Genomic DNA, 144,179 nt, shown 5'->3' with positions numbered 1-144,179 from the left:
GCCAGCAGTTGCCACTCTTGGCAGGCAGATTGGCAAGTGCAGTTAGGTTATAGAGATGTTTTAAGAGGGACGCTGCTGCCTGTTCCTCGCACTCTCTAAGTCGCCTCTTACGACACCCACAGAAAAGAAAGGGATTACCTATTCTATATCGCGACCACACGAAATTTATTTTATTATATTATACTGCTTATATATATATATATATATATATATATATATATATATATATATATATATATATATATATATATATATATATATATATATATATATATATATATATATCATCTGTCGTTGCTATCTCATTCTGTCTCACGAACTCGCTAGCGATGTCGATTCCATCAACAAATTTGTTTGTCACTCGTCTAGAGGGCCTGGTAATTAAACGTAGATCTATTTTAATGTAATAAAGAAAAAATATTTGATTGTTTGTTTATAGTGGATAAACTGAAAAACTAATCAGCTGATTTAAAAAATACATTTACCTATAGAAAGCTGCATTATCAGGGAATAACATAGACTATATATATATTATTTCAAAAAATTTCATATTTCAGTGCAAAGTTGGGTCGGATCTTTACTAATAATAAAAATACGAAACTGAGAATGTTTGTTTGTTACCTTATAAGACCCTATAACGGTTTAACCAGGGGGGAAAGGGATTGTTAGTAATGAGGTTTAACTGGCTCATTGCCAGAAATGCGACCTATCAGTTTGAACTCCACGCGGATCCACCTGAAAACCATAGTGGTTACTTTTGGTTTAATGGATCACTATGGACCAACTAATCTGCCTTCATTACCATCTGTCATCCTTCACTGGTACCCCGGCAGTGTATACCGATAGCAAAGGGGTTACCATTCTTTTATTATCCATAAAAAAATGGCTTAACCGATTACTATGAAATTTGGTATACACACACTGTATGGGATAGGGAAGAGTATAGGCTATACATTTCCTGATCACGGACGAAGTCGCGGGTAACAGCTAGTAATATATAACTACAAAATTCATTCTACTAGTTCAAAAACTTTTACACATTTAGGTTTCAGAATTAATTCATGTAGATACGAGCTAAAGCCATTATAATGGTGACTCGAATTACGTATTCATGGTATGTTCAATTCATTCGTTTTATTAATTTATCATTCTGTAATGACGTTTTAAGTAAGATTAATATTTGTTCACGTTTGTCTTAACTAAGTCTTCTACTATTTATTACTATGTTAATGTAAACTATTCTAATAAACGTATTAATTATATCCAAGGCCTATGAAATTAAAATGTTGTTTGTATTTTCAATCGACTTCGAAAAGGATGTTCTAAATTCGATTGAATTTATTTTAAATCTTTGTTACCTTATATCTTCGTCAATTGTAAACTGATTTGGAAAATTCTTTTTTTATCTGAAAAGATTTACTTACAGATAAGTGTAGTCAGGTGTTATTCCTCTGTACCCTGTAAATTCACGTCATATCCCACCCTTCAAACCGAAACACAGCCATGCAAACACAACTGCTTCACGGTAGAAACACGAATGGGACAGAGATATCCAAGTAATCGACTTTTGTACAAAATCTCCCTCTGGTACAGTGTACAGAGCCATAACACATTAGTCCTCAGGAGTGGCAATGCATGAACGTTATCGGATATCATGAGCGACACAGTGTACTCTATTATGTTCATGTCTATAGGCGACGGTTATCATTTTCCATCAGGTGGGATAACAGCTTGTTTGGTATACTACGTTACGTAAAAAAAATATACAATAATCGAGCTCATGAATCAAAACAAAAAGGAAGCGTACTGGCAATTTATTTCAATAAGTGTGTTTGTACTGATTTTTTTTTATAACACAGGGGGCAAACGAGCATGCGGCTCACCTAATGGTAAGTGACTACCGCCGCCCATGATCACCCACAACACCAGCGGCATTGCAGGTGTGCGGCCGGACTTTTAAAAAGGAATATACTCTTTTTTTTAAGGTTATCTTGTCGTATCGGTTCGGAAATACTGCTGCTGGAAGTTGATTCTAAAGAATGGTTGTGCGTGGAAGAAAGTACCTTGAAAAGCGCACGGTGGAAGACCGCCACTCCTCCAGATGACTGGGATGAAACTTTAGTTGGGATTGACGAAAAAAAAATAATTTATTAAAATCTTTACATTCTTTTTGTTTTACGTCTTTATTTAGAGTATATGCTGACATTTGTTTGACGTAATATAGTGTCGCCATCTCTACACAGGTTTCCTGTTGATGTCGTTATATGCCACTTAATATTTATTATGTAAATTATGGACGAAAGGGTATGTTTGGAACGAACCATTTTAGCTCGCTATTGTTCCAGCCTCCTTGAATGGAAGACAAACGTGCTTTGTATTATGTGTATGTAAGACTCAACAGTACCTCATTATGGATTAATTATTCCTCGTCTACAACCCATTGCTTGTATCATTAGATATTATACAAAAGCGATGTCGACATTTGCGTAAGCGGTTTAGTTAACTTTTCATGAAGTACGTCACACGTTCAATATCTAGGTTATGTCTATACATAATTTAAACTACGGTAGTTAAAGTATTAGTATTATAATTGTTTCATATTAGGCATAACTAGGGGGTCTACTATAAAATAATAAATTCGAAATTCGAATTCGAACGATCGGATGCGGAGAAGTACTTCATTGAACTCGGTTGAACGGTATAGACTTAGGTCGGTTAGTATTTACGTTACAATTGATCTAACATAAGCTCTATTCCAAACAAATTAAATTATACATAAATGAGTTTTTTTTTTTATGGGTGAAAATACACTGGTGCTCCACCAGTGAAGGGTGATCGATGAGAATGAAAACAGGCCAGTTAGCCCATCATGATGAATTCATCAGCAATTAACCATGATAATTTCCAGGGAGAAGCGCGAGGATGTCGACCTGGCTGGGTATATTGCTAGCAGTGGGATTCTTAGTCCCCATTATTAACAATCCCTTTCCCCCTATAAATGAGGTTTAGGTAGATTTAGGTACGCAGATAAAATCACTGTAACAGATATTTAGAATGGTATTTGATTGTTATGTTTTTATCTAAATAAGTCGCAAACTGTATATTGGAAAGTATCTATAATACTTAGAAATAACACTGTAAACTTACATTATATACTATAAGTCGTTTGCTTGGGTACCTCTGTCCCATTCGTGTTTCAACTGTAAAGCAGTTGTGTTTGCATGACTGTTTCGGTTTGAAAGGTGGGATATGGCATGAATTTACAGGGTACAGAGGATTAACACCTGAATCCTCAGGAATGGCAACGCATGGGGGGTATCATCGGCGAAACAGTACACTATGTTATGTTCATGACACTGCTCGTGTCTATAGGCGACGCTTACCGCTTTCCATCAGGTTGGCCGTCAGCTTGTTCGCCATTCTAAGTTGTATAAAAAAAAAAGAGTATTGCGTCTGAAAAACGGGTCAACTTTTGTCAGCTAATTGTTAAATTAGCTGACTCGTTTTTTTGCCAGAGTTCTATATACATACACAAATAATGTATCTTGACGTATCTATATTTAATTATTTAATAAATAAAATGAGTTTTTCTTCATTAAAAAGATGCAAAATTTAGAAAACAAAATAAATATAAAAGTTATAAAGGAAACACTCATAACTATTTATCACGCAAAATTGTATGAGAAAGTTGACCCACTTTTCTCGAAGCATTTGTATGAAGACCCTACCTATAACTATGTAATCTAAGACTGAAAACAAGAGTATTTTTAATGAATAAGTCCATACTCATATAAAATATATATTTATATATCTATATCTAAGAGTCTATATGTGTGTACATATTTATAAATAATGAATATCTTTGAATTACATTTCATCAAATTGCATCAGTATTATAGACTATACCTAGTTACTGAGGATTGGTGTAATACGTGGATTAAAGGTAGGTACTATGAATTTATCGAGTTACTGAAATGTACAGGATGGACAGCATTGACAACTGTTATACAACGTTTTGGCATTAGTACAGTTGTCACTGCAATAATTGTTTATTTGTACCTATGTAGTTGCATTGAATTTGTATTGTACTGAATGAGTTATTGTATCTATATTGCATTGAAATGAAATTAGTTTTAACAATAGAAATTTAGGCAATAGGTACCTACCAACGATTCTCCAGGTATAATATGGTTAAACCAAGCAATAATAGTTTATACTGTATCTGTGTTAAGTACGAGAAAGTTATCATTTATTATTATTTAAACGGTTACTATCCACTGCTGGACATAATCCTTCCTCATAAGGTGAGTTTTGATAGTAGCCATGCTTAGCAGGCGGGTTGACAGCGGCAGTTAGGCTTTTAGAGATGTTTTAAGAGGTACGCTGCTGTCCATCTCTCGCCTTCCCTTAGTCGCCTTTTACGACACCCACGGGAAAGGTAGGGGCGGCCCACTCTATGCCGAGGCATGCACGGCGATATAAATATACGGAGGTACAAGCAAGTAATAACTATGTAATAAATACGTAATAGATAAAATAAATAAATTAGTAACACCATATAACACGGTAGATGAATTATTTATATAGATACATCAATTCCTAGTAGTTTTTATTCAAAAAGATTTTGAGTTATATATTTTGTTTTATGTTTATTGTTTTTATACAACTTAGAATGGCAAACAAGCTGACGATCCACCTGATGGAAAGTGGTAACCCTCGCTTATAGACATGAGCAGTACCATGGACATAATTTGCGTGATACCCCCCATGCGTTGCCATTCCCGAGGACTCAGATGTTATTCCTCTGTACCCTGTAAATTCACGCCATATTCTACCCTTCAAACCGAAACACAGCCATGCAAACACAATTGCTTCACGGTAGAAACACGAATGGGACAGAGGTACCCAAGCAATCGACTTTTGTACAAAGTCTTCCTCTGGTATATATATATATATATATATATATTTACAAAGCAATGCAAATTACGATCGAAAGTCATTGACATCGAAGGATTCGTATTGAAATATTTGTATTTGTAGTTTCGGAGTAGATCCTCCTATTTTGGGCTCTTAGCTTGTTTAATAGTCTATAAAGTTTGAGTATATTGGTATAATTATTTGAAACTTACGCTATTTTCCTCTATACAAATAGATATTATTTACACGTGAAAAGGAGGTACCTTATATTATCGTACTAGCTCTATCCTGTGACTTTTCTTGCAGAAATTAGGAAAAAAACAACCTGTATTAATAAATAGGATGAAAATAATATCTAAGATATATAGTTTGTCTGTATATCCTTTCAAGTAAAAAAATAATTTTCCAAATCGGTTTAGAATTGACGGAGTTATGGGGTGATAAATATAAAAAAATGTAACTGATTTGAGAACCCCTTATTTTTGAAGTTGGTTAAAAAAATATATTATTAATCCTAACTTCTATTGTGTATACAATTGATTAAAAAAATAACGTGTATTCCTAAATATTTTTGTATATATTTTTCTTGTTTCACCGAATAATACCAGAGGCAGACTTTGTACAAAAGTCGATTACTTGGGTTGATTGACAGAGGTCCCATTCGTGTTTCAACCGTGAAGCAGTTGTGTTTGCATGGCTGTGTTTTGGTTTAAAGGGTGAGATATGGCGTGAATTTACTGGGTACGGAGGAATAACACCTGAGTCCACTACCACTTTCACTCAGGTGGGCCGTCAGCTTGTTTGCCATTCTAAGTTGTATAAAATATATATATATGTGTATATATATATATATATATATTTTCAGATTATTTATTATTTAGCTATCTATTAGTTAAATGAGGGATTGGAGTAAGACTAATTTATTACATCAATTTATACAAGTAAAACCGCGATATATCTCTAAAGGGAGACTGCACAATTTGCCGTGAAGTAGTTGTGCTTGTATGGGTGTGTTTCGGTTTGAAGGGTGAGCATATAGCAGTGAAATTGCAGGGTACAGAGGTTTAACAGCTTAATCCTCAAGAATGGTAATACATGAAGGTATCATGGGTTATACAGTATATTCTGTTATGTTCATGGTACTATTCATATTTATAGGCGACAGTGACCATTTTCCATCAGGTGGGCCGACAGCATGTTCGCCATTGACAGTTGCATAAAAAAATATAGTTAATGTAATAATATACATCAACTAAAAAGTTAATTTAGCCGTGTGGTCCCGGCATAGAATAAGCGACCCTCTCCTTTCTCATAAGTGTTGTAAAAGGTGTCTAAGGAGATCGAGAGATGGGCAGCAGCGTCTCTCTTAAAACATCTCTAAACCTTAATAGCGAGTACCAATCCGCCTACCAAACGTGGTAACTACTGGAAAAATCCCCAAGGGGGAGGCTTATGTTCAGCGGTGTACAGTTAAAAACTGATTTGACGACGACGAAAGAGTTAGTGTAACTTTTTTTGTTATTAAACCGTTTAATTTACCAACGAGCGCTATTTTATTAACTCCGTGATGGAGTTTTCGTGTTTTAAAACGAATATTAATATTTTCCTGTTGTCGATCTTTTTAATTATGAAAATCTCGTTCTGAAGTTAGCGGGCCGACATTAAATTGGTTTTTAGTGGCTTGCCGGAGTCGAGTTCAGGTTAACCATGTTTATAATGTTACTGTTAATTTAATTTACACCAGGGATGCATTAATGTGTAAGTAGGTTTAAATTTGTATTGTTAACAATTTGAGTGAATGTGATTTATGTTAGGATGTCGGGAAAAATTGAGTTTATTGCGAGTTTTCCTTATCGATTGTTTTTATATCGAAATGAGCATTTTTACTATCCTTATCCTTGTAATCTTACAAGTGTACTCCTCGTCATCATATCAGCCGTTATCTATCCACTGTTGAACATAGGCTTCCCCCATAGACTGCCATAGGGAACGGAACACTGATTTCTTGCAATGCATTTGGTCGTCATTTCATCTAGTGGGTGGGACACTGCACTACCTATGCAGACTATACACATCTACACTGCATTTTTTTTACAACACAGGGGGCAAACGAGCATGCGCCTCACCTGATGCTAAGTGACTACCGCCGCCCATGGTCACCCACAACACCAACGACATTGCAGGTGTGCTGCTGGCCTTGGCCTTTAAAGGGTCGCCACTTAAGAACCTTTCTTCCCCATCGTTGTCGGTTCTTCGAGCTATATGACCAGCCAATTGCCACTTATAAGTGTAAAAGTTTAGTGGAAAAATTTTATAATTTGTTGCTTATTTGCGTTTCTCATCTTTCTTTACCTAAAATTGTAGTCGACACATACATACATACACAGATATAATTCATTGTTTCCTCCAAAAGATTACATTACTAAAAAGAAGACGGCAAGGGTGTGGGGTTCTCAAACCGAAAAGAGGTACTGCGTGTAGTTAGCTCTCAGTAAGTGTATTCATATACTCAAACTCTAGAGCGCACTACTTAGCCATCGCCGAGAAAAAAATTCTGAAATTTAAATAAAAAAAAAATTAACTTGTATTAAAATTTTATAAATCGTTATAAACAATTTCTTTTCAACTTTTATACATTGTTAAATCGTGAATAATTTCTAACTTTTATCGACTATAACTTAGAACTGTAGATAGAATAAATACAAAAGCTACAGTTACCTGTAGCTGCTGCTGATTTTCACCATTGTACAACCCGCCATAAACTAAAATTTCATCCCAACCATCTGGACGAGTGGCGGTCCTCCACCGTGCGTTTTTCAAGGCACTTTCTCCCACGCACAATCACTCTTTGGAATCAATTCCTAGTAGCAGTATTTCCGAACCGATACGACAACTTAACAACCGACTTCAAAAAGGAAGTTCTCGACTTTTTTTACATCTTAAGTATCTTCCTTTATATTTGTTACCTCATAACTCCGTCAGCTGTTAACCGATTTGGAAAATACTTCTTTTAGCTGAAAGGATAAACTTACAGGTTAATTTTACAGAAATTTGAACCAAATCGCTTCATTAGTTAGTTCTAATATCAAAATAACTACTTTTGCTACATATGAGCTTGCTTTTCTTTAGAGGAACCTAATCTTAATTATTGTCAAGTAACCATAGCCTGGTTATAACATGAACATAACACAGAAGTTTTATGGATAAAGGTTAGTAATAAATATAGATGTACTACATTTATTTTTACATCGTTACTATGGCTTTACCCCAGTGTTGGTACGCTACGCTTATATTATTTATAAAGAGCACAATCATGGAGAAATCGACATGATAATTGCTTAACCATGATGGAAGGGCCGCTTGCGTGAGAGGTCGCGTGTCGGCTTTGATTAAACTTAGCTCACCGGGGTTTATTTTGGTTATCAGTGTACACTAGAAGCAGGCACGGGTTTTATGTGGTGTGAATAACCTAACCCTCCACGCAAAAGATGGAGAGGACTAGACGGAATTTTTCAACTACTTCGAAATGGGAATATTCATATTGTAAATTCTGAGTCGATTCTAATGGATCTTTTTGCAACCGATAGCTGGTTGACTTTACAGTTTTTTTTTCTATTATAGTACAATTTTTTTAAATCACGAGCATTGTAACCAAGCACGCAGTCTGTCATATGATAAGTGACGAACGCAGCAGAGAAACATTTACAATAATGAAGACTTTATTTTTTTTAATGGGAAAAAATTGAATGGTAACACCATCGTCGCTGTTTCTATGCGCTGGTCATGTACCAATAATGATATCCCCCCTTTATAAAGTTAGCTTAGTTAAACCATCGTAATGAATTCACCAGGAATTAATCACAGTGGTTTTAAGGCGGAACTTTACAGGATCTACCATTAGTAAAGTAGTATAGGGCTCACCAGCCCCCATGATTAATAATTCCTTCCTTCATCTACACTTATGTTGCTCATCCTTGTGACACTAAGGTCATCTTGATATCCTACTTTCTCTTAAAAAAAAAAAACAGCCATGCTTTACAGTAGAAGTACGAAAGGGGCAGACGTACCCAAGCAGAAGTCTTTTGCATTCCCTCTTTTGTCTCGCTCTAGTAAATATAATCTAACTTAATTCCAGTTCGTTAACTGTATAGTAAAATAACTAATTAACTCGAAACTGGAGCGGCAACTCGCAAATTCACCCGCACATCAATTACGGCCGCCGATGACGAAGGTCGCCACACTGTTTCAGCTTTCGATACAAAACTTTGATTACGCTCCACCATCGATTCTGGCTATCCATTAGAATGCAAGTTTGGGACATTCGAGTAATTGAATTTTTCCAAGTCATCGAACATTTTTATGGTTCCGTATGAACTGAACGGAACCCCTATAATTCATATCGGTCTGTACGTTGACCCTTTATTGTTATATCATAACTAAGGAAAGAAGAACAGCAATGGAGGCCTTAGTTTCCGTTACTAAAATGGTACATCCATGCTGTTGTTACTGGAAATCGTAGCGGTAAATTTTTCTGATTCTTCATGATAGACCAATTGGTCTATCCGGTCAGTTGACTGGAATTCATCTTCACCTTTCATCACTCACTGGTACGCAACCAGCGTATACCGTTATCCTAGGTGGGGTTATTATTCCATTTTCGTCTTATAACTAATAAAGATCGAATCCCACAAAAAAAAAAAAAAACAGATTACAGTTGTGACAAAAGCAGTTATTTATAAAATATGTAAAATGATAATAATCCACATGCTGGCATATGATTGCTGAAATTTGGCTTACTTCATATTTGGTATACAATTTTTTTTGATGGGTGAAAATAATATAGTAACTCCGCCTGCGTTAACGGGATACGCTGGCGGAGCACCAGTGAAGGGTGATAGATGAGAATGAAAACAGGACAGTTAGCCCATCATAATGAATTCGTCAGGAATTAACCATGACAGTTTCCAGGGAGAACCGCGAGGAGGTCGACCTGGTTGGGTATATTACTAGCAATGGGATTCTCAGTGTCCATTACTAACAATCCCTTTCCCCCCGGTATATAATATTAGATACCATTAACCTGGTCTGATTAAGGCATAAAATATCCAAAAACTAAAACTGTGTGTTTTTCAGAGTCTGATAACGGAGCCTAATGGTTAGCAGATTTTTTTTAAATTAATTTTACAGTAAAGACGACGTGGTGCAATCCACGTCGAAACGTCGGCAATAAAAATCTGGTATATAAGTACTGCTTAGCGCTTACCTGCAATCGCGCTGCGTTGGATCCCGATAGTGTATTCAAAAGATTTGTTTTTAACCAGCAATGTCTGCTTTTCATGATTTTTAATATATTAAATATATAGTTTTATGCATAGTTCTGAAAGTTGGAAGTTTATAATTAATTCGAATTTAAGTTCTGGAAACATTTGTCTCAGAAATATAATGAACAATGCAGTAATTAAGGATTTTCGCTTATTGTGAGTTCGTGAAACTTTCGCGTTTATTAGTTAAACGAGTGGACTATGCCCCAGATTCATATAGAATCTTTGCTCATTTCCAACTGATTAAAAAGAGAAGGTAATTCTCAATTCGTTTGTATTTTTTTTTATGTTTGTTACCTCATACTCCAAGTCAATATATAAATACACTACAGTCAGGTAAAACATCTCGGTATGTTCTTTTTTTTTTCAAGTTAATGACTTGAATTCGGTACTAAATTTGGTACCTTTACAACCGACTTAAAAAAGAAGGCGGTCCACAATTCGATTCCACGATTCAATTTTTTTTTATGTTTGTTGCATTGTAATACCGTCAGTAGTAAATCAATTTGGAAAATTATTTTTTTTTATCAAAAAGGATTATTTATTTTTATTTTTTATACAACTTAGAATGGCAAACAAACTGACGGGCCACCTGATGGAAAGTAGTAACCGTCGCCTATAGACATGTGCAGTACCATGGACATAACAGAGTACACTGTTTCGCCCATGATACCACCCATGCGCTGCCATTCCTGAGGATTTAGATGTTATTAATTATTGTTATTCCTCCATACCCCGTAAATTCATTGCCATATCCCACCCTCCAAACCGAAACACAGCTATGCAAACAAAACTGTTTTACGGTTCAAACACGAATGGGACAGAGGTACCCAAACAAACGACTTATGTACAAAGTCTCCCTTTAGTGAAAACTATTTAAATAAAATTTATATATAGAATTTTATCAAAATCGGTCAGTAGTTTACTTTTTAAATCAGAATAATTCGTTTTGTCACAACTGAAGTTAGTTTTTTTTTTTATGAGACGCAATCTTTAATTATAAGGCCTTATCATCCTTCACTATCTCATTAAAAGTCATTACCAATTTATATCTAAATCAGTTTTGTCCATTACATGAGTATGGATTACATAATCTTTTCAGTACACGTGAACCCTTATAAATACATAACACATTAATGTTTCCCAAAGTTACCGGTCGTCTGTTAGCTCGGGTACTTGTTGCACGCTAATATTTTAGCTCTTTTTGATTTACTCCCGGCAAATAAGCCGCTTAAAATTCAGCCCCACTTTATTTTGACACAATCTCGACAAAGCTACACAAGGAGAATGATGTAGAACGGGAGCTGGTGTACGAAAATTTATGTACATTTATGAAGCAGTCTACGTGTGAAGGCATAGATTTTTTTTTTAAGTTTTAAGTGATTTTTTTCCTATTTTAACGTCGGTATAGAATATGGTTACATGTAGATCTACAAACAGACAGATTTTTTAATGGATAAAAAATGAAATGGTAACCCCGCTTGCGCTACCGGTATATGCTAGCGGAGTACCAGTGAGGGATAATAGTCCATCGTGATAAATACTCTTGGAATTTAGCATGCTGGTTTCCAGGGGGGGCATGGAGAGGTCGACCTGATAGGGTATATTGTTAGCAACGGGACTCATATTCCGCATTACTAAAAATTCCCCCCTTCCCTTCTCGAGTCTTTAACTGTCCTCTTCTAAATATAAGCCTTCGCCTTGCGAGATTTTGCCATGCTTGGCAGGCGGATTGGCAACCGCAGTTAGGCTTTAGAGATATTTTAAGAGGGACGCTGCTGCCCATCCTTTGCCTTTCGTCGCCTCTTACGACACTCATGGGTAAGGAAGAGGTGGCCATTCTATGCCGTAAGCACATTCTTAGCAATATACTCTCTCTCTCTAATTGATTTTGCTTACAAACCCTTGCGGTTTGTTACCGGTGAATTCGTCACGACATGATACGTCACGGGTTAACTCACCTGAGTGCGTCCTCCAATCGTTCCTTGTGGTACCCCAACAGCGTACATAGATAGTGCAAGCGGGGTTACCATTCCACAATCATTCCTGTGATCTAAAATATTTTGCTTCTCTATCTCATAATTTTACTACAATTTGCCACCCTTCAAACAGAAACAAACACATATCCTGTCAATCAACCAAACAACTTTTGATTTTACTATTTGGCTGTTGAACCCAAAAATGGTTGCATTAACTTATTTAAATACACAGAACAACAAATCAAAACATAATTATAAACATAATTTTAAAATAATAACATAGGGTCTAAAAACACTTTCCTAAATATTTGAATCTGAATCTTTCATAATTTATTTAATTAATGTTTTTCTATGTAAATTATTTGTACACTAAATAGCTCAACCATAGTTAATTTAATAAAAATAAAAAAAAATATATACAAAGTAGGCCGCACTATAACAGTTAATTTATTATAAGAAAAAACTGGCTTCATATTTTCAAAAAATTCAAAAAGACAGAATTTCTCGATTTAACAGTATTATTTTTTTATATATATCCATGCTGATTCAGCTCCGATTTCAATAATTATTTTTATAATTTACGAAATGTACTCTCGTGTAGGATGTCGACTTTCTTACGAAAAAAACTTTTTTTACCTAAAAGAATACACTTTCAGATTAATGTCATAGAAATTTTATCAAAATCGGTTCAGTAGATTTGTTTTTAAATTAAAATAACTGTCACGATTTAAGTCAATTTCTTGTGGGAGAAAATCTTTATTAGAGAAATAAAGTCTTAATTTATTTCTGATTTCTATCTGGATAAGCATATCATATTACGAGTATAAAATCTAGGTTATAACACCTTAGTCTGTAAGAATGGCAACGTATGAAGGGTATCTATCGGTTACTATGGCAATACAGAATGTTATGTTATAGAAAAGAATATTCTGTTATGTCCATGTCTATAAGCCACGGTTACCATTTTTCATCAGGTGGGCCGTCAGAGTGTTTGCCATTCTAAGTTGCATAAAATATATATATTTTACTATTTAGACAATATTATGGAACTATTAAAACGACAGAATAATATATCGAGTAAATCGATTAGTCAAACTGTAATACGTACGAGATTTTAAACATCAGCTCCCTTTCTATTAACAACATGTACAAAAGGATTTCACATTTCAAACGTTCTACGTGTAAGCAGCTTTGAAGGCAGATTAAGAAAAATGTTTGTGAATATAAGTAGGTACAGAAATAACCTACCGAATATATACGTGGAGGAGTACTGCGATTTAAATCCTACTGGACTTATGATGCACCGCCATCTAGTGGCAAACTAAGGAAAGTATTTTTTTAATCGATGATAATGAAATGCTAATACCACCTACGCTAACGGCATACGCCGGCGGGCCACCATTGAGGTATGATAGCTAAGAATAATAAGGCAGGTCAGGTGGCCCATTGTGATGAATAAATCTGGGATCACAGCATGATGATTTCCAGGGAGACCACGTGGAGGATGAGCTGACAGGGTATACTAGCTAGGTATGCTAGCAATGGGACTGGTAGTCCGCATTACTAACAATTGTATGTATATATGTTTGTATATGATAATATTTATATAATAGTGCACCATCTACCCTTTGTCTTTTTCTCAATTGAGGGTATTTTTTTAATGAGTGATACCGGAATGATAGCCCCACATACGCTATCGATATATGCTGGCAGGACACTAATGAAGAATGATAGGTGTGGACAAAATCAGGTCAGTTGGCCCAACGTAACAAATTCAACAACTATTAACCGCAATAGTTCACAGGGAGAACCTCGTCGAGGTCGACCTGATAGGATATATTTCTAGCAATGGGGCATTTAGACATCATTACTAACAATCCCATTCCTTCCAAGAAAATGGATATGTGCTGTTGGTCTTTTAAAAATATATCCGTTCCTAGTTCGGAAATTCTGCTGCTGAGATACATAATGCAATATAATGGAATGCAAACATTGATAACTAAACTTATGATTATGCAAATTGAGTCGGCCCTTTGTACAAAACTAAAACAATTGCAAGCACATTCAAATTAGGAAGTTGGTGAGGTATCCGGCCGTAAGGGATTAAAGTTCATAATCCCAGATCGCGGTCAGCGTCGGTATATCCAATCTCATACTAACTATACAGTTGGATACCTCTTTGATACAGTTGCCGGTTTCGCCCGAATGATTTCCACGTTTCGTTTTTATGTAAGACTAGCTGTGGCCGCAACTTTGTGTGCATCTACAATATGATAATAATCTCCAATATTTTTGTACAGTTTTTTTGTTGTATAGAATGGAAATCTAATTAATTCTCATTGTCTAATCACATATAGTGATCAAAATAGAATTTAAAAAGCTATTTTTTTTTAAATAATTGTAAAAAATGTACAAAAGTTATTGTTTTATTATATCAGCTATTAACTGGCCACTGCTGAACATAGGTCTCCCCCATAAGGGTAATTTTACCAACAGTAGCCACGTTTTTTTTTTTTATACAACTTAGAATGGCAAACAAGCTGACGGTCCACCCGATGGAAAGTGGTAACCGTCGCCTATAGACATGAGCAGTGCCATGGACATAACAGAGTATACTGTTTCGCCCATATTACCCTCCATGCGTTGTCATTCCTGATGACTCAGATGTTATTCCTCTGTACCCTGTAAATTCACGCCATATCCTACCCTTCAAACCGAAACACAGCCATGAAACACAACTGCTTTACGAATTGGCTACCGTGATTAAGCTTTTGGTGATGTTTTAAAAGGGACGCTGTTCCATCGACCATTAAGTTTCCTTAATTTGCTTGTACGACATCAACGGAAAAGGAAGAGGTGGCCTATTCTATGTAGGAACTACGTGGTAATTTATATTTTATATTTGTGTTTTGTTGACAGTACATTTTTAAATAAATACTTTGTGTCTGTGTGTGTGTATGTATGTATATATATATGTATTTATGTGTGTAAGTTTTTATTTATTTATGTATTAATGTTATATTATTATTCATGTACTTTTATTATTTACATATGTAGGTATATAGAGCTGTTTTTATTGTATTATATATTCAATTTTTTTACTGGGTATTATTTAGTTTATCTTTAATTGTACAGTTATTACCCTTATACATTCTACAGTTTTCTTTCAGCTTCTCAAAGGTTGACTGTAAGAGATCCCTTTATGGGATAAGTCCGCTATTGTATATTAATCTGAGTTATGTACAATAAAGATTTTACAATACAATACAATACTTTATTTTTTTTAAATAGATGAACTGGGTTTTGCCTGATAATAATTTATTACCTATTTTTGTAAAGTTTATTTACAAGGAGGAGGGATAGGGATTGACAGTAATGAGGTCTGACAGCTCCATCACTAGTTTTTTTTTTAATGGATGATAATGGAATGGTAGCCCCGGTATACGCTGGCGGGACACCAGTGAGAGGTTACAGGTGAGGATAAAGCAGGTCAGTTAACCCACCGTGATGAATCGAACAATAAATCAATCACGCTCCATCACCAGTTATATGCCCTATCAACTTGATCTCCACGCGGTTCTCCATAGAAACTATCGCGGCTAATTCTTGTGGATTTCATCACAATGGGCTAACTGATCTGCTTTTATCCTTACCCGGTACTCTTTAATGTTGCTTCGACCATATGTACATAGCGCAGGCGGGGTTATCATTCCATTTTCACTCATTCATAAGAAACTACAAGAAAGATTAAGATCAGTAATAATTTTATAAAAATTATACTGATTTATCTAATGATGTCCCAGGTTCGATTCTCGGTTGGGTCTATTTAGGATACAATTTTTTTCTATTCTGATTCAGTTTTGAGTATTTTGTTATGGCCCCAGATGTCAATTGCCTGGTTCCTCATACCATGAGGTATCCTAGTTGATGTACTCATTCTACACTTATAATATAATCACTAGATAACTTATAACAATCGTAGTTTTGAGGAAGAAGGCTTGATAGTAATGCGGACTATCAGTCCTTTTGCTAGCAATATACCCTGTCACGTCGATGTCTCCGTAGTTGATCTTAGAAACCATCATGGTCAATTCCAGGTGTATTCATCACGATAGGCTAATTGACTTATCTTTTCATTATCATCTATTACTCTTTACTGGTGCCCCACCAGCTTATACGAGGCGAGATTAGCATTCCATTATCATGCATTAAAAATAACAAAAGTAGTTTGATGTCTACTTATTAACATAAAACTATTCTATCTCTCAATTTAGTGAAAGCAACATACTTTTATAATTTCATTGACGTCTGTCGAGCGGTTTTTGTGAACAAACATCGTGACATGGGATTTTTATATATTAAAATTCGGAGAAAAAATCTTATATCGGTCGATAGATATATTCCCGAATTGCCTTTCTCAGGAACTCGTTTATATTTTGACCTATATTTTCAATTGTGAAGTTCTAGCTAAATATACATTTTCTCGAATAAAATAGGCTTGGAAACGGGTCAATAAATGTCAAAACTTAGATAAAATATTGTCAATTTATAATTACTTATGAATTCAGTACGCAACACGGAATATCAAACACGACAATTTGAAAAGCTGAAATGCCTTTTAGCCCATCGCTCGATCAATACCAATTTGTATGAAATGCAAATGAAGTCAGCGTTACATTGTTTGTTTCTCCTAATAATTAAATTGTGTTCCCCAAAAAAAACCGACTTCATTTGTAGCAACACCAGTTTTTTTAGTTTCAAAACTAAACTTCTGAAATGATATTAGTAAAATTTCTTTAAAACCAATCTGTAAGTATATCATTTCAGATAAAAAAAGAACATATGTTATAGATGTTCTTGCCTCCTTTTTGTAATCTTCTTTACTAAGAATCCCTTTCTCCCCCCCCCCTCTAAGCTTGTCCACCTTAGTAGTATAAAAATAAACAGTAGCTATTAGTAGCAAACGTTTTTCTTTAGAGGTACAAGGGAGAACAGGGGCTTGGTAGTCGAATATAGAGTGCGACCTCTAGAGAGCTCAATTCCTAGAAATCACAGACCAGGATAAAATAATTATGTCGACATAAAAATTATTCCTCATTTTCCCACAGTCAGGTCTTCACTCGATTCCAGATAATTAAACCAGAAATACAAAGAAGAAGACTAATATCACGTTACTTTTAACAAATGCTTATCGTAGCCTCTAAATACCTGCAACAGAGGGCCTACCAGGAAATATTTTCCGAAATTTTGGGGACGAACGAAACAGAAATTTGTTATTAAAATTACATAATACGTGCCGTTTAAAATTATTAAAAATGTTAAAATATCGTTCCCCTGAACTATTAGGATAGGATTTATGATGAACGAAATGTTAAGCTCCATTTACTGGGTCGATATCGGTACGAACAAAAACAAGAAATTGAGCCCGAAAATTCGGAATTTCATTTCATGGTAGACCACCAGCAGGCATGTCACGTGCAAAAGAATTTAATGCCTGTTCTCCCTTTTCCTATTTTTCAACTGACTTCAAGAAGTGAAGTCTCTTGTTGCCGCATAACTCATTGTGTTCTCTTTTATTAGATATTTGTGTGTGCGTGTGTGCGTGTGTGCGTGTGTGCGTGTGTGCGTGTGTGCGAGCGTGCGTGCGTGCGTGCGTGCGTGCATATGTATGTATTAATATTGTATCTTTCAAATATATATATAAATATAATGATTTATTATTTATGTAAATATTTATTTTAATTTCTGTTTAGCACTACTATTGCCCACTCACTACTTCCTATGCCACTGTGTTAGGTTGACTGGAAGAGATCTCTTTTAGAGATAAGTTTTTGCTAACATTGTTATTAACTTATTGTTGTTACTGTATGTTTTAGTGCAATAAAGAATATATATAAACTTCACCAGTTGTAAACCGATTTGAAAATTTATTTTTTATCTGAAAGGATTACAGATTAGTCTCAAGAAAATTTTATCATAACAGTTTCAGTCGTTTATTATAAAAACTCAAAATAACAGATTTTTCCATAACTGAAGTCGGTTTATTTCGTGAAACACAGTCTTATTGAAGAATGTATTTTTATCTATAATAAAAACATTTTTCAAAACAACCTTCGCTTTTATGAACGATTAGAATGTCAAGTGTTGTGAAAGATAATTTACATAAATTTATTCACAAAATGCTAAAATAATATTTCATTTGACAGCACTAGGTTTTAAATTTTGATAGGTGGCTGCTTATTATTCGTCGGATGTCGCCCACACTTGTACTTGTACAACGACCCTAACAGTGATGATCCCAGGCTTCTAAACAAATCAAATAATCTTGATTCATGTTTGATTAATTTATAAGGTTTTTTTTTTGTCTTTTTTATTTAGAGGCTTTTTCTATCCTATAAGTATGTGTCAATCCAAACATAGCTTAACTTAAAAAAATATTTTACATACTTAATACATTAATATCATACTTAATATAATAATATTTTTTTACCATCTCAACTATCTACCTTTAGAATGCATTGCTTATTGATATCAAAAAGTCCTTAAACAAATTTTCCTTCAAAAAGTCCCTTCTTGAACAATACTTAAATTTATTATAGCAATGAAAAGCGTAATCTGTTATATAATTAGTTATGATTTATATATTTATTAATTGAATAAGTACTATGTATAGTTTTTATTTATTTATTTGAAAATTACTCACCACACTTACAGTTTCCCAAAATGAGCCATAGTTTTATTTTACAAACTTACAAATTTTGTACTACATTTTAAAAATATATTTATTTTGTCATTAAATATGTCAATATCTGGCTGCTGAGCAATCAGAGAATTGAGCAGAGTTATTTATATATGTAATGTATGTGATTTATGTGTGTGTGTTTTTTTTGTAAGTATATTATATTATAGTTATTATATTATAGTGTGTTTTATTCTATATGTTTTTATATGTTTATTTATCATAAATTGTTATCTTCCAAAGTATTAATTAAATTTTTTTAATCTGTGCTACGCCATTTGCTCTCTCTGTTTGGCGTGGTGGTTGACTGGTAGAGAATACCATCAGGCATTAAGTCCGCCTTGTACACATTTTCCAATATGTGCAAAAGTACAAATAAATAAATAAATTAATAATTAACTGATAGTTTATTAATCGATTTTAAGTTATAAGATAAAAGTTACTTTTAAGTTAATCTTGTACAAATGTTTGATTGACCTGCTCTATTGGTTTATGCTGATAGGATACCAGTGATAAATGATTGGTGAAGATGAAGTTCAGTTATCGTAACGAATTCACCGGGAATTAACTACGAATTCCAGTGGTGACCGCGTGGAGGTCAAACTAGTTTATTACCTGAAACAGGGCTATTAGTTCTCGTTAGCAAGACTCCGTTCCATCTTTATTCCCAAATGATTACCGTGAGAATAGAAATTATAAAAATGTATAGAAAATATTTCACATAACACCAGGTCATAATTTCCTGTAAGCAACCCATGCTTTATGAATCGTTTAATTATTCAACCGCTCCGTTCCCAAATTTCTCATTCTAACATTTTCCCACATCAATGTATTCGTACTAAGGCCACGCTTAACAACACAATAGCAGGAGTTTTAAAAGCGTTCATGTCAATATGTGACAAATTTTGGATTATTTATTTATTTATTTATATACTTTATTGCATAAGTAGATAATTATCTTATAATTATATATATTTGGCGTGAATTTACTCGGTACAGAGGAATAACACCTGAGTCCTCAGGAATGGCAACGCATGGGAGGTATCATGGGCGAAACAGTATACTCTGTTATGTCCATGGTACTGCTCATGTCTATAGGCGACGGTTACCACTTTCCATCAGGTGGGCCGTCAGCTTGTTTGCCATTCTAAGTTGTATAAAAAAAATCTAATTATACTTATATATATTATTGATTAACAGTAAATAAATGTACAAAAGCGAGCTTAATTCTGTTAGAATTATCTACCAGCAAACAAAAAGTGAAAAGAAGCATCGATGTCGGTGGGTAGTCCAGTGCACAATATGCGACAATTTACAGACAATGATTTAGATGATATTTTAATTTATACATAGTGGTCCGTATTTAATTTTAAATATATATACGCAGATATACACATGGGTACATATATATATATAATTATGTTTATCATAAGAATAGAAGATGCTTTATAAGTTTGCTCTTAAAAATATTTAGAGATTGACTTTCCCCAATAGGCATAGGAAGGGAGTTCCACAATCCAGCAACATGGATAGTAAAGGAAACGAACGAGGGATTTTGCAAAGAAAACATTTGGTTGATTTGTCATTATTTTATCAATTACTAGCGACATGCCCCGGCTTCGCGCGGGTACATATCACATCACGTCACATTAGAAACCTCTAAATTTATCAGTGTTACTCTACAATATTATGCATATATTATACACATAAACCTTCCTCTTGAGTCACTTTATCTATTGAAATACCGCTTTAAAATCCGTTGCATAGTTTAAAAGATTTAAGCTTACATAGGGACGGACAGATAGCGACAACGACTTTGTTTTATACTATGTAGTGATAGTAATACCTCAACTTAAAAAAAAATTAAACATTTTTTATTATTATATTTAAAAAGTGCTTATATTGCGCGCTATAAATTGAGTACATAAATGTATTATTGATAAATAAGTATGCTGCCATATTTTCCATCTTTTTTTTTCTTATTAATTGTTCCACTTTTAAATTTTGATTACAAAGAAATTACTTATAAAATTAAAAATAGCGTAATAGGTTAATAATAATCGTATTACTTGCTTTGATGTTTTAGTTCATTATTAGAACTCTTTTTTATTAATAATAAAAAAATATTAAAAGCTGTTTCTTTTGTTTTTAAGAAATGAAAAATAATATATCAACACGTTTCGGTATGAATGCTCTTAAAGGAGGAATCATAAAAAAATATTTTATGTGTATTTCTGTCTTGTCTTAAAATACTAAGCATATCTTTACTATTTCTCATTAAAATTGTCGGATTCAAATATAACAAAAGAACTTGGATGATTTCTTTGTGGGACGACAAAGTAAGTACAATGTCATCATACCTCTTAAACGCAAGGAGAAGGTCATTACGACAATAAAGTACAATACACCGGTTCGAGAGAAAGAAAACTCTCAAGTACATTTTGCTATAAAAAAGTAAAACTGGACAAGCGTGAGTTGAATTCACGTAAAGAGGGTTCCGTATGTTCGTTTATTTAAGTTCCATATTTTGTTTTTAATATGAATCAAATTTGTAGCAAAGAAAAAAATTATGTATCCATACAGTTGTAACATTACAACTGCAAATGAAAATACGCATAAATATTAAATAAAATCATATGTTACTTTGAACACTATAGACATCTTATAAGGTTTCCTGTAATCTGTAGTTAAGGGACTATTTTTGTCTTAATTTACAAAGGCACAGTAGTTTTGAAAATAAGAAGGAGGGGGGGGAGGTTAATTTTAGTTTATTTTCTTAAATAGCTTCAAAAAGCTATTTATTACAAAATTATAAAAAAAAATATATAATTTTCTTTTTTGTAACTAAAAATAACTTTACTCGAAATAATTTTGTTTAATTTTTACATGGACGTACTATAGCATAATACGTACTGAGAGACTGGAAATTCATTTACAAAAGCGAGATAAGAAAACGGTTACATTGCTGTGCGTAAAAAATAAATGTTTGCGACAGTTCTGAATTCATATGGAACTGAAGTTGCAAAAATAGCAAAATATCACGTATTTGTTAAAATTTTAATTTCAATTCGTGGACGTACAAAACTTTATTTAAGCTAAAAAAGATATGTTTTTTACCAACTCTTGTACAAAATGTTTTATTTCTGATTATTCTGCGATATGAAATTTAAAGACATAAATGTTTAAAGCGAGAAAAATGTGGAATTTTGTAATTCTTTTTCTAATATATATTATATCCACGTACATCTATTTCTAACATGTTACTAATATATATATATATATAATAAGTAAAATTAATATGAGGGTCTTAAAAAGAGCAATAGAAGCCAAAATGGAAATTTTTAGAAAATTTCCCTGTCCGTATGTTTGATCCGGTATCATACAAAAACCACTGTTCGAAAATAGATGCAATTTACCCATAATTGTATTCCTGAAGATCTATCTTAAAAATTGGTTTACATTTTATCTTAATACGCCATCTGGAAATCGCCTATTTTATTGTTAATATTCCTTTAAAATCTACGCATACGTAGTGGCGAGCAAAAAACTACTACGAGTATTCACTATAAATCTTGGACGAAAGTCGAGATATGCTTTCTCTCACTGCACATACATCAATTTACAGGTGAAACAAATAGGGTACGCTCGCAATAAACGCGACGTGTATTTATTTATAAACGGTCCTGGGCGTGACACGCATAGCTTTATTTACGGGGAACAAACTATTTTTTTATGACAATATTTATGTACCATAAACACTATTTATTTTAGGGGGGAAATCTCGCGCGGCTCGGTGGAACTTCGTACGTTCGAGCACGTGGTCGAGTTTTATGGCTCATTTCACTGCATATCGGTTGCTGTTCAGAATGTATAATTTACATTTAACGATCTTAATTATATAGGGATTTAGTACTTCACGTGTTGAGGGTTCGATTGTTGTGCAGTACAAATATTTGTATTTATAATTTTTTTTTTCCTAGTTTGGTACATTTAGTCGGACTAGGTGTGCCGTTCTCGTTATTTGTTACCGGCGAAGGGACACCCGAAGGTATAGTAAAGTATTATATTATAGTAAAGTAATATCTCGAAGTAAAGGGGGAAAATATAAAAGTATGGTGCAGATGTTTGGCTAAACGTTTCCTATGAATTTTGGAATGTGTTTCTAAAAAATATTAAATAAAAAAACATAATATAGTATATTGAGTTTTGCTAAGTTTTGAGCTAGATAGGAGTGTGTGATATATTGTCGCTCATTCACATTGAATATTAATAAATTATTCAATATTAAATAAAATATTAATTAAGTTTTAATTTGTCAATTCAATATAAAACTCAACACAATTACATTACATAACTTTACTAATTTAAAAGAAAAAGATATTTGTTAAATTAGATTTTTTATTTTAACTACCACTGCGTTTATATGGTCAAAGGCCACACCCACATTGTACAAGAAATAGCGATTATAAAATATTTAAAAAAAATTTTAAAATTTAATCCACTAAGATTTTCAATTACCAAAATAAACACCTATAGCAATAAAACATGAAGCCAAATAAAACTCTTCAAAAAAAAATCTACAACTATGTTACCCACTACCGTATATCACGTACTGGCCAAAGATAACGTACGAAATTAATCCAAAATAAGGAGTTCCCTTTGAACAAAGTAATGCATAATCTTAGCAGGACGAACAGACGCAATGACCTAGAAAATTCAATTACGGGAGCCGCAATTCACGCATTCTAATGTACGAAGGCACGGCGTGTTACAAAATCTAATCAAAGTTTATGGTTGCCTTTGCGGTTTTTGCCGCTTTACCTTAGATTAGTGGGCTGCTTTGTTCACAAGAGGGGCGGATAGCGTTTTATGATTATTAATTTTATATACTGTGTTAATTAATGAAAGTACATTCTCCAAAGGCTAATTGTGGTTTCTAAAACACCTGATAAGCGTGGCAACTATTGGCAAAACCCCCCTTATAGGGGAGGCCCATGTTTAGTTTAACTATCCACTGATATGATGATAATATGATTACAACAGTAACTACAAGATGAAATAATGCATATTAATAGAATTATTCCAAAATGTAATATTTCATATCTACCACTTATGGTTATTAGTTTTAATTATTAAAGTTCCATACGCTATGCAACGGCTTTGTGAACGGCATAACTGTTTTGAATTACCGCTTGCATTAATAACTGTTCATTCTCGTTCTAAGACTATAATCATTTGTTAGATAAAAAAAATACTTTAACAAACTATTCCGAAATAATTTTTTTTTTTTTTTTTTATAGAACTTAGAATGGCAAACAAGCTGACGGCCCACCTGATGGAAAGTGGTAACCGTCGCCTATAGACATGAGCAGTACCATGGACATAACAAAGTATACTGTTTCGCCCATGATACCCCCCATCATTCCTGAGGACTCAGGTGTTATTCCTCTGTACCCAGTAAATTCACGCCATAAAAACCGAAACACAGCTATGCAAACACAACTGCTTCACGGTTGAAACACGAATGGGACAGAGGTACCCAAGCAATCACTTTTGTACAAAGTCTCCCTCTGGTATTATGAATATAAAAAGATATTTAATATGAATAAAAATGTGTCAACATTTAGTCATCTAAATTGACATTTGGTTGTCTCAATTTGACACATTTTAAACCAAAAAAGTCCCATTTTTAGTGTTGCAAGTAATTAGATTAAAGACTTCCCAGATTAGATCGGTTTTTTATATTTTTATGGTCATGTTTTCTGGTATAATATAAATACACACACACACACACATATATATATATATATATATATATATATATATATATATATATATATATATATATATATATATATATATATATATATATATATTTGACAGATTAATATACATGTATTAATTAAAATGGTATTCATTTTCGATGATTTTAAAGTAAAATACGTTATGTTACGTTTATTCTTAGATATAAATCAAAGTAATTAGTAAAAAGGTAAAGATAAATATTAATACAAATCTTTAAAGACTTACCTTATTTTTTAATATTTATTCTTAATAATTTTGAATCATTTTTTATTTTCATTTTAACTGTACAATTTAACCATATAATTTCTCCCTTATACTTCGTAATAAATAATTATGGTAACCCTTGTCATACACACACATGGATGAAAAAGTTGACTGAAATAGTTGTTTCTGATTAAATATTTGTGAGGGGTTACTCTGTCTATATAATCTAAGTGTAATATATAATACAATATCTATTACTTATAGTTATTAGTTTTAAAAATTAACGTCTTATTCGCAATACTATGACACAACTATTTACAAACGTTACTTGCATTAATAATCACAACGCCTACTTCCAATTTCATAACTCTCTTTGAAATTTTACATATTTTTACCTTAATATTTTACCGTGTTGACAGACAGCGAGGAAGGTTTAACAAGTAATTTCCTACAGGTCGCTCGAACTTCAGAAAATATTATTCGTTCTCCGTTTAAAATGCAGAGCGCTCGAATCAAACCTTAAACATTTATGGCAATTTGCTTTTGACTTTCAAATTTTAGTCGATCTTAAAGTTTAATACGTATGCTTTGCTTTATATTAATTAATTGATTAATATATTCTCTCTATGTATTTTGTTTGTCTAATTTTATACCATATTTTTTACGGTTTTAAACAGAATTAATTTTCTATCTTTTTACCCATATATATAGAGGGAAAAGGGATTGCCAGCAATGGAGTCTAACAGCCCCATTGCTAGCAATGTTACTAATCAGATCGTGGTTCTCCCTGGAAACCTTCGTGATTACTTCTCGTGGAATTCTTCACGATGGGGTAACTGACCTGCTTTCATCTTCATCTATCATCTCTCACTAGTAGCCCGCCTACGTATACCATTAGCGCAGTCGGGGTTACCATTTCATTATCACCCATTAAAAAAAACACACATATATATATATATATATATATATATATATATATATATATATATATATATATATATATATATATATATATATATATATATATATATATATATATATATATAAAGAATTCATTTTCTTGATTAAAAAAAAATCTCAACTTACCCAATTAACAATTCTGTGAACTAATTGGTAATTATTTCAAAATCCCTAAAATTCACTCCTGTCTTGGTTTCATATTAATTTTGTCACGATTGATGCCTGTTTTTTTTATGTTTAATGAATTAATCATCATATATCATTATCATTCATTGGTAATTTTTTTTTTGTATATACATTCTTTTATCTCGTTTTACTGTATATGTTTGTTGTTATTTGTATGCTGTAAGTAATACAAATAAATTATTTATCTATTTAATTTAAAAAGTAAATAATGGGATAATAACATTATCATTTTATATATATATATATATATATATATATATATATATATATATATATATATATATATATATACATATATATATATACATATATATAGCTTTAACGGCGACTTTGTCTACCTTACCGGGATTAAAAGTAGCAAATATCTTTCATCACATATAGTATATGTATACTAAATTCCATAGTGATAAGTTAACCCATTCAGGTGCTTTAAGGTAACAAACAAACTTACTTTCACGTTTACAATATTAGTAAGCATTATGTTTTTTTTTTTAATTTTTAGGTTTTTAGTTAATCGTTATTTCGAACTTAATATGTACTCAACCTTAGAGTTTATGCTAAATCACAGAGTCCAATATACCAGTGTATTACATTCTATCGTCCGACTTAAAATGTACAGGGTGTTCCACTTGGATTTTAAACTGCTCAGGTGGATTTGTATGTTAATTTAACATATACTTTTAATACAAAATGAAAACATATTTATATTACTGAACTAGGCTTTATCGTGTGGAAGTCCACATTGCTGACTATTTGATTAGGTTTTGTTTGATTCCACTACCATTAGTTTGTGTGTGACTGCCAACACTCGAAAACTGACCACCACTATTACTACCAGAAGTTCTATAATCTTTCATATTAGCCATCAATCTCCGACTGCCATTTTATTCCCGCACGTTTTGCGACACGTGTTTCACCTCTAAACGTGGCATCTTTAGGCAAATTATTAGATCACTCGCTGCTCGGAGTCTAATGTTAACCGTTCTGCGCCCAAACTGCGAAATAAATACCTATTTATGTGAAACTATAGTTCGAATTGTAATATTTGTAAATGAAAGAGGAAAAGTTGAATTACCTCTGGCTACTCCATCAGGGATTATAGTTGGATATAAGGATATTTTTATTTTAATAGAAAATAAGGTCAGATTTTATTATAAATTATCGTAATACACAAAAAATTGAAAAATTGCTGATAAAATGGACTGTCCCATCCTAAAATATTGGGTGGGACAGGTTATCAATGTAAGAGCGTTATGACCGCTCATTTACTAACATAGGTTAAGTCAATTTGTAACTAACAAAATGGGCCTTATGTAGTCTAATTAAATAAATATTATTATTATTATTTATTAATAAAAACAATGATAAACTTATATACAAACTGAGACTTTTCTGTATCAAGTGAAGTAAAAATAAGTAAGATATCATGTGGCATAAAAATAGGTATATTTTTTATACAACATAAAATGGCAAACAAGCTGACGACCCACCTGATGGAAAGTGGTAACCGTCGCCTATAGACATGAGCAGTACCATGGACATAACTGTTTCGTCCATGATACTCCCCATCCGTTTCCATTCCTGAGGACTCAGGTGTTATTCCTCTGTATCCTGTAAATTCACTACCATATCAACTTTCAAACCGAAACACAGCCATACAAACACAACTGCTTCACGGTAGAAACATAAATGAGACAGAGGTGCCCAAGCAAACGACTTTTGTACAAAGTTTCCCTCTGATATATAATATAATACAGAAAATAATTTTTTTTCTCTTTTTCGAGATTACTTAAAAAATTGTCGAATGTAAACTGGTTCTTTTATAAAATTTGTTAATATAATTTTGTGCAATATATGTTTTTGTATATTAAACATTTAAAAATTACTAATTCACTATTGCGCCACGTACCCACTCCTATCTGTTCTCCTTTAATCAGAGGTTGTCTATAAAAGATTTCCATAGAGATAAGACCGCCTTTTGTATCTTTATGCATGTATTTTAATATGTACTTTCTGCTACTGTATTTAATTTGAATTTTCTAATTGTCATTGTATATTTTTATGTTTTTGTTACAATAAAGAGTTAAGTAAATAATACATAATATTTAATTAAAACGTATGTTCCTTACGAATCTAGTGAAGATAGAAGATTGTTGGTGAACGGGGACTTAAAATTACGACAGGCTAATTGACCTAACTTTATACTCGTACTCGTTTACAATCCCAAACTGGGAAGAGATTGTTAGTAATGCGAATTACCATTCCTATTGCTAGCCAGTAATTCTGATAGGCTAACAGGTTAACCTCCACATGGTCCTCTTTGGGAACCATCAGGCTGAATTCCAGGTTTTTGTTTATAACTTAGAATGGCAAACAAGCTGACGGCCCACCTGATGGAAAGTGGTAACCGTCGCCTATAGACATGAGCAGTACCATGGACATAACAAAGTATAGTGGTAACCGTCGCTTATAGACACGAGCAGTGTCTTGGACATAACAGAGTGTACTGTTTCGCCCATGACACTCCCCATGCTTTGCCATTCCTGAGGACTGAGGTGTTATTCCTCTGTACCCTGTAAATTCACGTCATATCCCACCCTTCAAACCGAAACAAAGCCATGCAAAGACAACTGCTTTACGGTTGAAACACGAATGGGACAGAGGTACTCAAGCAAACGACTTTTGTACAAAGTCTGCCTCTGGTAAATTTATCCAGGTATATTAATCACAATGGACTAACTGACCTGCTTCATTCTCACCTATCATCCCTCACTGGTGCCCCGCCAGCGTATGCCGTTACCATTTCCTTATCATCCATTAAAAATATCCCTCAGTTATACCTTGCTAGTATGTACCTATAACGCATCCATGATCAATATTCCATTTTCATAATTAAAAATAGTACTTCTGCCTCTAGACTGAAGTACTATTTTTAATTACTCTTATATTAATTGTATTACTTTTATATACTTGTAAGAACAGAATGGATATACGAAAACATTTCACCTACATTTTGTGTGTAATTTACTCTAAAATCTATCTGGCACGAGCGCCGGAAATACGTCACTCGTCGCCGGAACTTCAAAGAAAAGCAACGCATTGTTAATAAGAGAAAAAGCGGAGGGGTTTCAGATCCGTGGAGTCCTTGAAAAGGGAATTATGGAATGAATGGCGGTGAACTGGAAGTAAAAGATGTAACGTTTCCCATTCCCTGACCTTTTTTGGCATGTGTTTGTTTATTATATTGCTTGGACTTTTTATGGGCGTTTTATGGCTTCAAAACCTTCGGGTAGGCCTGTACGCTAGATTAACTATGTTTAAGTGTGCGGGATACTTTATGCTTGGTGTAAAATAAGCTGTTCCCGGAAAGCTATGAGCTGTTTCTTGTACGGTTTAGCGGGAAAGATAACTTTTTTAGGGTCCCCATAAAATTGTGGATGTGTATAACCCGGATGTACTACGAACTTAGTTACTATATATTAAAATAAAAAAAAAATATCAAAAAGAATCATCACCATTAAATATTCTTGATAATATTAGAAAATTCAATTACTAAAAATTTGAAGGCAGTAGATAAATATTTGTACTTATTCATTTCAGCTTAGTTCGTACATGACAAGAAAATTTCTCAAAGATTCGATCATTAGACTTTTCACGACTAATTAACATACATATATTATTAATGACTAGCGGCCCATCCCGGTTTCGCATGGGTGGATTTTTTACATTTTAAAAAGTGCCCATTAAGGCTGCACACGCGACGGAAGCTTAAAAATGGAGTAACTTCTCCCGTTTTCCTAACATTTCCTTTCACTGTTCTGCTCCTATTGATCGTAGCGTGATGAAAAGTATACGATAACCTGCCCAGGAGTATGAAGAATAATTGTACCAAGTTTCGTTAAAGTTTTTGTTTCTATAACGAACATACAGACAGATAGACAAAAATTTTACTGATTGCATTTTTGGCACCAGTATCGATCACTAATCGCCCCCTGATTATTTTGTTATATTGCTATTTTGTTATGTTGTTATTTTGCTAGTTATTTTGGAAATATATTTCATGTACAGAATTGACCTCTCTATAGATTTATTATAAGTATAGAAGAAGATGTATGATTATACTTTGGGGAAAAAACAGCAAATCATGTTCATCAAATCATCATGACAAAATTAACACGAGTCTTCCAAAGGAATACACCCAACTGATTGCAAGAATTTTATTACCGCTGTTACTATACTGTACTGTATAAATTTTGTATAACACACATAAAAAAAGCCAATTTTTTAGTCTATTTATAATGTGTAGTAGTTCTCTATTAAAATTCGTTAGTCAATATAGATTTTTTTTATTTGTTTATTTATACAACTTAGAATGGCAAATAAGCTGGCGGTCCACCTGATGGAAAGTGGTAACAGTCACCTATAGACATGAGCAGTACCGTGGACGTAACAGAGTATACTGTTTCGCCCATGATACCCCCGATGAGTTGCCATTCCTGAGGACTCAGGTGTTATTCCTCTGTACCCAGTAAATTCATACCATATCCCAACCGAAACACAGCCATGCAAACACAACTGCTTCACGGTAGAAACACGAATGGGACAGAGGTACCCAAGCAATCGACTTTTGTACAAAGTCTCCATCTGTAACAATTTTTTTTTATTTTCTATATACCATTTATTATATTTATTATTTTTATATATTATATATCATTTATATACAACAATTTTCAATATTTTTCATCGCATAATTACGTTTCTATTTTTCCAAAAGTTGAATGGACTCTTATATCCTCTAATTTTGCATGTCTTTTGAACCAAACATTTTTTTTGAAATGTTATCAATAAAGCATAAATAAATAAAACATGTAAATAAGTCATGTTCAGCCGTGTTTAGAATTGAATTTACAATCTTTTATATTTTATGAGCCCAATCGTCTCTCTCTCTCCCTTTATAAGTCTTTTAAAAAGTATGCACATTTTCAACTTATTCAGTACTCGTATAAAATAATTAAGAATATGTCATTTAAAAAAAAAAACTACTTTAGTTATGGCAACACCAGTTATTTTGATTAAAAACTAATCAAGTGAACTGATTTTGGTAAAATTTCTATAAAACCAATCTGTAAGTACACTCTTTTAGATAAAAAAAAGAATTTTGTAAATCGGTTAACAACTGACGGAGTTATGACGTAATAAACATAACAATAAAAGCAAATATAATTAAATTGAGAACCTGTATAATTTTGAAGTCGGTTGATAATGCTATCAACGTCCAGTATACAATAAAATAATAATACTAAAAACGTAGCAGAAACAAAATCTCATCAAAGTCAATTAAAGTATATTTCCAATTGCTAACAAATATATTGGAAGCGATTGAATTTCGACAAAATTTAATAAACGAAAGCATTACTTTGGCTATTCATCGTTCTTGGGGTTTTGATTTGTATTGGAAATTGGAGTTGATAATTATTTTAATTTGTTCGTGTTAGCTTGTTTCTAAGTAAATTAAAAGAGAAATTTTAAACTGTATTGCTTACCACCTGAAAGAACGTATTTATTATATTGAGATTGTTTTTTGCAGAAATAAAAGTTATTATTCGACTGAGACGTTCTCTATTCTAGTGTATTTTTTTTTCTTTTATTTAATTTTTTATATTATTTTGTGAGTTAAAGTGGTTTTTTAAATGTTGATCAGCTATCAATCTTCGATATTTTTCAAGCTTTTGTACCCATAAAATAAATAATAATCAAGTCACCAGTAATTAGAAGTATGTTTTTTCCTAAAATAATTTCTAATTCAATACATTAGAAGAGAGATATTGTACAAAAGTGAGTATGATAGTAAAATTACAGAGTACAATGACATAGCATCATATTCTTCGATAAAAAATGGCAGCCATGAGCGTCACTGTATATTCTGTGATATCTACAGTACTATTCACATCTAAAGGTATATCACTTTTCATAAGGTAGCCGTTAGGATATTGTTATTAAAAAAATCTGTTAGGTGCGTGTCGAACTCACACGGCAGGGTTCTGTAAATACTAATAAATATATAAATATGAAATAAAATTGCCTTTATTGCATTTGTCATATGGAATATACGCCTATAAATTATTATTATTAATACTACAATTCGTAATTTCTTACTATGAGCTATAGGTGTGATTAAATAAGTTTGTTTTTAGAGGTTTTTGATAATTTCTCAAAAATAGTGTTAGTTAAAAACATCATTTTATTTTTTCTGTAATATTCACATGTACCTTTACAAACTGTAGCTATTTCGAGAGCTTTTGCTTCAGAGATTTTTGATAAGAAGAAAGGGGGGGGATTTCTTTTTGAATTTCTTATCACAACTAAAAAACTATGAAGAAAAAATAAAAAAATAAAAATAAATTTTAAAACGTATAAATAAACCCTTTTCATATGATATCCGATTTGGACTAGAAGAAAATGCATATATTTTTTCAATTGTTTATATTGCAATGTATGTGGTCTAAAACTATTCTAAATTTAAAATTTATAGCATTAGTAATTGCTAGGATATAACGTTGCGACAGACGTATTGACGGATGGATGGATAAAATTGTACAATAAGGGTTCCTTTATACCTTTTCGGTTCGAAATTCTAAAAGCCGTACATAATGTTGCATGTAAATGTATATTTTCAAAATAATTATACGCAAATACAATTGGCGATAATTGTGGCGATATGGTGTACTTAATGGTAATGCCCTACACCACAATTTCACCAACGTGCTTATAATTTTAATTGCGCCCTTTTGTATGGGAAGTCAAATTAACGTTAGCTGGTTTGTTATTATAAAAATGAACAGCAAAATTACTATGAGAATACATCCATTCATATTAGTTGTTCATTGCCCACTGCTGAACATAGGCCTCCTCCATAAGGGGGAATTTTGTCAGTAGCTGCCATTCTTGGCAAGCGGATTGGCAAGCACAGTTAGGTTTTCAGACATTTTAAAAGGGATACTACTGTGTGTTTTTCGACCATTAAATACTTTTAGTCGCTTTTTACGACTCTTACGGGAAATTAAGTGGCTCGTTCTATACCGGGACCACAGGGCAAACTATAAGAATATTTTTTTCTAAAATACATGAGCAAATCATTGTGAAGATGTGTTTTTAATAGATGATAATGCAATAGTAATCCTGTCTGCGCTATCGGTGTTCGCTGGTGGGACACCAGTGAGGGATTAGGGTGAGAATTAGCTTAATTTAAAAGTGTATCAATTCGTATCGTGACAAATTCTCCGGAAATGAACTAAGATGGTTTACAGGTGTATTACTAGTAGCAGGTTGTTATTTATTTATTTATTCATTAGTACAAATATGTGTACATGGTGGACTTAATGCTAAAAGCATTCTCTCCCAGTCAACCATAGGGAAGTGTCAGAATACTCGAATGCGGTACTAGTAATTATTGGTATACATATATACTAAAATTACATATATAAGCGAATAAATATATATAAATAACAAATATAGTTACACATATATGACATATACTATATTATACACGAAATTGAGAATAATATAAAGTACTTACTGCTCGGATAAAGTAAAAAAGTGAGCATGAACGTTGTTAGGCGCCATTAATAGTAACAACAATCTCTCTAATAACTAACAATCTTTTGTTTTTAATATTCTTATTGAACTCCAGTAAATTTAGAAAAAATTAGTAGTACTTTTCAACAGATTAAAAAAAAGAAGGTTCTTAATTGGATTGTATTTTTTTTATGTTCGTTACCTTTCAACTCCGTCAGATTTAAACCAATTTGAAAAATTTTTTTTATTTATATATACTTACAGATTGGTTATATTTTATCAATATAACCAATAGGGGGTAGTAATTTATTTTAAATCAAAATTACTGGTTATGTCATGATTGAAGTCCTTTTTTGAATAATAGAATCTTAAATTATATATATATATATATATATATATATACACCGTGTTTACTATAAGACAGGCTGTATGCTTGTTTGCCACCTTTGTGGTATAAAAAATGCCACAGGCTAAAAAAATCTTTAGTATTAGTTGTCCAATGTATACCACAAATAGAACAATGTGAACCGAAGGCTCATATATATAATTTTGATATTTTGTTACATGCAGAACTTGTAGACAGAATTTAGCACTATATATATATATATATATATATATATATATATATATATATATATATATATATATATATATATATATATATATATATATATATATATATATATATATATAAATGTCCGTTGAAAGACCATATTAGAAAGAGAAATCTTTATTGCGAGTTTAAGATACAGTTTTGATTAATACATGAAACTCGAGAAGAACTAAGCGCTTCACGTATCAATTAAGGACTGAAACCACATTCACTTATTAATACATCAAAACTCAAGAGTTAGTTTGAATCGTTGTTTCCCATAGAGTGGTATCTTGTTTCCTTAGTACACTAATTGGTGATTTGAGAACACTCTGTATATAGAGAGGCTAATATTATACATAAGACAAGAAAAAATGTTAGGACACTTGATACGAGACGATGAACATTATAATAGAAGGAAGTAGGGAAAGAGAGAGAGAGACCAAGGTATAGGTACATCAGGCAGATCAAAGAAGAAGTTAGTGTCGTGTCGTATCAAGAGGTGAAGAGACTCGCAGAAAATCGTAGTGAGTGTCAAAAGCTCCACCGACAAGAGCGCAACACTTAAATAGGATAGATAGAATATTATACAAGGAAAACAGTTATTTTTTTTTACTTATAATTAATATCTCACTACTTAGGAATGGTTTTGTCTCTATTCATGCATTATTTATATAATCAATGTTGAGTAAATACTGTGTTGTATCGTCCGTCTGGTCCTGGCATAGAATAGGCCTTTTTTTCCTTTCCCGTGAGTGTCATAAGAGGTGACTAAAGAAGGATATTTGTTACTAACCAAGATGGTTTTTAAGCTTTATTTATCGCCTTGTTTTGGCTTGTTAATAATTTATTCTAAGATTTTTTTCATGGTGATTTGTATAAATGTCCATACGAAGGGCGGACCTTCGGATTTTTCCCATGGACAGCATTGGCTTAGGTATGGGTAGCCGTTCTTCTTAAAACATCTCTAAAGTCTAACTACGGTTGCCAATACGCCTGCCAAGTATGGCAACTATTGGAAAAACCCCCCAAAAGAGGGCTTATGTTCAGCAGTGGACTATTAAGGGCTGATATGATGACGACGATAAATGACTGCGTTATATTTTCACTTAGGGTTTCTTAATCTTTTTGCAGTCACTTTCCACTTTTATAGTTTAAACAATTCCACAGACCCCTGTCAAAAAACAATTTAGTTTGTTTCTAAAATTTGTGAAAAGAAAATAGTTTTGATTTCATAATAAAAAAAGAAACTTTTATTGGTAGTTTTAATATACGTCTCGTTAAATTTCCTACATAATTTCCTTATGAATATTTTTTACAATTAACTGACTGCGAATTTTTGATATATATTACAAACCACGGACCTTTAAGGGGTCCATGGACCCCACTTTAAGAAACCCTGCTTTAGTTTCATTATCAAAATAGCATTATAAACGGGCAACTGTAACTTGAGAAGTTACTCTATCACTTCTATCCTTTTTCCTATCTTCAAGCCAAGTTTTTGACGGGTAGGCAGAATTCTTTCAGTTGAGATCATTTTATTAATACAGGCCTTAGTTATAAAAATATAAAACAAAAACATTTAGTACATAAATTTGATGATTGCGTAACAAATATGTTTGAATACAATAATATCTCTTATCATGTCGTCAAAGTCCCTCTTAAAATGTCACCAAAGATCTAACTACAGTTGCCAACTTTATTGCCAAACGTGGCAACTACTGGCAAAATCCCACTATAAGGGAAGCCTATGTTCAGCAGTGGACAGTTAACAGCTGATATGATGATGATGATGATTATAATGACAACAACAACTATTTATCCTTATTTTGATTGAATTAGAAGCAAACTTCGGTTAAGCAATTCTATTAATGCCTACTTCGGACATTTAGGGGGGAAAGGGATTGTTAGGAATGAAGATTGACACCCCTATTGTTAGCAATATACCCTATTAGGTCGACCTCCACGTGGTTCCCCCTGGAAACCATCGTGAACAATTCTTATTGAATTCGTCACGGTGGGCTAACTGACTTGCTTATCCTCATCTATCATCCTTCACTGGTGCCCAGCCGGTGTATATCGATAGCGCGGGTGGGGTTACCATTCCATTATCACCCTTTAACAAAAAAAAACTTCGAAGTTTGAGTGATTTAAAATCGAGTTCGAATGGTAGCAACCGTCGCGTGACTAAATTGATTATCACACTATAAACATATAGCGTTAACTAATAATAGTACATATTTTTTACTAACCAAGGTGGTTTTTAAGCTTTATTCATCGCCTTGTTTTGGCTTGTTAATAATTTATTCTATAGATTTTTTCATGTATTATTTGTATAAATGTTCATATGGCATAGAACGGACTTTCTATTTTTTCCCATGGGTATTGTAAGAAGCAACTAAGGGAACTTATTGACCTAGGTATGGGCAGCAGCGTCCTTCGTAAAATATCACCAAAGCTTAACTGCGGTTGCCAACCTGCCTGTCAAGTATAGCAACTGTTGGCAAAATTCACCTTATGATTTTTTCTATACCACTGAGGTGGCATATAAGCATATAGCCTTTCTGATGGTATGATGGACGCCTGCAATACCAATGGCATTATGCTCGCTTTGCCGACCCTGTAAAAACCTCTTTACTCCTTGAACTTTCTTGAAGAACCCCATTCTGTAGTCATTAACTAATAGTATACAGTAGTAATTAACGGCTGATAATCATCAGATTTGTACAAAAGTCATGGCATTTTAAATGGTACAGAAATATTCCTTTTTAGCTTCCTGTAAACTATAAACGTGAATGGGTTGGAATTGGCAGGGATAATCCGTGACAGGATTTAGCATTGTACTGATGTTAGGTCAATGCTGAAGGTACCAACATAAGAATAAATATCCAACTAGAACCGACAATCCCGTGGATTTAACAACAGATAGCCTTTTAGAGTTAAATTAGTCAAAGCTTGCAAGCAAGAAACACTACATTGAAAACATGTGTTTCGCTTACTAGCATGTGTTTTTCTATTTTTAATGGATGTAAAAGTAAAAGGCGACTAAGGGAGGACGAGAGATGGGCAGCAGCGTCCCTTTTTAAACATCTCCAAAGTCTAACGGCGGTTGTCAATCCGTTGCTAAGCGTGGCAAGTACTGAAAAAACCCCTTAGGGGAAGCTTATGTTCAGCAATGGATAGTCAAAAGCTGATATGATGATGATGATGATGAATGGATGAATGGAAATGGAATATTTGTTTGCGCATTCGGTATAAAAAGCTAGCAAAGTGCCAGTAAGAGATAATACGTGAGAATAGAAACTGGTCATTTGACCCATCAGCATTCAACCATCATGCTTTCCCAAGACTATTTGGAGGTTACCATTTCAGATTTTTTTTTGATACAACTTAGAATGGCAAACAAGCTGATAGAAAGCGGTAACCGTCGCCTTTAGACACGAGCAGTATCTTGGAGATAACAGAGTGTACTGTTTCGCCCATGATACCCTCATGCGTTGCTATTCCTGAGGACTCAGGTGTTATTCCTCTGTACCCTATAAATTTACGCCATATCCCACCCTTCAAGCCAAAACAAAGAGATGCAAACACAACTGCTTTACGGTTGAAACACGAATAGGACAGAGGTAGCCAAGCAAACGACTTTTGTACAAAGTCTCCCTCTGGTAAATATTTATTAAAAATGAATAAATTTGTGACAACCGTTCCAAACTTTACGGAGTAAGTGAGAAGAATCGTGATAGTATGCGAGTGACACTTCTACCCATTCTGTGTAATGTTACGGTACCAACCTAATATTATGTCCCCACTCACACATCATTGGCACGCAGACCGTACGCAGCGATTAATCAGCGGAGTAATCTAGAGATCAATTATCCAGATATTGGGGTAATCTACCGAACTGATTGCTTTCATTGACTACTGAGTGAAAGTATTTAAGAGCCCCATGTTTTGGATTCAGCTTCGTGAATAGAGAGCCAATATTAATCATATATTTTTTTGTGTGATCACAAAAAGTGGTAGTAATGGAGTAGTTGGTCGAAGGCGATGTTTATAAATCGAGGCTGTCATAAGAAATACACGAATTAATTTTTTATCATAATTATATATAAAAATATATACTTTTATCCGTCTGTCTGTTGTTCGTTACGGGACACTTTGTTATTTATACTAATATTAACAAAGAGGAGAGATTTGATTGTTTGTTTGTAATGAATAAACTAAAAAACTGTTCAACCGATTTTTAATTGTTTTCATCTATAGAAAGCTTATCAGCGAGTAATATATACTTATATATTTTTTGATTGAGGGATGGACTGCAGCACCCCTCTTAAAATGCTGCCAAATGCTAACTGTGATTGCCCGTTTGCCCGCCAAGCGTGGCAACTACTGCTAAAACCTCCACAATAGGGGAGGCCTATATTCAGCAGTGGACAGTAAACGGTACTAATATGGTAACATAGGCTATATATTATTACGTTTAAGAAAAATGTTTGTAAAATAAGGTCACCTTTACTCAAATTATTATGAACTATGAAAATTAATTCTCTATTCTCGATGTAAGAGTCTAACGTACTGAAAAGTTTCAACCGAATTGAAAAACTAGTTCTTTGGAAATTTGCGTAAAAAATTTATTAAGCCACTAGCTTTGTACCCACTACTTTCTAAATTAAGGGCAAATTTTAGAAATATTAATAGAAATTAAATAGATAGAAATTAAATAAATTACTTAAAGATGCTTTGTAAAAATAGAACATACAACAGTTTTTAAGTTAAACCTTTAGTAATACAACAGTAAAAATCGTATTTAATTAGGTGGAATAGTTTTTACGTAATGCTAGCACAAAGATGTACACCTAAAAAATATTTTTTGTATTTCTATTTCTTCAATAATTGCATCATTTTTTTAATGTCTTCCATATACATACGTAGTTATGTCAAAGATCTAAACGTAAATTGAAATATTAGTTACATTTTTAAATATTAAAAATCTTACCTCCCTTAATTGGCAATCGGCTAAATAAACCAATAAGCTGACTATCGTAGTTTTGACACTTCTCTGAAATAAAAAGTACGAAACGACAAAGTAGACAGTTGTGCCCGCTAGTTCTCTCGCTGTTTTCGCACTTCGCCAAAAAAAAAGTACTTTTTTATTGTTTTATTTTTCATATTTCTCCGGAAACTTTCGTACATGATAAAAGTATGATTGGTTAGACAAAGTTATCTGAGATATTTCTTTATAATGCTTCACAGGCGTTTGTTTGATGTAAAGCTGTTATAATATATATATATATATATTATAATATATATATATATATATATATATATATATATATATATATATATATATATATATATACACTGCCTGCCGGACTTTCAAAAAGGAATATGCTCTTTTCTTGAAGCTTATGATGTCGTATCGATTCGGAAATACTGTTGTTGAAAGTTACAGCCATATTTACCTCGATGCTATTGCAGGATAAAGGAGGTGTGACTAAAAAGTTTAAAAAAATATGGAAAATAGTATGAAAAAGAAAACTATACAGCATATATGTATTAAAATAAAGTAATTTTACAAATAACAATGTCTTATTGATGATTACTAATAATTTACGCACAAAAAGTAATAATATTTCATCAAAAACATAAATGTGAAATAAGAGCCAAGTTCAATATTACGAATATGCGTCGTTTAGACTCTTTGTAAAACTTGCAAGTTACAAGAACATGTAACATACAAGTTACAAATACATATTAGTTACAAGAAAATGAATTTATTTCACAGTTTCTTATTTCTTGGTACTACTACCATATTTGTTACTTAATATATATTATAAATTCTTAAATTTTAACATGTAATAATTTATCCAATGCATTTTCTCTTGGAATATAATTCAAACTCAAGATTTGGCTATAATAGAAATTTATATATATAATATTTAAATTATAAAACACAAGGCTATCATAATTGCCTTATAATAATTAACTCTGGAAATAGCACTTGAACGGGAAGCCCAATAAACTTAGCGATTCTAATTAATCTAATTGAAATTAAATTGAATATTGATTTAGGCTCCGCTGTGCGGTCACAGCTGTTTATTTATAAATAAGATAATATTTATAAAGAGCATTCAGGAGGGCTTAATTATTTATTTATAGAATGGAAATGAAATAATCTTGATTCAAATAGACGTGTTTTTTTTACAACACAGGGGGCAAACGAGCATGCGGCTCACCTGATGGTAAGTGACCACCGCCGCCCATGATCACCCACAACACCAACGACATTCCTGAGGACTCAGGTGATATTCCTCTGTACCCAGTAAATTCACGCCATATCACACCCATGCAAACACAACTGCTTCACGGTTGAAACACGAATGGGACAGAAGTACCCGAGCAATCGACTTTTGTACAAAGTCTCCCTCTGGTATTTTTTAAAGAGCAACCTCAAAAAAAAAATGAGACCACGTAAACTGTTTCACGTGATAAAAGAATTTTAATTTAAATAATTGTAAAAAAGAATTATAGGTAGGTGCCCTGAATAGTTGTTTAATTTAACTCTAGCCACTAATTTTTACTGTCGTTGTTAGGGTTGTCAGATGTCTTTTTTGTCTTCATTTCTTCAAAGTTACGCGAACAGAAAAATTTTAACTCAAAATTGGGGGGGGGGGGGGATGTCCAATTTGACAACACTGACCAAATATAAGGAATATAAAGTTTGTAAAGGGCAAACCATATAAACAAAAGGTGAAATGAAGATCAATTTATCATTATTATCTCGTTAGAAGTAGACCATACTAGCACACTGACTGCGTCATTTCTAACGAGGATTGCGTGAGGATTTTTAAAGGAAGTTTAATGATGGTTTGATGGAGTTAGACGATTTAAATATATGTGTCACTATATATTTTCACCACACAAATATGTTATATATTTTTTTATACAACTTAGAATGACAAATAAGGTGATGATACACCTGATGGAAAGTGGTAACCGTCGTCTATAGACATGAGCAGTACCATGGACATAACAGAGTATACTGTTTTGCTTATGATACCTTCCATGCGTTACCATTCCTGAGGACTCAGGTGTTATTGATCTGTAGCCTGTAAATTCACGCCATATCTCACCCTTCAAACCGAAACACAGCCATGTAAATACAACTGCTATACGGGTGAAACACGAATGTGACAGAGGTACCCAAGCAAACGACTTTTGTACAAAGTCTCCCTCTGGTATATGCAGTGTATTAATTTTTAAATATTTTTAAATTAGCAGTCTGCCTTGGCTTCGTACGAGTAGATAGCTAGAGAGACAAATTAATGATAATTAGTGTTTAGGATAAAACTTCAATTTGTGGTGAGTTATATGATGCTGAAACTCATTTTATGGGAAACTCTTTCTCGTATCGAGCTTCCTAATTATGGAACAAACTTTCTTCCCACACACAGAAGAATCCTTCTATTGCCTCTTTCAAAAAAAGTTGAAATTGTATTTTCTTTCCCTTGGGTCGTAATCTTAACTTTTCATTTTTCCAATTGAACTGTCAAATCTTGAAGTTATTAAACTTAATGTCTAATGTATGTAGTATATTCATTTATATAAACATTTATTATATAAGTTGGGGTGGTATTATATTTATTTATAGTATATGTATTTATGTAATATTCTAATATAACTATAAAATATATTAATATTTCTTTTAACAGTTTATTTGCTTTGATTCGTGCACTTTACCTATTCACTAACGACATGATTTCCAACTGTATTGGGTTAACTGGAAGAGATCTCTGTCAGAGATAAGTCCACCCTTGCTCATAATATTTATAAATGCATTTACAAGTACATAAAAAAAATATAAATTCAGTAGCAGTATTCTGTATTTTATTGAACAATTCGTTGAGACACTTATACCAGAGGGAGACTTTGTACAAAAGTCGATTGCTTCGGTACCTCTGTTCCATTCGTGTTTCAACCGTAAAGCAGCTGTGTTCGCATGGCTGTGTTTCTGTTTGAAGGGTGGGATATGGCGTGAATTTACTGGGTACGGAGGAATGACACCTTAGTCCTCAGGAATGGCAACGCATGAGGGGTATCATGGGCGAAACAGTATACTCTGTTATGTCCATGGTACTGCTCATGTCTATAGGCCACGGTTACCACTTTCCATCAGGTGGACCGTCAGCTTGTTTGCCATTCTCAGTAGTGTAAAAAAAAAAACTTTCCATGACATATTGGTTAAAATATGCATAGAGATGCAACGTCTCGGCGTAGTTTCAGTGAGTCGAATCGAATAGTAATACATTGAATATTAATAATCCGAGGCACACGATATTGTGTACCTAAATTCCAATACCATTCACATATTTATAATTCACATATAATCGTAGTGACTGACGCATAAACCTTTCCCCCCTTTGATGTGCGCGTAAAATATCCGTCCAACTGTCGCCTATGACATAAAACTCTGTATTGTTCTCAAGCCAGAGACAACCCTAGTCGGCTGAGTCGCACCTGCAAATACTCGGTATTCGCCGTTCGACCGTCGCGGAGAGCGGTCGCTTCCCGCGCTCGCCGCGAGTGTAACACAATTCCGATACGTGTTGATGAGTCCGTGATTTATGTTCTGACTTTTTCCGTGTGTAATTTTGCACGAGGGACAACCACCGTCGATGGAATTTGCAATACGTGAGTCCCTTTTCTATTATGCTAATAGCGTTATTTTTGTTTTTTTTTTAGAATTTCATTCGTTAATGTCGACTTGGATAATATTGTGTGGATTAATGATGTATTTTCTTTTCTATCTTCAGTGGATTGCTTCATATAAAATATGGTATGAGTATTGCCGTAAGAATGTATTTTTCGATTTTTAACATTTATTTAAATTTAATAGTTTAAGGAATAAAAAAAAATACAAATACACAATCTGCGAGTTTTACCAAACTGTACTTTAAAACTTTTAATCGTATTAAAAATATATTTTTAATTATATACATATGAACTATAGAGAAAGAAATAATCGCCTAAGAAATGCTTTCAAAAAATGCGATTTTAAAATAAAAAAGAAATAAATTAGATTAAATATAAAGTTTACAAAATAAAGTACCTGGAATTTATCTACAACAATTTTTTTGCGAGTGTAACATTTTAATATTAACAAATATGCCTTCTTTAATCCATTTGTAAAAATGCTATATTAAGTTATATAAAAAAACAGTATTTTAATATTAGTAATTACAAGAAAAAAAAATGAAATATGTAAATTAAAAATCAAACGTTGTGTATAGTATAATTTCATAAATTGAAGCTACGCCGTAGCAAGATGCTACGAATAACTGAATACGAAGATATCAGAAACTATTATTTAATTATATTTTGTGTCTACACACAACCACGAGTAAATATAGACTTGTGTGTAACAACAACTTCTTAAATTAATTTATGCAATGTTTATGAACTAGTACTTAAATAAAAATAATTTATTATTAATAAATTATGTATGTACATTTATTCATTAATGAATATAGACCTGCATATAGTACCTACTTATTAAATCAATTTATATAATAGTTATATATTAGTACATAAATAAAAAAAATACACGTATGCCTACATATATAACTACGGGTTATTAAATGCTTGCATGTAGATAGATAAATACTAATAGGGCCTATTTCTTAAATTAATTTATGTAATGATTAAGTACTCGTACTTAAATAGAAAAAATTGTAATGTAAAATTAAAACACCACCAAAGTCTAATTGCAGTTGTCAAACTGCCTGCCAAGCTTGGCAACTACTGGCAAAACTCCACTTGTAAGGAAGGTACATGTTCAGCAGTGGACTGTTAACGCCAGATATAATTATAGTTCATATTACATGAAGTAGAATAATATTTTTTTCATGTCAAATGTACGTCTGTATCTTCATATCAAATTAAGTGCATAAAATAAAATAGATTGATAAATGTGCATGGTGTTAGTCGATCATACATGGGTTTTTAACGACCATGTAATTTAAGACATAGTACACTTAAATAAATACACATAATGTTAACAGAGATTTAAAATAGTTGAGTTTCTTGCGGGCTCTTCTCAACAGATGACTACCTTCTCAACCCTGTAGTAGATTAAAAACAATCACGATTTAAAAATGCTTGTAAACAAGTCTATTTGAATTCGCACCTCTTTATTGTTATTATAAACGTAAAAGCCTTTTTGTTTATTACCTCTTAGTGTCTTAACGACTTAACCGACCACTATAAAATTTGTTGCATTCATAATATAAAATATGTCGAAGTATATACGTTACACTAGCTTTTTATCCCAATCGGTGAATATAACCCGATCACGGACGAAGTCATAGGTAAAAGCTAGGTTAGTACAATTAAAAATTATTACACACACATACATTACAATATTATAATTCTTATAATAATAGGATCTTTACTAATATTATAAATGTGAAAGTTTGTTTGTTTTCTTATAAATCAATATTTTTATTTAAGTAAATTTAAGTACTTTTGAATAGTCGTTCGTTCATTACAGCCCATTCGAAACGTAATCACTATGAAGTTTTGTATATACACACTTTATTTATATACTAACTAAGAGAGCTTGACAGTTTCCCAATTCGCTCCCTTAGTAATCATAATATATGAAACAATAAAATTTAATTATTGAACACTTTCTAAATAATTTATTACTATTCTGCGAAACTCTACAAGTTTACAAGTTAATATATTTAAGTCCGGATACTGGCTTATGACACCGTTGCGCAGAGCCAATGCCAAAGGAAGAAGAATCTGTTTTGCTAACTCTATTCTCCATTATCGTCATATGGGATGGTGAGGGATATAAGCTAATTTTTATCCCGGCTAGTAAACAAATCCCGGTCACGCACACGTAGTCACGAGATGAAGCTAGTAATAAATTATTTCTAACTATTATATACAATTATACCAATTCTTTGGATTTTAAATCAAGACAAGGAACTTATAAAATACAAATAGATAAACGTATAATATTCGAACCAATAAAAACAATCCATTCCCAAAATGCCACGTCCGAGCATCGAACCTGGTACGTTATTTAAGTAAAATACTATATCTGTCCACTATATTATAGAGGTTATAAATTTTTAACATTTTTTGTTACCACTTTGAAATAGGACGCTACGACGTAGCTAAAAGCTACGTCGTAGCGTCCTATTACGTAGTAAAGTGCTACGGATCATTAATTAAGTAGATTATGGTGACCTACAGATTTTGTTACTTTGTTATTTGTAATAACAAATTATCATTTATCATTCGTTCACCCGTTAATTTAATTATTTGTTGAAGGTGGACCTCACCTATAGACTGCTATGAAACGGTTCTGAGCCACTTTCAATGATTGACTTTAACTTGCAACGCACTTGAGGTCATCATCTCATTTTCTTGGGGATTGTCCTGCACTACATTTGATTGTACGGAGTCATTTGGTCGTAATTTCATTACTGTTTCTTTCTCTCCATTAGTAAAGAATAAATTAATGTAACATACGTAATTATAAATCACGTATGCCTATACAATATAACTAGCTGTATTCCACGTCTTTGCTCGCGTGAATTAATAAATAAGGCATTCATTAAAATATATTCAGTTATTTAATTCTGATTGACACAAACATCTTTACAAAGTTTCATATAATGATTAATCATTATTAGCAATATATGTATGGAAATGCGGTTGTTTGTTTGTTTGTTACCTCTTATCGCTTTTACAGCTTAACCAATCACTATGCAGTATGGTATTTACTTACTGTAAGGAATGGAAAAGTACATAAGCTATTTTTTGCTGATCAGCTATTATGCTGTCATCGTACAAATGAAGTCGCGAATCATTATCATCATCATCATCATCAGCCGTTAACTGTTCACTGCTGAGTAACCCTTCTCCATAGGGGGAGAAAGGGATTGTTAGTAATGGAGACTGAGAATCCCATTGCTAGCAATATACTCAACTAGGTCGACCTCCTGGCGGTTCTCCCTGGAAACTATCATGGTTAATTCCCGAATAATTCATCATGATAGGCTAACTGGCCTGTTTTCATTCTCATCTATCACCCTTCACTGGTGCTCAGCCAGCGTATACTGTTAGCGCAGGCAGGGTTACCATATCATTTTCACCCATAAAAAAAACCTTTCTCCATAAGGAGAGATTTGACAGTAGTTGTTACACTTGGCAGATAGGTTGATAACCGCAGTTAGGCTTTTAGAGATATTTTAAGAGGGACGTTGCTGTCCATACCTCGTTCATTAAGTTCCCTCAGTTGCATCTTACAAAGTCTATTAAGTATTAGTTTATTAGTTAGTCTAGTAGAATTATTTTGTTTAATTCCGCTACCGTTAGTATGTGTGCGACTGCCAACATTTGAAAATTACCAACTGTTATTATTAGCTGTGTGATCTCAGCATGCAAATGGCTACCCTTTCCCGTAAGTGTCGTAAGAGGTGACTAAGGAAATTTAAGGGTCAAAGGGTCGACAGTAGTTACTTCCTTTTAAACATCAGCAAAGCTTAACTGCAGTTGTCAATCCGCCTGCCAAGCGTAGCAACTACTGACATAATCCTCAAAGGCAGAGTCTTACGTTCAGCAGTGGACAATTAAACGACTAATATGATCATTACTAGAACTTATTCGAACTTCGATATTATTTATCAATCACCAGGCATACTAATGGTAGCGGAATTAAACAAAATAATTCCAATCGACTAACCAAGGATACGGAATTCCGCAAAATAACACTTAGTTGAGGAAAACAATTATCAATTTCATATACCAGCCCAACAGCTATGTTCCTTTTATTAAGTTTACTTCAATCATCATCATCATCATTTCAGCCATTATCCGTCCATTGCTGGACATAAGCCTCCCCCAGAAACTTGCATAAAGAACGGTCCTGAGACACCTGCATCCACTGACTCCCTGCAACGCATTTCAGGTCGTCACTCCATCTAGTGGAGAGGTCGTCCTACTTGAATAAAAATTATTATTTATTATTATTATATATGAACGTTACGAATATGAGATAATCTCAATCATTAAACGAAACTTCAACCGCTGAATATCGTTCAATCGAAATGACAAAATGAAAATTTTAATATCTTTTATTCTTTCTTTTAAAACAGTGTAATAACAGATTATTAAACATTTAATATTAAAAGTATAAACTGAACGAGAGGTGCTCTTGTGCTTATTAGTGAAATTGGTATTATTTTCAGTGGCGTAAAGGTATATTATTTTCAGCAACGAGATTAATATTAATTTTATTGTGGCCATAACGTTGATTTTTGTTTTAACAGACTTTAATGAAAATGTTAACAAATTATTCATTGATCGAACTACGAGACAGTTTGTTTATGTAATTATTTGTATCTGTAATAAGTTTACTATTGTAAACTTTTAGAGAAAACAAGAGTATCTATGTATCTTTTTTTTATACCACTGAGATGCCAAACATACGGCCCACCTGATGGTAAGTGGTTACCGTAGCTTATGAACACCTGCAATACCAAAGGTATTACGCGCACTTTGCCGACCCTGAAGAAACCTCTTTACCCCTTTTTGAAGAATCCCATGCTGTAGTCTCTTGGGAAAACCTCGACAGGGAACTCATTCCATAACCTGAGTGTATGTAGTATCTATGTCCAATAGTAACACGTTAAAAAATCTATTTATTAATTAAACATTTTTATTTGTTACTGATTACATTTAGAGAAAGATAAACAATTTAAAATAGCAATAGGCTGTTCATATAGCTCGAAGAACCGATAACCGATAGGTAAGATTCTTGACTGACTTCTTGACCCCGTGCAGAAAAACACAATGTGGGACATTCCTTTACTAGATGGTGCAACGACCTTAATTGCAAGGAATCAGTGAATACAGGGAAGGATGAAAGGAGGAAGGAGATCACAACCGTTTTTTATGGCAGTCTATTGGGGAGGCCTATGTTTAGTAGTGGAAAAACCTGCATACACTTTTCACGTCTACCTGTAATGAATGTGAGGTTGTAGCTCCACCTCGTGGAGGTTATCTTACTGCATTTACCTGTACGGAGTTGTCACTTCTTCAACCGTTATTGTTTCTTTCAGCTATACGTCTGGCTTCTTGTTACTTTGGCTGGCTTATACTTTTGTCTAAATAAGTTCCAAACCTAGTTATAATACAAATATGATAACAACGAATTGTCAAATATCTGTATAAACCTCAAATTATTATGTATTATATTATTGGTAATGTAGAAAACACAAAACAATATAACATATATATGTTAGAGCGATATAGACAAATAGGACACTCACGAAATATAAGCTCGAAGCTGATTTAGTTTTTTACTTGGATAAAACACAAACTATAAAAAAGAACTATAAAATTGTACATTATTCACATAATTGCGATATTTAACCCTTTAAATGCAGTCATCATCATCAACACTCACACATTGTTAGTTAGTGTACATTGACGCTTATCTGTGAGAGCTGTATACACCTTTAATTGATATGTTCATATAGCCTTAAGCTTGGTAGTGAGGAGTAAGATTTTTTTGTTCAAACTTAGATTTAAGCATTTTGTAATAGTAGTTTTTCTCTTTTACTTACTAATAATATTGTATATTGTCTACTTAATTATTGTGAGCATATTGTTGGTGTGTCTTTTATAAATAAATAAAATAAAAATAAATAAAAAAAAATCACAATATCAACCATTAATTGTGCACTGCTAAAAGTAGGTCTTTTCATAGGGGGGGGGGGGGGGATTTCCCCACGCTTGGCAGGCGGATTGGTAACCGCAGTTAGGCTTTGTAGATGTTTAAAGAGGGACGCGGCTGGCCATCTTTCGACCATTATGTTCCCTTAGTCGCTTCTTACGACATCCACGGGAAAGGAATAGGTGGCCATTTCTACGCCAATTAAACGCATTATTATAGAACAAGAAAAAACTATTGTGTACAAGAATTGATGGAAAAATATATCTAAAAATATTTAAAGCAAATTCCATTGATTGAAATAATATTTTTAATAAATACGTGAATTTTCGCTATTCTTGCAACTTTAAAATAATATAAATTCAGAACAGTCGTATTCATACATTTACATTGTAACCATTTTCTTGTCCCGTTTATGTGATTGGGTCGCCAGTCTGTCAGTATGTAGTACATACTACTACGTGTATATGAACTGTGACAAAGTCACGTGTCACGTCCACTTGTTAAGACCTGTATCAATTAGTTGACGGGAATTTAATTAACCTACTATGTCTTCGAATAACTTCACTGTATTTTCGTTTCCGAGAATTACTCGCTCGAAGAAAGACTTCCGGATGAAATCGAAACAGTTGTCGGAAACGACAATATTGGATGTTCATTAAATTCTCGTCAACCAATTATATATGAACCAAATTAATTATTTTTTTCCATTATTATTTGTTTTATTCGTTATCTTACATCACTGAGTGCCTTGTGGGCAGAGAGTAAGCACCTCTTATGAAATTTAATATATTATTAAAGTATTTTTAGAATTATGTCATGCTATAATTATAATTTTAATGACTCATAAATAAAAATGAAATGGGAATGAAAAAGATATATTTGTTTTTAATTGTAAAATGTAAGAAGCAATAAACTAATATATTTTTATTTTGACGAAATTGGGTCTTTTACATTTATCAATGGGCAGAGAAAAAATTTAACGAAATATATAAAAGAAAAAAACGGGACCTTAAACTCACCAAGACCATTCTCGAAGCTACAGTTATTCCATTTAGGCTCTTACGCAATGTCAAGAAAAATTTACAAAAAAATACCAATTAACTTAAAAGGTGAGGATGATTCTAAAAAGTTTAAAATAGCTCTAAAAAATATTTAATTACAAAAAGTTTATTATACACTACAGGAGTTTTTCAATGAAAAAATTTAATTGTATTTGTACCTATTTGTTTCAATGTAATAATGTTTTATTTATTTTATGTTAATCAACGATACATATATATAATGTAAAAATTTATTTATATACTTTATGAAATATTTATTAATGTGATCGCTGCGCCCTTCCAGGGTTCATATTGATTCTATACTTTTAATAACTTAAGACCTATATTGTTACAACATGTAATAGCAATAAATGATTGAATTGAATTGAATTGAATACGATCAAAACGTAACGCGACGTGATTACAAATAAACCGAGAATCACTATTAATCTTGAATAGTGCGTGGAGCTATTGAAATTAGGAAACATAAAAAAAAAAAACAGTAAGGTAGATGAATACAGGTTTTCAACAGTATAAAAATCAGTGATTAATACACTTGAATCACGCGATAATTTATTTAAACGCAGTGTGGACACCGTGAGTACGTAGTGTAGTAGATAATGATAATGTAAGGTACTCCGTGTGGTCTCGGTATAGAATAGGCCACCCCTTCCTTTCTCGTGGGTATCGTAAGAGGCGACTAAGAGAGGGCGAGAGATAGGCAACAGCATCCCTCTTGAAACATCTCCGAAGCCTAACTGCGATTCCAATTCGCCTGCCAAGCATGGCAACTACTGGAAAAACCCCCCAAGGGGGAGACTCATGTTCAGCAGTGAACAAATAAAGGCTGTCATGATGATGATGATGTTGAAGGTAGCCGAAGAAACTGCGCTTGCTGCCAGAAGAAGACGCTGCCCACATCAGTCCTGTCATGACCGTGATGCAGTGCAATTTGGTATATAGGTAAAATTTACCTGCAATTAATTATGTGAATTTAAAACAACAAGAAAATTTAAAATAATATAGGCAAATAATATTTTAATGTTGAGAAATAGAAAATACCAAGAATATTATTGATAATTCGATATAAATTTACTATTAATAAATTTATTTACTTGTTTCGCACTTTAATGCATTTGTAAAATAAGAAATACAGTTAATTTTAGTGAGAAGTGATACAAAAGGTGGCCTTATCGCTAGACAATTTCTTCCAGACAACCTTTGGTTAGAGGACATTGAGAAAAAAGACAAAGGGTAGGTGGCGCACTATTATATGTATACTAATATATACATATATATAAAAAAATAGGTGTATACATAAACATACACATACTTTATAGTACATGTGTGCAACAGGAGAGAATGACAGTGTAAGACATGGAGAGAACATGAGAAAATAGTACTTAAAGGGAGAGATAGCAAATCTTAAGAGAGGTTTTGAAGCTAGTAAGAGATTGAGCGAGAGGTTTCTAAATGTTTAATCATAAATAAATGAATAATAAAAAAAAATTATTAAAGCAACGCACACGTACGTAACGTATGCGTGGGTGTGTTCCCCAAAATACAGTTGCATGTGCAATTAGTGAAAATATCACGTAACATGTCCGCACTTGTGTTAGGAGATATTTTCGCTAATTGTAAATTGATTTTACTGATTACTATTATCTTTGTTACTGTAAAAGCTTTAATTATGTATGTATATATATGTGTCTGTTGTGTGTGTGTGTATGTATGTATGTATTAAGTCATTACGCAAATGTGAAAACGATTTATGGCTTAAAATAGACATAAATTTGATTATGTATTGACTATGTATTCAGCTGTACGCTTTCCAAAAAATAAATAATAAATTATAACTGTAGGTAATTAAAAAATGTCCTATGTTTACATCAAAGATTAAGTATAAGTCAAAAGATAAAAAAAGCCTTGAAAAAAGAATTGACACCTCTCATAGATAAAACAGAGTCACAGTATATATGTAGGCTTACTATATTATTAATTGTTATTATAAACTCATTTAATCCACATTGTTATAACAAAATATTAATACTTTGTTAACAAAATCGACAACAAACGACGCCGTCGCTCCAAAAACACGAATAAGCACGTTGAGAAATTCAATATCGAAGTTTGTTTACGAATCGAATTAGGCTAACAATAACGGAGTTGGCGCGAAGTTTTTTTATTATTCTCATATATATTATACATTGTTTTTAACTTACAATTTTCACTCTCTTCCTCAAAATCTCTTTAATAATCTATCTTGATGATAATTGCAATTTTTAATAGATTAAAATCTTGTGTCTTTTGAAGGTTATTTGATGAAGTTTGGTATTAATGAAAATATAATACAACTAAGGACCCATCCCTGCTTTATACGGGTAGATAGATAGAAAGAAAAAATATTATTATATTTTTGAAGTTACTAAAAAATCTAAATTAATAACAAAATATCTTATAATTAATAATGTAATAAAATTGTAACTAGAGACTAATAATTAGGATAACATTTTTTGGAATCAACTTCCAGCAGCAGTTTTTTCGAACCGATACGATATCATAACCTTCAAGAAAAGAGCATATTCCTTTTTAAAAGGCCGGCAGCACACCTGCAATGCCATTGGCGTGGTGGGTGATCATGGGTGACGATAGTCACCATCAGGTGAGCCACATGCTCGTTTGCCCTTGTGTTGTAAAAAAAAAATATAAATGGTTTTAACAAGAGCAATAGTAGTCCAAACTATATTTCTTTTTTACTTTTTGTCTGTCTATATGTTTGTTATAGCATTACTCAGAACTACTGTATCAAATTGAATACGATTTTTATACTTATATTACTGAAGCTAAAATTCATATTATGTATGATTTATCTTGTGCATCTAGAAGTAATTACCTACATATTTTTTTTAATTTAAGAGTTACAACAACTACTGTATATATTTTCCTACGACCAACTCTGTTCCAGGCCATGTCTTTGACCTTCCTATACGATATGACACCCTGTGTTCCCTTTATCTGCCCCATATAGTTATTTCTCGATCTCCTTCCTCGTTTGCCCTCTATTTTTCCCTTCAGTTTGCTCTTTATAAAATCATCATGTCGTATAAGATAGCTCAGCACTCTACTTCTTCTATTTCTTATTATTGTAATTAATATTCTTTTCTCCTACATATTATTACCTACATTAAACCTCACGCATACGAATTTACGGGAAAAATAATAAATGAAATGAATAACTATAATTATCACATCAGATTCTTCGAGAAGGTAAATCAATTTGCTTGCATTAGAAAAACTACTATTTTTCCAATAAAATAAAGTAGAAAATTTAATAACAATATCGTACACTGTTATTTTAGATTCATTAAATTTCTTATAATAGAATGGGTCGTGGACAAGCTAACAATTCCCGCCTGAGGAGTTAGTTTAGCTCCACTGTTTAATGTTGATTTAGCGTGTACAATAGTTATTAGACTTTGAATTTTCTTAAGAATATTAATTCTTACATCTGTTTATACCTATATAAGAGGTTGTTTTACAAACATATATGTATACATTTATTTTATTTTTATTAATGTAATTGAATATTTATAGATAAGTGCCGTGTGGTCTTGGCATAGAATGGACTACCCTTTTCCCGTGGGTGTCGTAAGAGACGACTAAGAGAATTTAAAGCTTGAAAAATGGGCAGCAGCGCCCATCCCTCGCCCTCCCTCGGTCGACTCTTACGACACCCACGGGAAAGGAAGGGGTGGTCTATTTTATGCCGAAACTATACGGCCTTATGAATAAGTATAGTTTCCATAAAATGCCATTTTATTGATTAGAAAACATCCACAACAAAGATAAGGATTATATACTAAAAGAAATGAGGTTTTTTCAGTTTTAGAAATAGTTTTTTCAATAAGACACATAAGTTCTTTAAATAAACTTAAGCCCTACTATATACTACTTTATAAAGTGATTTGTAAAGAGTAATTTACAGTGAAAAATAAGTGTTGACAAATAACTGAGTCCTTAATCCGATGATAGGATCGAAAACGCAATTTGAAAGTATTTTAAAGAAAATTTTTCTACATATATTTTCCTATATATATATATATATATATACAGATATATACATATATATAGATAGATACTCTTTATTTTTTCTTCCAAAAAGATTACAATAGTAAACTTATTTTATTATAAATATAAACAATGGGTCGACCTTATCGCTCAAAGCGATCTTTTTCAGGCAACCTTTGGATGAAAAGGATTAATTATATATAATACACATACTATTTATATTCTTATTTAGTTTTCGCGACAATGTCACATCAGGTTAGTTTTATCTAGGACTCCGTTTTTGTTTGTATTAAAATGTCAAAAGTTACCGCAGATTACGGTCGGTGCGGTATTGTTGCATTAGTTTACTTTTCCATAAAATTAGTTGGTTGGATAGAAAAGTTCTTTAACTTTCCAATACCTCAGTGCGCTGCTTTGCATAAATTATAAGTCAGATTCTACTCGTGTACTCAGTAAACTAAATAAAATAAAATATTCCATATTCAGAATCCTAACTACGTGTCGAACAAATATATATTCTACTACGTACAATATAGAGATGAAAGACTTTTTAATATGTTGAGAACTGATTCATTAATTAAATCTTTATTTATTTTTTAAATTACGGAGTTCAAAGGCATTTCACCTTATTTCTCAGGAAAGTCAACAGATGAAGGGGTGGTGGGAGAAGGAATTTTTAGTAATGAGGATTAGTAGCACCATTGCTAGCAATATACCCTGTCAAGTCGACCTCCACGTGGTTCCTCCTGGAAACCATCACGATGGGCTAACTGACCTGACTTTTTATCCTCACCTATCACCTCTCACTGGTACCCCGCCAGTGTATATCGATAGCGCAGGCGGGGTAAAAAAAGCCCTAAACAGCTTGGTATATATACCTATATACCAATATAATAGTAAAATAATACTACATCTTTGTATGTTTAACGTGTTTTGTGTTAATAAAAATAAAAAAAATATCTAGAATTTATCAATTGTAAACTAAATAAATTTCTGTGGCTGGCCATATTGTGACTTGTGTATATCGCCACCAACTTATTCAGATTGTTGAATACAACATTACCAATTTCGTAGTAAATTATTTGCTTCGACGCAAAAATCAATTCAATAGTATTAAATTATTCAATATTAGTCAAATTGTCTCTTAATATAAAATAATAAAATTACAAATTTTGCGCACTTATTTTCACACGATCAGACTGTACTTGATTCTCGGAATCCCCAAATTTTTAAATAAAAGCAATTCCTCGAAGTCTTATCTGACAAATTAAACATAAATATTTTGTTCTTCGTTTGAAAATTTAAATACCCGTAACATTTTAAAGAATTCTCCTATGATATTTCATTCAAAAACATTCTGCCTTATATCTAAAAATATATTTTAACTGTTTATTTTATCAACCGACTTCAAAAAGGAGGTCCTCAATTCAGTTGCATTGTTTTTATGTTTGTTACCTCATGACCCTACGACTTCGACAGTTCAAAACTGATTTGGATTTTTTTTATCTGAAAGGATATACTTATAGTATATTTATAGATTATTGTCATAGAAATTTTATCAAAAACGGTTCAGTGGTTTAATATGTAGATCAAATTAAATGGTTTTGTCACAATTGAAATCGGTTTTTTTGTCGGACGTCTTTAATTATTTTTTTTATTATACTTTATTTGCATTATATAATATAGGAAATAAGCAAGGCAATTTACAAACACAACGATACAATTGTATAAGTACAGTAAGGCGGTGTTATTGCTGAGAGCAATCTTTTCCAGACAACCTTAAGGGACTAATTGTTGTACAAGTGGGTAGGATAGTACTGTACAATTAAAAAATATTCTTCTTCAGTGTCGATATATCTTTCAAATAGGCATAGATAGTCATAGTACTACTGGTCTATTACCAACCGAAAGGAAAACAAGTTCGTCTCAGACATGCAAATCTTTTGGAATTTGCTATTCAAACTTCAGTTCAGCTTTGTATATATATACATATATAGTATAGAGTATAGTTTCGAGGTACTTACCAAAGTGTAAGGAACAACCAGTGTTGCAACACCTCTGGCATATTATACTAACATCTTTACAAACCGTGCCGTGTGGTCTCGTCTTAGAGCGAACCACCTCCTCCTTTTACGTGGTTGTCGTAAAAGATGACTTAATGTCGAGGGATATGTAGCAGCGTCCCTCTTACGACATCACCAAAGCCAAACTTTTTGTTGGAACTTTGTCTATCTTCCCATCTGTTCGTCGTCAGTCACAACGACATATTTAAATAACTAATATTTAAAAAAGTTTATAATATTACATGTATAAAAATTAAATTTCATCCCAACTATCTGGACGAGTGGCGGTCCTCCACCGTGTGTTTTTCAAGGCACTTTTTTCCACGCACAACCACTCTTTGGAATAAACTTCCAGGAGCAGTATTTCCGAACCGATACGACATCATAACCTTCAAGAAAACAGCATATTCCTTTTTAAAAGGCCGGCAGCATACTTGCAATGCCGTTCATGTTGTGGGTGAACATGAGCGGCGGTAGTTACTTACTATCAGTTGAGTCGCATGCTCGAATGCCCTCTGAGTTAAAAAAAAATATAATATATTATGGTATTTATTTATTTATTCACTCTTTATTACACCACTTAAAGAATAGTGCAAAGATAAATATATATTACACTTATGAAGTACAAAAGGCGATCTTATCACTAAAGCAATCTCTTCCAGACAACCTTTGGGTAGAGGAGAAAGAAAAAAGACGGTAGTTTTTTTGACGCAAAAAAAAGTGTAACTAATAAAAAAATAAAAACACTAACGTTAATAAAACATATGCAAATAATCATATGCACACCTTACATCTAAGTACATATAATAATAAAATTATTTATATTTATTATTATTTTGTACAGGTATACATATATTTATATAATATGTAAATACGCTATATTGTTTTTTTTTCTCTATTTATTTTCTCATTACATTGCATCGTCAATTATATTTTTTGTTATTCCTATCTACGATCGACTGATATATAACTCCGTTGTATTGTTAAATCTACCATTTATTCTGTTTAGTTACAAACATATAAAATGATACTATAAATAAATTATTTATTTTATTTATTTATTTCGTCTATGCGGATATATATATTGAAGCGAACCAAAATTTTTTATTTTTATTTTATTATGATTTAGCATTGAAAAATACATACAATTTCAAATTTTCACGCTTTTACGATCAACTCCTGTTTTTTAATCGCGATTTTTATATGCCGCAATAGGGTTGCAAGATGACAATCGAATATAATAATTGTAGTACGATATATTTTCATGTATAGTTCTACAAATAATGTATATGGTAAAACAACGTTTGCCGAGTCAGCTAGTATATACTATATAATATAGTCGAACGATCCATCCTAAAAGAAAATGTAAATCAAACTAATATTTCAAAATATTTTTCTTGCAGACATTCAAACCTACAAAAGTGTATTTTGTTACACGACAAAAGACGTAAGATTAAATATTTTCTTATTAGCGATATTTCTAATTACAAAGCGATTCGGATACCTCTACAAGTCCACGGCTCGTCTCAGGAATGTGGACTTAGGGGCTTTCTTAAGCTTCCCGTTGTGATTACAGCGAAATTGTTTTTGTGTAACGCTCTCTTATAATTGGTTCGCCTATTTCAAATAGCGAAATAAATTGTTTACAGTAATTTCAACTTTGCTACAGTGGGCCTTATTGAAATCGAGCAGAGGTCGAGTGTTTGGCGGGGTGTATATTATATTAAAATAAACTTGACGTAGACAAGGAAACTGTTATTACTTTACGGACTGGATGTGAATAATTACGGAAGCAAGTTTGTTTTAGCCCCCGAAGCAAAAGGGGAATTGTAAATTGTAGGTTAATTAATTGAATACTTTATAAAAAAATCGATTTCGATATTAGTTTTTTTTTATAGAACTTAGAATGGCAAACAACTGCTTCATGGTAGAAACACGCATGGGACAGAGGTACCCAAGCAATCGACTTTTGTACAAAGTCTCCCTCTGAATCATGTCCCCTTAGTTGCCTCTTGCAATGAGTAGCCCATTCTCTTCCGGTGATATATTTACTGAAGTTGAAATTTGAATTCTAATAATATAAATGTGGAAGTTTGCAATGATAGATGGACGAATGGATATTTGTTACTATTTCACGCAAATACTTCTGAACGGATTTGAATGAAATTTGGTTCATTGGTAGGTTATATCCTTACTTAGTACGTGCGATATTTTACGTACTGCTTTACGCGGACAAAGTGGCAGGACACAACTAGTTATCCATGAAATAAACATTATTAATCGCGTATCTTATATTACTTTAGTACAGGATGTCTTGATTTCAGGTCCCTTTGAGATCGTAATATCGGACTTTATTACTTAGTACCTAAATTTGTAGAACAGCTACTCCTCCAAGCAGTATGATAATATTACTTTGTTCCAGTTCTAGGTCTGACGGTGTCTATTTACGTTTATCTTTTCATGAAGATATTTATTAGCTTTCCAATGAATGGAAATTAGATATTGTTATATAAATTTTATTCTAAAATTTATACATAACATTTACAAGAATTCTATTTAAGTAAAAGTAGCGACTTAATCTGACATCGCACGATATTTTTTATTTTTTTGTAAAATATTGGCTATTTTACTCGGTGATAATGTAGAGTATATATATATATATATATATATATATATATATATATATATATATATATATATATATATATATATTATACAACTTAGAATGGCAAACAAGAACGGACCACCTGATGGAAAGTGATCTCGCCTTAAAACCATGGACATAACAGAGTATACTGTTTCGCATGATACCTTGCGTTGCCATTCCTTATATATATATATATATATATATATATATATATATATATATATATATATATATATATATATATAAACACGAATGGGACAGAGGTACCCAAGCAATCGACTTTTGTACAAAGTCTCCCTCTGGTAAATATATATATATTAATATTTCAGCTGTTAATGGACCACTATTGGACATAAGCCTTCCTCGTAAGAGGAGTTTTTCCAGTAGTTGGCATGCTTGGAAGTTGGCTTGGATTAGCAACTGCACTTAGGTCCCTAGAAATGTTTCAAGAGGGACGCTGTTACTCATCCTTTTACCATTTAGTTCGTTCAGTCACCTCTTACGTCACCCACAGGAAAGGAAGGTGGCCCATTCTATACCGGGACCACTCGGACTTAGATTTCTATACGTAAAATAATTTGTTTTTGGATTTCAATTATAATTATTATATTTTTATATATATTTAGTTATATATCTGTATATGTATCTATGTGTGTTTATTATTTATCGTATTATTTTTTCACTATATATATGTTATGCTTTATATACAAACCCTATAGACACTTTCTCCTTTCAGGGTCTCAAGGTTGACTGGAAGAAATCCCTTTACCCTTAAACGGCATTCTTCCAGTCAAACTTGTTTAATGTATATTAATGTGGTGCCAAAAATACATTAGTTATCTTAAACTTACCGAAAATACAATAAACAGAGAGAAACCTTATGCAAAAGTCATTCGCGAAGATGTAAGTAGCCTACCCATGTACCTCTGTCTCACTAGGGTTTCTACAGTCATGGAAATGTGCCTGAATGCTTGGTTTTCAGTTTGAAGAATAGGATATTAATGTAAAATTTATTAGTCGAGAGATGGGCAATAGTGTCTCTCTCAAAATGTCACCAAAGCCTAACTGTGGTTGCCATTTGCCTACTAATCGTAATATATACTAACAAAACCACTAACGGGGAGGTCTTTGTTCAACAGTGGATAATTAACGGCTGGTATGATGATGAGAATGGTAGTGTATGGAGTAGCAACATCTCACTCTCTGAAAATAGCAGTATATAAAGTATATCACGGGTAATATAATATATTCTGTGGTATTCATAGTTCATGTTTATGAATGTAGATAATATTAACACTCACCATCAGACAGATCGTCAGCATGATTACCGTTCCGAGTTCCGTGAAAAAAAACACACACAATTTTAGGAATGGACTAATCCATTAAAACAATTTTTCCACCAACCTTGTAAGTCAAAACAGTAAATAATTGATGGAGATACAATCTAAAAATCAATGAGACTCAACAACTTCTGAACAACGAAACGTAGTGAGTTTTTTTTTACTAACCCTTTTAATAGATCGAGTAATTAATTGATTTTTTTTTTATTAAATTACTCAAACTTTTTCAATTGATAATTGTAGTGTGTTTCATATTTATCGAATGAACTTTGACTAACTCCATTTATTCTAATAGATTAATTATATATTTATACGTCAAATCTCAGTGGCGTCTATTAAATTTTTGAACAGCTTGTGCTTAATTTGAAATTTCAATATTTTTTTAACTCTATAACATCTTTATGTATATCTTTATTATATACCTAGTACACAGTAAATGTAGCAATATTCGGCATAGAATGGGCCATCTCTTTTTTTCCAGTGGATGTCGTAAGAGGCGACTAAGCGAACTCAACGGTCGAGGTATAGGCAGCAATGTCTGTCTTAAAACATCACCAAATTCTAACTGCAGTTGTTAATCCGTCTGCCAATCGCGACAACAACTAATAAAACTTCTCTTACGGAAAAAGCCTGTCTTCAGCAGTGTACAGTTAAAGTCTCTAAATATTATAAACCAAAATTGTAATTTACTGTTAAGGAATGTTTTTTTTTATACAACTTAGAATAGCAAACAAGCTGACGGCCCACCTGATGTAAAGTGGTAACCGTCGCCTATAGACATGAGCAGTACCATGGACATAACAGAGTATACTGTTTCGCCCATGATATGCCGTACGTGCCCCATGCGTTGCCATTCCCGAGAACTCAGGTGTTATTCCTCCGTACCCAGTAAATTCACGCCATATCCCACCCTTCAAATCGAAACACAGCCATGCAAACACAACTGTTTACGACTTTGGTACAAAATCTCCGTCTAAGATATAGACATAGATTCCTTTTTATTTCTGTAAAAAAAAAAATGCTTCTATCATCGAAGATTATGTAATGGAAATATCTTTTTCTAGTTTATCGTTTGATCCATATCCGGTCATCAGGAATGCCTTTATTCGATCATGTTATTACATGTCTTTTATATGAAAAGGAAATATTTCACATCCACCAACATTGCGGTGCCATCAAACTAATTTTTTGGATAGCTTCGCGTATTACTTTGAACAAATACCCACTTTACTCCGCAAAAAAGTTACTCGAGTCGTGACAATATAAATGACTAGCGATCCGGCCCGACTTCGCGTTGCTAGACAGAATTTTCGAAAATTTATATATTTCTTACGTTACTCGCAAATTACACGTTACAGCTTTTTACAGGTTAAAGAGTTTTTAGAATCGGTTAAACAGTTTTTGAGTTTATTCATTACCAAACAAACAGACGAACAATCTATTCTTTCCCTTTTATAAAATTGGTATCATCATCTCATCATCTCAACCATTATCTGTCTATTGCTGAGAATACATTAGACTATTTATAGTATTTCCGAACCGATACGACAACATAATCTTCAAGAAAAGAGTATATTCCTTTTTAAAAGGCCGGCAGCACACCTGCAATGCCGCTGGTGTTGTGGGTGATCATGGGCGGCGGTAGTCACTTACCTTATCAGGTGAGGCGCATGCTCGTTTGCCCCCTGCGTTGTAAAAAAAAGACTGTCATAAAAAATGATACTGAGCCATTTACAATTATTTATTTATTTATACTTTTACACACATTAGGAAATGTCTACAGGGTGGACTTAATGCCTGATAACATCCTTTACCTATGTACATTGACTCACTGCAATGCATTTAAGGACGTAACTCGATTCAGTGAAGGTCGTCCTACATGGCACGCGTCGGTGATCTACCTCGAAAATGTTCCTTGTACTGAATCTTGGACAATGATGTTCCATACAGTTTTTATTTCGGAAAATATGGCCCAAGTACAAAAATAATCATAGTCAATCGAAATTTTGGACAGAAGTTAGTATACAATATAAACACTGAGATCATTAACCTTTTTTTTTGTAAACAGTTATGTAAAGAGACAATTATTTTCAGCTTTATATTTCCCACGTAATAGGGCACAAAGTACATTAACTGGTTTCCCTGTACTTATCTCCGTATCTATGTTGTAATATAAAACAAAAGCGCTCCGATAAAGCGCTGACGTCGCTACGTAGTTACAGGTTTTTTCGCTGTTTCACTACGAAATTACTAATGCTCTTTGTATTCAACTTTTTTAGATTTATTTCTAACTAGCTGTATTCTATAGCTTCACCTGCATAAATTTGTATATAATGCGGGGAGGGGGACATCGATGCCCCACCATTAAAGGCCCAATGTCTTAAAATGAAAGTCCCCAAGAAAATTATACAGATTCGCTTTTTCGAAGTCAATTATGGCATCTGCCCTACCAAAAAGTTCTTTTGCCCTACCTTAAACATAGGTCTAGCTGGGACCCTGGTACATAAACTATTTTATGTGCTACGTTAGGTTAGGTTAGTTAGATACCTTCCCATTTACCAAATTTTATTTAAATCTGTTCGGTAATTTTTGCGTTAAAGAGGAACAAACATCCATCCATCGCTATAAATTTTAGCATGTGTGTGTATGTGTTAAGTGCGTTTGTTATTTCCGTAACATGTTTTTGACAAAAATTGTATTTATTTATTTATTTACTCAGGAAAAATAAGGGACAAATATCATTTATAGGTAGACATGTACTTATAATTCTATGCCATTTAGCAATCTTCACCAAACTCAACACTCAACAACTCTAAATATCTAGGTATTCTATGTCGCAATTTAGACAGTCTTCGAGAGCCCTATTTTTATTTTATTTAGGACATAAATATACATCATGTTTCGGCGTAATAGTGCAACTATATTTTTTTAGTTAGTTATAAAAATATCAATTAAATTTTCACGTTTAATATTGTGTCCTTGGATTTATTTATTAATATTAATAGACTTTGGATGTAGAATCACAATTTACAATATCTACTTACATAGTCAGTTTGGACTATGAATCGAAGGTTATAGATAAACCCACATAATACAAACTAAAAAACAACAACAAACTAAAAACCCGACTAAACCGTCTTTCAAAAAAAAACGTTCACGCTCACTTTTTTACTTTATCCGAACAGTAAGTGCTTTATATTATTCTCAATTTCGTGTATAATATAGTATATGTCATATATGTGTAAGTATATTTGTTATTCATATATATTTATTCGTTTATATATGTAATTTTAGTATGTATGTATATCAATAATTAGTAGTACCGCATTCGAGTATTCCGACACTTCCCTATGGTTGACTGGGAGAGAATGCTTTTAGCATTAAGTCCGCCATGTACATATATTTGTAATAATGAATAAATAAATAAAATAAATACAACATTGGTATTCTACCATACCATATATGTTTGTTATATATAGTATCCATATATAATAAAGTTATTAACATACAATACTTTTTTTTCTAAATCTATGAAACCTTACAAAATAAAGGTTGTTCCGCTGCTGATATTCACAAGTAAACATTGTCACTAGTATGGATTCACTCTTCTGTTACAATATGGTAAAGAAATCACGAAAAAGAATGAGTAAAAAGGACTGTAAGTTTTATTGAGGTAGATAGGGGCATATGTTTTTGAATGTCATAAAGAAAATAATACACGATATGGTTTTTTTTATACGACTTAGAATGGCAAACAAGCTGACGGCCACCTGATGGAAAGTGGTAACCGTCGCCTATAGACATGAGCAGTACCATGGACATAACAGAGTATACTGTTTCGCCCATGATACCCCCCCATGCGTTGCCATTCCTGAGGACTCAGGTGTTATTCCTCTGTACCCTGTAATTTCACGCCATATCCCACCCTTCAAACTGAAACACAGCCATGCAAACACAACTGCTTCATGGTAGAAACACGAAAGGGACAGAGGTGTCCAACCAAACGACTTTTGTATAAAGTCTCCCTCTAGTAATATTTCATTGGCTCGCATTAATTTGATAACCACTGATCACCATGCATGTCTACTACTGAACATAGGCCTACCCCATAGACTGCCATAAGAAACGTCCCTGAGCCACCTGTCACGAATGGGACAGAGGTACCCAAGTACCTCTGTCCCATTCGTATTTCAACCGTAAAGCAGTTGTGTTTGCATGGCTGTGTTTTTGTTTGAAGGGTGAAATATGGAGTGAATTTACAGGGTACAGAGGAACAACACCTGAATCCTCAGGAATTCAGGTTTCTTCAAACTGAAGAAACCTCTTTACCCCCCTTTTGAAAAACCCCATGCTGTAGTCACACACAAACACTAATAGTAGCGGAATTAAACAAAATAATTCTATTCAAATAATTAGCTGTTTTTTTCTTTTTTAAATTGCAAGATACAGGTGGTTAACACAAATGGGACAGAGGTACTTGGGTACCTCTGTCCCATTCGTGTTTCAACCGTAAAGCAGTTGTGTTTGCATGGCTGTGTTTTTGTTTGAAGGGTGGAATATGGAGTGAATTTACAGGATACAGAGGAATAACACCTGAATCCTCAGGAATGGCAACTCATGGGGGGTATCATGGGCGAAACAGTATACTCTGTTATGTCCATGGTACTGCTCGTGTCTATAGGCGACGGTTATCACTTTCCATCAGGTGGTCCCTAGCCTAAATTAACGCAATGTATTACTTTATTCAATTCATCACCATTATAATTCTTTTACTTTATTAAATTCATCATAGTTATAATTTTTTTTATACAAGCATACAAGCATACGGCCCACCCGGTGATAAACGGTTACCGTAGCCTATGAACGCCTGCAATACCAGGGGTATTACGCGTGCGTTGCCGACCCCGAAGAAACCTCTTTACCCCCCTTTAAAAAACCCCATGCTGTAGTAACAAACACACTAATGGTAACGGAATTAAACAAAATAATTCTATACAAATAATTAGCTGCTTTTTTCTTTTTTAAATTGCGAGATACAGGTGGTTATACAACAAATAATAAAACAATAGCGATTCCATCCACGCACATCTCACAGCGTCTATAAAGTAGACAACAGACGCGTCTATAAAATGGTCTGTACAAATATTTATTGCCTTCAAACATGACCTTTTTTATGAGGTTCGATTCCCGAGGGAGTGTTATACTCGTACAATCGCAATAAGAATTGGACTGACGCAGCGGCCGTTATATGTCTATTTTGTAAACTAGAATTGATTTATTGATTTCGAATTGTGTGTTTATTTGTATATTTTGGTATGAAGATTAAAATGATAAAGTAATATGTATGTATAATAAATACAAGAAATAATTTAAATGTGTACTTTTAAGTTTGTGTATGTTTATGTATATATGTATATTTGTATATAATAGTGCGCTACCTACTCTTTGTTTTTCTTTCTATTCTCAATGTCCTCTACCCAAAGGTTGTCTGGAAGAGATTGCTTAGTGATAAAGCCGCCTTTTACAAAACAAAACAGTTATAAGTGGCGTTCAATGAACAATTTTAATGAATTAAGTAAACAATTAGATAATAGATAGATAGATTTCATAGTAAAATGTCTACTGCGAGGAATATACTGAGTAGGCAATTTTTTTTATTAGTAACTAGCGGCCCGTTCAGGCTTCGAATTTAAAAAAAAATTATTGTGACATAACGATAATAGTTGGACATATAGTATTGAGAAGTTTTTTGTAATTATTGATATTTTATTCAATATTGTAGAACATACTTTTGTTCTATCACTAATAGTTTCCGCAATGCACGCGACGAAAGACAAAGCATTTTTTACACCTTGAGTTGCGTTACTAAAGTTTTAGTAAGGATTTCTAAACTTTTCTAGCAATAAACATAACCTTTGTTACTCATGGTGAATGTAGCTTTTTAATGGTGAAAGAATTTTTAAAATCGGTAAAGTTTTTTTTGAGTTTATTCATTACAAACATACATACACACAAAAATACAAATCTTTCTTCTTTATAATATTAGTGTAGATTATTTGTTTTATATTGAGTACATTTATTATATTATTATTACATTATTATTTGTGGTATATTTTATGTAGTACGCATACTTGCCTCACGTGTGTGGGTGTCTGGGATAAGTAATCTTATACAGATAACTTATCCCATTCTTTGAATAATTTATCTGAGGCAAGCACTGTCAAATTTTGTGTTTTGCGTTTATTGGTGAAAACTTATAAGTAACTTCATTGTTGTTATATTGTAGTTATTATTTATGTAAATAAGTCTTGGTTTTCCTTTTACAAATAAATTAATAAATAAAAATAATATATAATAAATACTAGAGGGAGACTTTGTACAAAAGTCGTTTGGTTGGACATCTCTGTCTTATTCGTGTTTCTACCATGAAGCAGTTGTGTTTGCATGGGTGTGTTTGAGTTTGAAGGGTGGGATCTGGGAATGAATTTACAGGTTACAAAGGAATAACAATCCAACAATTCTCAGGAATGGCAACGCATAGGGAGTATCATGAGCGAAACAGTATACTCTGTTATGTCCATGGTACTGCTCATCTCTATAGGCGACGGTTGTTTCAAAAAAGGAGTAAAGAGGTTCGTTCAGGGTCGGCAACGCGTGCGTAATGCCCCTTGTATTGCGGACGTAACAGTCATCGCTCACCATCAGGTGAGCTGTATGCTTATATACCACCTAACACCAAACCACAAGTACCAAATAAGTATAAAAAGCAGGGTAGCCGATCACGATCGACCGATCGATCGCGACTATTAGTCCAGTCGATCGTGACAAGGCAAAAAATATAATATTTTATTAATCTAGCGGAAGATGCTTAAACGCAATGCTCACACTAATATAAATAAGTAGTTACTAAGAATAACTTTCACTTTTATATTTTCCCTTTTTAATAAAATAAAAAAAACACTACAATTATTATATTGTATTGTGTAATTGTATGTAATTGATAGATTGCTCAGGGTTTCATCAGTTAACAGTAGATCTTGGGTCTAATCAAGTTGGCCACTCCTGATATATAGTATCTGATTTATAATTAAACAATTCAAGTAGAACAAAGTTCTATTTATGTAAGTTGAAATCTACTATTGCAACTGCTACAAACTCGTAGCGCTACGTCGTAGTACTAGCCGTAGAGTCGCTACGCCGAGAAACTACGGGCAGCTTACACCAGCGAGTGTTTGTTTTGTTGTTATTCAGTATTAATTACAATATCTCGTGGAGTACTGTAAACAAAAATTTAGTTTTGTGTTTACTGTACACTGTATTAGGTATGTCCAATAATATTTACTTAGGCGTGTTTGACTGTCATACCTTTAATGAATTTATTAAATGAAGTTTCTCGTTTTTCGTCATAGTTGTATTTATTTATTTATAGGATTACCAACATAAGATACAGCTACAATAAAGCTAAATTTTAATACAATACACTGACAGATCAGATCTCACTGTTCTTACATTTATAGGCAACCACAGCATGCCTTGTGTTTGACAAACATTAAAACATAATTAAATTATTAAATGAGTAAAGATATTAACAATATGAATAATAATATAATATAAATAATGGAAATTGTATTCAAATTATTATAAAATATAAATAAATATAATGTAATGGGGAGGTATATCAACACTTTAATTTAGTCATGATATAAGTATAATTATAAGTATAAGTATAATTAACTTAAAATAGGTGTTCAGTCCGGTTGTACTTTTTATATTCGTTACCTCGTAATTCCGTTATTTGTGAATGCATTTGAAAAAATCTATTCTTATCTAAAAAGATATACTTTCACATTAGTTCCATAGATATTTCATTAAAATCTGTATAATTATATTTAAGCAAATGCTGTGAATACATTTAAATAGCATATGCATTAATATTGTATTATATTTAATGTTTATTATATGTGTTATAATGCAATATGCTGTTGATGTTCCTTTAATTAAATAAATGAATAAATCCGTTCAGTAGCTAAGTTTTTAAATAAAAATTTTACCACAATTGAAGAAGAAAATTTATTATTTTAGTGGAACAAATCCTAAATTATACATACATAGAGAAAGTATGCAAAAGTTTTAAATTATTCAGTGAGCTATGAAAACGACTATATTCGAAGTTCTTTTGCGTGACACATTCCGAAACGAGGATATCCGCAAAATCCAAAGTAACTGAAATAGCCCGAAGGTTAAGCAAGTTGCTACTTCAGCTTGTCAATGGGCTCGAAGGACCGACAACTGATGGGGAAGAAAAAATACTGAGTGACGACCTTGTACAGACAAACGCTGTGTAGGGTGACCGTCCATTAAATAGAGTAACGACCTCAAATGCATTGTAGATAGTCAACGGATGCAGGTGGCTCAGGACTGCTTGTTTTGGCAGTCCATGGGAGAGCCCTATGTTCAGCAGCGGACAGATAATGGCTTTCTTTTTTTTATTCAACTTAGAATGGCAAACAAGCTGACGGCCCACCTGATGGAAAGTGGTAACCGTCGTCTATAGACATTAGCAGTACCGTGGACATAACAGAGTATACTGTTTCGTCCATGATACCTCCCATGCGTTGCCATTCTTGAGGACTAAGGTGTTATTCCTCCGTACCCAGTAAATTCACGCCATATCCCACTCTTCAAACTGAAACACAGCCATGCAAACACAACTGCTTTACGATTGAAACACGAATGGGACAGAGGTACCCAAGCAATCGACTTTTGTACAAAGTCTCCCTCTGGTAATGATGATGATGACATACAGATAGTAGTCGAGTTTGTTTCTTCTTGACGTAGGCAGAAATAGTCAGGGTACCGTATTTTACCGTCTATCTATCTATCTATCTACAAATAATAACTGATATAATGATTATGATGATAATATTAGTTAGAAAGTAAAAATAGTTTTGTATTCCGTCGTCCACATACATCTATTATCTTTTTAAAAATACCAAATCCATTTTCTTAGTAATGTAGTTTTATTTAGCGTATGTTTCTTAGAAAACTGCGCAATGAGTTTTTCCAAATTGCGTATAGGGAAAAATCTCTATAGAATATAAGGAAAAAGATATTTATTTATGAATTTTGTTGGAAAAGTCCGTAAAAGAATTAGTTTAATAGACGTTATGAGGCAGGGATGATAAAAAAAGAGCTATAAATATTAGGACATTTACAACAATATGCGTGATGTATTTATCAATATTATGTTTTATATAAGTTTTAACTAACTTTAACTTAAGTTTATTTTTATATAATTTGGATTGCTAAATAAATTTTTACTCAGCTTAGTAAACACTATATTTAAATATAGCAGAGTTTCTTTCAAATTAATGTAAAAAGAACAAATGTTTTTTTTTTTTTATACAACTTAGATTGGCAAACAATCTGACAGCCCACCTGAAGAAAAGTGGTAACCGTCGCCTATAGACATGAGCAGTACCATGAACATAACAGAGTATACTGTTTCGCCCATGATATCCCCCCCAATGCGTTACCATTCCTGAGGACTCAGGAGTTATTCCTCTGTATCCTGTAAATTCACGCCATACCCCACCCTTCAAACCGAAACACAGCCATGCAAACACAACTGCTTTACGATTGAAACACGAATGGGACAGAGGTGCTTAAGTAAACGACTTTTGTACAAAGTCTCCCTCTGGTAATCATTTTATCTAGTGGGTTGTTTTTTAATGGATGATTAACCCTGGCGGGGCACCAGTGAGGAACGACAGATGAGGATGAAGGCAGGTCAGTTAATCCATCGTGACGAATTCAACGATAAATTAATTATAATGGTTTCGAGAGCGAACCGCGTGGAAATCGACCTGACAGGGTATATTCATAGCAATACACACATATAATAGCAATAGCACTAACCGCCCTATAACAAAAAGTCTCTTCCCCCTTCTAGTGGGGGCTGTCTTACATTGCATTTGTTTGTAATGTATAATGGAGACCACTTAAGACATTTGTTCGTTATCAGTAACCAGTTTTCGATCTATATGGCATATTGCTTATTCTTCGGGCTATTTCGGTAATTTTGGTTCTTCTGCGTGATGTGATTCCTTCTGAAACCTAAGATTTTCCATTGTATAGGCTTTTATGGTGTAAATCTTACTTATATAATGTAAATGTATTTTAACTAGTAAGATACCTACATATCCATTTACCACGAAAAGTGAAGTTTGTATAAAGGTAAAAAAAAAAAATAACAAACCCTTCGCCATTTTTAATATATGGAAACACAATAAAAATCCAAAACAACAAACACTCTTTGATGTGGAATACCAGTACATTGGAATCACGGAAGTCTTACAACACACACCAGAATAATATTTCAAGTTATACAAGGAATGAAATAACAAGCGGAACTTTTCCTCCTTTTTGTTGTGAAAATAATATTTATTTCATATTTTAAAATAGAATTTTATGGGAAATAAATTTATTATTACCTTATTACCCGCTTATATACAATATATGGTCACTCACCTGAAGAAAAATCGTCTTATCTCCTTCCTATATTTTTTTTTATGTAGCTTAGTATGCCAAACAATCAGAGGGAGACTTTGTACAAAAGTCGTTTGCTTGAGCACCTCTGTCCTATTTGTGTTTCTACCGTGAAGCAGTTGTGTTTGCATGGCTGTGTTTCCGTTTGAAGGGTGGGATATGGTAGTAAATTTACAGGGTACAGAGTAATAACACCTGAGTCCTCAGGAATGGCAACGCGTGGCGAGTATCATGGGCGAAACAGTATACTCTGTTATGTTCATATTACTGTTCATGTATATAGGCGACAGTTACCACTTTCCATCAGGTGGGTCGTTAGCTTGTTTGCCATTCTAAGTTACATAAAAAAAAAGCTGACGGCCCACCTGATGAAAAATAGTAACCGTCAACTATAGACATGAATAATACCATGGACGTATTACATTATATTAATTGTTTATATTTATAATAAGTTTACTATTGTAATCTTTTGGAGGAAATAATAAAGAGTATCTATCTATTTATATTATAGTGCAAGTATACTAAATTTACAGTGAGTAGTATAACAAAGTTAACATCGGTACGCATATACCAACAAGTAACAATCAAATTTCTTACGAAAATTATTTTTTCTAGGTTGAAACTTTATTCTAGTAAAAAAAAAAAAATAAAAAAAGTTAATTTCCATAAAGTATCTTGTATAGATTTATAAGAATTCTTACTAATATTATAAATGTGAAAGTGTGTTTGTTTGTTTGGTTTTTTGTTACCGCTTATCGCTTTAATGACTCTAGTTGATCACTATGGTTTTTGTTATACATGTACAAAATAGGACGGGGACGAATATGAGATGTTTTTATCCCAGTTAGTGAAACTGGTCACGCGGACGAAGTCGAAGGCGGAAGCTAGTAAAAAATATTACGTGCTTTGTAAATAAAAAATACGTTATGTAATCGCGTGACTAAACCCACTGATTAAATATTTAACTTCAATAATAAATACTGTACGGTGACGAAATAGAAAATACAATGTTAATGCAGAACTCACCACTTTGTTGGGGTGAGTTTTTTTTTTAATGAACGACAATAGTAACCCCGCCTGCGCTAACTGAATACCCTCGCGGGGCACTAGTGAGGGATGATAGGTAAAAATGAAAGGATAGGTCAGTTAAGCTACCGTGATGAATATGCCTGGAATTTAGCACGGTGTTTTCCAGGGGGAACCACGTGATGGTCGACCTGACAGGGTATATTGCAAGCAATAGAACTAGTAGTCCGCATTACTAACAATCGCTTTCCTCTGTTGGGGTGAGTTCACACATATTTTTATTTTATTTATTTATTCATTAAAAATAATTACAACATTATAACAGCAAAAGCCAAATCAATGTTATAAATCTAGTGTGCTAACATACAAAATTATAATAAAAATATTTAACCCGACTCCAGATATTTCTGAGCCGCTTCTAATATCTTTGGCAGGCTGCTACTAAATATATCAATGATATTTATAATATTGTTTAATAACCGCACTGCGTGAGTTAAGGGAGCGTGCTGAAGTACGTTAGTTCTGTGAATGAGTAAACCCACCCCACAGTTAACAGTTGATCAACAGATCCACTGCTGAATATAGGCGTCCCCAATTTAGTGGATTTGCCAGTAGTTGCTAGGCTTGACAAGCAAGTTGGCAACTGCAGTTAAGCCTTTATTTTAAGAGGGACGCTGCTGCCCATCCTTTGACCTATTAGGTTCCCTTAGTCGCCTCTTATAAATATATGTGTAATAGAAATTTTACGACTATTACTTCCGAATATATATATATAATACACTAATTCTATATGGGGTAGATGTATGTTTGACAGTGGATAGCTTGTAAATAAATACATCATCTGGTGATGATGATGCTTATTTTCTTATTAATTATTCGAATAATTACTACTAATTAGTAATTCTATCTGACCGAATAACAACTGCGTGTTTGTGCTTGATCAAGCCGCTTGATTATGTACAGAACGCAGTCATACGAGTCGGCTCGATTCGGCTAACTTCGTGCCGAATCGTGTTATGTATGACAGATTGATAGTTAGTGAATTACTAAAATTGGTAGAGCACAAGGCGAATGATTTTCGGAAGCGTTCGAATAATTCTAATGACTTCATAATTCGAATAATTAGTATTAGTAAATCGCGCATCTCTACTTTATAGTAAGTTAAAGTCTCCTTCATTATTTGATCAACAGTGGGAATCCCATTAACTTGCTGTGACTTTTAAATCTTGGGATTTACCTAAGTGAGAAATAATATTTTTTCAATCGGCTTAAAAAAGGTTCTCATTTCGGTTGTATGCTTTTTTATAAAGCTTGTTACCATGAGGTAATAAGCATTAAAAAAAACAGTTTAATTAAAAAAAAATATGAAACTATATCAGTTCGATTTGGAAAAGTCTTTTATTGTATCTGAAAGGATATACTCGTAGATTGATCTATCTATCTATCTATCTATCCTATTTAAGAGCTGCGCTCTTGTCGGTGGAGCTCTTGCTACTCACTACGATTTTCAGCGAGTCTCTTCACCTCTTGATACGACACGACACCAACTCCTTCCTTGATCTGCCTGATGTAACTATGTCTCGGTCTCCCTCTCCCCCTCCTTCCTTGATGTCATAGAAATTTTATCAAAATCGGATCAAAAGTTTAATTTCTTTAATTAACATAATTAGTTTTACCACAATTGAAGACAAATTTTTTTTTGGTCTCAATTTAATTATTAGAGAAAAAAAATTAAATGGAAAATGTCCGTACAGCATTGAAATATGTAAAGCGTACCAAAGAAATAGCTGTTCATTTTATACTGAGATGTTAAGGCAGATTAAAACAGGATAATGTAAACATTACCTTCACTTAGTTGGAAGGTAAGGTATACCCTCGAGACTTAATTCGCTATTAGACTCGACTATTATTGTGTGAGTCGTTATAATAATTATTTCCAAGGCATCCTCTCATTGTTAATGAGTGAGGCTTTGAAACGTGCGACGCAGTCTGATATTGTGAACAAATTTTTAACCAATTTCGAAAAAGGAGAACAATGTTTTTCATTGTATTATTCACTAGCTTTCTGCTCGCTATTTTGTGTGCATAAAATTCAGAAATAAGAAAACTAATTAAATAGGCTTCGAGATAGCATAGGTATTAAAATAAAACATACACCAGTTTTTGAGCAAGAAATTCAAGAATACAACTGTGAAGATAGCATCCAATTTGCCCTAGTAATTTTTGCATGGTAACAGAGCAAATTGCTAAAAATAATTGTATTGGCTTCTACTGTTCTTTTTAAGATCTGTTGTATTATATAATATATAATAGAGGAAAGATTTGTTTTTTGAAATGGATTTTTTGAATGGCAACGCATGGGTGTGTTACATGGGTGAAACAGTGTACTCTGTTATGTCCATGGTACTGCTGTTTATAGATAGCGGTTACCACTTTCCATCAGGTGGGCCGTCAGCTTGTTTGCCATTCTAAGTTACAAAAAAAAAGAAACTCAAAAACTATTGACCTTTTTTCTGATTTTAAAAATTGTTAAACATATAAAAAACTACATTATCAGCGAGTAACATACACTTAATATATTATTTTCGAAAATTCTATGTATTCGTACAAAGACGAACTAGATTGTTCATATCAAATTTTTATTAATTTTACTATTGAAATGGCCCAGCGATTGGTCACGATCTCACCTGATGGAAAACGATGATATGGTCTAAGATGGGGCTCGTGGGCCCACGAATAGCTAATTCATATTTACTTTTAAATAGGTGCACATTATATTTGGATGAAAAAACATAAGATAATAAGGGAGAGAGTTCCACGCAATATCGAATAAAAATAATATTGTTCACACATAAACAAACGAACTAACCACTTCACGAGATTCCCTTCATAATAATGTTCGCGTGAAGCCAACTCGAGTGTCAATTATATTATTCAAATTCTTCTTCGCGCTTCATCCGAAGAGGATAACTGGATTACTCTCTGAAATCTGAAGGCTTGCTTAAACTTCTTTATGACATTACAACGCCAACATTGTGAGTCCGGAAATTTAACCAAATAGTAGAATAAATAAGTAAATAAGTGGAATTAATTTAATCTATACTATATTTCGACCGTGACTTTGTTTGCGTGACTCGTATATTTTGAGTGACCGAGATAAAAATAGTTCTCCTTTGTCCTTTATAACCATCCCAAATAGTCCACAAATTAAAACAATGACATCTATAGTAATAAATGTAACATATGATATATATATATATATATATATATATATATATATATATATATATATATATATATATATATATATATATATATATATATACGTAGATAATTATGGTTTTTATACTAGGTTAAAATTCATAAAACATGTGTACACAGCATGATTAACATTTAGTTTATTATATGGCTGTAGTGCATTTCCGATGGGAAAATAACCTACCATCTGATTCAGAGTGTTCATCCGAATCAGCTGTTTTCGTTTTGGTCAATCTATTCCTTCCATACTTTATATATAAATCATTTTAATATATTAAGTCAGGTTGAAACGAGGGACTTATTTTACAGACCTAGTGAGATTATTTTGTGTACAAAATCTTAAAGTTTTTTAAAGATAAATATTAACTTGTTAAGAGTATATTAGTGCTTACTTCACCGAGCGCTGTTTGTTGATAAATTAAATAAAAGAATACATTTATTTTTACTTTGTTTAGAGGTGAAACATCAAAGAGAAAGAAGGAAAAGTTATTTGTTAACTCGCTAGAAAACTTCCTGTCTAGTGTGGAGGGGATGGCATTTATAGCTACAACTTAGTTACAAAGAATGACGATCTAGGCGTAACTTTGTACTGTTTTTGTTTCCGGTCGAAACTTTTTCTTCAGAATCATCTAATTGTATGTATGGCGTAGGTAATATCAGTTATGTGCAATAAAATATATAGATCAGAAATATAGATAGATAGATAGATACTCGTTACTGTTTCCTCCAAAAGATTACAATAGTAAACTTATTATAAACATAAACAATTACAAGAAATAATCACAATGAGAAAACAATGGGCGACCTAATCACTAAAAGCGATCTCTATGAGGTTTTTTTTATACAACTTAGAATGGCAAACAAGCTGACGGCCCACCTGATGGAAAGTGGTAACCGTTGCCTATAGACATGAGTAGTTTTACCAGAGGCAGACTTTGTACAAAAGTCGATTGCTTGGGTACCTCTGTCCCATTCGTGTTTCAACCGTGAAGCAGTTGTGTTTGCATAGCTGTGTTTCGGTTTGAAGCGTGGGATATGGCGTGAATTTACTGGGTACGGAGGAATAACACCTGAGTCCTCAGGAATGGCACCGCATGGGGTATCATGGGCGAAACAGTATACTCTGTTATGTCCATGGTACTGCTCATGTCTATAGGCGACGGTTACCACTTTCCATCAGGTGGACCATCAGCTTGTTTGCCATTTTAAGTTGTATAAAAAAAAATGACGTTTTTTTGTTCAATATCACTTATTGGATAATCTATATGTAATATATAGGATATATCGTTCATTCCATATACTCGTATAAATACCCGATATTGCACCAAAACAGAAATTGTAATAATCGCCTTCCCCCCACTCCCCTGCCTACTTACCCAATTGTGTATATATTTTAATGGATGGTAATAAAATGGTAATCCTGCCTGCGCATCGATATACACCACCACCTTCATCATCCTTCACTGGTGGGCACCAGTGAAGGATGATAGGTGAGGACGAAGCAGGTCAGTTAGCCCACCATGACGAATCTAACATTAAATCAATCACGATGATTTACAGGGGAAACCACGAGGAGGTCGACCTGACAGGGTATATTGCTAGCAAGGGGGCTACTAATCCCCATTACTACAACCCCTTCCTACCCTATTACAATCTCTTCTCCCCCCACCCAATTGTGTATAGACAAAGCTGTTATCTTATATACGTAGTTTTAGTAATTTCACCGTCCGCGTTGTCATCCCCTTGCCCTGTAATTATTTCGGGCTAGAACAAGTTCCTTCATTGCCACTATAAACTTTATGTAAATAGTCGTAATACGAATAAACTCAGTAATTAGGTTAATTATAATGACCGTTAAGTAATCATTGCATATTACTTTAAACTTGGAAATTTAATACGAATTGATCTTTTCTATTCAATTGTATTGAACTGTATTGGAATTCGTGTATTGCATATTTTAGAGTCGGTAATGAATTTATTTTTGGTATTTACCATGTAATATCGGCATAGAATGTGCTAGTTTTCAGTGGAAATCGAAAGAGGCGACTAAGGGAACTAAATGGTTAAAGGATGGGCAGTAGCGTCCGTCTTAAAACATCACCAAATGCTAACTGCGGTTGCGAAGCGTGACAACTACTAGCAAACCTCTCCTTATGTGGAGACCTATGTTCAGCAATGAACAATGGCATAACCTACCCGTATGGGAGAGAAGGGATTATTAGTAATGGAGATTAGCAATCCTATTGCTAGCAATATACCCTATCAGGTCGACCTCCACGGGCTCCCCTGGACACCATCCCGATTGATATATTGTTGAATTTTTTACGCCGGGTTTATTGACCTACTTTATCATCAACTATCAACCCTCACTCGTGCCAATGTACACTGATAGCGCAAGCGAGGTAACCATTTCACTCACTCACCAGAGGGAGACTTTGTAAAAAAGTCGTGTTCCTACCGTGAAGCAGTTGTGTTTGCATGGCTGTGTTTCGGTTTGAAGGGTGGGATATGGCGTGAATTTACAGAGTACAGAGGAATAACACCTGAGTCCTCAGGAATGGCAACGCATGGGGGTATTATGAGCGAAACAGTATACTCTGTTATGTCAATGGTACTGCTCATGTCTATAGGCGACGGTTACCACTTACCATCAGGTGAGCCGTCAGCTTGTTTGCCATTCTAAGTTGTTTAAAAAAAAACTATCATTCATTAAAAAAAGCCTACCTGTGTAAAATTTTTTTCGTTGTTATTCGATTAGTTACTCGTAACTTTGTAATTAACTTGTAGTTATTACTGTATCTTTGAGTCCATTAAAGAATATATATAATCCATCACTGGTGCCCCGCCAGCGTATACCGTTAGCGCAGGCGGTACTATCATTCTGTTATCATCCATAAAAAAATACAGATATATTTATATGAAGAAATACGCAGATAAAATATTGTATTTGCACCATTTGTGACAGCCTTTGGGTGTAACCATGTGCCATATTATAAATCACTTGCTGTGGTTACGACGGCGTTCCCACGCCATAACTTTGTATTTTCCCATAGGACTGAGACGTTTCATCACTATAAAATATATATGTATATGTTGAACAATACTATGTTATTTCCACGCTAAAGTTCATTAATATATGTCTAATAATTTTTGCGTGAAATGTGCATAGATTTAGTTACAATTTAACTTCATGTATTTACTAGCTATATTCCGCAGCTTGGGTCACGAGAATCGCGTGTATATAAAGTGTCCTATTTTTTAAATTCTTAATACTCGTAAGAAGAAAGGATATTGAGTGACGATCCCGTACATGTAAACGTAGTGTAGGACAACTCTCCTGCCAACTAGATAGAATAACGACGTCAAATGCATTACAGAGAGCCTATAGGGGAGGCCTATGTTTATAATAATTGTTTATAATTACTACTCTGCATTCAAAGGTTGCCTGGAAGAGATCGCTTTTAGCGATAAGGTCGCCAATTGTTTTCTCATTGTGATTGTTTCTTGTAATTGTTTATATTTATAATAAGTTTACTATTGTAATCTTTTGGAGGAAACAATAAAGAGTATCTATCTGTTTATCTATATGTATCACATCTCCATATTTAGAAATAACAGAATTTTTCATCGTGTCTCGTCACCGATCAAACTGTTTATAATTACTCCTTTCCATGCAAAAGTTGCTTGGAAGAGATCGCTTTTAGCGATAAGGTCGCCCATTGTTTTCTCATTGTGATTATTTTTTCTATATTAAATAAAAGAATCAATATTAAGTTCTGTATTCTTCGACTATATTATTATCGAATCTATGGATTTATAAGTTGCATGCACAGTCATGGAATTCAATACTTTTAAATCAATATTGTGCAATATTCCATTACTAGATTTCAATATAAGTTTCTGTCTACAAAAGCGAAATTCTTTGGTACTGCGACATTCTTAACCAGTTGTGGTTAGCTTGCAATACTGATTTTAAACAGCTGCATGGAATATTAAATTTTGATAGTTCCTCAGGTGAATCGGTTTAAATATAGTTGAGATTTTATGAATTGTACAATTTATTTATTTATTTATTTATTTATTTACACATACACTAAACAAACTTTTCATTTAAATAATATCATTAATTAGATACAATTGCTCTTTAAGAAAAATAATATAAAGTATACATGTTACATATGACAAAATAACATAATAATGAAGATTACACAATTATATAATAACATTACTATTTTACTTTGAATTTAGAATAAAAAGGAAAACATATAAATAAACATATATATATATAAACAATTAAGGATCGTTGACATTTAACACCAAGGTACATTAAAGTAGATGTCAAGGCATTTTTTATTAATTTTCATTCAAATATTTTTTTTCATGCAACTTAGAATTATAGTGAAGCTGACGGCCCACTTGATGGAAAGTGGTAAACGTCGCCTATAGACATGAACAGTATCAAGGACATAACAGAGTGTATCTGTCTCATGCATCAACGCGAGAACTTTAGAAGCTGAAAAATCAACGAATTACATCACTTTTTGATGGCGTATTAAGATAAAGCATACACTAGTTTTTTAGTTACATCTACAGAAATACAACTAATGAAAACCGTATTCAATTTTGTGTAACAATACACACACACACACACACACACACACACACAGAGAGAGAGAGAGAGAGAGAGAGAGAGAGAGAGAGAGAGAGAGAGAGAGAGAGAGAGATTTTTTAATATTACTGTTTCGGCTTGTATTTCTCTTACTAAGATCCCGCACATTAATTTTTCTTAAATATTTCCAATACACAGATATTGTGAGATATAGATTGATTACATATATTTTTATTGTTTCCTCTAAAAGATTACAATAGTAAACTTATTATAGACACAAACAATTATAGGTATATTTACACTGAGAAAACAATGGGCGGCCTTATTGCTAATAATAATTGTGGACGAAAGGACTGTATGCTGGTATGGAAACACGGTGTTTTTAGAAAATTAATATAATTATCAAAAATATATACAAAGCAAACCAAGGGAGTAAAAAAAGCGAAAGAAAACCAATCTGACCCTAACTTCAAACCACAAACAAAAATTTCTTTTTAAAAAAAATAATTTAAAAAAGTGCGTCGTGCACAATAATATTATCAAGAAAAGATGTATCAGTGAGTTTATTTGTTTAATTATGTTTTTGTTACCTTTTAGCATTTTAATGATTAAACCGATTACTATATGAAATATCGATCGATATACACGTACTATGTGGGACAGAGCACAATGAATATGTCCCTGTTAGCGAGAAAAGCCACAGGTAAAGACAGTATAATAGTAAAATGTAAATGATCAATTCTTTCATCAACAAATTGTAACACTTAAATATATAATGTTACGACTGTCCGTCTGACACCATCAAACTAATTCGAAATTAATGGTTGGGAAGGTAGGAAGGACGTCGTTAAATATTTATCGACCCTCAAACTGACATAAAAATGTGAACAATGAAATGTATGAAGAAGCTACATGTATTTTATGTGTTGTTTATGACTAACAAGAGAAATAAATAGTGTAATAAAAATAATCGTAGTGGTAGAAATTATAATAATTTCTAAGAGGTACTGTGTCAGGCGTTAACTGGCCTCTAATGTATATAGGCCTCCCCAATAGTAGAATTTTGCTAGTATTTTTTTCAAACTGTTTTGTTTTTTTTTTTTTTTGAAAAAGCAATCTGATCAAAATATAAGTAGAATTATAGAAAAGCTGATTTTTACATTTCTTTTTCCGGAATTATCGGAAGTTGTATGTAATTATTGATATATTTAACACACTGAATATTCAGAATTTCGTGCATAATTTCTTAGTAATTCGTTTAGTACCTTTTCTCAATAAATACGTGTTAGAGGAACTTTTAAAGTTTATAAGAAGTGGATACTACGGTATATTTTTTTTTTTGATAAACAACTATAACGTTGCACGTCTTTCAAAATATGATATGATAATAAAATATCATCATCATCATATCAGCCTTTAATCATCCACTGGTGAACATAAGACTTCCCCTTGAGGGGTTTTACCAGTAGTTGCCACGCTTTGAAGGCGGTTTGACAACCGCAGTCAGGGTTTAGAGATGTTATAAGAGAGACGGAGAAACCTATCCCTTGCCCTTCCTTAGTCGCCTTTTACGACACCCACGGGAAAGGAAGGGGTGGCCTATTCTATACCAGGACTACACGGTCAAAAAAAATATAAATCTAACAGTTTATTAGTATTAATATAATAATGTAATTCACTTTTATGTACTACATAACATGTTCCTCTAAATTTATAAAATATTTTTAATATGATATGAGAGGGTAAGATTTATTATTAAAAATGATTCCGAGAAAAACTGTGGAACCAATAAAGTTACAGCTTCGTTATTCAAGTTTACAATAGAATATGGATATAGATATTTAAGAATAGAAAAGCATTTAATATGAATTTAATATACTAACTAAATAGTCGTAGCAAAGCATTGTTTACATCGTCATATTATTTGTTTACTCGAATAAACTCTACCAGAGGCAGACTGTACAAAAGTTACTTGGGCACCTCTGTCCCATTCGTGTTTTTAACGTAAAGCAGTTGTGTTTGCATGACTGTGTTTCAGTTTGAAGGGTGAGGTATAGCAGTGAATTTACAGGGCACAGAGGAATAACACCTGAGTCCTCAGGATTGGCAAAGCATGGATTGTATCATGGGCGAAACAGTATACTCTGTTATGTCCATGATACTGCTCATTTGGGTGGTGGGCCTTCAGCTTGTTTGCCATTCTAAGTTGCATAAAAAAAGAACTTATTATTTTCAAATAATATTCAGCCAAATTTAGCAAAAATAATGAATAAAGCTGTACTCGTCAAAAAATAACCGATTTTAATGCTACCAAAATTATATATTTTGATTTAAAATCTAAACTACTAAACTGATTATAATAAAATTTCTATGATACCAATCTGCAAGTATAATAAATTCAAATAAAATAAAATTTACTAAATTGGTTTACAGCTGACGGAGTTATAAGGTAACGAACATTAGGAAAAAAAACATACAACCGAATTCAGAACCTCCTTTTAAAAGTTGGTTAAAAATAAAACAGATCATCGTTATAAAATAGGAAAACGGGTCAAGAATAGACCCCTAGAATGACGCCATTTACTTTCACTTTTTGAAGTGTTGTTTGATAAATGATTTAACTAAATTAAAAACGTTGTTTTTAAAGTCGTTAAAAGAAAATTTTTTAATTGACGAATCATGATCTACACGATAAAAAGCTTCAGAAAGGTCACAAAACGCCAATTACATTGTATTAGCTTTTTATATAAAATCAACATTCTATATAAAGCACTAAAAATTTAGCTGAACTAATATTATATTATGTAATGAGGGTTGAGCACTGTTGTCTGAGGTGCAGGTTTTATAACCTAGTTCAGACACAGGTGTTTAAACTGATCCAAATGTACAAATGAATTCGTACCTACTTTTACTGTAATTTCCAGTGCTGAGTTTGTTACAATCATGGTTATGCAATAAAGTTATTATTATTATTTTACCGGCGACTTCGTCCACGTAACCGGGTTATATTTAAAAGTAGCCTATATTCTTTGCTATCCCATATAATACGTGTATACCAAATTTCATTTCAAGGAGTCGGTGAATGCAAATGGCTCAGGACCATTCCTTGTGTCAGTCTGTGGGGGAGGCCTTTGTCCAACAGTGGACAGATAACTACTCATATGATGATGACGATGACACTTAATATCATAATCTTTCCTCTTGTTTTACTCTATCTAAATTTATATTATCATTAAAAAAAAATACGCTTAATTTATTATTTCAATTCATTCGACGTATGTCTCTAATTACAATAAGGTTTACATTAACACCGACAGTTTGAAATTGAATTAATTTAATCCCACTTCAGTTTATAATTACATAATCTTGGTTGTATGTTGGTTTAACAGACTTCTTTTGGGGCAGGGGGGGGAGAATAAATTGTTAGTGATGGGGAGTCTAAAAGCCCCATTGTTAATAAACCCTATCAAGTTAACCATCACGCAGTTCCTCTTGGAAAATATCGTGGTTAATTCTTGTTGAATGTATGACGATTGGTTTTATCAATTTTAAATTTTGCATGTGTTAGTTATTTATTTTAAATTATATTAATTTTCTTAAACATCTTGTGTCAAAATGTGTACCTACATTTATTAATAAAAATCAGACTAACTACTTTAAATATAATAAAATATTAAAACAGTTGGTTTACAATGCCACTTATACATTGAATATTGTGACACGGGATATAAACTTATACAGTTTTTGTACTATTTATTTATTTACCAGAAACATGGTAAGTGTATAGATGTTACAATAAGTATAAGTTCTCATATTTCATTTCTTAAGAATAAATGTTAAATAAGTAATTAAAATTCGAAATATTATATAAAAAAAAATACATCAAAAATTTCAGACACTTGTCAACAATAAAAAATGTCACTGTCAAATCATGGACTATTGATAACAGCTGCATTGTAACACGATAGGTAATTCAAGTAGGTTGTTTACCTTTTTGTATCAAAAACTCTTGTACACTGTAAAAGGACTCCTCAACAAGCCAATGTTTGAATGGATCTTTAAATTTATTTATTTATTATAAACCAAATGCCAAACTGCGGTTGCCAACCCGCTAGTCAAGCGTGACAGCTACTGGCAAAACTCCCCTTATCGGGGAGGCTATGTTCAGCAGTGGACATTTAACGGCTGATAAAATATCTAAGATAAAAGTTTGCATACCTTTAAATAAGGCGAAATATGTAACATTATTACTATTTATCGCCTTGTATGCCCCGGCATAGAATGAGCTACCCTTACCTTTCCCGTGGGTGTGGTAAAAGGCGACTAAGGAGGGCGAGAGATAGGCAGCAGCGTCCCTCTTCTATCATCTCTAAATGTCTTACTGCGGTTGCAAACCCGCCTGTCAAGCGTGGCAACTACTGACAAAAATCCCCTTATGGGGAAGGCTTATGTCCAGCAGTGGACAATTAACAGCTGAAATAATAATAATTACTATTTAAGACCACATCTCAGGCAAATAAATTATTATTATTATGATGATTTGACTGAACTCGATTCTCAGAATTCCCAGATTCTAAAATAAAAGCAATTCTCCAAAGTGATGTCGGACAAATTAAACATAAATATTTTGTTCTTCGTTTAAAAATTTAAATACCCGTAACATTTTGGAGAATTCTCTTGTGATATTTCGCTCGGAAACATTTTGTCTTGTTTTAAAATGTATATTTTTGACTGTTTATTTTATCAACCGACTTCAAAAGAAGGAAGTTCTCAGTTCGGGTGTATTTTTGTTTACGTTTTTTTTTTTTATTTTTGTTTCCTCATAACTTCGTCAGTTCTAAACTGATTTGATTTTTTTTTTATCTAAAAGGATATACTTACAGATTAGTTGCATAGCAATTTTATCAAAATCAGTAAAGTAATTTAGTTTTTAGATCAAAAACAAACTGGTTTTGTTACAATTAAAATCGATTCTTTTGACATAATTAATAATAAAGCAATCGTACACCCAATCTTCAAGGGTGGAGATAAAGATAGCATTAATAATTATAGACCCATTTCAGTTTTGTCCGCCCTTTCAAAAATCTTTGAAAAGATACTAAATAAACGTTTGCTTCAATATCTTGATGTTAAAAACATACTTGCTCCTAATCAGTTTGGTTTTAGATCTGGAAGATCAACAGAGGACGCGGTTCTTGAACTAACTAGTTTAATTGCCGATGATTTTAACAATAAACTTAAGTCTCTTTGTATCTTCCTTGATCTATCTAAAGCATTCGACACTGTCTCGGTCCCTATCCTTCTTTCCAAACTTCAGTACTTGGGTGTTCGAGGTATAGCCCTAAAATTGTTTCAAAGTTACCTTAGTGATAGACATCAAAGTGTTATTATTGATAATATCCTGAGTCATGAGGAATCTGTCAGTTACGGCGTACCACAGGGTAGTGTTCTTGGGCCTACCTTGTTTTTGATATATATCAATGATTTATGCAAAATGTCCCTCCCAAATTGTAACATAATAACATATGCCGATGACACAGCTTTGATAATTCATGGGCATGATTGGGCGGAGGCCCGATCTCATGCTGAATCTGCTTTGTTTGTTATTTCAAACTGGTTGGCACAAAACCTTCTAACGCTAAACTTAAATAAAACCAAATTAGTAACATTTTCTCCCAATAAGATCTCCCAACCAGACTCATCTTTTAAAATACTAGCACACAAATGTAATACCATAGGTAATTCTGATTGTGATTGCCTCTCTATATCACGAACAGAAAATTTCAAATACCTTGGTGTAATTGTAGATAGTATGCTGTCTTGGAATAGACATATTGAATCTGTAATCACACGTGTTAGAAAGCTAATTTACGTTTTTAAAAAATTGAGAAATGGTGCTGATTTCAAAATTTTGAAAACTGCCTATTTTGCACTTGCACAATCCATTATTGGTTATTGTATAACTGCATGGGGAGCTTTTAATAAAACGCAAATGCTAAGATTGGAAAGAGCTCAGCGAGCAGTATTAAAAGTTATGGCTTTTAAACCCATCAGGTATCCAACAAAAAATCTGTTCGCACTATGGAAAGTAAATAGTGTAAGAAAGTTATTTGTACTGATGTCCATACTGCGTAAACATAAGTCCCTTCCATATGATCCCTTATTTCTTATAGACAAAAGAATTACTCATAAAGTTTGTAAAATTGATAAATGTCGTCTAGATGTAGTGAACCGTCAATATAAGTACATGAGTAACAAGTTATATAATAAAATAAATATGTTATTAACAATCTATCCACTTTCTTTACGAGATTGCAAAATAAAATTGATTAATTGGCTAATGACTCTTGAATATGATGATGTCGAGTCATTGATCAAGGTTTAATTATTAAAATTAAACATGCACATACACACACACACACATATGCTCGCACACGCACGCACGCACGCACCCGCACAAACACACACACACACACACACACACACACACACACACACACACACACACACACACACACACACACAAACACACACACACACACACACACACACGCACACACACACACACACACACACACACACACACACACACACACACACACACACACACACACACACACACACACACACACACACACACACACACACACACACACACACTCGTACAAAATCCATTGATTAGTTTTATTTTTAGTAATTTTATTAATTTTCTTCTGTGTTATTGTTATTTAAATTTTGTACCGCATGTTATTGAGCGGGCGTTAATAGCTGCGACACAGTCTCTTTGTGACTAATGCAGTTATTATCGAACCTACAAAAAACTGTAAATTAAGCTAAGGATCCCAAATAAACATTTTTATTTATTTTATTTATAATTATTAAAATCTGAATATAAATTTTCTGTTTAATATATTTTATACATATTACACCTATATTTTATATGAACGGATAAATCGTCTAATTCCTCATTTTGTAGAACGAAATAACTGATTAGTGACACATTTGTATGTTTATTTTATACAAAAAACATCTGTACTATATTCATTTAAGATAAATAATATAATTATCTGAGTAACAAAATCCATTTAAATTCATTCAACTATTTAATAGTAAAACTATGATTAAAGCCGTAAGCTAAGTTATTAATAACAAACAAACAAATAGACATATAAATACCAATCGAACCTAAAACCTGCAAAAGGTTTTTTTTTATACAACTTAGAATGACAAACAAGCTGACGGCCCATCTGATGGAAAGTGGTAACCGTCGCCTATAGACATGAGCAGTACCATGAACATAACGGAGTATACTGTTTCGCCCATGATACTCCCCATGCGTTGCCATTCCTGAAGACTCAGGTGTTATTCCTCTGTACCCAGTAAACTCACGCCATATCCCACCCTACAAACCGAAACACAGCCATGCAAACACAACTGCTTCGCGGTTGAAACACGAATGGGACAGAGGTACCTAAGCAATCGACTTATGTACAAAGTCTCCCTCGCCTTTATACTAGCCAGGTAATCAAGATATTATGCTATCATTTGAGATTATATTATTTCAAACTAGAGGAAGAGAATGCAAATGACAGCTTGTAAGTCGACCGCCCGATAAACTTGAAGGCTAGTTTCCAATAAATTATGATTCTGTGATTCAAATTCTACATCATTAAAGTTAAGATTGCGTTTCACAAAAAGAACCTTCAATTATGGTAAAACCAGTTACTTTTATTTAAAAACTAAAGAACTGGACCGATTTTGTTAAAATTTCTATGAGACTAATCTGTAATTTACAGGGTACAGAGGAATAACACCTGAGTCCTCAAGAATGGCAACGCATGGGGGTATCATGGGCGAAACAGTATACTCTGTTATGTCTATGACACTGCTCATGTCTATAGGTGATGGTAACCACTATCCATCAGGAGGGCCGTCAGCTTGTTTGCCATTCTAAGTTGTATAAAAAAAATATCTTTTTGGATGAAAAAATAATTTTCAAAATCGGTTTACAACTGACGGAGTTATAAGGTAACAAACATAAAAAATACAACCTTTTTGAAGTCGGTTGATGTAATAATAAATAAAATAGCAATAATTTTAATTCAAGTATATTTAATTATAATCATTTTCAAATAATCATTAGGGTTTCGTAGCTTAGAAGGAAAAATGGAACTCATGCAGGATCACTTTGTTATTCGTCTATTAGGATCGTTTTTCTCAGAAACACAAGGAGGTATCAAGCTAAAATCAATAGTATTTTTTTCCCAAAATCAGTAAAAAAATTTGCATTATTTAATTAATTATCATTATGGTGAATCTAACTCTCGTAATACTTTAGTAATATAATGTTTATTTTTCCTATATAATACGAAGGAAAATTATAAGACTTCATTTAAAACCTCAAAGAATATACATATATATATGTCTTGAAGAATATAAATTTACGTATAAATCTGTTATTAAAATTAGCAACGAGAGATATACCCAAATATTTACACAGCGCACAAAGCTTTACTGAATTCAATATTTCATATTATGGCACTCAAAGGCAGTAACTAAAACATTTATATTCATGGTAATATAATGTAATGTAATGTAATATGTATAATTTTTATATTACATATACACAAGACATACCAATGGCATGTTTTTCCTACAGACTTCAGTATGGGGTTCTTCAAAAAGAGTATATTAAGATTTTTTCAGGGTTGGCAACGCGCACGTGACTCCTCTCGTGTTGCAGGCCCTACAGTGACCGTTTACTAACACACGGGCTGTATGCTTGTTTGTTTGTGGCACAGTCTAAAATATACTAAGTACCAGTTGTCCAATACATACGACAAATAGAGCAATGCGACCCGAAGGCTCATTAATTATATCACGTAGCGATTTAAATTTGAACTGAATAATTTTAATTTTTATTTATTTATTTATTTCAGACAACTTGAACCCATTTTTTAAAGGTGTAAATACGATCTACTTATAATGCATAATCATAATTGTCAAATGAGCCGTTAATTGTTCACTGCTGAATATAGGTATGTGAACCGTATGGTTTCAGCATAGAACGGACCACCCCTTCCATTCCCGTGGATACTGCAAGAGGCAACTAAGGGAACTTAATGATACAGGCCTATGCAGCAGCGTCCCTCTTGAAACATCACCAAAGCCTGACTGCGGTTGCCAACCAGCCTACCACGCGTGGCAACTACTGGTAAAACTTCCTTATCAGCGGAGAATTAACGGTAGAAGTGATGATGATGACGGCCCACCTGGTGGAAAGTGGTAACCGTCGTCTATAGACATGAGCAGTACCATGGACATAACAGAGTATACTGTTTCGCCCATGATACCCCCCATGCGTTGCCATTCCTGAGGACTCAGATGTTATTTCTCTGTACCCTGTAAATTCACTGCCATATTTTACCCTTCAAATTGAAACACAGCCATGCAAACACAACTGCTTCGCAGTAGAAACACGAATGGAACACAGGTGATGAAGCAAACGACTTTTGTACAAAGTCTCTGTCTAGTGTATATTATATATCGTGTTAAATTCTACCTACAAATTCTGCAAAAAATGTAACAAAATATCTAAATTATAAATAACGAAATCTCTACTACAAGTATTTAAAATTAAAATAATATACTATCAAAACAATAATATTTTCATTTTAACTTTTAAAAAGTATACAATGTTACGCTTGCTTAGGCGAGTTAAACAAACATTATGTAAAGGTATGTACACAAGCTAAAAGTATTTACATAACGAGGGAATAATGGGTTCAACCCGTTAAAGGAGGCTTGGCACCATAACGTTATGGTGTTAGATTTATACGATAATATATTGTAGATATTAATGAGTCATTAATTTTATAATTTGTCGTTATAGTATTAGATGATTTTATCGTTACGCTATAATAGGCAACTGTATGAGAATGTAATATAACATATAAAAAGATTTTACCGTCACGATATAATAGAAATGCAAAATATAACTGTATGGAGATGCTTTTGATTAATAGGATTTTATTATTACGATATAAAAAAAAAACAAAATATAGGCAAGTATGTGGAAATACTTTAAATTTTCCATGAGGATTTCGTGTACATACAGGGAAATATAAAAGAGTCTCCATACAATTATATAAACATATTTTACTTTTCTATTATATCGTGACGATAGAATCACACGATGTCGTGTTACGTTGTTTTTATTATTATAATTTTTTATCTCATTAAATAGGTACCGACAATGTAATAATACATTTTTACCTTGTCTTTTTTAAATAAAATATAAAAGAACTTTTAGCACTACAATGCCATCATTTCTCAGAGATCCGGCGTAATAACGATGTTTTTACGATCATCGTAAAAGATTTAACCCGGAATCGCCTTAAAAGCCCCGTCGTTATGGCGTTTAAGCGTGATGAGAATGCACTTAATCCCCATGGAAATAAAGTTCTAAATTACTAAGCGATTACTCTCCGAACTCAGTGGATCGCTCATTCATCAATACTCGATGCTCATTATCATAAATTCATTTGTTCGATTGGCATTTGAGATGCCGATAATTACTTATTTTATTCGAATTGAGAGTCAGTATTGAGTTTCAGTACTTTAACATAATGAGTTTTGAACGGAATGAATAATTACAATTAACGTTAAAATGGTGCGTAACGACCCATTTTTGTAAAGTTTCTTACGTTAAATAAAATTTTTGAGAGGCTCTTTGTGGTTTAATGATTTAACAGACCGCCTCTCCTTTTGAATGTTGAGATTCGATCCCTGCAGAATATAAATATTTGTATTGACATAAATATAGCTGTTTGGATTGGTCTGGGTGTCTTTAGTTATAATACGTATACGTAAACATTATCTTTCTACCCTTATCCCAATTATTATTTGAGGTCGGCGTAATATATTTTTCTCTTTAATTCTTCTCTATTCTCAGTCATTTCTGCATTCACTCCAATTCTGGCCATATCACCTTAGTGCTTTCATGCCTTTTTTAGTCTTCTTTTGCCCTTTTAGCCATCCATCCATCACATTCATACTTAATACCTTTCTTAAAACATGCTTCTCATCCCTGCGCATCACGTGTCCATACCAGGACAGATGTATTATATAGATTAATGTATAATTCGCATATATTTGTATAGGAAAAAAAAATATATGAGTATTTCTACCATGTTGGTTCTAATATACGTTATGAGGAACTAAGTAGTTACCATGTGGGGTCATAACAACAACAAATTCGAGAAAATTTCTATTTGGTCCGACCAAGAATTGAACTTTGCAAAACAATATGCTTAGCTTTTTCTTATAAATGCCATCTTAGTTACTTTAAACATGACAAAATTATTATAATAGACAATATTATATTATTTCTATAGAAGGAGTATTGGAGACACTCCATCTATACAAATGCTACGCCAAAAACAGATCAATTTTTTTATCCATGTGTGAGTAGGGAGTTTTGCCAGTAGCTGCCACGCTAGGTAGGTGGGTTGGCAACCGCAATTAAGCTTTTGGTAATGTTTTAAGAAAGACGTTGTTGCCCATCCCTCGACTATTAATTTCCTTTAGTCCCCTCTTACGATACCCCCAGGAAAGGAAGGGGTGGCCTATTCTATATCAGGACTACACGGCTGTCCCCATCTCATATGACAGGTATGTACCAAATTTCTTAGTGACTACTTAAGTCATTAAGTCACTGAGGAGCAATAAACAAACTTAAATTCACGACTGTTAAGTTCCCTTAGTCGCCTCTTACGACACCTACGGAAAAGGAAGGGGTGACCCATTCTATGCCGGGCCCATACGGCACCTATTGTATAGTTAATTTGATATTAGAAATATTTCAGTATATTACGTATAACTAAGTCAATATTGTTCAAACGCAATTTCAATTTCCGAGGATCGGTAAATTAAATTTCGCCCCGAAAACCAATAATTGATAATTCACTTACAACAACTTGTCGTGGCATTTACGCGTCGCGCAGCATTTTTCCACGGATAACAACTTGAGATATGGGGAAAACGGGACAGGGTAAACACAACGCTGACTTCTATTAGCTGTCTTACTTGCGACTTTTCATTTTTACGATTATTTCAAAAGTGCCCAAGAGGGGTATGCCTTGTGGCGCGGTATAAGTCACTAACTTATAGCGTGAAAGAAAAGTTGCATACCAAAAGATAAAACAAAACAAAAGAAAACTCTCAGGAATGCATTCCAATTGAAATTTTACTAATATTGTGATATTAGTAGATAGTAGTAGATATTAGCCCGGACACTTCAAAAACAGTACAATTCATGATTATAACTACAACTACAAAAACAGGGAGGAAGGGATTGTTAGTAATGTGGAGGTTAGTCCCCATTGCTATCAGTATACCTTATCAGGTCGACTACCACGTTGTCTTCCTTGGTAACCATCGTGCTGAATTCCAGGTGTATTCGTCACGATGGGCTGACTTGTCTTTTTATTCTCACCAATCAACCCTCATTGGTACCCCCCAGTGTATACCGATAGCGATAATTTAGACTTATTGTTTGGGGTGAAGAAGACTACTTTCCTCCCGGTTATTCAATATACATATTTCGTCTAGACAAAATTGCAAGTAGGAACTAGTGAATTTTATATATAATATTAGTGAATCATTAAAAACAAAATATAATTAATTATTTCCGCGTCGAGCAGCATTTTTTCATGGATAACAACTTGATAAGGAAAACGAGACAGGGTAAACACAACGGTGACTCGTACTAACTGTTTTACTTGCGACTTTTCATTTTTACGATTATTTCGAAAGTGCTCAAGAGGGGTACACCTCGCGGTACAGTACAAGTCACTAACTTACAGTGTTATATTGTTAAATTATTTGTTGATTTATATAATGCACCAATTTAAGTCAAATGTGAATAGGCTATTCGTGAGCCCGCGTGCCCCATCTTAAACCACATTATTGCTTTCCATCAGGTAAGATCGTGAAGCGGGACCCTTCAATAGGAAAAAAATGTCTAATAAGTCGTTTTTATGCAGTAAATGGTAACTAAACTGAAAAAAGAGACATAAACTAATATGATGATGTTACTACATAAAAATATTTTTTTTAACTAAATTTATCTCTTATTTATTAATAAAGTAGGTAATTTATGTATTATTAATAAAACATAATATTTAATATTATATAATAATTAATTAATTAAGCATTCGAATAATATAAAAAGCGATTACTTTACATAAATATTCGATTTTCGATCGGGTCAATTAAGGAAACAACTTTGACAAAACTGACACGGGTTCGGATATACTGGGTTATGCCTCCACATATTTGTTGCATTATTTTTCTATTCTAACTACCAGGATTAAGCAATTAGTGTTGGTGGGTTGGTAGTTTTGAGACGTTTATTTTCCTTTATTCAATTATTTTCTTTACACTTTTTTATTACTGATAAACTGTAAGCATATTTTAAACACTACGTTACAATATTTCAAAGAGCCCTTTCAATATACAACAAAATATAGTATAGTAACAAAATCGTCACAACAATTCCACTTACTTTTATCAGTATGGATCTTGTCGTTTATACAAAGTTATTGCGATCGTTCTCGTAAACGCGTCATCTTATAACTTATCCCAAAACGGTGGGTGGGCTTAAATTATAAATCAAGCGGACACTGACGCACCTGGGACACTGGACTTTCTTGCTTTATAATAATGCTGATGTTTATTTTACGGATAATAATGACACGTCCATTTTCTTGAGCAGTTGTTTTATAAGCGCGTTACCGGAATGGGGGTCGTGAGCACGAGATTGTATGTCTCGGGTACAATTTGAGTCAAGGTCCTAGGGCGTGGAATGTACGAGCATTTCGTGGAAATGTACGTTGTTATTAGAGAGACGTATGTAGTAGTAGGTCTTCTATGTATCCGAGAAATTTGAACCTCGAATGGAATAATGATGTATTTTGTTGTGCAAATCTCTTGGAATCGAAACTTGAGGTTTCGTTAAAATTAGTAAATAATTGACCTATTCAAGTAACAGGTCGTAATTGTTCTTTAGGAATTGAATTTAATAGCAGCGAAATTACAGGGTACGGAAGTATAAAAGCTTAGTTCTCAGAAATAGCAACGTATAAGGGGTACTGTAGGTGTCATTGTATATTTTGTCAAGCCTATTCATGTCTAGAGGGACAGTGACCACTTTCCATCAGGTAAACTATAAGCTTATTTGCCATTATAATGACCAAAAAAGAATGTTCTATACTGTGAAAATATAAGTAAATTAGTACTTAATGTAAATTAATTTATATTTATTATTTCTAGGTAATTTGTAACATTTAAATGATATAAACTTAATATTTATGAATGTAGGCCAATAAATAGGTCATTATTTTTTTTGGGTTTTTGTATTAGTGTCTACTTTAAGAAGTCGTAATATCTATTTGTAATTGTGTTGATTATTTACAATTAATTATTCAATGTCACATGTAGATGTTTTATACAATTTAGAATGACAAACGAGCTGACGGCCCATCTGATGGAAAGTAGTAACAGTAGCCTATAGACATGAATAGTACTATGGATATAATACAGTATACTGTGTCGCTCAAGATACTCTTCATGCAAAGCCTTTTTTGAGGACTAAGAATTTCTGTTTCATTGATAAACTCTCATTTAAAAATTAAAGTAAGAAATTCGATTAATATGATAAATGCGGAAGATTGAATTCATTAAAAAAGAACATTACAGTAAATATTATTACATGGTAATACAAGATCTTACTAATTTTTTTATTTCTATGCAGCACCTAGATTACAGTTACAGTACTTTTAATAATATATATATATATATATATATATATATATATATATATATAGTATAGTGTGTGTGTGTGTATTACTAGCTTTTGCCTCCAACTTCACTCGTATGTGATAATCTATTTCTTAAGGTTTTCTTTAACCATATCTAATCTCTATTTATCACACAAATTTTCAACCCCACTTTACCCCCATTTGGGGATGAATTTTCAAAATAACTTTTTTATCATTCACTTACGCTATATAAAGAACCTATACGCGAAATTTTTATTTCTAGATTCAGCCGCTTTTATTGTACATTGATATATGGGCCAATCAGTCAGTAACTCAGCATTCTCTTTTATATATATATAAACGAGTATATAAAAGATAAGAACACACGAATAAATCTCATTCAATTCTTTATTTCCCTACATGATATATCTACTTGTACTTAATCTTATTTGAATTTAACGATCTAATATCAATAGCCTTCATGCGGAAAACGAATTCTCGTATCTCGCAAAAAAAGTTGGATAAATCGAGAATTTTCTACAAAGCCAGAGACAGTATTGCCAGTACCGGCCTTAGGAGGGCTGCCGAATTCAAAAGGGAAAAGGAGCACCGTAGATTCCAGAGAGCGTTATAGGATGCACACGTCAATAGAGGGTCGCATCAAAGTCGATGTTTGTATTTTTGATTGAACAGCGAGGCGATATACTCTCCTTTTTTGTTGACATTGGACGCAGTTAAAAATATGTTCCAAGGCGCCAGGTAAGCTAAGTTCGGCCCTGGTTAAAGCGACATACCTCACAAACTCACAATCTACACGTCGGTTACCATCATATGCAGAATTTCTAATATTAGCAAACGTAATCAATATTTCTGTCTGTATATAATAATAATAATATAAACTCTATTGCGTACTAAAGAGATGTATTTATACAGTATGTGCATATACAAAAGGCAGCCTTATCGCTAAAAGCAATCTCTTACAGACAACCTGGCATAAATAGTAGGCAAGTACAGAAAGAAAGATAGCACGAGTCAGACGCAGAAATATAAATATAATTATAAATATAAGTATGTATTGTAGTATATAGACTTACCCTCGTATTTACTGTATATACAGTCTTAGACTGATAGCAGTATGAAAACTCTCCAATACGATGAACGGTTTTTTTTTAATGAATGATAATGGAATAGTATCCCTACCTGTACTGTCAGTATATGTTGGCCCCGCTAGTCTAAGTTGATAGGTGAATATGAGACCAAGTCAGTCAACGTGAAGAAATCATTAGATTTCTTCCTGGAAACCGTCGTAATTGGCATTAGTGGTATGCTAGTAAGGCAGCGTAAATCAAATTACCAAATATCTCCAAAAATTTCTCCCACAATTTCAATACTCCAACATTTTGCAATTTACAATTTGTACTTAAAATAAAAGGAAAAATACTTAATCTATCAACACTGATATAGTTTTTTTCAACAATACAAGAATTTGGTGTAAGCTAAACCACAGAATTCGCTTCTTTCCATTACATATATTTCTTTCCTCGTTCAATTTCATGCCGTTCAATATTAAGTGCTTTATAAATTGTATCCGAGTAGATGGGATTGGAATTACATCAATGGTCCTACTACAATTTGGAGAGCTTTTAGAAGTATTAGTAGAATTGGGATACATAGAAAGATCGGTATCTTTTGGTCTCTATCTTGGAGAATTATACACTGATATTTTTTATTAGGAACGATGATTTGTAAATACAGTCTGTAGAATTATACAAGCAAATCTTTATTATATTCTTTAATGTGTCGGTAGAATGTATTCGTAAATTATAATAGAAACATAAAAATTTGATGATTTCAATTAAGTGATAATTTAGGTGAAGTGTAAATTAAGTGAGTTGTAAAATATAATACGAGTCTTTATAGAATATTCGTAAAATAATAGTAACTTCTTTTAATGTTTTAATTTTTTTGCAACTTTAATGACAATAGGTAACTGTCGCCTATAGACAGGAAAAATATGATAAATTTCATAGGAAACTTTCTAATTACTGTAGTCCATAATTGTATATTTTTATATGCAATAAGTCCTTATTAAAGCTCATAGTACTTCTAATTGCTACTCGTGAGGATAAATTATGATTTTGATTTTAAATGACAACGGAACCCACTTTCCCTTACAATGTCCTTTTTACAACGATTAGTTGAGCTACTCAAGTGTTTAGTAACAAACAAACACACTGACTTTTATGTCTTACATATCTTATTAATATAATAAATGTGAAAGTTTGTAACGGTAGCTGAATAGACGAATTATTGTGTGTTACTCTTTTACGAAAAAACTACTAAACGTATTTAAATTAAATTTGGTACACAGGTAAGTTATATCCTAACTTATTACATTGGATAACTTATGTACTGGTCGATGCTGGCGGCAACTTGGGATACACCAAGTTTATAATATAGTAAAGATGTAAGAACATTTGGAAAAATTCAAATATGAAGTCACCAGTTTGGTGTGATTGCTTATACCAAGTTCCTTTATATATGAAGCCAAGCAGTTTATTCTACATATATTCAAAGGAATCCGTAAACTAGAGTGCATCACGTGTTGCAACATGCATAGCAATGCGAAATGATGTGCCACGAACAGTAATTGTACCCGATGCGCGCTTTACTTATATAGAAACTGTTTCCTATTTCATCATAATATATATATGCTACACATGCTCCACATATATGCTAGTGATGCCTTTTAAAGAACTCTCAAAAGTAGATGGTTTTAAAATGGTCTCTATTTTTTAATAATACAAATATTTTAATAATAAATCAATTAAGTACGTATGATATATTATTCTAAGTGATATTTTTACCAGCACCATCATATTAGCTTCGCTTCTCCATAAGAAAGGATTTTTGCCAGTGGCTGTCACGCTTGGCAGGCGGGTTGGCAACCGCGTTTGGTGATGTTTTAAGAGGGACGCTATGCCTATTCTTCGACCATTAAGCCCCCTTAATTATATATAATATAATAAAATAAAAGCCGCCTCTTACGACACCCACGGGATTAGAAGGAATGGCCTATTCTAGGTCAAGATCACACAGCGTTGCACATATGTATGTTGCAATATACAAGCGTCTCAATAATACCACACAATTACACCAGTCACACGGTCCTTAATCTAGGTTATCCTGGAAGGTATGAGAAAACGAACATCTTGTGGTACAGTCAAGAACATCCAGACTCAAAGAAGTTTGTAAAATTCGTTTCTTAAAATCGGTCTAAACGGAAATTGAACCCGGGAAGTCATTTACCCAAAGCTATATGCCAACCACTGCACCGCTAAGGTTTTTTTTTATGCTACTTAGAATGACAGACAAGCTGATGGCCCACCTGATGGAAAGTGGTAACCGTCGCCTATAGACATGAGCAGTACCATGGACATAACAGAGTATACTGTTTCACTCAACAGATTAAAAATAATATTTCGTCTATAGAAAGCTACATAGTCAATAGGTAATATGGAAGGTAGTTTATTAAAAAAAAAACATGCTAATACAGAGCGGGTTACTAAGTACAATTCAATTCATTTACAGCTTTTTACAAAGTCAATAAAAGATCTTATAACTAAAAGACTCCGTCGAGCATAGCAATTAGTCACAAGAAGGGTGTCACCTTTAATTTAAGAAAATAATATTTAGTCAATCTTTAAAAAATATTTTTTAGTTATGAGTTATATAATTCTATTAATAATATATGTAATTTAAGAATATAATTTTATTTAATTTAATTTAACTTATTTATTTAATTTAATTTAATTCAATTTTATTGAAATCGTATATAAATATACTGGCACTTAATAATTTTGTCTCATACTTTTTGTATATACAATATATATTCAACAGTGCAGTAGTTGATGCATTTCAGTTTGGAGGATATGCAATTATTAACAAGAGGCCTCAGTCTATCAGAGTAACGTATGAGTGGCACTACGGTTGTCACAGTATATAATTTAAGAGTATACGGTATCTAGCTACTGAAGTAGGACTATTTTTTATACAACTTAGAATGGCAAATATGCTAACGGCCCACCTAATGAAAAGTTGTAACCGTTGCCTACAGACATGAGTACCATGGACATAACAGAGTATACTGTTTCGCCCATGATACCCCCCATGCGTTGCCATACCTGAGGACTCCGGTCTTATTCCTCTGTACCCTGTAAATTCACGAGATATTTCACCCTTCAAGCCGAAATACAACCATGCAAACACAACTGCTTTACGGTTGAAACACGAATGGGACAGAGGTACCCAAGCAAACGACTTTTGTACAAAGTCTCCCTCTGGTTTCATATTTCTTCTTTCATATATCTATTCATTCATATATATAACATTAGTCAAGGTTTACAATAACTATTAACGATTGACATGTAATTCAAAAGTCGGACTTAATGCTAAATAAGATTTATTTCCTAGTATTCCACATAGGGGTAGATAAAGGCGACAGTTACTACTTTCCATCAGGTGGGCCGTCAGCTTGTTTGTCATTCTAAGTTGTATAAAAAAAAATATGAAAGTAGAATTTGTCACTTGTTTTTTTTTAATAAATTGGAATGATGGGAGATAGACTTATGACGATCAGATAGACCGTCTTCTAATTAAGGGAGATATCAAGAATCTTTAGAACCAACGTTGAAAATATATATAAAGATGAGTTATAAAATAAAAACATTACATACATGTTTTTATTAGAAGGATACATTTTTAATTGTCATTGGAACTCGGTTCTTTCTGCCTACCCTGCAAAAGCCTTAGCGCGAAGATAGATAAATAATTGTCTTAACGAATCGTTAAATTTGATTTACAAGTGTTTGGGATAAAAAAAAACTATTATTTATACCGTTCAGACAATATATCGCAAATCATACGGACAAAGTCGCGAATAATAACTAGTAAATAAACAATAACTAGTTACATAATGTGAATATTATTTGACAGTGATGTATAGAATCTGTTTTGTACAACCCTAACAACACTTTGCATACTATGTCGATAACATAGGTACTCAATACCGAGCCATGCTTCGAGTACAATTAGTATCCGGGATACGAATGAGGTTCTTAGATATAAGTACGGCACATTCGATTACGTAATCAATATTGATTCCTACCTACCGGGAGCAAGGTTTAATTTAACTTGAACATTTCACGTTTATTTATTTAAGAAAATTTGATATATATTTATGAGGCATTCGGTTTCAGTTTTATTATCACAAAGTATGGATTATTAATATTAAACAAACCCTAATGAAGCCAATGTGAGTTTCTAAGAAGATAAGGAAAGGTGGTTATATAAATTTTTGAATATTTAATTTCTGTAGAAGAAGTGCGTGGGTGTGCTATCGGGAATATTTTGTAACAACGCAGTCTAAAGATCACATATGATCAGGTTGCTCGTTACAATGTATTATTAATAAGTACTTTCAATGACATAATTCAAGTATGTATGTGTATATGTATGTATGTATATATATAAAAATTAGTAGGAATACATATTTACATTATTACATGTATTACATCACCATATTTAGAAAAAATTGAATTTACGTCGTATCATCGATCAAACTGTTTATAATTACTCCTCTCAATTCAAAGGTTGCTTGGAAGAGATCGCTTTTAGCGATAAGGTCGCCCATTGTTTTCTCATTGTGATTATTTCTTGTAATTATTTATATCTATAATAAGTTTACTATTGTAATTTTTTGGAGACAACAATAAAAAGTATCTATCTATCTATCTATTTTCACTGTCTCTAATGTTTAACTTAGATTTATTTACAGAAACTACTCTACTACTATCTTAATACACATGAAAACTGAATGCACTATATTCCTTCAGTTTATTGAAAAGAAAACCTAAACTGGTACTAATATAGACTATTAAAAAGTAAACCGCGGTAAAAAAATAGTTTACAATATAGTCTCATTAGTTACAAAGCAACTAATCTGTAAAAAAGTATATAATCTGAGGTTTTAGTATTAAAACTCACTATAAAAGATTTAATCATTAAGGGCAGCACTTAAACCAATTCCATTGCACGACATTTGATAACATACAGTCGATACTGATCGCTTTCAAATTTGCAACAAAGTACGTGTATTAGAAATAAACAATAATAGTGTAAAATTTCATACATTTAATTGTACTGGAATATAAGAAAAAATAAAAAGAGACAAAAGAAAAAAAGAAAGGAAAGAAAGAGACTGAAAATATTTATTTGCCGTATTTTTTTATGTAACTTAGAAATACAAACAAGCTGACGGCCCACCTGATGGCAAGTGGTGACCGTCGCTTACAGATATGAGCAGTATCATGGACATAACAGAAGTTCTAAATTTTGCCGTATTTGCAGTTACAGTTGTCGCGATTAAAACAGGCGTTTTTCTTTACAGAGCTTTGTAATGCAAAATCTGCTTATAGAGATAGAATAACGCGTTCTAAATTCAAATATTTTTAAATTAATGAAGTTTCTTAATATCTCGTTGTTAGTGTCACTATTGAACTTTTGTTTCTTTTTTTTTTTAAAGGCAAAATCTACTTGTGATGTCGCTTAAAACCTGCTACCGCTTATGTAAGGTCGTCTAACACGCTTAATCCGATTTCGTCATACGCCATCCGACAACCGGCAATCGATATGCAATGCTTTCAAATTTGCAACGAATTGCCACGTCGGTTTAAAATTTCAAGGAAATCCCGGATTTTGATTTTTTGATGAACACAACTGGAAATCGGCTTTTGTCTTTATGTTGGAAGTGTTGACGTTACGATGTTACATGTGATCTAGTAATAATAATAGCAGATATAGTTATTTATAAGTACGACTACGCTACATAATTTAGGAATTGGACTTTGTTCTCTAAACTTCATTTATACCTGCTACTAATTTTCACCACCGTACAACCCGCCATAAACTAAAATTTCATACCAACCATCTGAACGAGTGGCGGTCCTCTACCGTGCGTTTTTCAAAGTACTTTCTTCCACGCACAACCACTCTTTGGAATCAACTTCCAGCAGCAGTATTTCCGAACCGATACGACATCATAACCTTCAAGAAAAGAGCATATTCCTTTTTCAAGTGCCGGCAGAGCACCTGCAATGCCGTTGGTGTTGGTATGGTATTCGTGCTATTAAAAATGTATTATCATTTAAATGAACACAAATATTGTTAACTGAGATCTAAAAAAACTGTTGAGTTTCTTGCGGATTCATCTTAGCAGATGACAACATTACGAATCCAGCAGTACAATCATAAAAGATGACGATTTAAAAGAACTTAAAAACGATATGTATTTGAATAAATATGATTTTTAATTAGAATTAAAATAAATCCTTATTCGCTCGGTGCTTATACAAATGACTTTTATGAAATTTTCCCTTTAAACTGAGTTTTTAAAAACTTTCACATTTACAAATTAGTAGGATTAATGTCTAAATTTCTCGTACGAGTAACTTTTTCATTAAACATGTTTGACCAACAACAATCCTAATATATCCTAAACATCTAAACTTGTGTATAATGGTGCTAATAATAAATACAGTAGATATGTATGCTACCCTTCCCTTTTAAGTCCACCCACACCAATACCTAACTGCCTCGCAGTCCCGAATAATTGAACAATATAATACATTATATAATATTACATTATGCGCAGTGAAATCAAATTTACGAGATGTACATTTTATTTCGTAAAAAATCGGCTTCAATCGTTAAGACACAACGAAGTACGACGGGGTATTTTGAGAGATTTCTTTAGGGTCAGCAATGCGCACGTAATACCTCTAGTATTGCAGACGTTCATTACCTTATTCTCGTTTAAGAGGTTCCTCTTGTCGAGGCAACTAATTCATGCATTCTCTTCCAGTCAGCTCTATTCCAAACCGTATTTGTAAAGTCCCTATACGATATGACATCTATTTTTTCCCTTATTTGTCCCATGACTACATGGAATATATTTCACGGTCTTCTCTTTCCTCTTTTACCTTTTATTTTTCTTTCTAGTATACTCTTTAAAAAACCATCATGTCGTATAAGTTAGGTACTTTGCCTTTTCCATTCTTTAAAAAAATTAACCATCTATAATATTTTTTATATACATATAAAATTTTAACATATTATATTATTTTATAATAATGACAAAACAACTCTATTACAAAATATAATTAAAATAGACATAAGATTTGTAGAAATCCATTCAGAAAAAATGAATTAATTGCGCTATTTATATATTTATTAACAAACAATACCAAAACCCACAGAGGTTTCCTAAGATGCCATAAATTCTGCTTATTTTCAACAAAATAACTTCCAAATGCAGAAAGTCAGGAGCGAATATATAAGACAAAAGATTTATATAATAGAAACACTATATCATGTTCTAAAATTAAAATGGAAATGGACAGGACATCAAGATAAAAGATGGATAATAGAAGCAATAAGTTGGACTGGTCCAAATGGTAAAAAGAAAAAAAGAATGATCTAGGAAACGATGGATAATATTACAGCTACAGCAGGTAAAAAGTGGGAAATAAGAGCAGAAAATAGAGATAATTGGTTAAACCTGAAGAAGACTTATACCCAAATATGGTTTCCTATCCTGGAAAAAGGGGAAGGAAGATTAATTTCAGATATAAGAAAAGTATTATCATCGGCATCATCATCATATCAGCCTTTAACTGTCCACTGTTGAACCTAAGCCTCCCCCTTGGGGGGTTTTGCCAGTAGTTACCACGCTTGGTAGGCGAATTGGCAACCGCAATCAGGCTTTAGAGATATTTTAAAAGAGACGCTGCTGCCCATTCCTCGCCCTTTCTTATAAAATTCACGGGATAGGAAGGAAAAGTATTATGTAATGATATAATTATACATATTATGGATAAAGAAAAATATATTGAATAGGAAATAAATATAATATTATTATTATAATAATATATAATCCCAACACGTTAACAATAAAATTTGCTGAACAATTTTTCTATCGACTGTAATGTAATTTTTAACCAGAGGGGGACTTTGTACAAAAGTTGTTAGCTTGGGTACCTCTGTCCTATTTGCGTTTCAAACATTAAGCAGTTGTGTTTGCATGGCTGTATTTTGGTATGAAGGGTGGGCTATAGCAGTGAATATACAGAGTACAGAAAAATAACACCTGAGTCCTCAGGATTGACAACGCATGGGGGTATCATGGGCGAAACAGCATACTCTGTTATGTCCATGGTACTGCTCATGTCTACATATAGGCCACGGTTACTACTTTCCATCAGGTGGACCGTCAGCTTGTTTGCCATTTTAAGTTGTATAAAAAAATATTTATTTACTACTATTTTATTGTTCCCTTGCAAATTGGAGACAAAAGTCACGGTCCAAGTAACAATTAATGGGCTCGTTTAGTTAAAAATCACTGTGGGATTACTCTGCTTCGCATCCTCCTTCCAATTATTTGGCCGCTAATTGCTTTATTTCCAGCCACGAGAGTAATGTACTATTTTTATTTCCGAATACAGTCATTAAGGTTCTCCAGTAGCAAGGAAATGCAGTGTGGGACGGTCCAAAACTAAATACAGCGAGACATCAAATATACGAGTAATTACAGGAAGTAAATGGATACAGTTGACTCGAGACTGTTCCTTCTAGCAGTTCTTGGGTGGAGTTTGTGTTTAATAGTAAATGATATATTAGTAAATGATATATTATGAGGTTGACAGGATGTATTGCTAGCAATGGGTCAATTAGACCCTATTACTAATAATCCCTTTCGCCTATTAAGGTAGGCAGCCCTAATGGGAGACAGGCGAAATATGTATGTATGTATATATTCAAATTAACTAACTAGTAGTAGTAAAGAATTAATTATTAAAATGAGAAGAAAAAGAGAGAGAATGATTACGATAAAGAAAAAATAAAATATGCTATTTTAAAAGCAATTCCGAGCAATCATATTGCTTACTTTCAATGTATTGTACCATTGGTTCTATAAATTAACTTAGTGCAATCTATTCATACAGTTTGTAAATAACTAAGTAAAAATAGCGAACCTTATTCAAGCTGAAAAACGATTTTCTTTGTACTTTTAAAGTTGAATCAGCACAAAAAGTATTTTGTTCTCGTCGGCTGAGAAACCAAACTTCGGACTGTAAGGTCAGGAAGTTTTAATTGGATTGCTTTAAATGTATTTCTAAAATATAAATTTTATAACAAACTTTCATTATTTAAAGACAATACTTTAAATAATATAATATTCAGTGATACATTTTAATCATAATAGCGATACATTTTAACAAAATTAATATAAGATCAGCGACTTAATGGTTGCATATTGTTTTGGTAGATACATATTAGTGTAACTTGTCGATCCTAATTTTAACCTGATTCTAAATTATTTTCTCACGAGAGCAATACATAATTGTTATTGGTAATAGAATGGATTAATATTGATATTAGATTCAAGAGAAGACTTGCTGGCCAGATATTTCCCATTCAAAGAAACATAAATAAATACTAGAACAACATATATTGTTCTTTGTACTAAAAGTTTAACAGAAACAGTACAAGTTGTTTGCTCGACTCCCATTGGTTACGGTCAACAAGTCCGGCAAATATTACTCCTTTTATTTTCTTCGGATGCAGCTGCGAAAATAAACTGTCAACGCAACTACATTTCGTCTGCGGGTTCAGTACTTTGACAATAATGATTTTATACGAAAATTTGCCACAAAATCATACAGCCAAGACTGTGAAAATATAAAATGAAAACTGCATCTTTTACAGCAAGCTTTGTATTCATGTATTTTGCTTCTTGCATTAATCAATATTTTCTATTTAACATATTCTTACTTCTATAGGTAGTGAAAACCAACATTTTTTTTATTATTTTAAAACAATCATTATTTCATTTCACCCGTTAACTGTCCACTGCTGAACATAAGCCTTTCCCATATGTTTAAATCGATCCTGAAATTAGCGCGCACAAACGTACAGACAAATAAACAAAAATTCTAAAAAACGTTGTTTTAGGTTCTATTACGTTCATAAAGCTATCCTACAATAGTTTTTATTTTATATCTTCCATGTACAGACAGCGATCAGTTACAATATGCTATATGGGATAGAAAAGGACATAGGATACTGCCATCTCAGTCACACAGACAAAGTCGCAGGTGAAAAAATTTAATAGATAATGCTTACTACTCGGATAAAGGGTAAAGGAGGATAAAGGTTACAGCTAGTGTAAAATTCAGTACCGACACCGCGGATCCCTAGAAGGCCTAGTACAAATACAAAGTAATTTACCGACGGTAAACACAAGTAGCTCGCTGCACCCTTTGCGGGTTTTCTATAAACAAATCCTTCTATACTCAGAAGAGAGCTTCTCTTAACGGATCCAAGCAAGAAACGGTTTTATCACGTTTTCGGCTGTTGTCCGATTGCCTTCGAGACATTGCGGATGAAGTTTTATTGTTTGACAAAACATGTTTACTCGACTATAGACAATTTATTGTAAACAAAAGACAAATCAAAAGTAGATTAACTAAATGTTTCTATTTGAAATTGTTTCTATGATATATTTGAAGATACTCGATTACATTTTCATTAACTTCTATTGAAAGTAACTATTTATTTATTAGAGCAACCGCTAAGACACCCACTATGATTACAATTTGTATCTCATACAAATAATTTAGGTATATATATATTTTTTTATACAACTTAGAATGGCAAACAAGATGACGGCCCACCTGATGGAAAGTGGTAACCGTCGCCTGTAGACATGAGCAGTACTGTGGACATAACAGACTATACTGTTTCGCCCATGATACCCCGCATGCGTTGCCATTCCTGAGGACTCAGGTGTACCCAGTAAATTCACGCCATATCCCACCCTTCAAACCGAAACACAGCCATGCAAACACAACTGCTTCACGGTTAAAACACGAATGGGACAGAGGTGCCCAAGCAAACGACTTTTGTACAGAGTCTCCCTCTGGTGATATAGGTATATAATGTTAGTTTAATAACTATAAATTATTTATTTATATTTATTTACTTATTGAGTTATTCCAACGTCTCACGTCTCTTGTAAAACGTGTTATTTGTTGAAAATATATAAAAATTCCTTCTAAATTGCTCTTACCACATCAATTCATAAACAAATCACGATTGAGCGCTCCTCATAAATGGAAAATGTTAGTGTTGGCCAAGCGGTGTAGTACCTATAGGATTTTGCTTAGAAATTTCCTTGCACTGATGTATTGTACTTTGCTTTATAGAGATCTTTATATATATCATATACATAAAAAGTATGCATATTTGTACTCAGTTGCAATTCTAAAAATCTTGCGTTTCTATGTATAATGTAATTTTTTTATTTGTTTTTTTTTTATAAAATGAACAATTATTGTTTCTAAATCTAACTAATGCTGTATGTTTTACTTCAGTCTTTACTTTTGGAATAGTTTAGTAACTAAACGCAGCCGTAACATAAAGTTTGTTTTAAAAAAAGAATTTAAACTATTAACTCTTTAGAAAGCACTAAGGTTACCAACAAAATTCATTGTGCAGCTAATCTTAATAGCTTGACTTAATACTGAAACCGCTAGCTATAAGGAAATGCTAATTTAATAGGTGCTGCATAAAAGATAGTTAAATACTGTATCCTTTGTCGCTCGCAATGAGACAAAAGCTTTATAACGTCGCGGCGTCGTGTGTTGTGTGTTTAATCAATTTTTGCATGAGATCCTGATTATGTGATGTTTATAAGCGCCCACATTAGACGAGTGATGCCTGTATCCTTTATATATAACGCAGAAGCCCCTGCAATATTACTTATATCCGGAAACTTAAGGAAACTTCCAAGTCTCCAAGAATACTTTAGTATATAAAAACTTTTTAATTAACAAAATGTTTATAAAATACACGAATGAACTTTTAATTGAAATTTGACAATGCGTCAATTTAACTTGTTATAAAATCTTCATGCAAATCACATGTGAGGAGAGGTGTTCCGTAAACGTGTTCACCAGAGGGAGACTTTGTATAAAAGTCGTTTGCTTGGGTACTTCTGTTCCATTCGTGTTTCTACCATGAAGCAGTTGTTTGCATGGCTATGTTTCGGTTTGAAGGATGGGATATGACAGTGAATTTGCAGGGTATAGAGGAATAACACATGAGTCCTCAGGGATGGCAACGCATGGGGGTTATCACGGGCGAAACAGTGTACTCTGTTATGTCCACAGTACTGCTCATATCTATAGGCGACGGTGACCACTTTCCATCAGGTAGGCCGTCAGCTTGTTTGCCATTCTAAGTTGCATAAAAAATATGCAATAAAAATGTATGTAATGTCTATTGTAGTTCCTTTAGTTATTAGAAAATTTGAATCTGCAGATTTCAAATTATAGAACAATTCAACCAATTCAATTTTAAAAAACTTTGAATAAAAGTTGTCTGCATGTATTCTTCTATCCTACTCATGTTTATGCCACGAAACAGCTGTGTTTGCATCGCTGGGTTTCTGTTTGAAGATTCTACATAATACCACGGTCTTTAGGAATGGGAGGAGAGAAGGGATTGTCAGTAATAGAGATTACCAGCCTCATTGCAATCAACATACCCTACTGAGCTACCTTCTTGTGGTTCCCTCTAGGGGCCATTATGATGACCAACTGACATGCTTTCATCCTCATCTATCATCCCTCACTGATGCCCCGCTGGTGTATACAGATAGCCCAAGCGGGGTTACCATTCCATTTTTACCTATGAAAGAAAAGTTCTTATAAATGGCACTGCATGAGAGATACTGTGAGTATAACAGTGTATCCATGGTTATATTCATGTACATAGGTGAAGTTTTTACAGCTTTTCATTAGATGAACCCTCAGTTTGTTTGTTTTAAGAAGTATTATAAAAAAAAAAGTGATAATAATAATAATAATCATTTTGTTTTAATTTAAATACACTATTGGGACTTAACGCAATGAAAAACCTTTGCAGGTAAATGAAACCTATATACCTGTTTTTTTATTGCCTACGTTCCGATATTTCGAGATGGATTCTATAATGTCGTGGTCGTAACAACGTGAAAATTTAAAATTAACTATTTTTTTTTTTTCATAGTACTTAGAATAACAAGAAAAAATGGGTAAGTGATGCGAACGACAATTTATAACTTAAAACTTATTCTAATATCAAACTATATATTCTGTAAAGGTGTCCCAGTATGCAGTCGTATGTTTTCAATTCAGATACGAAACTTTGTGAAAGTAGGTCGAAGGGCCAGAGAAGTTGATAGCCAGTTACGGATCAATGTAACAAAACTGGTTCAAGAAAAATCTACGAATATTGTCCTAATATGATATACAAATTATATTGTAAATACGTAAATTTAAATGCGTTCGAAAAACTACGCCACATGTTTTCATCCAAAATATCTCAAAAACTGAAAACGAAGGTCTGTAGCTAGTTACGACTTATGGAACCGGAACATGGTCCTACACGATTGCCCGTATATAAAAACTTCAAATTACTCAGCGGGCTGTGGAGAGGGCTATGCTCGGAGTTTCTTTACGTAATAGGATCCGAAACGAGGATATCGCAAAAGAACCAAAGCAACAGATATATCCTGAAAGGTAAGCAAGCGGAAGTCGCAATGGGTTGGTCGCCTAGCTCGAAAAACCGACAACATATGGGGAAGAAAGGTTCTTGTGTGCCGACCCCGTACTGGCAAACGCAGTGTAGACCGACCCCCCACTAAATGGCGTGACGACCTCAAGTGCATTGCAGGGAGTCAGAGGATGCAGGTGGCTCAGGACCGTTCCTTTTAGCAATCTATGGGGGAGGTCTATGTCTAACAGTAGACGGATAATGACTGAAATGCTGATGATGTTGATACCTAAATGCATTTTGTTCTTGACATTTTATGCAACTTCGAATCCAATAGCAAACAAACTGACGGCCCACCTGATAGAAAGTGGTAACTGTCACCTAAATGTAGCCATGGAAACAATTGCTTAACGGTAAAAACACAAATGGAACAGAGGTACTCAAGCAAACGACTTTTATGCAAAGTTTTCCTCTAGTAAAATTTCAGAAAGTGATAATTATAATATTTTTATTTTATTTACTTTTTACATGCAACAAGTTAACAAGTAAACATTGACTCATAAATATCATATTTAAAATTATTTATTTGTATCTAGCAACTTTTCGCATATTTTTTTTAAATACAATATAATCCTTGATATTCACTATCACAGTATGCTCCCAGAATAATATGGTCATTCTTTCCTTTCCCATGGCTGTCATAAGAGGCGACTTAATGGATAAGGAATGGGTAGCAACGTCCCTCTTAAAACATCACCAAATCCACGCTGAGGTTGCCAACCTGCCTGCTAAGAGTGGAAACTACTGGCAAAATCCCTCCTTATGAGGGTAGCTTATGTTCAACAAAGAAAAGTTAAACTAATCTGTAGAAGAAACTATTTTTAAAACCGGTTACAGATACAAATACATTAAAAGTACCGAATTTATAAACTATAGTTTATAAAATTTTGTTTAAACAAAGATGATGTCAATAATGCTAAGTAAATTAATAAAAAATATATAAATACATACATATCTGTCACGCCCGTCTCCCATTAGGGTAGGCAGAAACAATGGAACGCCAAATGCTTCGATTCAAACAAACCTCTTTCGCTTCTTCCACATTCATCAATCTTTTCATACACGCTCGCCGGTTACGGGTACTTAAAATATATAATTAATAGACAAAAATCCTTACTGATACTTTAATGTGAAATTAAGCTTGCTTGTTTGTTACCTTATAGCGCCTTAACGGCTTAACCAATCAATATGAAATTTGGTATACACCATATGGGTTTTAGAAAGATGTAGACTACTTTATATCCCGGTCAATAAACATATCCCGGTCACGCAAACAAAGATGCAGGTAAAAGCTATTGTAAGATAAAAATAAGGATTAATAAAATGCCAAACCGTACATAGTTCCCATGTCAGAATTTGCCCTTTTTTGCCTTGAAAAGGTCATGAGTCTCGATCTATTACATTCAGTAGCTATTTGACCTTAACCTTTTACAATTCTTGATATGTAAGAAATTCTACATCGTGCATTTAGAATTACTTGACTAAACAATACTCTTACTCTAACTACCCTATTTAGAATTATGAACGTGAATTATGACTTACACAATTCGTACACGGCCTAAGTAAACTAAGCAAAACATAAACACGACTGCCACTCGGCCGCTACTTGAAACGGTCAGTTGTGACGGACAAATGGGCACTCGAAGCGAGTTACTCGAACCACTAAGCTAGATTGGCGCAAGTTATAAACTGATCGCGGTGTAACAGGATTGATATTATTAATTTTCATGCGTAGATTGTGTTCTAATTTTAAATTATTATTATACTTTAGTTATATCTGTCTCTTTATCTGCCTGTATATTTGTAAGACACAATCACTATAAAATTATATTTAGATTAAACGACTTATAAATACAGAGTAAAATCTCAAATAATCACAAAAAGATGGATGTTTGTATTATACTAAAAGACTAATGTATAAAATTGTTCCTTATCATTACTGATTAAATACTGAATGACCAAACGTTAGAATAAATAATGTAATTTGGTCTTTTGTAAAGAGTTGATCTATGATCAACTCTCTATGATCATTCAATATTCTCCAACTTACCAATATAGATATAAAAAAAACAAATTTTTTGAAAAAAAAACAATATATATCTTTATTGGTTTTTTTCAAAAAAGCACAGTACAACTTAGTAAAAACTAAATAAAAAACAAAAAAAAAACTTCTACACCACTTTTGTACATTTTACTAGCAGATCCTGGTAAACGATGCTCCCTACTGCCAACTCGCAAGTCGAAACATTTTTTTACCAAATTTTTTTACTTAATTTTTCGAATGTATTCATTATGTTGTATTCATTCATTTTTCGGTCTATATTTTCTAGTCAGAATTAAAAATTATCTATCATATTTCACAATTTGTAATAAACAATATACATTTATTTAAACTTCGTTGTTCTGGAGTTCACGCTAATAAAAGAAAACTTCGTTTTCGGACATTGGCGTGAACAAACGTCGTAACCCGGAATTTTCATTACAATTCAGTAACTTTCCCGCTATTTCTTGTGTATTATAACCTCGAGTAACTGGCCACTCAACAACGATCGTTGTTCTGAGAGATTGACGTACAACTGTAGGGTGTGTGAGTGCAAATGAGGTTTTTTGTTAACCGTTGCTTGTTAGTCGCTCACGTGTCCGCTTCATCATTTGTTTACTTTTCCCCCATTTCCCGTCACGAAATCTTAATGAATGTATATGAATGATTTATTAATGATAATGATTCAATGCAGCTGTGTACACGTGAATTCATATGAATATATCGGATGACCGTCTGTGTACCAAATCTTATTCAAATCGCTTTGGCCATGATTGATAGATAAACATATTTTTTATAAAAGAAAGTCATTTATCCTTATCATCATCATCATATCAGCCTTTAACTGTCCACTGCTGAACATAAGCTCCCCCTTGGGGGGTTTTGTCAGTAGTTGCTACTCTTGGCAAGTGGATTGGCAACCGCAGTTAGGCTTTGGAAACGTTTTTAAGAGGGACGCTGCTGCCCATTCCTCCACCATAAGTTCCCTTAGTCGCCTCGTATGACGCCCACGGGAAACGAAGGGGTAGTCCATTTTATGCCGGGATCTACACGGCAGTAGTGGATAAATAATAATAATAATAACAAGCTTTATTTAAAACAGTAACTTACAGAATTGCTTAACAATGGTCCCCATATGGGTCGAGCCTGTATCCGGGGAACCTATTAAACACATGTAACTTATCATACTTACTGTACCTTATAACTTATACACTATTATAATTTTTATATTCCTTTTACAATGACTGAATGGATATTTTTTTTATTTAATATGATATGAAACTATAGTATGCTTGCATTTCAATAATTTTTTTTATACCACTGAGGTGTCAAACAAGCATACGGCCCACCTGATGGTAAGCGGTTACCGTAGCCTATGAACGCCTGCAATACAAGAGGCATTACGCGCGCGTTGCCGACCCTGAAGAAACCTCTTTACCCCCCTTTTGAAGAACCCCATGCTGTAGTCTCTTGGGAAAACCTCGGCAGGGAGCTCATATTTTCGACAATAGGTTTTCAGATCCTCTAATAATAATCGCATAAATGAAAATAAATATTTTATTTTTGTCAACAGTTATCCAAACTACGAGATGATCGAGCGGGCAACGGACAATCGTCGGCGGCGGTCACCATGTAACATTGTAACATGAGGCCCAGTAACTTCGCCTTGTACATCACAAGCCTGCTTTGGCTTCACCTGATTGATGCGAAAATTGGTAAGTGAATTCGTGCTATAAAAATATTTGGTTAGAAGTGACATTTAAATAGGCATAGGTGTGGGGAAAGGGACTGTTAGCAGTGGAGTTTGACAGTCCCATTGCTAGCAATATGCCCTATTAGATCGACCTCCACGTGGTTCTCCCTGGAAACCATCGTGAACAATTCTTGTTGAATTCGTCACGATGGGTTAACTGACCTACTTCATCCTCACCTATCATCTTTCACTGGTGCCCCGCCGGTGTATACCGATAGCGCGGGTGGGATTCCATTATCACCCACTAAAAAAAATAGGCATAGGTAATGTGGAAACCGGGGATGGAAGAGATTGTTACTAATTCAGACTACCAATCCCATTGCCAGCATTATAACCTGAGAGGTCGACCTCCACATGGTCTCCCTGGAAACTATCATACTGAATCCACTTGTAATTATCACGATTGGCTAACTTACCTGCTTTTTAATTGTGAGTAGCTTTGACGTGGTCTAGTGTTTTGAGTAGTCATGCTCACTAAAATGTCCAGACTTGTGGCGGCGTGGTGGACCGGGTCATTGGGCTCCCTAAAATATGGACGAGCGCAGTGATGGCTGGCTCAGCCGTCATACTCGTGAACGGGTGCTGCTTGTAGGGACTGGTCTGCTCTAATCACTATGGCTGATTTCCTCTTATTAATTGTTTAACCAGTTGGTTATGTATTCAATATTTTTTCTTTTTGAGTATTTAATTGAATTAGTGCTAATTGGTGGTTTGTATTCACACACTTAAACTTAAAAATGTAAAGTAATAATAAAATTATTTAAAAGAGCAACACGCAAGTTTCTTGCTCGTTCTTCTTGTGATGAGACAGCTTTCCGAACGAGCGGTAGATTAAAAAAAATGTAATGACTATTCAAAAGTGCTTCAATGTAAGTTTATTTGAATAAATGATTTTCTATTCTATTCTATTCTATTATTCTTACCTGTCATTCCTGGTACTGGTCATTACTGGTGCCCCGCCAATGTATACCGTTAGCGCAGACGAGGCTACTGTTCCATTATCATCCATTGAAAAAAATATGGATAACGATCCATTATCTATATTTTGAGTTCTTCTAGATATTGATGGCAGATAGATAAATAGATACTCTTTATTATTTCCTCCAAAAGATTACAATAGTAAACTTATTATAAATATAAACAATTACAAGAAATAATCACAATGAGAAAACAATGGGCGACCTTATCGCTAAAAGCGATCTCTTGATAAAAGGTCATCATGACCCATTTCGATATCACTCAAATCGGTGTTCCAAATCGGTTTAGAACTGACGGAGTTAGGGGGTAACAAACAAAATAAAATATGCAACTGAATTTAGAATCTCCTTTTTTTAAGTCGATTGCAAACAAATTGTAAAGTTCTAAATGTTATTTTACTAGTATAATAGAAGTGCAGTTACACGATCTCTGTATATAGGAGATATTTAAATAAAAAATATAGAGGAATCTGTAAAAAACCAATAGATGTCATCAATATTTTAAAAAAATTATGTCTGTCTTCTTGTAACATACAATGTTAAGGTATCACGCAAAAACTATTACATCTAATTTAAGTCGGTTTTTACAGATGTATACCTGTGGATCTGTTTTAAAAGCTGGTATATGTTTTATCTTCTTTTTTTTGTTTTTTTATTATTATCACAAAAAATATACAAAGTTACACAAATTATGTTACATTAGCATTCAGAAACCACGTAGGTTTATATTAATACTAAATACATTCAAACTATTTAAATTGTATTAAAATCATGCAAGAAGTATTGTTTTAATTTACATTTTATGCTGCTAATAGTAATATTATCTCGTACATCGGTGGGTAGTTCATTAATAAATCGAGGAACTAAATAGTCAGCCGTACGCTCACCATAACAGTTATTTACGCGAGCGCTATTGGTACAAAGTTGTTTCCGTGCAATCGCCCTCATATATACAGCATGATTAATTTCATTCCAATATTTTTTGTTAAAAAAGTTTTCCTTAAGAAATATGTATTTAGATTGTAGATCTTGATACGTCATCTATATGTGGTCTATGTCACTAGTTTTCCTACTTCTCAAATACCACTCGTACGAAACGGCAGGCGAAAACTTATTTCTATAATAAGATTTATAAATAAATTTCACGCATTTCCACGCAACATCAACTTGTTATTGTCTCGAAACGAAATGTCAAATCAATAGCTGTCACGAAACTTTGACAGTTGTCTGGATGTAACAACGCGAAGTTGTAACAAGGTTAGTACGTCCCCCGGGAACGGTGACTGATCGCTACCTCTCGTCCTTATGTGACTGATTATCACCTATTTGTTATGAAGTTCTGGATGTCTGTGACAGAATTAGAAATTGGGTTAAGTGTTCATCCAATTGCCGTAGATAAAAGAGTATTTAATGTTCTTTCTAACTTATTATTAACTAGCTGTATCCCATTGCTTCGCGCACTTGAATTAATGCATAAAGTACCCTGTATGTTACGGTAGGATTTGAGCTACCCCTATTCAAAATTTTATTTATATCTGATGCATTTAAAACTCTTAACCAGTCAAAAGCAAAATCAGTCAAAAGTACTTTTGATTGAACAAGTTGGTCAAAAGTGGTTTTGACTGAAAATTATTGGTTATTAGTACTTTTGACTGCAAATTTGTGGTTAGGTTACCTAACCTTTAACTGTTAATTTAGTCAAAAGTATTATTGACTAAAGCATATGGTCAAAACACAATATTGCGGCATATAAAAATCGCGATTAAAAATCAGGGATTGATAGTAAAAACGTGAAAATTTGAATTTGTATGTATTTTTCAATGCAAGGTCATAATAAAAAAAATGTCAAAAAAAAAATATTTAGAGGTGGGTCACCCTTATCATTGAGGGGTATGAAAAATAGATGTTGACCGATTCTCAGATCTACTCGATATGCACACAAAATTTCATAAAAATCGGTAAAGCCGTTTCGGAGGAGTTTGGTAACAAACACCGCGACACGAGAATTTTATATATTAGATAATAAATTATTAACGAAATCTTTTAGTTCTGGTCAATTACAGCATGATCTGTATCTTTTGCTCCAGTAGACACAGGTATAACCCCTAATAAATTACTCTAAATTTAGCTGTTTGCAGGTTATATCTGTCTCGCTCGCCCTTACGAATAAAAGCAGACAGCAGTATTACTAGTGTGACAAGACAATATGATTGTAGTCGCTACGGCTTAACACTGCAACTTAAACATTTGACGTGTTTTGCTATTTTGAGCATTGCATCTATAAAGATACAGCGTCATTTTGTAAAGGCATATTTAATTCATATACAAATTTTACGAAGTAAAAGTGAATATGTAACCGATTATGAAAATTAGATTGGAACCTTTTTCGACAAAATTAAGTTACAGTAAACTTAATTTATAGTGTATTTATTGGTACTGCACGACAGATCGTTTTTCTAGTATCCATAGTTTTTTGTATGGGTGATAATGGAATGGTAACTCCACCTGCGGTATCGATATATACTGGCGGAGCACCAGTGAAGTATGATAGATGAGGATGAAGTAGGTCAGTTAGCCCATCGTGACGAATTCGACAAGAATTGTTCACGATGGTTTCCAGGAGGAACCACGTAGAGGTCGACATATTGCTAGCAATAGGACTGTCAAACTCCATTGCTAACAATCCCTTTCCCCCCAAGTATCCATAGTTACAAACATGCAAGCTTATATCTAATAATAGGTATTTATTTAATTCCTAGTAACAGTACCGTAAACTAAAAACCAATACTATGGCACGCCTTCCAAATTACAAAATTGATAGAAATTTTTATTTACAAGTCGTTTATAATAATTTGCTTTTGGAATAAAATCCCTGTAAATCTACGCAGAGCACCCAGTAAGCATATTTTAAGAAGACTTTTCAATTATGTGTTGAATCAACAAAACCAGTTCTAGTTACAAGTGACTCAATAGTTACTATATCTCATAATGCTTACCGTTGTTTTAATATTATATATATTTCTTATATATTCGTATATACATGTATATTAAAAGTAATGTATGTGTTAAATATGTTTTTATTATTTATTTATTTATTCTTTATTTACCGCATTACAAAAAATCATCTTATGTAATAAATTATATATAATCTTATATATTATGTATAATTATTTCAATATGTTACTATAATTATGTCTATCTTTATTTATATTTTTCACCACGTCTGCTTTGCTTTACCACATATGCTATTATTATTATAAGGTCTATATTAATACTAAATACATTCAAATTATTTAAATTGTATTAAAATCATGCAAGAAGTATCGTTTTAATTTACATTTGATGTTGCTAATAGTAATGTATTATTGTAGTAATATCTCGTACGCCGGTGGGTAGTTCATTAATAAATCAAGGAACTAGATAGTCAGCCGTACGCTCACCATAACAGTTATATATATATATATATATATAAACCTACCTACGATATTCTCTGTAATAAAATATTAATTAAACAGCCAAACGGAGTTATGTGGAAGCAATAATAAAAGTATTATAAGCTTAATCCTTGTAATCTGAAGGAGTTCAACTAAGCCCAAAAAGTAATTATCTGGGTACCTTTTTATAATGTTTAAGTACCAAATGAGTAAGCATTATTATTTAATCCGAGTTCATCCGGATCACCCGGGTAAAAGGGTCAACATCCCTTCGCGCTGACTTTAAATGGTTCTGTTGGGAATTCTGTTATCTAAATCCATATAGAAGTGTCTAACTACATATAGGAAGTACATATAGGCTTTGTAGATAAACCCATTCGACTGATGTAAGGATTTTATGAATTAATTTTGATATTTTACATTTGTTTTAAATATAAAATATTTAATACGAATGTAAAGATTAGATTAAGAAATAAATCCTTACCTAATAGTAATGAAACATAACATCGTTTTTCTTAAGAATGGCAATGTTTTAAGTTTCATGTTTATTTATTAGCCTTTAAAGTTTAATAAAAAAATAGATATATACACGTTATTCTTTATTCTTTATTGTACATAAAAGGTTATTAAAATGTAAAAAAAAACCTAATAGTGTACAAAGGCGAGCTTATCTTCAATAGAGATTAATTCCAACAAATCCAATATGAGAAAACTGACAGTTCATTAGTAGTTACAGTCATACATGTGTACCAATCGACTTAAATGTTATAGTTAAAAATAAATGAATGTCTTTACAATTGAAAAGACCAATAGGTCTAAATAAATAAATAAAAAATATATAAGTAAATACATAATAAATAGATAGATATATATTATATATAATACACAAATATAATAAGTAGGTACACCAGCATTGTGAGAGGTAATAATTCTTCAGACGTGATTTGAAAATCCCAATACTTGGGCTATTTCTAATTTCATTATTTATCTTGTTTTTTTAATTCCGTTATACATAGAAATATTTGGTGGAATTAAAGTCACAGAATTTCTATTCCAAAAATTTCAAAATCGACTATTTATAAAGATTGTGCTAAATTAGTTAATGTTTTTTGTAGATATGTTGCATTATTAAGCAATTTTAGAAAATATTTTTCAAATCAACTAGGTTTATTCCTATGTTTCTATGGTTTTTTTTTATGGATAATAATAGAATGGTAATCCCGCCTGCGCTAATGGGGTGGGACGCCAGTGAGGGATGATAGGTGAGAATGAAAAGGCAGATCAATTAGCCCATCATAATGAATACACCTGAAATTCAGCCCGACAGTTTCCAGTGGGGACCACGTGGAGGTCGAACCCCGTCCCATTACTAGCAATATACCCTATATTGCTAGTAATGGGATTGGTAGTCCGCATTACTAATAGTCCCTTCTTCACTGTGTTTCCACATTCTATCAGCCGTTAACTGTCCACTGCTGAACATAGCCTCCCCCATAAGGTGAGTTTTGCTAGTAGTTGCCACGCTTGGCAGGCAGGTTGGCAACTGCAATTTTACTGTTGATGATGATTTAAGAGGGACGCTAAATTCTAATGTCTATACTAATATTATATAGAGAAAAGATTTGATTGTTTGTAATCGATGAACTCAAAACTACTCAACCGATTTTAAAAATTCTTTCACTTACAAAAAGAAACATTAAAAGCGAGTAATATAGGCTACATATTATTTCCAAAGATTCTATCTACCCGTGAGAAGCCGGGTCGGATCCCTAGTATATAATTAAAAATAGTCGCAAATACTTTTTGAATTTGGGTCTAAAGGATATTATAAATTCTGAAAGGTAAATTGAAAATTAAAATGTACAATTATATTTCTTGGTTCCTTCTCGGAAAATACGTTAACAAAATATAATAATTATGGCGTATTCAAATTATGTTACAATTGGCGTTTCATAATATTAACAATTATGAAATTTATTATTTGATTGATTAACTAAATTATACAGAAGCTCCGTATAAACCCAAACAGTAATTCACACACCCCAATTAATTTAATTAAATATTTAGTTTCGAAATTGTCTCCCAAAAGGCTAGACCGTTTGCTAAATTCATATTTTGTTCGCAGGATACTTCTGGCACATAACTGATCTTCATTATGACCCATTCCACAATTCCCCGGAGTTCCATAGAGGTAAGGTCACTTTGCGTTTGAATTTATCTTTATTTTCTCACTTGCTAAGCCAGGACGCGTCGTAATTGTGAAATATTCTCCTATGAAATTGTGAATGTTATGTAGTTGCTTGTGTAATATTTTGTTGGGAAATTTTAACGCAGTGATATTGCATTCATTCGAGGATATAACTAATGCTTGTTTTATTTTATTTTATTTTATTTTATTTATTAGGCGCACATAACAGAAGTTTACAAATAAAAATTGTTAGTCAATTAAGTTGGTTTCGTACAATATATACTGACGTCGAGTTATAAGATATTAAATGTTTTATTTATATTTCAGTGTGAGATTAAATTAGAAAATTTTATGATAGCTAAATATAAAAAAAAGGAGTTTATTGAAGGAATCGTCGAACTCGCATAGCGACAACTGAATAAACAGTCAAATGAGTTAAAATAAATAATATATTAAATGGTGTTATGTTTTCAGTCAGCACTACATAGTATAAAACAAAGTCGCTGTTGCTGTCTGTCCGTCACTGTATGCTTAAGTCTTTAAAACTGCGCAACGGGTTTTGAAGCGGTTTTTTTGATAGATAGAGTGATTCAAAAGGAAGGTTTATAAGTATAATACATGCATAATATAGTAGAGAAACACTGATAATTTTAGAGGTTTCTAATGAGATGTGATGTAATGTGCACACGTGCGAAGCCGGGGCGGGTCGCTAGTGTTATAATAAGTAGTCTTTCACAGGGAGACTTTATATAAAAGTCGTTTGTTTGGATAATTCTGTTACATTCGTATTTCTGCCGTGCATCAGTTGTATTTGCATGGATATGTTTTAATTATAACGGTAGGATACGATAGTGAATTATTGTTTAAAACAAAATAAACCATGGTATAATACTTTTTCTACTGTTTTTGTTCACTACTTTTTCTACTATTTTACGTAGAATCTATCACAAATACACAGGTATTTATGGATTTTGAAAATCTGAAATCTGTATCCTATACATGATTGTACGGTCGTACATTTCCCACAATACCTCATTATCAATATTAATAACGTCCTTATAAATCGATACACCTATTTCAGTCACTGATTGTATATGACCCTGATTCAACACACCATATTATTTACGTAGTTAGAAACACAAATTGAACAACAGTAGCGTAAATCAAACAAGAATAAAGAAATAAGTTTAGCGTAAAGTAAATTAAGGGGTTCACCACACTCTCGGGCGAAATGTGGATGAATTGTGTTCATGTTGATTTCTACAGTCATCTGAAACATGTTTATATTGATTACTGTAACATAAAAATATATTAATAATTAATTTTTATTATTAAAAAATATTTGTAATAATCAATAATATAACGTTAATGATATTTTTAATAATATATAATATATGTATATATTTTTTTTAATAATCGATTAATAAAAAAATATATTAGTTTAATTTAGGTTTATTAAAATACTTTATTTACCTAACATATTTTACTGATAAAAATATATTTATAAAAAAGATTTTTATTAAAAATTGTAGAATATTTTTTTTTTTAATATTTATCATGTATCTCGCTGGATCAAATTCTCCGTTGGTATATTTTCAATCTATTTATAATTTATACAATATTTTGTTTGCGTTAGGATGCAGACACAACCGCGGTAACAGTGAACACAACCACCGTAACGGACGGCACCGCGACCACACGTGTGACAGCTCCTGGTCCCTGATACAGAGTGCAGCGGCTCTGATGGCGGAACGGCATCCTGATACGTTAGAATTCGTGCTTTGGACTGGGTTAGTATATTTTCGATGGTGCGGATACTAATTTGCAGCATGGCAAATTTGAACACTGACAACTATTAATGCACATATATTTAATGGATAGCAATGGAATGGTAACTCCACCTACGCTAACGGTATATGCTGGCGGAGTACCAATTAGTGTCGAGAAATTATGAAAACAGGTCAGGTTTTTTTTATGAATGATAATAGAATGGTTACCCCGCCTGCCCTATCGGTATACGCTGATGGAGTACCAGTGATAGATGACAGGTGAGGACAAAAGCAGGTCAGTTAGCCCATCGTGACGAATTTTACAAGAATTAACCACGATGGTTTCCAGGGGGAACCACGTGGTGGTCGACCTGATATATTTTTTTATACAACGCAGGGGGCAAACGAGCATGCGGCTCACCTGATGGTAAGTGACTACCGCCGCCCATGATCACCCACAACACCAGCGGCATTGCCGGTGTGCTGCCGGCCTTTATTGTTAGTAATGGGGCTATTAGATCCCATTATTAACAATCCTTTGTCCCCAAACAGGTCAGTTAGACCATTGTATCGAACTCAAGAATCAACCACGAGGAACCATGTGGAGGTCGAATTGACATTTCTATACTGATATTGTTAGCCAAAGGGACGCTAGTCCCAGTTACTCACAATTCCTTCTCCCCCTCCCACGCATACTAATATAGGTGAAATAACACAAAATAATTCAAATCAACTAATCAATTTTAACAGGGACATACTTTCATCATCTCTGGAGCACGTCAGCGAAGAGTTCAAACTTGAAGCAGTGAGGAATGTAACAGATATCCTTAGTCGTACATTCAGCAGTCAGTTCGTATTCCCAGCACTGGGCCACAACGATCCACCGCCATCAAGAAAGCTTGTTGATATGTGGATGCAGTGGTTACCGACGGAAGCCTTACAGACGTTTGAGACTGGTGAGTTAGATTAATTATGTTATGTGAATTATAAGGAAGAGATTACTTTATTTTTAAATAATTTTTTATAAATAATTAAGATATAAATAATTAAGAGGTTTTCGTTTCTCACTCATATTATTAAAGTTAAAGTGAATGAATGAATAAATGAAAACTTATAGAGTTTTCATTTAATCATTTGTTCCCATCAAAGAATTATACAGATTATAAATATTAATAATATATATATACAAACAAAATTAATAATTAATTACATAAAAGCAAGATAAAGAGGCAACAATGGGCGGCCTTAACGCTCAACAGCGATCTCTTCTAGGCAACCATGAGAGAATGAGTTTGTATATTTGTTTGTTACGTCTTAACATCTTAACGGTGGACTATAAAATTTCTTATTCATGTACTATATGGGCTGGAGAAGGACATAGGATACTTTTTCGCCCGGTTAGCGAATATATCAAGGTCACGCGGACGATTTATGGGAAAAAGTAAGTTTATATATTTTTGTAGCTACGTTACGTGATCTCGTAATCAATTCAGAATTGATTTACATATATATTTTTTTGGTTCCAAATTAAATTATAACAATTAAAACTGTATAGAAAATCTTTTGCGAAACAAACAGGCGATGTTTCAAACTCTCTGATTCACTTGGCTACTATATAGATATTATTAAATAATCCAAACGTTAAATTATTTATATTTAAATTTCTTATACACAGTATCGTATTACATATTAATATTGTTCTTTTATATTTCTTTATTTTAGTTTCATATATTACTTATTTCCACTGTTTCATTTATTCTATAGCAAAAGTTATTCATATCAGTTGATTAATTTTCACCCTTGCAACCACCGTTAATTATAATTATAATACCGTAGCATCACGCTAATGCATAATAGGTCTCTATATATTATGCAAATTTAAACTTTATCTCAATTTGTAGAGAACACCATTCAGCTTATCTTAAGCGCGAAACATTGTAACAGCTTGTTGAAGCGGCAAATATCGGCTGATCGCCGTCCCATTTTTCTCGGTAACAAAAAAACAAGTGAAAAAGCTTTTACTCTGTATTATATTGGGTATTTCGAAGTACATTAACGCTACTTTGGTAACATTTGGAAGATCTTTTTGTCTTGTACTGATATTGTTGAAAATGATAATAACAGAGGTATAAAATGACAATTATTTTAAAATATACGTAATTTTTAATACATAATGTATCTAATTCAAGTCATATTTTTTGAAAATATACGAATGATACTGTCACGTATCATTTCTTTAATTATATCAGCCATCTGACCACTGCTGAAAATAGACGTTCCTCTTGGAAGAGTTTTATCAGCAGTTGCCAAACTTGGCAAGCAGATTGGCAACCACAGTATTTTTATTATGCAACTTAGAATGGCAACAAGCTGTCGGCCCACCTGATGGAAAGTGGTAACATATGCCTACATATACGAGCAGTACCATGGACATACCAGAGTACACTGTTTTACACATGATACCCCCCATGCGTTGCCATCCCTGAGGATTAATATGTTATTCCTCTGTACCCTGTAAAATTACTGTCATATCCCACCCTTCAAACATTTACAATTTCCATGAACAACAAAAATCGAGTGACCTAAAATCTAATAATATCCTATTCCTTATTAATATCCTAGATATTATTCTTTATTCTTTATTGTACACAAGACATACTGTTAATTACAATTCATTATAAACATAATGTACATGTATATTAATACCGATTTTTGATTTTTAACAAAATTTTTTAATAATGTTCATTCGTCTTTTAAAGTTTGTCGTCAGTCGTCCATCACCTATTTTAAAGAATAAAATGATTAAGAAAATCTAATTTGCAAAAAAAGGATTTCTCTAATAAGACTTTACTTTTTTATAGGTGGATATTATACAATAGAGCAGTCTCACAGCAAATTATGTATAGTGGTGCTGAACAGCGTACTATGGGCTGGTGGCGCCGCCAGGAATGACAATCCTCACCATCACAGAGCGCGGGCCCAGTGGGAGTGGCTCGAGAAGGTGCTCAGCAAAGCTAGGAGGAAAAAGGAAATGGTTTGTCTTTATTCATATATAGAATAGAAATTTATTATTTGATACATCTCATTTGTGTTTCAACCGTGAAGCAGTTGTGTTTGCATGGCTGTGTTTCGGTTTGAAGGGTGGGATATGGCGTGAATTTACTGGGTACAGAGGAATAACACCTGAGTCCTCAGGAATGGCAACGCATGGGGGATATTATGAGCGAAACAGTATACTCTGTTATGTCCATGGTACTGCTCATGTCTATAGGCGACGGTTACCATTTTCCATCAGGTGAGCCGTCAGCTTGTTTGCCATTCTAAGTTGTATAAAAAAAAACATAAAGTTACAATTACAAGATACAATGGACACACTAAGCGAACCTGTATCGTGAACACCCGATAAAGATTAATAATTCACAATCTGTTACTATAAAAATATAGATAGTGGACGGATATTAATATAGAAGAAAAGGAATATAAAATTGACATAATTATGAATGAAAGCAGGTCAGTCAACCCATCATGACGAAATTCACAAGAATTAACCAAGTCCACGCAGTTTCTCCTGGAAACCATCAGATTCCAGAAACTGCGTGGAGGTTAACCTAATAGGGTATAATTTTAGTAATATGGCTGTTACCCCTTTCCTAATTAACCCTTTTCCCTTAAAATTTTAATATAATTAATTGAATATTTTTAATTTGAAGGTATACCTAGTAGCGCATGCTGGTCCCGGAGTGGAAGAACGGCATAATGCCGGCAGCTCGTCAGCTGCTGGCGGTGGGGAACTGACTCCAAACGCGAATGGAAGACTGTTGCACGTGATACGAACGTACAGCGATGTGATAGCTGGACAATTTTATGGACACCGTCACGCCGATACCTTCAGACTTATTTATAGTGATGGTAAGTGAAGTGATTACTATAGCGTGATACTAGTGAGAGATGATACGTGAGGATGAAAGTGGGTCAATTGGCCGCGATTATTTTCCACGTGGAGGTCTGCCAAATAATAATAATAATAAATTTATTTGCTTTAAATAGGATAGATACAGGTAGTTTTATGTTGATGTTGTTTATAAATGTCACATGGGGATTTTTTTTCAGACTTGTACAAAAGTCGATCGCTTGGCAGGACACCAGTGATAGATGATAGGCGAGAATAAAAGTCCCATTCGTGTTTCTACCGTGAAGCAGTTGTGTTTGCATGGCTGTGTTTCGGTTTGAAGGGTGGGATATGGCATGAATTTACAGGGTACAGAGGAATAACATGTGTTGTCCTCAGGAATGACAACGCATGGGAGAGAGGCCTAACATGGGCAAAATAGTATAGATAATGATGTTATGTCCATGGTACTGCTCATGTCTATGGTAAATTTCTTACCACTTTACATCAGAAGTGGAATAGGTGGTCCGATTGAATCAGAAGATTCTTGTTTGCCATTCTAAGTTGTATAAAAAAAAAAGTTGATATAAAGTTTTGTAACCATTTACAGAATAGCATGTTTTTTAAATGTCACATTAAACAATACATGGGATTTTTTTAATGGACGATAATGGAATGGTTATGGTATATATATGGTATGGTTATATAATGGTGAATACTTTTAATTTATTAACCATTGAAGCTGTCACTTTTTTTTGCTAGTTATTAAGAAAAATCTATTTATAGATCTTCCAAGATATAAATATTTATAATCTAAAGTGTCTCCGAAATATCTCGATGTTTTTGTGGATTACAAAAATATACTTACTGTTGGAGAAATTATGTTGATTACTATCTGTTTATTTTCTACTTATTATTGTCTACACAAATCAGCCTGAAAGCTAAAAATTTACGATTCAATCCCTCTGTCCCGTTCTTAAAATTATTACCAGTAAATTTTACGTTAAAGACTCACAAGGGGGTCGAAAGCCACTTTATGTAATTAATACTCTGCCGTTTTTGATGTCATTCATTTATTTGATAGTAGATTGACGATTTGTCTTAAATGTTTATTTTGCTTTGGTAACATTTTAGTATCACATGAGCTGTATTTTTGACTACCTTCATATATATACTACCTGCCCCGGTTTTGTACGGGTAGATACAAAGATAAAAAGTCTATTTTATATTAACTTATTAAAATAAACATATTATTGATACTTTTTCTTACATTATTGTAATATTTGTAGAAATCTCAAATTTTTTTTAATAATATATAGCCTATGTTACACGCAGAAAATTTAGATTTCTATAGATAAAAGAATTTTTAAAATCCGTTGGGTAGTTTTTGAATTTATCTATTACAAACAAACATACAAAAAATAAACACGAATAATTATGTTTTTGGAGGAAGAAATATAAGCTGACCGACCTGGGAAGTGGCTACAGTCACATTTAAAGTACAATATATGTTTTCCTTATCAATTGCAAAAATAAAATTGATACACGTAATGTAGACGCAAAATGAACCATCTGAACTCAGAACATCTTATTTTTTAAGTCGCCTAAATTTATCACATATTTTATTTTCTAACTTGGATTATTTTTTTATGTACATATTTTATAACATACATTTTTGGTACCCACGCATACCTAATCTTTGTTAGAACTTTTAGAGCTAGTTAAATATTATTTTTTTGTGATTGCCTAAATATATATTTCTATTCTAGTTAAATATTTGCTTCTAGGTCAACCTGTATCTTGGGCGTTACTAGCGCCATCTGTGACGCCTCGAGGCGCTGGCAGTATCTCAAATCCAGGACTGAGACTTTATAAATTCGATTCTAATTCTGGAAAGGTAATATTTGTAACTTAAGACTAAAGATGAATTGAGATTAGGCAATAAAGAACAATCAATAATTACCTACTAGACGCAAGTGCTACGACTAAATTTCAAAATGGTAGAGGTCGAGGGAGAATTTAAACAATATATTTTTACCCCGCTTATTATTCAATACACGAATAAAGCTAGTTATTTGTTAAGGTGGTTGGTTAATAAACAACATTGAACACAAAATATTAGATGGCGCTAGAATCGAGATTTGTGGTTTTTAAAGATAATTTGAGGCAACATTTCTAAATTGGCGAATAGTTTTATTTATTTTTTACCGATATAGTAATAATTTATCATAATTTTTATCATTATTCTCTTGTACTGTACAACTTTGAAAAAAAAATTACTCACTTGCAAGAAACATTACGATTGTGTGGGTTATAATTCATTTAGGAAAAAATCGCGTATTATCTGTTATTTCTCATTACTACATATTAATAAGAACCTCAACCCGATTTTAAAAAAATACATCAAATTATCTTTAATTACAAAATAATCACCAAAAACCACAAGTTTCCATTCCAGCGCCATCTAGAGTTTCTTGTCTAATTTTGTTTAGTGACTGACCACCTTTAGTAAAAAATAAATAGCTATCTTAACGACTATAAATCCTGATAGGCTAGTCGTAAACATTTGTTGACTGTTACCTTTATCACGACCGAAATTCTCGACATGCTTACATTTTGCCAAACATATTAAAACCCAAATGTAGCGGGAAACAATCCTACCGCTGTCTTTACAATTTGGTATATTAACGATGTTTTCTACCCTCAAAGAGTTAGCTGAAAATATAATAAACAAAGATTTTGGTGCCTTTGATGTCTGTAAGTCTAAGTACGTAAGGTACGTAGCTCTTAGTTAGTAAGTTCTTGTAATTTTTCTTATATTTTATTTTTTATTTTTAGGTGTTGGATTACACACAGTATTATTTAGATGTAACAAATAGCCGAGGGGAGCTCCATTGGTCTATAGAATATAACCTGACACAGTATTATGGACTGAGGGAAGTGAGTGCTACCTCACTAGACGCGCTGGCGGAGAGGATAAGAAATTATCATGATAGAGGAATATTTGCAAAGTGAGTGCTTACTAAAGGACCCTCCTTTTACACCCTCTCATACATATTTCATGTAACAGGTGTATGGGATAGTTTTATATAGACTTAAAGGGTTATGTCCGATGAATGATTGAAAATTATAATATTCTAAAAATATTTATAAATATATAACAACATGACATAATAACAAACATTACTGTTATAATGCATTTGTTGTATACATATAATAATTAAGTACAGATTTACAATTACCAGTTTATTTTTTTTTTTATGAAAAAGCATAAAATGGTAACGGTATACGCTAGTGGGGCATCAGTAAGGGATGATAGGTGAGGATGAAGTAAGTCATTTGACCCATTATGATGAATTTATCAAAAATTAACCATATAGTTTCCAGGGGGAACCGCGTGAAGGTTGACCGGATAGAATATATTGCTAGTTAAGGAAGGTTAGATATCATTGCTAACAATCCTTTTCCCCCTATTTTTACTAGTTATCTACTTATAAATACAAGCTTTGGTTGTCTTAAACTAGATGGCACTGTTCCAAATGTATTTATTATTATTTACTTTGCCAGGTATTTAACGGCGTTGCGCGTACGACACTCTACAGATGTATCGGACTGCGATGCAGCTTGCGTATACGTCCACTACTGTGCAATAACACGTGCAGACTATAACGATTTTCGTACGTGCGTCCGAAACCCTGCGTCGGCGCTGGCGTCGCGTGCCCCCCACAACTCCGCTGCCATCTTGCTTTACGCCATCTTGATTTTAATATCCTCATAATCTCTTTTGGTGCTGCTATCTAAAAGGAACTAAAAATTAGGTAATCTTGTTTACCTTTGAGTATTTAAAAGCTACTGAATGTAAAGAATTTTAAAATGAAATTGAAATATTAAACGTATTTTCGACGTATGTTTTTGTGGGAGTACCGTTCGGTTTTTCTTACTAGACCACTTCTTTTGAGGGGTGCTAATAGTTTATATTTCACCATGTATTATGTATAGCTTATGTATACTCAAGGGTAAAAATATAGTAAATCCGTTATTAACTTTAAAATGTGTTTTAATTTTTCTGATTCTATGTTTCGTATTAATAAGAAATTCTCATCGAAATTTCCTTTTTTTTTTTTTTTTAATATGATACTTTTTGAGTAGAGAGACATATCTATAAAAATAGGCCAACAATAAAATCTTCGTTTACGTTATTTGTATGTAGTCGTATGTGTAAATAGTGTATAAAACATTTATTATTCAATATAAAAAATATATCTAGAAAAAAAATGTGGCTACTTTCTTTTCTCGTAGTTTTTTTTTATATCAAATTAATCTATCATTGAGATATATTATAATAATATGATTAAAATTGCCTCATAATAGTTATTTGTAATTTATTTCGTTAATAAAAGACTCAGACCAACAATAAATTTATTTTTTATGAAACCATTATTTTGAATGCGTGTGAGTAAGGAAGTATGTAGTTTTTTATATTTTAAAAAGTAAGCCAAAGAGTAAGGACAGGGATATTAATTCATTTATTTCTAATTAGTTTAATTAATATAATACCTATTTATCAACCTCAAAGTATTTGTCATAAAAGATTATATCATATTTTGAATTAATTCATTTGTTATTTTAGACGATTTTAAAACTTTTTTCTGGCAACACCAGTGCGTTAAAAATAATGCTGATTTAGACCGGCTAATTTATATGAGTATAACTCGATATGAGTGTGAATTTGGAGCAAATGTGTGCATAATGAAGAGTATATTTGTTTAATCAAAAATGGTTCTAAAAATTTAACTTTATTGTACGTAAAAATCGTTCTTTACTTTTTTATTGGTCTGAGGCCAAATTGTCTATTGTAAAAAGATTCAAAGCTTTAATTTTGATAATTAAATTATATATATATTAAAAATTGTTGGTGTATTTATTAGTTCGTTTGTGATCCTCGTCGCTAATTTGATTGTGATATACATAATAAACTTATAAGTTTTGTACATATAATGTTACGTACGTAAGCGAACTGAAAGTCAGTGTAACTAATAAATTGCAAATTTTAAGGACATTGGGTTTTATTTTAATATTAATATAACTTTATTATGAAAATTTTCGTAAAAATACATTATATTTTAATATAATAACTAATGATTTAACTTATATGTAATTTAATCGAAGAAGCTCGACTAGTATCAGGACCATTCGAGACCCTTAGTCATGAGTGACTCCCATAATGTCGCACTCGGGTCACAGACAGAAACTAGTCGAGCTTTCTCGACTAAAATATACATAAGTTAAACTAGTAATTATTATATTTAAATATATTCAATATTTATATGAAAGAAAAAGACTACACAGCATTAAGTCAGCTTTTTGTATCAAACATTTTTTTGTAACTTGGCCAATAAAGAAAAAAAATAATAAATTTATTATATTATAAAAAATAAATAATATATTAATTAACCTCCAAGAAAAGAGCATATTCCTTTCTAAAAAGTCGGCAACATAGCTAATATATATATATATATATATATATATATATATATATATATATATATATATATATATATATATGATATATATAAGCGGATAGCCTATAGGCGGCGTTAATTATCTTGCATACCTCTATTTTATAAAAAAAAAACGTAATTTAAAATAATCTAATTAGTATCAATTCAAGCTTTTGACGTTGAAAATTGATTTTGTATAGTATATCTGTACATCAAATCCTAACTACGGTTGCCAATCCGCCTACCAAACGTGGCAATTACTAGCAAAACGCCGCAAGGTGAAGGGTTATGTTCAGCTGTGGAGAGTTAACTGCTTATATGATAATGATGATACATACATACAATGATACATATATAACACAAAGGTACTCACTTACCATCAGGTGAGCCGCATGTTCGTTTGCCCCCTGTGTTGTAAAAAATAAATAAAAAAAATCTGTAATTTATTTAGAATTATTAGTATCTAATTTCATTATAGAAATTTAATAACGAAACGTACTTATCACAAAATGATTTCCACAAATTAAGTTCCAGTTCATTTCATATAATTCGTAACGAAATAAAATGAAATAAAAGAAACGATTGTATAGCTAGTCGAGTCGTTCCAACAAAGGATTTCCGAGTTAATAGGCGTCTGAGTTGAACGACTTATTTCGAATGGCAAGCCGAACAACTCAAACAGAGAATACGCCAATTTTATCCCTTTATAAAAATGCATGAAAACATATATATCATCTTAATGTTATTCCCATAACATATGTATACATTCTATTTTCAATATAAATATCAAACATTTACAATATGCGAATACATTTGGCCAATATCCAAAAGCAAGGTTCATATCGACATTTTCGTAAGAATAATATTCGCGTTTTCTAAGGGCTTTCTTAGCATTACTAATATCGGGGGTGCCCCTAAAACGCCCGAGAAAAGTGGGTCGTCTCCGTACTTTTTTCTAAAAGCTGCAAATGTGTCACCAATATATCAAGACCTACCCACCTCTTCTTGTCACATACGAAATGGATACTTGACAGAGCATTTCGATTCACTCTGGGAGGTCAAGTGACGCCGGTCGTGTATAGGTAGTTTATGTCGTGTGAATACCTCCCGATATACGAACGAATGGGTCACATAGTGGTAAAATGCTAGTAAGCAATTGTGAATAAGGAAAGGGAATTGTGAAAAGAAACATAATGTTAAGTAAAACTCAAACCTACACTTCAATAAACTTTATCTATGCAATTGTTTACACTTTTAAATCATTAAGTTTTTTTTATTGTGATTTTACTAGTGTAAAGTAAGTACAAAGCACACTCTAAATTGTACTTCTGTTATTTACAGAGTATATAAATAGACTAACAGTAATTAATAACAATATGCACTTGTTTACTACAATATACAAAACATGCACGCACGCACGCACTCACGCACGCACGCATGCACTCATACAAATACACGCCTGTTTTCTTTAATTTAAGTTTTAGCCTTACTTAATGCAAACTGTATATGTGTGTGTCATGTATTATTTTATCGTTACCCTATTCCCTTTGGCCGCAACAGAATATCAGTGCTTTGCTCTTTTGAGGGCGAAGCAATAAACTGAGTTGTGGTCATTTTGTATTGCTATGGCACATGCACAAACGAAAATTGTATTTAGTTTTATGTATTTTTTTTTTTTATCATTTATGCTATCTCGCTTTTTTTAGATATCTATGTTATAATTTGTGTGCTGTAAATAATGCAAATAAATTATCTATCTATCTATGTATGTATGTTCCAAATGGTGGCCTGGATTCTTGAGATTTTGATTTTAGATCTAATTTAGGATACAGTCAGCTACAAATTTTAATGTATTTATATATATAGTTAAATTTTTTCATGTGGCTGCCTGGTTTCTGTAAAAAAAAATAGGATTTAATATTTTGGATTAGGCTACTAGTACACAGTATAATATATAGTATGTACGAAATTATTTAGTTTCAATCGACTTCAAAAAGAAGGGGACTCTCAATTTAATTGTGTGTTTTTTATCTTTGTTACCTCACAACTATGTCAGTTGTAAACTGATTTGAAAAATCCTTTTTTTTTATCTGAAAATATATACTTAAAAATTTATCTTTCAGAAATATTTATTAAAAAAAAAAGTTTTTTTTCTAAAGAACATGATCTTAATTAACATTATATTACTCGTTCAAATAAATGGATATTTCTAATTAGCTCTGATTGTTTGTGTTATTAATTCCGATTTTATACAAGCGTCCTAAGTAAACTGGATCATCTATAATTTATTATAAACTCACCAGATGAAACACATTCACAAAGAGTAACGGATCTATTTGTAAAAGGATTATTATGATTTATATAAGCTAATTCATTAGTGACGATAAGATTAGCTGTAGTGTAGTTTTTATAGGTACGTACAAATTTAGTTCCTCTATAAACCCAGTTTCCATTTAATTTTTATTTCTAGCCTAATTTATTTACAAAGAGACTGCAAGGGTGTGGGGTCCTCAAATCGAATAGAGGTTCCGCGTGTGAGCACTCAATGAGTGTATTTAAATACTTAAACTCTAGAGTGCACTACTTAGCCATCGCCGAGTATAAAGTTTTAATATTAAACAAATGGAATAAATTTTGCATAAGTTTATGTTAAAAAGTTAGAAATCATTAAATTCGCGATTTAACAATGTGTAAAAGTTGAAAACAAATTGTTTATAACGATTTCTTAAATTTTTATTTTAATCTTCAGGATTGTTTTTTCTCGGCTATGTATCAATACTCCGACACAACTTTCGTGCAGTTTACTAGGCTTATTAATAATATGGATTGGTAATTAGGTCATCTCTAATTGTATAATTGTTACTTAGTATACATTCGTGCTTATCTGTGAAAGCTGTTTTACACCTTTAATTGATGTGTCCATATGGCCTTAAGCTTGGTAGGGAGGAGTGAGATGTTTTTGTTCAAGTAAACTTAGATTTAAGCATTTTTTAATAGTAATTTTTCAGTTTTTACTTACTTATAACATTGTACATTGTCTGCTTATTTGTTGTGAGCATATTGTTGGTGTGTCTTTTATAAATAAATAAATAAACTCTAAACTGTTGCAGACGGCAACTAGGGGAAAAGTACACTGGTACAAAAGAAAAAATTTGGAAGTAAAACCTCATATCATGTCGCCTGGTCTGTGCAGTAATATTATGGCTAATATCTTCCTCTTCTGGATTTTTCCCAATAAGAGGTTTTTTTTTTATAAATGAAAATGGAATAGTATAAAAAATAATATACGTTGGCGAGTTCCAGGCCCACGAACTCACCAGGAATTAACAATGAGGGAGAACCGCGTGGAGGTCGACCTGGCTACCCCATTACTACCTTAAAGCTAGTAATATATCCTGCTAGCGATGAGGATTAGGTCCAATTACCAACAATTCTATCATCCCACCTGATAAAGGTAAAGAGATACTATATCCTTAATAGTAGTACTAGCGGGGGGAAAGGGATTGTTAGTAATGGGGACTAACGCCTGCATTGCTAACAAACACTGCCAGGTCGACCTCCACACGGTTCCTCCTGGAAACCATTGTGATTAATGCTTGTCACATTCGTCACGATGGGCTAACTGGCCTGCTTTTATGCTCATCTATCATCCCTCACTGGTGTACGCCAGCGTATACCGATAGCGCAAGCGGGGTTACCATTCCTTTATTCATTAAAAAAACAGTAGTACTAGTTACCTATCGATAATTCAGACACAACACGTGACTCTAACCCTCAAGAATCCCGCCAACGTATACGGACAGCGTAGGCGGGATTATCGTTCCATTATCACCCAATAAAACCTCAAGTGATTGTTAGTATGTAATGAGTTTCACAGCCCCATTAATGGTGATATATCCTAACAGATTCACGTTTCTTCTAGAAGAATTAACCATCATGGTTAACTGTTATTGAATTCGTCACGCTGGATTGATCTTACTTCACCTATCCTCATCATCTTCATCTATCCTCACCATCTTCACCTATCCTCATCATCTTCATCTATCCTCACCATCTTCACCTATCCTCATCATCTTCACCTATCATCTCACACTGGCGCTCCACCAGCGTATAACAATAGAACAAGCATGATTACCATTACATCTACACCTGTTAAAACTTTAAGAATAATAACACTGACAGAACATAAGTTTTTGCCAAGAATATTACTCCATATACGATAGTTATCCAGTACAATAGAATATCAGTGCTTTGCTCTTTTTAGGGCAAAGCAATAAACTGAATTGTGACCATTTTGTATTACTATGGCACACGCATGAAGGAAAAAAAAAGAAATTGTTGATTTATATATTATGTATTTTGTTTTTTTTTTTTTGTTGCTTTTTTTATTTTCATACTTTTATCTCTTTTACTGTGTATTATGTGTATGTTTGTATTGTAATTTGTGTGCTGTAAGTAATGCAAATAAATTATCTATCTATCTGTCTACAATTCGAATTTAAATTTAAATAATAGAGATATTTCAGGATAAGTTCACTTATCCTAATTTCTGATTATGATTATTTTATATTATTATATAATCTAAAAGAAACAAACTTAATTTAATATTTTATAATTTCTTTACAATAAACAAGTATACAAATTTGAAAATCTAGCTAGAAAAAATTAATTAGTTTCAGTGTAGAGTTTTCTGTTTTTAAACGTATAGAACGTGCTGTATGTAAATAAATATTCCAAAATATATTTGTACACATAGACTATTTAGTTAATTAATGTTTTATATTTTTCTGATATCTTTATATGACGATATTTTTGTGTGGTCCCGACATAGAATAGACCACTCCTTTCTTTCCCATGGGTGTTGTAAGAGGCGACTAAGGGATGGCAAGGATTGGGCAGCAGCGTCCTTCTTAAAACATCTCCAAAGCCTAACTGCGGTTGCCATCCGCCTGCCAAGCATGGCAACTACTGATAAAACCCTCCATAGGGGAGGCTTATATTTAGCAGCGGACAGTTAAAACAGGATATTATGATGATTTTTTTTCAAATAGTTCTTGTGACTTGCTTTTACACTTCTAGATACTGTACAAGCACTGGGCCCGAACGGAAACATCGCCTTTCCGAACTGTTCAAATAATATCAAGGATATAGTGCCGTATTTAGAACACCATCTCGTTCCATGTTTATTATATTACGCACATTTAGACTGACCCTCTACTTCGTAATTTAATTCGGTGCAAAATTAATGAGATTCTACCCACGACGCACTCACGGCGTAGATAGCCGTGGCACAATTAAATTAGGTGCCTAATGATCTAAGAAAAGCTCGTTTGTTACCCGTACAATTTCTACAATGTTTGTTAAATTATGCTCTATAAATGCTGAACGGAATGATGGAGTGGAAACGTTAAGGGTTCTGAGGCTATGTCATAAATAAATGAATGAAATTAATAAATAAATATAGCCACGTCTATAATCTTTAAAAGTAAACAGAGACATTATCTGACTGTTGCTGTAAATAAATAAATGTGAATGTAAAACTTTGAACGTGAAATAAAACTAGATGGAGTAACGACCTTAAATGTATTCCAAGAAGTCAGTGAATGCAGTTGAATCAAAACCGTTTTTAGGGCAGTATACAGGGGAGACATATGTTCAGCAGTAAACGGATGATGGCTGACATGACGATGTCAATGAACGTTGAACTCAATATGCCCACAATTTACCTAGCATATTGAAATATGACATAGCAGAAAGCGTGTCTGTTGCTGGCCCTTAGATTAATTTGCTTTGTTATCGATTTCTTCAACTATCTAAGAAATACTGGAAAATTTAAAAATAACAGAAATATTAATAATAATAGTTGTTTTATCTGTATTCGAATAATTTATCCGCGTTTCTCTTGTGGCAATCTATCAATGGGTCAATAATGCGATTGTTAATTGCTAAAACGATAATGAAGCAAAGGTTAATCAAAAATTAATTAAGGACAGCGCGAAATGCTGTAGTTTTTCCCATTTACTAACTCAAATGCTTAAAACTCTCGTAAGTCTGGAGCCAAACAATAATTAACATTTAAAATACAGCCAGTGTCGTAAATATTCATAGAGTCAGATAAACTTTATGCGACGAAAATAAAAATATTTTTGAATATCATTAATATCCTACTGAGATATTTTTTGTTCACACGATATTGTGATTCGACTTGGGTTTTTTATTATACTTAGAAAGGCAAAGAAGATGAAGGCCCACGTGATGAAGTAGTAACCATCACCAATAGACATAAATAATACCATAGACATCAGCTAATACATTGTGATGCCCACATACTCGTATCTTTCAAACCAAAGCATAACTGCTTCACGATAGAGACACGTACACAACCAGACAACTTTTGTACAAAGATTCCCCATAATAGTTATGAAGGGAATTATTAATAATCTCCTCAAAATCACTTGATTTGATCACAAGGAATATAATAGAAAAAGTACGCTCACAACTATATTTCCTAACGGGATAAGTCAGATGCATTTGTAGACTTTTGCCGTTGTCAATATTCCTACATTTCTCCGAGAATATGAGAATCTTACGTAAAATAATAATAAATGCTTTACAACCACACCGATCACCTATGCCTTAAACTAGGATAGCCAGTGTTAGGAGGAATCAGACAACGAACTGTTACAACCCTAGTATGTAGATATATTATTGCTGAATAGCAATATCATTTATTTCCATTTAAATCAGCAGTATTATGCCTATATAAAAGCATACAAACTCTAAATCAGTCAGTCGTAATTTAGCTAGCCAAATTACTGCTCACCGGTCTGGCCAGTAAAATTAACTAGTTGTATTTATTATCCAGGTTCAATAAAACCCTGAACCTAGAGTCTCGCGCGTCCCGAGTCAAGTGGACCTTCAAATTAGTTAAAAATGTACTGTTAACTCTATAAAAATATTAAATAAATTACTTTGGTGTCTGGAAAAAAGTTTTTTTTGTATATTAAAACAAGCGCCCCACTAGTAGAACGTCTAGGGGCTCAACCCAAAACACCCAGATCCGATTCAATTCTAAAAAATTCCTTCTCTAATTTGACTCGACTGGAAATCGAACTTGGAACCTCATTTGTGTAAAGTAATATGCCCACCACTATGTCACGAATGTCGTCGATGATCTTTGTCTATAAAGAGATATTATATTAGGTACTTACATAATACTATTCGCGCAAGGTTAAAGTTTTATAATGGCTGAGCCAATAGTTTCATCGAGGATTGTCTCTCGTTGGAACTAAAGCCGTGCTATCTATATATATGTAAGGTAAATATAAAAGGACATTCGGTTGGCGGATAAAATGTTCTTCGTCTGTGTCATAATAATGACTTTATAACACAAGAAGCAAACGAGCATGCGTCTCACCTAGTGGTAAGTAACTATCCCCGCCCATGAACACCGTAACACCAGAGGAATCGCAAATGTATTGCCAGTCTTTTAAAATTGCTTTTTCTTTTCTTGAAGGTAGCGATGTCGTATCGGTTCTTTAATTTCAAAAATTTCCAGGCAAATTTGTTGAATATACAAATGCAATATGTATTTTGCATCCCTCGATAGGAAAAACTTGATAGACGAAAGCAAATAGGAGTCTATGAGATTATAGTAATTCGTGCAACAACCCACGTACAATACGTTTACACCCGCACGCCTAAGGCGCTGGAATCCCGCATAATCCTTTTTAAAGTTGTAAATGTACTCCTTTCAAATAGACTCGGCTATGTTAAGAATATACAGCTGTGAATACTAAGCAAGGGATACCCCCGTATTAAAACGCAGGGCATGCTAACAGAATAATTTTGAATATTCAAACGTTAAATCTAGACTTGTGGAGATGGTCAACGGGTCTACCATGAAATGAAATTCCGAAGTTTCGGACTCAATTTCGTGTTTTTGTTTATACCAAAATCGGACCAATAAATGAAGTTTAATATTTCGTTCGTCATACATTCTATCGTTAAAGTCCAAAAGAACAATATTTTAACATTTTTAATATTTCCAAATAGCATGTATTATTTAATTTTAACATCAAATTTGTGTTTCGTTTGGCTCCGAAATTTCAGAACACATTTCATGGTAGACCCTCTGGTGTTTTGATGTAACAAATGGAATATAAACCAATTTTGTAATACCATTTGGGTGTCTTATTAGTATTCCACTACGGAGTGATGATCTTAAATTCATCAGGAAGTCAGTGGATGCAGGTGGCACAGGACTGTTCCTCATGTTCTATGGGGAGGCCTAAGTTCAACAGTGGACAGATATTGCCTGATATGATGATGATGATGATGATGATCCTACTTCTGGGTACGACTTCTTCTCTGTTGTAGAAAGATATTGGTTTACATATTTGGTAGTTTTGTTTTTGATCATTATTTTGTATGTAGTTCTTATCGTTCTTTTTTTTATTAAAAATCAACCTATTCTATTTGATCTCTGTGAATGTTGAGTACAACTATAATTTAATTGTAAATTTATAATGCAGTTGTTGTATTTTATTGTTAAAAGTTTTGTTTATATTTTGTTGATGTACCGAAACAGTATAGTCTGTTATGTCCATGGTACTGTTTATGTCCATAGGCGACGGTTATCACTTTCCATCAAGTGAGCCGTCAGCTTGTTTGTCATTCTAAGTTGTATAAAAAAAAACCTCAGAATTAAACAATAATTATAATAATTAAGTAATAATTAATGTACCGTGCTGGTCAGATAGGGTTTATATATGTTTTTTCCCTATATATTTTGGATATGGATAGGACGAAATGTTATAGTAACTTGCTATGTTATGATTTTGATATTACATATATGTATAGGAATTGCATTATTATGTTTACATACTAATATCATATCCAAAATATCTCAAAGTTTGAAGACGAATTTTTAACCATATGACTTTAATTTTTAACAATGATATGACTTTATTACCCTTTAGTGTATCTGTGAAATTCTTTGTTTTATATTTTATATGTTGTATTGCTGTTTCACCTATGATACCCCCCATGCGTTGCCATTCCTGAGGACTCAGGTGTTATTCCTCTGTACCCAGTAAATTCACGCCATATCCCACCCTTCAAACCGAAACACAGCCATGCAACACAACTGCTTTACGGTTGAAACACGATTGAGATAGAGGTACCCAACCAAACGACTTTTGTACAAAGTCTCCCTCTGGTGTATATAATTATACAAGATTCCTGCGATACAAATCTTGAACTTAGTGCAGGAATCGTTGTTGCTTTAACCAAGTATGTAAAATAAATAAATAAAAATAAAACAAAATAAATAATAATTCAACGGTCGAATATTTACACATATTATTAAAATAAGTTTAAATACACCACGAGTCAAGTTATACGGTACAACTAGTGTTAAACGAAAACATAACTTCTATATATTTGCAAACATTTCATAGGTTTTCCATGAAGACTCCAACGAAGAACGATTCTGAGAACGGATTGTAGAATTAATCTATATACATATATATATATAAATGTATATACGGACGTATATAGGTACTTTAATAAGATGACGGATTTATGTATATAGGTATAGATATATATAAATATATACGGAAAACATTCTTTATGTGGCGGTCGGCTTTTCTACCGACTTTTGTATGGAATTCAGAAATTCATTCCACCTTTATTTTCGATAATGTAAGCTGTCACGACGGACCCTAATAGCGACAGTCTCCGTCAACGCGACCCCATGGAGGCGACCCATGAAGGTTCGCCAGCTATAATTCATTCTGTTGGCATTTTACTTCGGATTACAATGCGATTGACCTTAACATTAGGTATCACAGTATATTACCCTTTCTTGTTGATCTCTGAATATTTAGATTCGTCAAATTGTGGTATTGCCAAATATATTGCATAGGGGGGAAAGGGATTGTTAGTAATAGAGACTGAAAATCCCATTGCTAGCAATATACCCAACCAGGTCGACCTCCTCGCGGTTCTCCCTGGAAACCACCATGGTTAATTCCTAATGAATTCATCATGATGGGCTAACTGGCCTGTTTTCATTCTCATCTATCACCCTTCACTGGTGCTCCGTCAGCGTACTCCGTTAGCGCAGGCGGCGTTACCGTACCATTTTCAGCCATAAAAAATATATATATATTGCATATAATGATAATATAATCATTAATTGTCTACTATTGAACTTAGGCCTCCCTCTATTAAGGGTTTTGCTAGTAGATGTTAAGCTTGGCGAGGTTGGGTAAAATTATATTAGAAGGTCAATTTTGGACCGTACAGAGCGAGCGAATGGAGGTAACACTGCGTATAAGCATTTATCTGCTTACTCTTATAAAAACATAACTTTTTTACCTTCAATAGTAGTGAATGTGACATTCATTCATTGCAAGCGAAAATCACTTTTTGTGATTTATCACTGGTGATATAACTATGAATAAAAATTATAATTTTACAAAGTGCTAATGAACCAGAGGGAGACTTTGTACAAAAGTCGATTGCTTGGGTATCTCTGTCCCATTCGTGTTTCAACCGTGAAGCAGTTGTGTTTGCATGCTGTGTTTCGGTTTGAAGGGTGGGATATGGCGTAAATTTACTGGGTACAGAGGAATAACACTTGAGTCCTGAAGAATGGCAACGCATGGGGGGTATCATGGGCGAAACAGTATACTCTGTTATGTCGATGGTACTGCTCATGTCTATAGGCGACGGTTACCACTCTCGATCAGGTGGGCCGTCAGCTTGTTTGCCATTCTAAGTTGTATAAAAAAAAAGAATTAGATTAAATGCAATATTTTTCAAGTCTATGTATTTGTCAGTTATTATCGTCATAGTGAACATAACATTCGACATGCCTACAGTTCGCCGTACATATTAGAATTAAACATGTCAGGAGGCAAGTCTTTTGAGCATCCGATATTTCCACGCTGCTATAGTAGTGGATATCTAGTATATGAGAAAAGGTGAAAAGGGTCTGAAAGGATTTCCCGAAATTTCAATGGAAACAGAAAATACCGTAAAGCCGCAAGTAATAGCTAGTACTATAATACATACTAGTAATACTAAATATTTAACAGAAAACTGTGGCAAAAACTAGTAAGAGAGTCCAACAAATCTCGACTGCAATAAGGGGTCTCAAGGTCAAATTAACAACAGTTCTATGAATTTTTAATTCATGTTTGGGTCTTTTTAAAGTTTTTATCATTTGCTTTATGCTTCAGAGGGCACTTAAAGCCCTCATCGGTAAGTCATCTCAGAAGACTTTGTAAAGAACTTGATGTTCGTTATGCCCCAGGGAAACACTGGTAAGGGTCTCGGAGCTAAAGTTTTTGGCTTGGATTCTTTTCCAAGGGCAACTATCCCCGGGTTTTGGGTATAAATATCTTACAGCTCTGGCTATCTGTTAAAAGTAAAAAGACGGCATAGAAATTCTAAACACCAGGAAGAGTTACTTTTACACGAAATGAAGTAGTTTTGTAAATTCGAAAGCCTGTCATACATATATAGAGCTGTTACTCTTGTCTGATACATTTGTGTGACAGCTTCATACACAGTATTGGATAATCTTGTTAATCGACACCGACCAATCAGTACAACAAACCTGTAACCGCTTTCTGGATTTGCATAATACGCCGGAATTTCAAGTCTTTTCTTTTTTGCTCTCGGTTTGTTTGGATGATAAAACCTTTGTCAAATATACATCGTGGTTACAACAATAGAATTTCAATTCGGGTTCCTACACAGCGATCACGTTTTAGAATCACAATAAAAATATATTAAAAAAAAAGTATTTTTTTAGAACTTTTTCTTCTTATGTAAACGGTTGGCAAACAATTCTCACCAGGTGACCAATTCTCATCACTCACTCAAAGGTAGCAAACAAGCATACAGCTCGTCTGATGATAAACAGTTACCATGGTCTATTGATATGGCAGTAAACCGGTGCCCTATGCACGTTGTTGATCCTAAATTAAAACAAGTGTAATTTGCTCTATTCTAAAAGTAACAAGGTCACATGGAAACTTATTTTAATTCTAACAATATCCCACACGTCTAACTCTAATCAGGCATTTGGAAGTTATGATAGAATAACGAAACTTACACACAATATACGCATTAAACTCAAAAATATTGCACTTTGTTTTTAGCAGTCGTGTTAAAATATTCTTTAATTTATAATCTTATATTAATGAGTTTAAGGTTTCTTAAGGGTGAGCAACGCGCACGTGACTATTGTAAGCGTCCATAGACTACGGTAACACCGTTTACTATCAGATGAGCTGCAATCTTGTTTGCCAATATAGTTGTATAAAAAATCAATAACGTATAGTAAGTTATAAGATTATTAGTAAATAAATTGTCAAACTCCTTGGTCCCATATTTTAATATACCGCAACGTCTTTCGATGCTCGCAATTTTAATCTTCGTACACCAAAAATATTTGTATTCATAAATACCTATGTTTGTTTTGTATTGATCTGAATGTTTTCTATCTGTAATAGTTGTATATTATATATTCTCTATATTGTTACAGGACACTAGTTTTTTTTTTTTTTTAATATATATTAAAATACTTTTTCTGTTAATTTTTAAATAGAAACGGAGAGCACCGGTTATTGTACAGAATATGATAATAAACGGTGCTCGGAATGGATGATATTTATGAAACAGGATAGGTTCATTCTTGTCAGTTAGCAGAATTAATCATCAGTATGTACATGTACTTGTATTATATTTATATATATATATCCATTAATTGTCCCATAATTTTAAATATTCCATATCTTCCATATGCCATTATATTCTACATTATTTAAAATATCCCATTAAATTACCCATAACTTGTTACTAGATGGCGCTGTGCGAAATCTCCAATGGTGTTTATTATTATTCTGTACAAAAGATTGCCTAAACTAGTCCGACTTGGGTTACTGACCCTTAATTATTCTTAAAGTTAGTCGACCAACAACCAACTGGACGAAGTTGTACAAGCCCCCACTAAATGGAAGTGCTTCATTTGTTTACTTTTCCAGTCACGGCTCCGGGAGACCGCAACGGTTGGACATAAAATCAAATTAGTGCACTAATAAACCAAAGGCAATCCGCTTTTACTGGCCAATTTAATATGGCCACTGTGAATTCTGTGAGCGCGTCGGCTTTTTTTTCGGTATCCCGAAGTGAATTATGGGGCTGTATATTGTTACGTATTTTTAAAAATATATTTTTTTATTTAAAAAAAAAAAATATTTTGTACAATCCTGTAGTATATAAATGCGTGGAACAATGACAGCCCAGTCGGATAACACCTGAGCTAATATAGTATATATATAATAGCATTTTTTTCATGGATGGAAATGGAATGATAACCCTGCCTACGCTATTGGTATTCACTGGCGAGCCACCAGTGATAGATGACAGGTAAGAATGAAA

The 144,179-nt window shown here is 33.0% G+C and overlaps 1 protein-coding gene across 1 annotated transcript; it reads left to right on the top strand.

Annotated features, from left to right (window-relative positions):
• The first annotated feature begins 42,813 nt into the window (after positions 1-42,813).
• LOC113511402 (acid sphingomyelinase-like phosphodiesterase 3a) lies at positions 42,814-130,283 on the top strand. Its single transcript, XM_052903271.1, has 10 exons — positions 42,814-42,969; positions 112,784-112,925; positions 119,500-119,565; positions 121,199-121,352; positions 122,082-122,287; positions 124,193-124,365; positions 125,042-125,240; positions 127,008-127,117; positions 128,059-128,231; positions 128,788-130,283. The coding sequence occupies exons 2-10, from the start codon at positions 112,856-112,858 to the stop codon at positions 128,996-128,998; spliced, it is 1,362 nt and encodes a 453-aa protein (XP_052759231.1). The 5' UTR covers positions 42,814-42,969; positions 112,784-112,855; the 3' UTR covers positions 128,999-130,283.
• The last annotated feature ends 13,896 nt before the right edge of the window (positions 130,284-144,179 follow it).

Source organism: Galleria mellonella, unplaced genomic scaffold, assembly GCF_026898425.1.
Source record: "Galleria mellonella isolate WM207_F2 unplaced genomic scaffold, CSIRO_AGI_GalMel_v1 utg1386, whole genome shotgun sequence".
In the NCBI taxonomy this organism is placed as follows: domain Eukaryota; kingdom Metazoa; phylum Arthropoda; class Insecta; order Lepidoptera; family Pyralidae; genus Galleria; species Galleria mellonella.
Note: the sequence above shows the minus strand (reverse complement) of the source record. Positions and strands in the feature narration are given on the sequence as shown.

Excerpts from the sequence above, each read along its gene's own strand:
- LOC113511402 (XM_052903271.1), top strand. The coding sequence starts at position 112,856 with ATGAGGCCCAGTAACTTCGCCTTGTACATCACAAGCCTGCTTTGGCTT. Across the intron at positions 119,566-121,198 it reads TTCCCCGGAGTTCCATAGAG|GATGCAGACACAACCGCGGT; the intron begins GTAAGGTCACTT and ends TGTTTGCGTTAG. Across the intron at positions 125,241-127,007 it reads CAGACTTATTTATAGTGATG|GTCAACCTGTATCTTGGGCG; the intron begins GTAAGTGAAGTG and ends ATTTGCTTCTAG.